The sequence below is a fragment of the Pithys albifrons genome, chromosome 2 (assembly GCF_047495875.1).
Source record: "Pithys albifrons albifrons isolate INPA30051 chromosome 2, PitAlb_v1, whole genome shotgun sequence".
In the NCBI taxonomy this organism is placed as follows: Eukaryota; Metazoa; Chordata; class Aves; order Passeriformes; family Thamnophilidae; genus Pithys; species Pithys albifrons.
The window spans coordinates 120,896,973-121,004,241 of record NC_092459.1 but is presented as its reverse complement, the minus strand read 5'-3'; the positions used below and the strand labels follow the sequence as shown (position 1 = coordinate 121,004,241).

The following is a 107,269-nucleotide window of genomic DNA, read 5'->3' as shown; positions in this document are numbered from 1 at the left end:
TGAGGGGTGTGCTGGAGGGGGACTGAAGCTGGTGGGGGTGATGGGCAGTGGTACCTGTCAGGAGGTGCCCGCGATCCCACCTGCTGCTGAATCTGCCTCTGGAGGTGGTTTCACTCCCCACCGTGGGGGCTGCTGTGGGGTACCCATTCCTCCACCTTGTGGCTGTTCCCTGCCCGGTCCTGTCAGGTCACCGGGGTACTGTGCCCACCACTGCACCCCTGGAAGGGGAGAGATAGTGGGTGTCCCAGGGGTATCCATGGTAGAACAGGCTCCAGGTTGGGTCAGGGGCCCTGACACCTCCTTGGAGCTTTAAGTGTTTGTGCTCATAGTTCCTGGGCAGATGATTTGGAGGGAAAACATGAGGATTTGGGGCCAGGTGCAGGGGGGTGTCCAAACCCAGCTGGTGTCCTGGATGTTGTGGGGTTCATTAACAGTGAGGTTGGGACTGAGCCTTTTGTCCTCAGGTGCTCTTGGAATGTTCAGTGCCATCATCAGGTGAGCTCCAGGGACACTGTCTGCCTGTGTGTGTGTGTGTCTGTCTGTGTGGTGACTGGAGGGTTCTTTAACAGTTCATTGGTGGGGGAGGTGTTAGTGTGTGTTTGTTCTGTTAATGCAACTCCAGTGTTGGTAACGTGTAAAAAATGTCTGAAAAAAACATCATTGATCCCAAAATGGTTTGAGTGGGAAGGGACCTTAAAGCTCATCCCATCCTACCCCCTGCCATGGGCAGGGACACCTTCCGCTATCCCAGGTTGCTCCAAGCCCTGTCCAACCTGGCCTTGGACACTCCCAGGGATGGGGCAGCCACAGCTGCTCTGGGCACCTGTGCCAGGGCCTGCCCACCCTCATAGGGAAGAATTTCTCCCCAATATCCCATCTCTCCCTGCCCTCTGGCAGTGGGAAGCCATTCCCTGTGTCCTGTCCCTCCAGCCCTTGTCCCCAGTCCCTCTCCAGCTCTCCTGGAGCCCCTTCAGGCCCTGCCAGGGGCTCTCAGGTGTCCCTGGAGCCTTCTCTTCTCCAGGTGACCCCCCAGCTCTCCCAGCCTGGCTCCAGAGCAGAGGGATCCAACCTTGGGGCATCTCCGGAGCCTCCTCTGGGCCCACTTTTCTCTCCAGTTCAGTTTACCTTTAGGATCACTGAGATCCCTGTTTGCAGCTGTGCTGGTGCTGCACAACCAGGCTCTGGTTCTGTCCCACTCTGGAGTAACAAATCCCAGTGTGAATATATTCTTTGGGAAATTGTTTCCCTGGGATGGCATTCCCGTTGTCCACAGGAGGTGGAGATCCAGAGCCACGACAGTAAATAATGGAGAGGAGGGAACTGAAAACTGAGAAGGACTCAGACTTTCTGTATTCTCCATCCACTGCAGTGGCTTTAGGACTCCCCATCCCACCCTGGGATCATCCCTGGGGGATGGCGGGTGCAGCTCCTTCCTGCCCATGGGATGTAAAGGGAAAGAGATTCCTCCTGGTGGCTCTCACAGGTTCCCCACATTGTGGATTGTGACTGTCGTGACCGAGGCCCCTTCTCAGCTGCTCCCCCCACACTTCCCCAGTCAGACCAGTCCCACTCACCAGCTCAGCCCTTGGTTTCCTATTGCAGAGTCTCACATTCTGAGATCTCTTCTGAAGCTCCCACTCCACCAGCAACAAATTGGTGCCATTGGCAGGGTGGGACAGAATTCCAAGAAATAGACAAAAGGCTTAATAGAATATTTCTGGAGGCACAGGACACACGTTAACACTGATGACCCTTGGCCAGTGGACTCTTGGTATGAGTGGGAAAGGACACAAGAGAAATTAGATAAAAAACGAAGATCACTGAAAGATAAAAAAGGAAAAAGTGTCACTCATACACTGGGATTATGCTTAAAGTCTGTGTGGCAATGGAGAGAACAAATGGGAAAAGAAACAATCTGAGAGATTAAATAAAAGAAAGAAAACATGTAGAATTGTCTTTACAGTATCAAAATGACTGATTAAAACAACAGTTAAAGGGGCCCAAGGAAAAGAAAAAAATCTTGGAAGAAAAATTAGAATTGATGTTATTAAAAGCCTCCAATCCTCTGGATGTTAGAAAAACAGGAATATTAATAGTATCGTCTGAGGACTGGGATGGTGATTTTTGGGAAAGCCCTGATAAAAAATGCTGATGAGGGAGAATGGGATTCTGAGGAAACAATTGAACCCCCACCTTCTAGAGAGGCAGAGCTTCCAGAATTAAATATGAGATGTGTAATTAAGACCAAAGTGCCCGAAAGACTTGAGGGAGGTCAGTGGAGAAACCACTCCCTGGGAGCTCCTGCAATTGGCAAATCTAAAGGAAAAATATGGACAAAACCCAGGGAGGTCAGAGACTGAGTATTTGTGGAGAGTGAGTCTCTCAAGGGCAGACAGAATATTGCTGGATGGCACTGAGAGTCCTGGATTCTGGGGGCCAGGAGTCTGATTCAATCTGGGGCCTGAGCCTGCCAATCAACCCCACTCCATAACCAGCAGGGTTGCATAGAGGGCAGGAGGAATAAATGTTACAGAAAGAGGAGAACCAGTTCCATTCCCACACAGGCACCTCAGAAATCTCTGTGTGCAAACACAGGCACCCCAAACTCCACAGAGATGGACCCTGATATGTGAAGATCTCTCCCGAGAGGAGCCCCCCCAGTATCACAACTGTGTTCAGTGGGTGAGGGATGGGACCAGCAGGGATGTGGTGCCAAATGAAGCTCTACAAGATGCACAAGCCCCGAGGGGACCGATCTCTGCGTGAGCAAACTCTCCATGCTGAGGCAAACCATGGAAGGGAAATAGGCTGGAAAACCATTCTGGGGCTGTGGAGAGGGGCCCTAAAACTGAAATGTGGACACCACCTGAGGGACAGGTGAGGACTGTTCAACATATCCCACCCCAGAGAAAAGAAGCATCCAAACCCCTGATCTCTCACAGGAACACTGAAATGAGCACCCAGTGACTTCAGGTGTTCCCAGGGCAGGTCTCAGGGCCACCCCACTGCAGTGAGAGCAGACTCAGCCAAAGCAGTACAAGAAGGGACAAACAAGCATAACAAAAAGCCTCCACAGAAAAACATTCTCCCCCAACCCTTCTGAGATAACAGAAACCCAAAAGGGAAAAAACTGCTGGGTGACCTTCGGGCCTCATCACCTGGCTCATTGTGACCTATCAATGGTCTGATAAGGTTGGACTCCATATCTACTTACCAATAGGACTGAGAAAACTACCTTTGAATTTTTCAGTTGATACAGGAGTTCAAATATCTCTGATTACCCCCACAGATGCTGAAAAATTAAACTGAAGTTTTAAAAGAAAAAAGGTCCATCTAACAGGATTCAATAGACAGAGTATTGTATGTTGTACTGCCAAGGTCTGTTTATGGTTACCTGGGGAAAAACGACTGACCTCACACACCTTTGCAATCACAGATCATGAAGAAAACACATTTTAGGATATGAGATCCTTAAAGAAAAAATTTGGCAATTGCCCAAATGGAATGTTTGGTCATTTGGGCCCACCGAGCACTCCAGATAGTACATTTTCTGGGAAAAAGTAGAAAAATTAATCTATTAAAATGGCTCCAGTTTTACCTGCTTCTGGTACAACCAATATCAAGCAGTATCCTGTTCCTCCTGCAGCCACAGAGGGGATGTAAAAGACACACTCCTGATGGTTCCACTTCAGGAAGAAGATAACCCCAAATTTACATTTCCTTAGGAGGGAACACAATACTCCTTTAATTGCCTGCACCAAGGGCATCAACATTCACCTGAAGTTGCACACAAGGCTTCAGCTGAACTGCAACAGCTGAAAATCCTGGAAGGGGCACGGATCTGTCGATACATTGGCAATGTGTCAATAGGGGTGAAGGGGAAAGTGCAGGAAGAACATCACAGGATACATGGAATGAATTAAATGATGAAGGGGCAAAAGTGTCCCCTGCCAAACGCCAAGGCCCCTCTAAAGAGGTAAAATTCCTGGGAACGTGGTGGGTTGCAGGCCAGGCTGTTATTCCAGGTGAAACCATTTCAAAATTAGATGCTATACCCACTCCTGCTACTAAAAAGAAACTTCAAAAGATCAAGGGTAATTTAGGACATTGGAGAAATCACATTTCTGGATTTTCTATAATAGGAAGACCATTTATGCATTAATGAGGAAAAACTAGGCCTGGGAGTGGCCTGATTGTTACAAACAGGGTTTACAAACACTGATATAAGAGTTAAAAGCATATTGGTCACTTGGGCAAGTTCACCCCAGTGATCCTATAACAGCTGGGTGGGGTTTTGCTGAACATGGACTTACTGTAATGTGTTCCAGAAAAGCTCTCCCAGACCCAAACAGCCATTGGGGTTCAGCTCCACAGCATTACAAGATACTGAGTAGAGAGACACTGACTGGGAAAAGGGGTTATTGTCTCTGACCCGAGCTCTTAAACAAGTAGAACCAATTTGTGCAGATCCAAAGACCCCTTAACGTGTTAGCCAGGATTGAGAAGGGCAGTGCTGCACCAGATGGGCTTTCACAGAGGCCAACAGTGCACAGGTTGTGTACCTGAATGGATACTCCTGTGCTTGGTGCTCCTGCATTTACATCAGGCTCTGAATTAAAGATGTCTGGGTTACTGATGCCTCAGTGTTGATGGCAAATGGGAGAACAGGGCAGTTGCTCTGGACATTCAGACAGGGATGGAAGTAGCAGAAGGAGGAGCGGGAAGTGCACAGGTGGGAGAGTTAAAAGCTGTATTGGTGGCAGTAAAAGACAAGGCAAGGACAATTATGATGATTCCTATGCAGTGTGGGCTGGTGCCACCCAGTGGTTGTGTCAGTGGGAAACATTGGACTGACGAGTGGAAAGAAGGTTTGGCAGAGGGAAGATTGGAAGTGGTTGTTGTTACAGGCTCAAACTCCACCAATCCACAAAGATGGGTCAAAGCTCACGCCAGTGGTCAAGCCTTACAGACTGATTGGAACAACCAGGTGGATCAGATGACAAAAATCAAAGAGATGAAAACTGATCAGTTGGCAAATCCTCAGCACTGGTACCGACTGGGTGAGTGGCTACACTGTAAATTGGGGCAAACTGGACTGGAAGCTTTATTTTTTCTGCACAAAGCACAGAGTGGCCATTGACCAGAAAGATGTGTAAAGGATGTCACATGACATCTCCAGTGCCAGTTAAGACTTGGACAAAACCATCCAGACCTGGCACTGTGTTTACACATCAAAAATAGCAAGACATTCTGGTCCACTTGGCAAATAGATTATACTGGCCCTCTGAGAGCATCCAGTGGTTACAAGGACACACTGACAGTGGTCTCTGGGCTGTCAGTGCCACTCACAGCAGACATGCTGGTGCCAAGGCCACTATTTCAGGACTCAGGAACTGTTTTTCCAGTCTCCCTGACCCACAGTGTGTACAAAGTGACAATGGATCACACTTCACCAGTGGGATGGTACAAGACTGGGCAAAATGGGAAGGTATCAAGTGGGGTTTTCATACCCCTTATCCACAAGTAAATAGGATGGTGGAGCTGGAAATGGTCTGGGGAAAAGCTCCCTCAGGCCACATGAACCTGAGGGGCATAAAAGGTTCCTCTCTGTATTAAATCAGATAAATAACCAGTATTGGGTTTCCTGTTCCATGAGCTTTCTCGAGCCCTTGAATCAGGTCCAGATGATAAAATTGAGGCTCTTCAGTACACTCTCCAATGCCTGAAGGAAGGGATATTACCATGGTTAAACAACTGTTGGAACATCCTGATCTACACAAACTGGTACAACAACTGAAAAGGGACAGACAAAACCCACTAATCACTGTCCATCATGATATGGAAAAAATACAGTGTGTTCTAGAGTGAGTGAAAAGGGATGGAGAGCATCACTGGGGGATGACTTGTTTGGATGGTCTTCAACTCCAGCAATTAGTCTGAATTTAATGTTACATCCTGTTGTTATAATCTTGTTATTAATCAGAATCTGGTTTTTATTAGGAATCATTGTGTATATGAGTGTGGTACCTAATGAGGATACTGACCATTCCAGAAGCACAGAAACTGAAATAACAGCAGTGTTTCTTGCCAGAAGTGACAGCTAATGTTATATTCTGCTCTGTTTAACGTGGCTAACTAAATTGTAACTGATCTTTATAATAATTTGGTATGTAAAATGTAGTGTATGACCATAATACAAACACCCTCAGAGCTGAGCCAAAGAGATTTGCCCAAGGTCGTTGGTCTGGGTGAGTAACACCAACCTCTACTTAATGATTGTTTTCTTTTTGCAATCTTTAATTGCTTTAAAGTAATTGTTTTTGTATAATTGCTTTAATATAATTGCTTTGAAATAGTGCACTGTACTATATTATACAAGTTGTAGGAGCTTCCATATTGTGTAATAAATAATTCTGATTAAGATCTTTTTGCTAATAATTTATCATTATATATATATATATTTCTGATTTGCCATTCTAAATCCTGTGGAACAAAGTTGTGCAAAGTTTCAATCACACCTCTGGAATTGCTTAGACTGTTGGCAGAGTCTGGGGCTGGGATTGGATTCAGAGGGCTCCTCTCTGAGAAGGAATTTAGAAAGCCAGGGCGTCCTTTCTGCACCTCGTGACTCAACAGGAGCCTCTCCAATAAGCTTTGTCTGAAACTCTCACTCCACCTGCAACACACGTACCTGCCATGTGATATTTTCCAAGGCCCTTTAGGGTTGCCTGATAACTACAGAAGAAGTAAAAATTATCTGAAACCCCAAAGCTTTGCATGTGTGTTATTGACCCATTGTTGGCTTCGGTCAGGAGAATTTGGTTCACACCATGTCCTTGCCAGTACTGAATAATGAAAGGCACGATTTAGGTGAAGGGATGGGAGCCCTGTCCTGCCCCTTAGCCCAGTGTCCTGAGTCAGGCTCAGCCCTGAGCAAAACTGTACTGACACAGGTGTACTGATGATACAGGTGTACTGATGATACAGGTGTACTGACACAGGTGTACTGACACAGGTGTACTGATGATACAGGTGTACTGATACAGGTGTACTGATGATACAGGTGTACTGATGATACAGGTGTACTGACACAGGTGTACTGACACAGGTGTACTGATGATACAGGTGTACTGACACAGGTGTGCTGACACAGGTGTACTGATGATACAGGTGTACTGATGATACAGGTGTACTGACACAGGTGTACTGATGATACAGGTGTACTGATGATACAGGTGTATTGATACAGGTGTACTGATGACACAGGTGTACTGATGATACAGGTGTACTGATGATACAGGTGTACTGATGATACAGGTGTATTGATACAGGTGTACTGATGACACAGGTGTACTGATGATACAGGTGTACTGACACAGGTGTACTGATACAGGTGTACTGACACAGGTGTACTGATGATACAGGTGTACTGATGACACAGGTGTACTGACACAGGTGTACTGATGACACAGGTGTACTGATGATACAGGTGTACTGATGATACAGGTGTACTGACACAGGTGTACTGATGATACAGGTGTACTGATGATACAGGTGTACTGACACAGGTGTACTGACACAGGTGTACTGATACAGGTGTACTGATACAGGTGTACTGATGATACAGGTGTACTGACACAGGTGTACTGATGATACAGGTGTACTGATACAGGTGTACTGATGATACAGGTGTACTGATGATACAGGTGTACTGATACAGGTGTACTGATGACACAGGTGTACTGATGATACAGGTGTACTGACACAGGTGTACTGACACAGGTGTACTGATACAGGTGTACTGACAGGTGTACTGACACAGGTGTATTGATGATACAGGTGTACTGATACAGGTGTACTGATGATACAGGTGTACTGACACAGGTGTACTGACACAGGTGTACTGACACAGGTATACTGACACAGGTGTACTGACACAGGTGTACTGATACAGGTGTACTGACACAGGTGTACTGACACAGGTGTACTGACACAGGTGTACTGATGATACAGGTGTACTGATGATACAGGTGTACTGATGCAGGTACACTACCCTGTCTTCCAGACAAGCACCAGTTGAGCCTTGTCAGGTTTCCAGCATGGAACCATGAAAGACAAACTGTTGACATCTCGGGTTGCCACCCACAAGCAGGACACTCTGAATCTGAGTTACCATTTGCACAAGATTTAGCACAGCAGCAGTTAAAGGTGCAGTCCTGGTATTCAGCTGCCTGTAATAAACTGGCCAGACAGCAGAAGTAGAAGGGAAGTGTGACACCCCCGGTCACTGCCCAGGCACGTGGGTGCCTGTATTGTGGCTGTTGAGTTTGTGGTGTTGGGGACTGCAGCTCTTAATGGGGCCAAATCAGCTACAACTTCAGAAATTCCATTTCATGCTGCAGCAAAAATCTGGCACTGAGATAGAGCAGCAATTCCCGAGTCAGGGAGTGCAGGCACTGCTCAGAACAACCACACTGCAGTCTCTGAGTTTCTTCTAAGATTAGCAGACTTTTCCTTCTCACCCAGGAGCCATAAATTGACCTCAGCAGCTCCTCAGATAACACTTGTTCTGTTTCCTCCAGTGATTTTAACTCTTTGCTGTCTGAGTCACACACTCAGCTTCTCAGCCTCTCACTGCATTAATATGAAATGTTGCACTTCCGTATCTATTAGAAATTTTATTAATTATTGGCAAGAACCAACTGGAACCCAAAAGTATGGGGTGCATGGACAGGATTCTATTTGATGGATTTCAGTCTCACCTGATGTACTGGCAAACTCTGGTATCTCAGTCACTGTATCTGGCACTGTTTCAGTAGCAGTTCAGTGACCCTGACAATCATCAGTTTTATTTAGGGGTCATAATGTTAATTCCTCATCATCAGATGTCAATGCAAATGTTACTTCTCACTCTTTATCAGAACAGAAGATCCATTCACCATCTCTTGACTCCTCCACTAGACACAAAAACTGAGTTACAAGACTGTGTTTCTGAAAATGTTACAAGTTCTACATCCTGCAATTCATCCTGTAAGATTTTCTCTCTCCTGCTCATACCAGAGCTCAGCCTGAAGCTTTCCAACCCAGTCGTGCTCAGGAGCAACAGCCCCTCTGCCTGCAGCCTCTTCTTTTCCTCATTTAACTGATAGTCCTTGGTTGTCTCAGTCAGTTGATTGGCCTAGGAATTTTATACCTGTACTGCAGGGCATTAAGTGCCAAAATTCTCTGCAGATTCAAGTAGCTGAACCCTTGACCTCTGTAAAACCACAGCAGAGCTTTAAAAACTTTTTCTGATTTACTTTTTTAAAAAAGTATCAAAGCTTTTTCCTTCCCTTCTCCCTGAAGGGGCCACACAAATCATTGGGCACCAGAACCCCTTTCCTGCTCAGGCAGGACTCTGCAGATCATCCTCCTGAAAGGAAATGAAACCATTTCTCCCAAGTTAATATAAATAACATTAACTTGAAAAGTAGTGGTTTCCTCCTGCTGTGCCTGAGCAGCAAACCAGGCCCAGGGGATGCCTCCACTTATGGACAGAACACAGCAATTCTTCCAGAACAACTGCAACAGTTCTCCCCATTCTTTTGCATGTCCCCACCCACTTACCCAACAGAATGTACGTGGAGGAAACTGTGCTTTTAGAAATATGTTTAGAAGCACTCACAGAATTACCACCATTACAAGCACAGGGTCTCATACACACACTAAACCAAAGCAGCACCTCAGCTGATGTTCATTCTCTGGAGAACCTGCTTCTGGTGTGGGATTTCATCTTCATACCCCAGCAACTCCTTCAAACAGATACAAACAGATACAGATTGATGGTAAAGCACAATTTTATTACAGCTTGGCCAGAGCTGGAGACCTGCAGGGGGTTCATGCTCTGATGTACGTGTCTGCTGTGTACAAAAATCAGGTGATCTTTATACAGGTGTGTCCTGGGTTGAGCTGGCAAAACACCACCTGTCCAGGACAGAGGGAAGAGGGTTCCTCCTCCCCCCAACCAGCCAAGGGGAAAAAAGAGAGAGAGGTAAAAAAAAACCCCAAACCAGGTTTATGCTGAAACTAACTACATGTATTTATACAGAAAAGAGAAAATTAAGAGGAAACTACAATATAACACACAAGGTGGCTTCAAATATTATCTATTATAGGCACTCATTAGGTTTACATATGTTTTGTAATATAAGAACATTATATAAGATAATATAATTTTAAACAGTACTCCCTTCTACTCCTCCAGCCAGGGTTCCACCCTCTTACTGTGCTGATGAAGATGCTAAACAGGCTTCTCTCATCAGTCTTTTATTCAAGCAAGTCTCTAATCCCTCTTTTATCTCACTTGTCCACATTCAAGGCACGCTAAGTCTCTTACTTTGTCTGCTACTAGTTACTTTTTGCAAAGTCACAATGAACATAGTTAAAAATGTGCTGTAATTTTGTCCCTGTTTCACCTGGATCCCTCTTTTTGAGGAGATCCCATGTGCACATAACAGTGACCCGGAGTGACCAGCTCCTTCTGCAGGTGTTTGTGCTCCACTCACGGTGTCTGGGCACCAACTGCTCCTTCGGTAGCTGCAAAAGAAACTCTTAAGGTGCCTTGAAGGAATCACCAGACCTCAAACGCTGTCTATAGCACAGGACAAAGCCCAGGGGTTTAAACAGTTTCCCTCTTAATCTTGTCAAATGCTTCGACAACTCCGCCAGCCTTTTCTCTCACTCCCAAGGTCAGTGAAGTCTCAGATCATCCCCAATGTTCCCAATTGCACAACCTTGGCCAAGACTGTCCCCTTTGCTATGTTGGATGTGCTAAAAATAGTCATAAACTCCTCTTAGCTTCAAATCCCTGCATGGCTTACGAGGGACCCCCAGTTCCCTGCACGCTTTGGGAGAGACCCCAGACCCTGCCTTTCCCCTCACACCGCTCAGGCCACACTCCCACACTGGACCCACTGCCCGAACTCCCCAGACTGTACCAAAATGTTGCACCCACTGAGAGACTGAGAGGATTGGAGCAATTTAGTAACAGACCCTGATCACTGATACTGAGTCTGCTCAGGGAATTTTAACACTCACTTTTGGCTCCTCCCTGCTCCAAATATCGAGGTGAGCTCAACCGGTGCTGGCAGGTGGGGATTTGGAGCAGGGATGCTCCAAAGGGAGTGGCTCAGGGTCACACCTGGGTCACCAAACTGTTAAAGAAACTTGTCTGACCATCCCAGAGCTACTCCAGCAGCCACACCTGCCCCACCTGAGCTGGGACTGTGGCCCCTTTACAGCTGCTCCCCCCACACTGCCCCAGTCAGACCAGTTCCTTTCACCAGCTTGTCCCCAGGTTTTCCATCACAGAGGTTCAGATGCCTCAATCCTTAAAATAATTTAATCTTGGTGCAATAACTAAATAACAAAATATCAGCCTCATCTGATGCTTCTAAGGAGGGACCTCGAGCAAAGGAACACCTGGGCTTTTATCCCCTCACAGTCTGAACATCGGAAAGTCTGGAATCCTCAGGCCCTGCTGTTCTGGAGTGTCCCCCCCTGGCTGGACCACAAGTCCTCAGGTCCTTAGTTGTGTGAAGGGTCGGCAGGTCCCGGCCCCTCGCCGGGACCTCCCACCAAGAGCTCAGCCTGCAGCTACCCACGAGCTGCTGCCACTGAATGTGCTCCTCAATATCCGTGTCCGTGTCCACTTGCCCTTCTCCGTCTGCCCACATGAGGTGTGTCCATGTCCCTGTGCCAGTGCTCATGAAGGGGGTGCACATGTTCGTGTGTACAGGGTGGGGTGTGTATGTGCACGGTGTGTCTGTGCTCAGGTGTGTCCGTGCTCAGGTGTGTCTGTGCTCAGGTGTGTCTGTGCTCAGGTGTGTCTGTCCCCATGTGTGTCTGTGCTCATGTGTGTCCGTGCTCAGGTGTGTCCGTGCTCAGGTGTGTCCGTGCTCAGGTGTGTCTGTGCTCATGTGTGTCTGTCCCCATGTGTGTCCGTGCTCATGTGTGCCTGTGCTCATGTGTGTCTGTCCCCATGTGTGTCTGTGCTCATGTGTGCCTGTGCTCAGGTGTGTCTGTCCCCATGTGTGCCTGTGCTCAGGTGTGTCCGTGCTCATGTGTGTCTGTGCTCAGGTGTGTCTGTGCTCAGGTGTGTCTGTGCTCATGTGTGTCCGTGCTCAGGTGTGTCCGTGCTCAGGTGTGTCTGTGCTCAGGTGTGTCTGTGCTCATGTGTGTCCGTGCTCATGTGTGTCCGTGCTCATGTGTGACTGTGCTCAGGTGTGTCCGTGCTCAGGTGTGTCCGTGCTCATGTGTGTCCGTGCTCAGGTGTGTCCGTGCTCAGGTGTGTCTGTGCTCATGTGTGTCCGTGCTCAGGTGTGTCCGTGCTCAGGTGTGTCCGTGCTCAGGTGTGTCTGTGCTCAGGTGTGTCTGTGCCCATGTGTGTCCGTGCTCAGGTGTGTCTGTGCTCAGGTGTGTCTGTCCCCATGTGTGTCCGTGCTCAGGTGTGTCTGTGCTCAGGTGTGTCCGTGCTCAGGTGTGTCCATGCTCCCCCGCTGTCCCCTTCTGTGCGGGGGCGTGTCTGGGTTCGTGTCCCGCACGGCCGCGCCCCCCCATCTCCCGCACACCGCGGGCCTGGCGTGGGGCGGGCGCTGATTGGCGGCAGGAGGGGGGGGCGCGGTCGGGGGCGTGACCAGGCTGGTGGTGCCGGGGCCGTGCCGGTTCCCGGTCCCGGTGCGGTTCCCGGTCCCGGTGCCGTTCCCGGTCCCCCCGCGGATGTCCGGAATGGCGGCGGGCGGCGCCACGGGAGAGCGGCGGATCCTGTGCGTGGGGTTGGTGTGTCTGGACATCATCAGCGTTGTGGAGACTTTCCCGGTCGAGGACTCCGACACCAGGTACCGCCAAGGCGGGGGCTCCGCCGGGCTCTGCTGGTGCCCCCAGCCCGGCCCCGCGCCCACCGCAGCCCCCCGCCCGTCCTCCCTCCGCAGGTGCGTGTCGCAGCGGTGGCAGCGGGGCGGGAACGCCTCCAACTCCTGCACGGTGCTGGCGCTGCTGGGAGCCCCCTGCGCCTTCATGGGCTCGCTGGCCCCCGGCCCCATCGCCGAGTAAGTGGGGTGCGGGGACCCCCGGCACTGGACACGGGCCAGACCCGCCCTGACCCTGCACTGGCCCCTCCGCGTCAGTGCCACCGGCAGCCCCGCCTGCCCTCCCGCCTCCGCCGCCACCACCGGAGCCCGCCGGGGCCCCCGCGCCGTCCCGCCCGCCCGGGCGTGCGAGGCGCCCCTAACCCCGCTCTGTGTCCCCCAAAGCTTCATCGCGGCGGATTTCCAGCGCCGCGGGGTGGACACGACACACGTGGCCTGGCAGCCCCGCGGGGCCGTGCCCTGCGCCTGCTGCCTCGTCAACGCCTCCAGCGGCTCCCGCACCATCGTCCTGCACGACACGTAAGGGCCGCGGCACCCGCGGGCGGCGCCGGGCTGTGCCAGCTTGGGGGCACCGGCCCCTCCCAATGCCTGTCGGGGGGCCCGTGGGCCTGATGGGGCGACTCCCCATAATCCCGCCCGTGGTCTCCTCAGCCCCCCCGATCGCCTCCTGCGCCGCCGCCGGCATGGGCGGGGACATCCCCACACAGCCACACGTTCTGGGGCACGGGGCAGCCGGCACGGCCCCACGGGGACACGGCGCAGGGCACGGCGGCTGCCGGGTGCCGAGCCAGTGCTCGCTTGGCCGTGCCGAAGGGTCAGGCGCTGTCGGCGTCGCTGAACCCCGGCCCCAGCCTGGCCACCGCTGCACTGCCCTTCGAGTCCAGCTCAGTGTCCCAGTCGCCATCATTAATGATTCACCCAGGCACTGCCAACACGGGGACCTCTGTCCCGGCAGTGTGGGGCCCTCCACAGCCCCTGGCACTGCCCTTCGCCCTCGGCTGCGTGCCAGGCTGGGGGTCCCCCGCCCCACCTGGCGCCCGTCCCGCAGGAACCTGCCCGATGTGACAGCCCGCGACTTCGAGCGAGTCGACCTCTCCCAGTACAAGTGGATCCACTTCGAGGTGAGCCCAGGTTTGGGGGAACATCCCGGGCTGGAGGGACCCTCGGGGGTGTGGGTGAGCCCGGAGCTAGGGGGGTACCTGAGACTGGGGAGCACCGCCAAGACGGGGGAGCATCTCGGGTTTGGGAGGCCCCCCGGGGCTGGCAGTGCCCCGGCGGTGGCGGAGCCATGCCCGTGCCCGCAGGCCCGGAACGCGGCGGAGCAGGGGGCGATGCTGGAGCGAGTGGAGCGGCACAACCGGGCGGCGGCGCCGGAGAAGCGGGTCCGGATTTCGGTGGAGCTGGAGAAGCCGCGGGAGGAGCTGCTGCCGCTGATGGGGCGGGGCCAAGTGGTGCGGGGGCGGGGCCGGGGCAAATTGGGGTTCCTGGTCGGGGCTCAGGGGGTGCGGTGGGGGGGTCTGGGGGTGCAGTCAGGGACTGAGGGTGTGGAAGGGGTCTGGGGGTGCACTCAGACTCTGGGGTCACGGGTGGGGTCTAGGGGTGTGATTGGGGTCTGGGGATGTGGTTGGGGCGCCACCTGCCTGGGGGAGCCGGGTCCACTCCCCGCCTCCGCTCCTGTCCCACAGGTGTTCATCAGCAAGGACCTGGCCCAGCACTTCGGGTACCACTCGGCCCCCGAGGCCCTGCGGGGGCTGCGGGGGCACATCCAGAGGGGGTATGAGGGGTGCACGGGGGGCTGGGGGTCTGGGGGGTGCACGATGTGCCCCACACCCACCTCACTGCCCCTTAGGGCCACACTGATCTGCGCCTGGGCCGAGAAGGGGGCCGATGCCATAGGGCCCGATGGGGAGCTGGTGCACTCGGACGCCTTCCCCCCAGAGACCCTCGTGGACACACTGGGGGCCGGCGACACCTTCAACGCCGCCGTCATCTTCGCGCTCGCAGAAGGTGGGCATGGACACAGCACGGCCACAGCATGGCCATGGCTCAGTCTGGCACGGCCATGGCACAGCTGTGCTGCAGACACCACTTGGCCACATCTCACCCTGGGCCCTGTCCCCAGGGAGGACCCTGCAGGACGCCCTCACCTTCGGCTGCCGGATTGCTGGCAGGAAGTGTGGCATCCAGGGCTTCGATGGCCTTGTCTGAGCCTGTGCCTGGAGACCCCCGCACACTCCAGACACACCACACCTCCACTGCACTCAGCATCCCCCCCAATAAAGTTCCACACACCACACCTGTGCCCCACTTGCCCTGGCTGGGGTCCTGCTGCCCCAGGGGTGCACTGACCACAGCCAAGGCCACTGGCAGTGCCTCTATTTCTCCGTCCAATGTTTTACAAGGAAGACCCATAACCATGGCCCCGTGGCCCCTGAGCCCAGACACAGGGTGGGATCCCCCACCACTCTGGGCGCTGAGCAGGTCAGGAAGCAGCCAGGGCATTGCCCCACACAACTCTGCCCACAAGCCCCCACCGCTTACCCTTCCTCAGAGTCCCTCCATGCTGGGGCTGCCTCCCCCTCAGGGGCTTCTTCCTCTGTGGAATAAGTATGGGGGGCTTCATCCTCAGGGGCTGCTTCCTTTATGGCAGAAGTATGGGAGGCTTCAGCCTCAGGGGCCTCTTCTGCCTCCATGGCCTCAACATTGGGAGATTCCACCTTGGAGTTTTCATCCTCCTCCCTGTCTGCATCCTCAGCAGCTTCAGCCTGGGCAGCTCCAGGCACAGGGGCTGCCTGCTCTGGGCTGCTCAACCCCAGGTTCCCCCTGGGCATCTCTGTGGCCTCCTCAGGCACAGCCCCAAGCCCTGCCTGTGGCTTTGGTGGGGACTGCCTCAGGGGTCCCTGATCCCGCTCAGGTGAGAGAAGCTTGGGGGGGTCCAACAGCTCATGGGGGTCCAGAAGCCCGTCCCCATTGAGGTCCTGCCTTGCCAGGGCTCGGTCCACCAGAACAGCTACCTGCAGAGATGGGTGACAGGGTGAGAACCTGGCCCAGGGACTCTGGGGGACATGAGAGACCATCCCCATGGGACCCACCATGTCAGGGTCTGGGTGCCCCCCAGCCTGTGCCAGCACTGTGCCCAGCAGCTGCAGCAGCTCCAGCCCATCCAGGCGCCCACTCCGGTCGTGGTCATGGAGCACAACGAGGTAGAGCAAGGCTGTGGGGCACAGGGGCACCATGGGGCCAGAGTCCTTGACCCCACCAACCCCTCAGCCCCCCATCTTACCCCATGGCCTTACCCTGCTCCCATGTCATGGCCTCCACGTCCTGCCCTGGCAGGCCCAGGCTCTGCACCGCTCTCTGCAGCAGCCTGGAGGGAGCAGGGTTGGGGGTGGGCAATGCTGGCCCTGCCCCACGGCCCTCCCTGTCCCACGGGCAGCCCCGGGCTCTCCACCCACCCCCCATGGGCAGCCTCGAGCCCCCCACCCATCCCTCATGGGCAGCCCCGGGCCCCCCACCCACCCCTCATGCGCAGCCCGGGGCCGGGGCGGGGGTCCCGGTGCTGTGGGACTGCCCAGGGCAGGGACTTACGGCAGCGCCAGCGACTCTGGGCTCAGCGGGTCAGGATACACATCCGGGATTGTGGCCGCGGAGGGCTCAGGCCTGGCCAGGAGAGGGGGGTCACCTGTGCCCCTGGGGGGGCTGCTCGCCCTGGCCTGACATTCCTCTACTCATGGGCTCCCCAAAGTCCCAGCCCTCACCGTGCATCTCCCGCCCCCTGTGCCCACCCACAGCCCCGTGCCCTGCCCACGCCCCCCACCTGCACCTTCTTCATACCCGTGCTCCCCCTATGCCCCAGTGCCCACCTGCTCCCAGGCACCCCACTCACACCTGTGCCCCTGCACCCGTATAAACCCCCACATCTCTGCCTGTCCTTTACGATGTCACCCCACTCCTGAGCCCCACCCTGTGCCCCCAAACCTACACCTCATACCTGTGCCCCCCCGCCCTGGGCGCGGCTCGCCCCGGCGGCCCCAGCAGCAGCAGCAGCAGGGTCAGGGTTACCGGCTTGCTCCTCATCCCCCGATCTCGGGCTGTAGCGGAACGAGAGGGGCGGGTCGGGGCCCGGGGCCGTGGGAAACCGGCACTGGGAGGTGTCGGGAGGTGCCCCGGTCCCAGCGCGGCGGGGACAGGCGGGCACGGACCGGAGAGTTGCGCGGGACAGGGCAGGGAACGCGGCACGCGTGGCACCGGCCGGCGCTGGTGACCCGGTGCACACCCCGGTGCACGCCCCTCCTCAACACCTCCAGCCCGGTACCCACTCACACAGCCCTGTTCGCGTCTCGGTGCCGCCCGCTCCTCCTCGGGGCCACGTAGCCGCCACGTCCCGGCCCCGCCACCGGGCCCGGGAGCGGCCCCGCCCGCCCCGAGCCCTGCCCTGCTCGGGAGGGTTCGGCCCCAAAGGGACGTCCCGGGGCAGCGCCGGCGGCAACCGGGACCGGCATCTCTAAATCGGGGCAGGGCTGAGCGGGGCCGGGGGGTGGGGGCGTGGTCACGGCAGGGGCACAGCCATTCTGGTGGGTGAGACCCCCCAAACCCCCATGGCACCAGGTAGGGCCGGGACAGCCCAGCACCAACCCCCGGCCTCCCACACCAGCATTACCCAGGGCCTGGGTCAGCAAGTGCGTGTATATCCACAGCCCCCACTGGCTGTGGGGGGCTCCAGGATGAGCCCCGAGGGCACGGCCAGGCCCACCCCCCGGGTACACACTCCGGTTCGAGTGCCACCAGTGCAACACCCCCAGCTCCAGCCTCGTTCCCCAGGCACAGACACAGCACTGTCTTCATGCTCCAGTTTAATGGCCATTGTGGGGCAGGGGGCTGGCAGGACCCCATCCTTCTGGGGCAGGGGACCCCCGTGTCTGGCAGGGCCCCCTGTCCCAGGGCCAGCCCTGCACCGCTGCCAGCACAACCCCGCCAGGCCGGGCCTGGGCGGCTCCCCAGACCCTCGTGCACTCCCCGAATGCCAGCGGGGGTGGTGAGGCCGAGGCTGGTCCCTTTTCTGTTTCACAGTCTGTGTGGAGTGGGTCAAGGCCGAGGAGTCCCTCGGGGGGCTGCAGGGCTACAGGAAGCCCGGGAAGGCGAGCTGCAGCAGCAGAATGGTGGCCACGATGAGCCCGGCACAGAGCAGCAGCAGCAGCCAGACTGGGAGGGAGCCTGCGGGGCAGAGAGGAGTGAGGGGGTGCAGAGGGACCCCAGCCCCCCACCTCAGCCCCCCGGCAGCCCCAGCACGTACGGCGGGTGGGCAGCAAGTGCAGCTTGCAGCGACTGTCCACGGCCACACTGAGCAGGGCAGCCTCGTGGCTGCCCAGCAGATCCTGTCCAGGCTGGCTCTCAGGGACAAAGGCCACATCAGTCACCACGATGCCGTGGGCCTCCTTCACATAGTACAGCCTCTGGTAGGAACAAATGGGGTGAGGGGCCGGGCATGGGGCACAGGAGCTGCCCCACACCCCCTGCCCCAGCTCACCTGCAGAGAGAAGGCAATGTGGATGGCCACGGAGCCCGTCACCGTGCCCAGCCCCAGGAAGGTGCCCGAATCACTGCAGGGGGAGAGCAGTGAGTTGGGGCTGTCATGGCCCCCACCCCACTCCCACCGGCCCCAGGGTACCTGATGGAGAGGCAAGAGATGACCTCAGAGCCACAGGGCCGCGTCAGCAGAGGCAGGAAGCTCTTCCCGTCCCACTTGGTCAGGTAGCAGGGCGGGGGCCGGCGCTCCCGCTTGTGGGGCACCTGCACTGTGTAGAGCCGCAGTGCCCCAGCACTGTCCTCCACTGCCCCAAACCTGCGCAGGGGAAAAGGGGGCATGGGGCATGGGGGGCATGGGGCCCCCTCCCCATTGCACCTCTCGACCCAAACCCGGCCCCAGACCCCTTGCTGCAGACCTGAGACAGACAGAGTTCAGTACAAGGCAGCAGCTGGGGGTAGCCCCTCCCCAGCTCTGGTTGCCCATTCCCAGCCCCCTGTCCCAGCTCCAGCCCTCGTGGTCCATCCCCAGCCCTCACCGGCAGGCCTGGTAGCGATAGGCCTTCTCCGGGATGCCGGGCAGGTTCTCGTGCCAGCGCAGCCCCGTCACCAGCTGGTCCTGCTGCCACACGCAGCACTGGAAGTCCCTCCCTGCTGTCACCACCTGCCACACAGGGCACAGGAGTCAGAGGCTGCTCTTCTGTGGGGCCAGTGGGTCACAGGGCTGCCTAATACCCACCTTGTTGTCAGGGCTGAGTGCAATGTCCTCGATCTCCCCATCGTGGGCTTTGAACTCCAGCATCTTCTTCATGCTGGGGAACTGCAGGGGCAGAGCCGGTGTGGGCGCTGGGCAGGGGCCGGGCCCCGTTGCAGCCCCAGGCAGGTGTTGGGGGGAAGCAGAGTTAGGGAAGTGTTGCTGATCCAGCCCCCTCTGCCTGACACACGCTGGCACCGTCACAGCAACGCCAGCCTCTGCTCCCCGTGCCCACCTCAGGTGGGCCATGTCCCATGTCCCCCCAGCTTCCTGTGCCTGCCCTGGCTCTCCGGTGCCCAACTCCGCTCCCCCATGCCCAACCCCGCTCCCCGTGCCCCCATGCCCAACCCCGCTCCCCGTGCCCTCTGCCCGTCCTGGCTCCCCGTGCCCACCTCCCAGAGGCGCAGGAAGCCGTCGGCCCCGCCGGTGGCGAGCAGGGCGCCATCGCTGCTGAAGCGCACGGCCTTCTGCAGGGCGTCGGGGCTGAAGTCGGTGCGCACGCGGTGCAGGCTCTCCACCCTCACCTCACAGGGCACCTCCCGGGGAACCTCCCGGGCCCGGCCCTGAGCGTCCCCCGGGGCCGCCCCGCCGGTGCCGCGTCGCCGCCGCGCCCCCTTGTCCCCGCTGCCTGCGCCCGGGACGTGGGGCTGGCAGGGGGGCACGGGGGGCAGGGCAGTGGCTGTCCTGCAGCCCCACAGCCCCCCACAGCACCCCACAGCCCCACACCCTGTCCTGCAGCCCCACAGCCCCCCAGCACCCCACAGCCCCACACCCCGCAGCACCCCACAGCCCCACAGCCCCCCACCCTGCCCTGCAGCCCCACAGCCCCACAGTACCCCACAGCCCCCCACCCTGCCCTGCAGCCCCACAGCCCCACAGCCCCCCACAGCCCCACACCCTGTCCTGCAGCCCCACAGCCCCCCACAGCCCCACACCCTGTCCTGCAGCCCCACAGCCCCCCACAGCCCCACACCCTGCCCTGCAGCCCCACAGCCCCCCACAACCCCACACCCTGTCCTGCAGCCCCACAGCCCCCCACAGCCCCCCACCCTGCCCTGCAGCCCCACAGCCCCCCACAGCCCCACACCCTGCCCTGCAGCCCCACAGCCCCACAGCCCCCCACAGCCCCCCAGCACCCCGCAGCCCCACAGCACGCCACAGCCCCACAGCACGCCGCAGCCCCACAGCACGCCGCAGCCCCCCACCCTGCCCTGTAGCCCCACAGTACCCCACAGCCCCACAGCCCCCCACAGCCCCACACCCTGCCCCGCAGCCCCACAGCACCCCACAGCCCCCCACCCTGCCCCGCAGCCCCACAGCCCCCCACCCTGTCCTGCAGCACCCAGGGCAGGTCCAGGGCAGCTCCCACACCCAAAGCACCAAGGGTGGGCACAGGAATGGACCCAGGGGATTTCCAGGGCACTGCCCATCCCCAAAACACCCCCAAGCTCCTAACACCCTTTCCCACAGCACCCAGGGCAGGGAAGGGGGAGATCCAGGGTGGGTCCACAACTGAGCCCCATCGCCAAAGCACCCCACAGCCTCTGCCCCATGGCACCCAGAGCAAACAGAAGAAAGGGTCCAGGGCAGTGTCCATCCCCAAACCACTCCCCAGCCCCCCACACCCTGCTCACAGCACCCAGGAGAGGTACAAGGTGGGGTCCAGGGACGGCACAGGGAGGTTTCAGGGCAGTGTCCCATCCCCAGAGCTCCCCACGCAGTCAGGGCAGGCACAGGGAGGCAGGTCCAGGCCAGGCATGCAGAGGTTCAGGGGTGTGTCCCATCCCCAAGCCACCCCACAGGCCCCCAGCTCCCCACACCCTGTCCCAGAGCACCCCAGGTAGGCGAGGAGGGGGATCAGGGGGGGCATGGGGTGTCCACAGAATGCCTCATGTCCCAAACACCACCCAGACCTCCCCACGGCACTCAGGGCAGGCATGAGGGGGAAGTCCAGGGTAGTGCCCGTCCCCAAAGCACCCCCAGGCCCCCCTCAGCCTCCAGGGCAGGTGCCCACACGAACCCCCGCTGACTCGGGGTCTCACCGTCGCGCCCGGCCGTGCCCGGGCCCTCGGGCTCCCGCAGGCTGAAGCGCAGGATGTGGCAGCTGTTGTCCTGCCCGGCGGCGATGACGTCCCCGGCCAGCGCCATGGTCATGGTGGCGCGAGTCTCGGTGTCGTGGCAGTGCAGCAGCGACGCGCTGAGCTGCCCCCCGATCTGCTCCAGCTGCAGGAAGTGCTGCGGGGCCGGGGGGGCTCAGCCACGGCCCCCGCCGGCCTCTGGGGAGTGGGTGCCTGGGGACACCCCGCTGGGCCCCCATGCGGGCCAGGCCGGGCAGCCCCGCAACCTCGCCCGCCTCCGGGCCCCCAAACCAACCCCGCACCCCCCGCCCAGCTCAGGCCTCCCTCCCCACACCTGGGCCCCCCAACGCCCGCAGCTCCCGCCCGTCCCCAGCCCCGCGCACCACGCCATTGCGGATGCCGGTCTTGGCGGCCCCGCCGCCGCCGGCGGTGATCGCGAGGGGCCGCTGAGGGTGCAGGCGGACGGTGTAGAGCGGGAACGGCGCCCGGTACAGCTCAGCGGGACGCCGGGGGGCCATGACAGCGCCGTGACGTCACACGCCGTGACGCCATCGCCACACCCCGCCCCGCCCGGGATGGGGCGTGGCCCCAGGAGGGGCGGGTCGTGAAAGGGGCGTGGCTCACAAAGGGGCGTGGTCTCGGGGGCGGGACCCCAGAGGGCGCGCCGCGGGGTCACGTGTCACGTGTCCCGGGGGTCGGTGCGGACCCCGCGGTGGCTGCGGGGACGGGGACTCCGAGGGTCCTGCGGGACAGAGGGGACCTCCGATGCTTGTAGGAACAGGAGTCCTGTGCTCCACATGCGCGCCTGGGGGACAGTGGAGACACCCAATGCTTGGGGAGATGGGGGTCCCATGAGATCCCAGAGGACTGTGCGGCCCCACCACGGCAAATGGGGGTCCCTGGTCCGATGGGCTCTTGGGGGACAGTGGGGACACCCCAGTGCTTGGGGAGACAAGGGGTTCCGTGGCTCAGAGGGGTCTTGGGGTACAGTGGGGCTCCGCACTGACTGGTGAAATGGGGGACCTGTGGGCTCCTGGTGGACAGTCGGGATACCTCTTTTGGGGAGATGGGGGTCTCATGTACCCTGTGGGCTCTTGGAGGACAGTGAAGAGACCCCATGCCTTGGGAAGCTGGGGGTCCCAGGGTATAGCAGGGAGGGGGCTGTTCCTGAGGCCACTCTGATGACCTGTGCTACAGAACCATTTATTGGGGGGACATTGAACACAGAGGGTGACAGGGGGTCGGGGGGTGCACTCTGCACCCTGACAGGTCCAGCCATCCCCCGGAGCAGAGCAGTGTGTAAGGCACGTGACACCGGGCAGTGTCCCGGCCTGGCAGGGGGCCACTGCTCCAACACCCTCTGCACATGGTCCCAGAGGGCCCCCCGGGGACAGCCCACGGGCCCCCCTGCAGGGACCCAGCACCCTGTTATTTGGCACTCCCTGGTTGTCCGTGGGTGTCCCCAGCCAGGGGGGTGTGGCTGAGACCCCCATGCCAGGGGGGTCAGAAGGAGGTTTCCTGCAGGGCGTAGGCAGGGGTTGTGGCACTGCGGATGTACCCCTGTCCTTCCTCCTCCTCCTCCCGCTGCCCGGGGGGGCCCAGGCCATTGGGCATCCCATTGCTCTTCTCTGTGGCATCTGCATGGCTGGGGGTCTGTGGGGACAGAGTGGGGGGCAGGGGGTACCCAGCAGGGGCAGCTGGGGTGGGCTCCCACCCCCTGCCCTCCTCCCAGGTCTGTTCCTCACCTGGGCAGGGTCACCCACCCTGCAGCAGAGCCACTGCCACATTTTGGGGGGCAGGCAGCAGAGCAGCCGGGGCACCACGGGGGAGATGGTGCGGGGGTCCAGGGCTGCTGGTGGCGTGGGGCCTGGGGAGCAGAGGAGGGTGAGTGGGGCAGGGGCGATCATGGCAGGCCCCCGCCACCCTGCACTCACCAGTGAGCAGGCTGACCAGGACCCCCACCACGATGACGGTGGTGGAGTTGTGAGCGCTGTACCACATGTAGGAAAGGCTGTAGAAGCGCTGCAGCCCCGTGGGACTGGGGTACACAGGGGTGAGGGGGTGCACAGAGGAGCACCCCCACACCTCACACCCGCCCCAGCCCTGAGCCCCCTGTCCCGCTCACCTCGGGGTCAGCACGGGGGGCAGCAGAGTGGTAGCCAGGACAGTGGTGAGGTTGCCCGCAGTGGGCAGTGCTGTGCTGTTGGATGTGGAGGGCATCCCCCCGGCCCGCCCCACACTGCTCAGCAGGCTGCCAATGCCCACCCAGAAGGCCATGGCCAGCCCAGCCAGCAGCCCCACGGCGGCACCCTGCGACAGGAGACAGGGAGGGCACTGACCCCCAGCCAGGCTCGAGGTGCCCCAGACCTCCCTACCAATCCCTGTGGGTCTGGGGGATACTCACAGGAGGGAATGACACACTCATGGATTGGGGGACACACTCCCAGGTGGGGAGACACTCACCGTAGGGTTGGCACAGGGAAAGAACATGCCGAGGCAGAAGAGCCCCAGGAGCGGCCCCCCCACCATGCCGAAGATGCTGATGGCTGCCTGCAGGAACACGGCCCTCAGTGCCAGCCCCACGACCCTGGGGGTGCTGGACCCAGGGGTCCCACAGCACTCTCCCTACCTGCAGCACAGGTCCCAGCATGGAGGACACGTACGCCATCCCCAGGCACAGCAGCCCGTAACCAAGAGCTGGGGAGGGCAGTGGGAGGTCATGGCGGTTCTGAGGACCACCTCCCGCCACAACAGCCCCCAAGGCTGCCCACCCCCTGGCCGCTCACCCAGCAGCTTAGAGAGCAGTGTGGCCCGTGACTCCGACAGCCCTGGGAAGTGCGGCCGCACCAGGTCCTCCATGGTCACCGTGGCCAGCGAGTTGAAGGCGGAGGAGATGGTGCTGGGGAGCAGAGGGAGTGGGAGCAGGCTCGGCTGGGACTGCAGAGCCACCACCCCAGGGCCACCTGCTCACCTGAGCGAGCCGCTGAAGAGGCAGGCGACGAAGAGCCCAGGCAGCCCGGGCAGGTCCTGCAGCACGTCCATCACGAAGAAGAGCACCAGCTGGGGCAGGGGGTCAGTGTGGGCTCAAGGGCAGCAGGAGGGACAAGGGGAGGGGGTCTGCACCCACCTGGTCAAAGGAGCTGCTGTGCTGGGTGGGCCTCAGTGGGTGCTCCCGGTCATAGACAAACATGACGAGGCCGGTGAGGCAGCTGAGGCAGAGCACAATCTGCTGGCAGGGGAACACGGCGTAGCAGGAGCTGCAGGCACCAGGTGGGCATCAGAGCTGGGCAGTGACTGGGGGGCCTGTCCCTGCCACGGGACCTGCAGCCCCAGCCCCACTCACAGCTTGGCCTCCCGCTCGCTGCGGGCGCTGAGGTAGCGCTGCACCTGAGCCTGGTTCACCCCATACAGGGACAGCATCATGAACACCCCGCCCACGGCCAGGGTCCAGAAGGTGTGACGCTCCAGGGGGTTGGGGTCCAGGCTGTGGGGGGCACCAGGAGGTCACGGGGACAGGTCCTCACTGGGCACCCCATGGAAAGGGAGCGGCAGGGATGGACCCACACAATGGGGGTTCCTCTACCCTGCCAGGCTGCCCCACACGTCCCCACAGCGTGACATGGTTCACTCACTCGATGCCAGCAATCTTGCCCTCCTGCTGGGCCACGTGCCAGACGCGGGCCATGCCACCCACCCGCTGTGCGCCCACCACGATGACAGCCAGCTGCCCTGCCAGCATCACCAACGTCTGGAACACGTCCGTCCAGATGACAGCCTTCAGCCCACCCTGGGAGACACACCGTGCCCGTCATGGCTGGGTCATGGCAGGGGCACAGTCACTGCAGGGTCACAGCATCACCACCCCAGCACAGCAGGGGCGCGGGGCACCGCAGCACCAGGGACTCACCAGTGTAGTATAGAGCGTGCAGACCAGCCCCATGGTCAGTACCGCACTCCAGAGGTCAAATCCTGTCACTGGAAATGGCAGAGGCCATTAATGGGGTGGAGGGCAGAAGGGTCTTGGCATTGCCCCCTGCCTGTCCCCCCTTACCTGCATTGAGGGCCAGTGCGGGTGCATAGAGAACCACCCCCATGTAGATGACCTGCAGGGAGGGGAGTGCACTGCTGACCCATGCCTGGGCCCCTGGCCCCCAAACCCTGCGCCCCACACACTCCCCAGCCCCACTCACCATCTGGAAGATGAAGGTGACAGTGCCAAGGACTCGGATTGTCTTGTTGAAACGCAGCTCCAGGTACTGCAAGGGGAGAGGTCAGGGCACCTGGCCATGGGGTGCCCCGTGCCCCCCACATCCCCCCTGCCCGCCCCTCACCTCGTAGGTGCTGGTGATGTGCAGGCGGTAGAAGACGGGGATGAAGACGTGCGCTGGGATGAGCAGCCCCAGGAAGTAGGAGCAGCCGAGGAACCAGTACTCAGTGCCGAAGCGGTAGATCTCGGCCGGCACGCCCAGGATGGCCACGGCTGACTGGAAGGTGGCCAGCAGGGACAGGGCGACAGGCAGGCAGCTCATGTCGCGATTGGCCAGCAGGAACTCCTGCACCGTGCGCTGCCGGTTGCCGCTCAGCGCGTAGAACAGTCCGATGGCTGACGACAGCACCAGCAGCAGCACAAAGATGGTGTAGTCGATGGTTGTGAACTCCATGGTGAGCGTGTCCTTGTGCTGCTGCCCCGTTGGTGCCGCTGCTGCCCGGCCGCCCCCGCCCCGCCGGCCTCATAGGCACACTGAGCCCTGGCAGCCACCCCAGCAGTGTGGCCCGGCCGGCATCGCCCGGCGCTGGCAGCTGCGGGAGGGACGAGTCAGCACTGCAGGGACCTTCGCTCGCTCTGTCTTGGCCTCAAGGACCCGTCGTGGGGGGAACCCAGTTGGACCGTCCTCCTCCTCCTCCCCACTATGGGCAGGGCTTGGCCACCCCCGGGTTGCCCCACCTGTCCTGCCGAGGGGAACGAAGCGTCTCCAAAGAGCACTGAGGCCATGGTTGTAAAAACAGTCCCACCCAGGGCCCCGCAGCACCAGTGCCGCCAGAACCAGCCAAACCCAACACAGCCGCCCCCGGAGCAGGACAGTCCCGATCCCACAGGAGCCAAACCCAACACAGCCGCCCCCGGAGCAGGACAGTCCCAATCCCACAGGAGCCAAACCTAACACAGTCACCCCCGGAGAACAGCCCTGATCCCACAGGAGCCAAACCCAACACAGCCACCCCCGGAGCAGGACAGCCCTGATCCCACAGGAGCCAAACCCAACACAGTCACCCCCGAAGCAGGACAGCCCTGATCCCACAGGAGCCAAACCCAACACAGTCACCCCCGGAGAACAGCCCTGATCTCACAGGAGCCAAACCCAACAGTCACCCCCGGAGCAGGACAGTCCCGATCCCACAGGAGCCAAACCCAACACAGTCACCCCCGGAGCAGGACAGCCCTGATCCCACAGGAGCCAAACCCAACACAGTCACCCCCGGAGCAGGACAGCCCCAATACTGGTAGTGCTGGTCCCACCAGAGCCAAACCCAAGTCAGCCGCCCCCGGAGCAGGACGGCCCCACCAAACCCAGCCTGGCTCAGCCACCCTGGCACTGCACAACTCTGGCAGAGCCACCCCCAGAGCAAGAGCCTGGCCCAACCCAGCCCCACACCGGCCCTGGCGCCAGCCGGGACCCCCTGGTGGGGCTGGGCAGAGCAGCAGCAAAGCCTGGTCTGCACTGGGGAGGAGGGGCAGGAGGAGCCCCCATACCCTCATCCAGAGGGCAGAGGCTGGGCAGGGTGACTCCCACACTACACACCCCACGTGGCCAGGGAGGGACAGATGGACAGAGCAAGGCTGGCAGCCTCAGGGGCTCCGGGCACCGCACAGGTGGAGCAAACACCTGAGCAGCCGCCGGCTCTGGAACCCTCGCCCCACTCACAGGGGGATTCCCAGGGCCCCCCGAGCTCTGCCCCCGTGCAGCAGGAGGGGTGGTCAGGCAGAGACCCCACCACCTCCGCGGGCGTGGAGGGCACTGTGGGAGCTGCAGATGTCAAAGAGCCGGCGGTACAGGGTGCCAAAGACAGGGGGTGCGGGCTGGGGAGGACCCCCCTCCCGGTCGGAAAAGGGTACAGGCCGCAGGGTACCCCCATCCTGGAGGCTGGAGCGGGGGTGGCAGGCAGGGGGTGGCACCGTGCCCGCCGTGATCCCCGCAGGAATGCTCGCCTGGAGAATGCCTGGGGGGATTAGGCTGAGCCCCTCCTGGCACCCCCGGCACAGCCTGCCCGAGCCTGCCCGGGGACATTCAGCGGCGCTGGGCGAGGAAGGAGGGGAGAGGGCAGCGCCTCGGCCGCCACCGGCCCCGGGCACGGCAGCTCCGGGACAGGGTCCAAGGTCACTTCCCGCATTCCTCCGCCCAGACTAAACAGGGGTGGCGGCCTCGCGTGCCCGAGACACCCCCTGGCCCCGGGCCAAGGCTGCCGCGCCCCGGGGGCCCCCCGGTGTCCCTGAGGCTCTGCCGGCGCCAACCCCGGTGTCCCCGCGGCCCCGTCACCCAGTGACCCAGAGTCCCGGTGTTCCGCATGTCCCCGTCACCCAGTGACCCCTCCAGGATCCTGCTGCCCCCTCCCCCGGGGGTCTCAGTGTGTCCCCCTCGGAACTCAGCACTCCCAGCTCCAGGTCCCGCTTCTCCAGCCCCGGGGCGCCCCGTGTCCCCCGGCCCTGAACTCGTTGCCCTGGTACTGCTGTCCCCAGCCTGCCTTTCCCGGTGTCCCCGGTGTCCCCAGCCCGGGGCTCTCTCCCACGTCCCCGGTGTCTCCGGTACACCTAACCAGCCGCACTGCTCCTCGTCCCCGGTGTCCCCAGCCCGGGGCTCTCTCCCACGTCCCCGGTGTCTCCGGTACACCTAACCAGCGGCACTGCTCCTCGTCCCCGGTGTCCCCGGTGTCCCCAGTCCGGTGCTGGCCCCCGGCACGCCCCTGGCCCCGCTGCCCGCAGTGCCCCGGCCCGGGGGAGGGTCAGGCGGTGACCTTGTCTCGGCGGCCCCGGTGCGACACTCACCGGCGGCGGAGCGCGCCCCACGTGCCGCCTGACAACCGGGGCGCGCCGTGATGACGCAACGCGAGGGCGGGGCCACCCCGACGCCTGTTCCGCCCGGCCGCCGCGCGCGCTGATGGCGTCAGGGACCGGCGCCGGGGGAGGCCCCGCCGCGCTCCGCCGGTCCGAGCGGTCACCGCGCCCTCGGCCGTGTCACCGCGGCCCGTACCGGGGGGCACCGGCCCGGGGAGGGGCAGGCCGGGCCATGGGCGGGTTCGCGGTGCTGCTGTCGGTGCTGTCGGTGCTGCCCCTGCTGCCCCAGGCCGCCCGCGGGGCCGCGGTGAGCAACGGGGCGCGGGACCGGCGGGACAGGGGGACGGGGAAGGGCGGAGGGTGCCCCGGGGCGGAGGTGCCGAGCGGTCAGGGAGCGCTCGGAAGGGAGGTGCCCCGGCTCGGGGGGGACCGAGGGTCGGTGAGTGCCCGGTCGAGGGTGCCCCGGGGATCGGGGCTGACCTGCTGGCCGGGGGTGCCCCGGGGATCGGGGCTGACCTGCTGGCCGGGGGTGCCCCGGGGATCGGGGCTGACCTGCTGGCCGGGGGTGCCCCGGGGATCGGGGCTGACCTGCTGGCCGGGGATGCCCCGGGGGCGGGGTGGGAACCGCCTCGGAGTGGCCGGCGGTCGGCGGGATCGCGAGCACGCGGTGTCGGGGGTGCCCCTCCTGCCGGCACTACCCGCACCCCTCCGACCCCGCCAGGTGTGCGGGCGCTGTCCGGGCCCGCCGCGGAACGGCTCCATCGTGTCCCGGTTCTGTGAGTCCCGGCGCGACACCGAGAGCGAGGGGCGCTGCTGCCGGGAGCGGGGCTCGGCCCCGGGGCGGCTGCTGGGGTACGAGGGGCGGGATGCACAGGCTGGGGGTGCGGGGGGGACTCGGGGGCCACGTGGTGGGGGGCGCCGGGGTGGGTGTTTGGGTTACAGGGGCATCAGGGGGTGCCTGGATAGAGGATATGCAGGGTGGGATTGTGGGGAACACCAGGCACAGGGAGGGGCCTGGTTGGGTTTTGAGGGTCAGGGCAATGGGAGGGAGGGAGGGAGGGAGGGGGTGTGAGTGGGAGGGTACCAGGTGTGTCACCCCACCTGCTGTCACCTCACAGGCTGGACCTGAGCAACTGCTCCCTGCACGATGTCCCCCCGGAACTGGCTGAGGCCACCACTGCCATCGTCCTGTGAGTCCCCTGGGGCCCTCTCTGGCCCCTGCAAGGAGTTGGGCTGGGCTGGGTTTGGTGGGACCCCACCATGGGCTCCAGGCCAGCACTGGCTGGCCCTGCTGACCTCAGTGCCCCAGGGGACACCAGCCATGCTGTGCCTTGCTGGCAGTCAGGGACAGTCCTCAGGGCCTGGACAAAATGAAACTACCCCCATTTTGAAAAGGGGAGCCCTGGGACCTTCCACCCAGGCAGCCTCACCCCTGTGCCCATGGGGGCAGGGGACAGACCTTCCTAGAGCTCCTGGTGACACAGGATAGCCAGCATGGCTCCTCTGGGGCACACGTGGCTGCCCACGATGGAGGGCCTGTGCTGGCAGGTAAGGGACAAGCCAGCAGGCCATCTCTTGGCTCTTCCCACAATCCCACACAGTGTCCATGTTCCCAGGCTGGAGAGACAGGAATCAGGGGGGTCACTCAGCTGGGTGGCCACATCCGGGGCACTGTCAGGGCTCGGTGTCCAGAGCTCAGGGCACCAGCTGGGACTGGCTCTGTGTCCTTGTTAATGATGTCATTGGCTGAGCCCCTCCTTCAGCAGCTCCCCAAAGAGCCCTGAGCCCTTGTTGGGGGGAAGCTGCACCCCCAGGACCTGGGATAGGGGACTGGATGCATGGGAACCATGTGAGGTCCCGAGGGGTCCCTGGTGCTCAGGCTGGGAATACAGAAGGGGGCTGAAGGTCCATCTGTTCACAGGGACCTGGCTGAGAACCCCCTGACGACCCTCCCCAGCGGGTCCTTCCTGGGCTTCACCCACCTGCAGCTCCTGTGAGTGCTGGGGGGCCGGGGCTGGGGGGTCACCATGGTCACCTACCTGCAGCTCCTGTGAGTGCTGGGGGGCCAGGGCTGGGGGGTCACCAACCTGCAGCTCCTGTGAGTGCTGGGGGGCCGGGGCTGGGGGGTCACCATGGTCACCCACCTGCAGCTCCTGTGAGTGCTGGGGGGCCAGGGCTGGGGGGTCACCAACCTGCAGCTCCTGTGAGTGCTGGGGGGCTGGGGCTGGGGGGCTCACTGTGGTCACCCACCTGCAGCTCCTGTGAGTGCTGGGGGGCCAGGGCTGGGGGGTCACCAACCTGCTGCTCCTGTGAGTGCTGGGGGGCCGGGGCTGGGGGGCTCACTGTGGTCACCCACCTGCAGCTCCTGTGAGTGCTGGGGGGCTCACTGTGGTCACCCACCTGCAGCTCCTGTGAGTGCTGGGGGGTCACCATGGTCACCCACCTGCAGCTCCTGTGAGTGCTGGGGGGCCGGGGCTGGGGGGTCACTGTGCTCTGGTGCTGAGCTCTGTTTCCAGCGCGGTGCCGCTGGCACTGGAGTGTCCGGGCGGGAGTGACGCCTGGCAGGAGGTGACAGTGGATGGGAGCAGCTGGCTGTGCCAGGGCCAGAGGAACCCCTGCAATGTCTCCACAGAGCTCGGTATGGCAGGGGGTGTGTGACCCCAGCAGCAGTGCTTGGGGCTGGTGGTGGAGTCTGGCCTCAGCCCCGTGACTCCACTCTGTTCTACCAGCCTGGCCATGTCCTGAAAATTCTGTGTGTGCCTCCGATGGCCCTGGCCTCACCCAGTGCCTCTGTGACAGCCCCTTCCACGGCTACAAGTGCCTGCGTGAGGTGAGCATCTGTGGATGGGACCCCCTCTGGCTCCCCTCGGGCCAGATTGGGAGGGCTTTAGGGGTCTGCAGGGGGTGGCACCGCTCACTGGTGCTTCCGGCCAGGGCACGTTCCCAGTGCTGCTCTTCAGTGGGATCCTGGGCACTGCCACCATATCCCTGTCCCTGCTGCTGTGGGGCACCCAGCGGAGGAAGGCCAAGACCCCCTGAGTGGAGTGGAGGTCTGTGGATGGGTCAGGGGCTGCCTGGCCTGGGGATCTCTGTGCCCAGGGCTGGCTGTCCCTGCAACTGCCGGGCATCAATAAAGCTTCAGATTCTCACCAAATGCCTGTGTGGTTCCTTCCCGAGGGGGAGCAGGGGCGGCTCAGTGGAACCATCATCGATGGGAACCGGGACAGGGACATGGAAATCATCCCCCGTCAGGACTGTGAATGGGGGGAGCAGGAGGCAGCAGGCGCGGATTGCTCTCGGTCCGGAGGGTCTCCATGAACGTTCCGTTCCCGCGTGCGGAGTTGGGCAGGACACGCACACATTTAGGTCCTAAAAACAACGGAAAATAATAGCGTGAAACAAACTCTCCCTTTCGTTATTCGTTACTCTTTGTTAGTCTGTCATTGAACTCGAGAGATCAGGGGAGAGCGCGAACGCAGTCCCCCACTACCACAAATTATGCAGTCGAGTTTCCCGCATTTGGGGAAATCGCAGGGGTCAGCACACCCGGAGTGCAAAGGATGAGCCTCGCCCTGGGAAAACCACCTGCCTGATCATGGTGTCTCCCCTGCCAGGTAAGTATGCTCACACTCACCCCCGCACGCCGCCCCCACACCGCCCACACGCCCCCAACACACGGACACCCCGCACCGACCCCCGCCCCGACCCGGCCCCGCGCCCCCCGTCCCTCCGCACGGCGCGCCCCAGCCCGCGGCCGCGGACGCGCGTGGCGGGCGGCGTGTGCGCGCGGGGCGTGTCCCGGCAGGCTGTGCGGGGACTGATTTGCATGGACACGCCCCCTCATCTGCACGGCCCCGCCCCCTGGCGGAGCTCCCGCACCCTCCCAATGGATTCGGATCCAGCGCCGGAGGGAAGAGGCGGCCCGGGCTGTGCCTTTAACGGGCTTTTCTCGGGCAGTCGGCGCCGGGGACTAGAAACAAACTCGGGAGAGAAGGAGCGAGAGAGGGTGGTTGTTTCCCGAGTGATTCTGTAACGACAGGGAAGAGGGAGAAGAGAAGGAGAGTGAAATTCACGGAGCGAAATTCCTGAAATATTTGTCGGCTGCCCTGACTGACATGAAGGGACGGGGAAGAGGCAGAGGGTGAGGAGAATTCCAGGGACAAGGTTGAGGGCGAGGGTGGGGGTTCAACGCCCTTCCCAGAGGATCAGAGTGCCTGTTGCAGGCAGGAGGGGCACTGGGAAAAGGAGTGTCCCGACTTGCAGAGGCACAGAAGGCAGAATTAGGAGAGGCAGAAACTGAGTGGGACTGAGGGCGACCAGAGGCACCTCTTATAATTTCCCTGCCCAGTCCTCAGGTTCCAGGTAAGTTGGGGAATGCAACAGTGGATTTTCTAGTGGATACTGGAGCAGCTCATTATGTAGTTACTGGTCATGAGGGACCTTTAGTAAAATGAAAGTGAATGTTGTTGGTGTGAAGTTCCTCAGGGGCAGGAAATCCCCCAGACCGTTTTACACCCCATGGAATTCACGACTGGTGTGTCAGGGACCAGAGTGGTGTTTAGGGCCCTGTCATATCTGGTCCATGGTTGTGTCTGTCAATGTAGTATGAGAAAATACTGCATAGTTTCACTGTGGAAAACTCAATCTTTAAGAAAGAAAGGTTAGTGTAACATCAGACTACTGAGAACTTGGCTTTTTACAAAGGAACAAATAGATCTGGTGTTGGCCCAGAGTCAGCACCTTGAGCTGTTGCAGCCTCAGCTGGTGCTCTGGCCACACAGGGGCTGATGCTACAGCTGGAAAACTTTTGCTCCAGAGAGAGGAGGTATGAGGTGTGGTCCTGGGCTGAGTGGGTGAGAAGGACCTGATGTGTGCATCATTCTGATCGAGGGGATGCCCTGAGGTGCACTGCCCGTCTGATCCTCCCACCCAGTGCCAGCTCCAGCTCCTTCTCCTGCTCAGGGGCTTGTTAAGATCCCAGAGGTCAGCACGTATTTCTATCACAAGTAACAGGATACATTTGCTTTGCTATTGTAACTGTGTTACAGCAGTAAACTTGCCTTGCTACCTCGGATGTGTTTTAGCAGCTTTAATTTGTGCGTGGGAATCCTCCTGAACCTGTCACACCCTGGGAATCCTGGGACAAGCAAGAAACCTGAGACTGGTAAAGCTGAGCTCAAACCAGGAGTCCAACCGGTAAGAAAAGACCAACACCTCAGGAAATGAGAAGCCTGGGGAAGATTGGAACCATGAAAAATAGACTCTTTTTTAGAGTCTGGGTTATTGCCAGTGAGAATCTGACACTTCAGTCCTGCCAGTGAAAAAGCCTCAATCATGTGGATATAGAGCAGTGCAGGAGTAACAGGAAGGTAATGCCTGGAGAGCTGGTGTTCATCCAGTTGTCCCAGATCCCAACACACTGCTTGCCTCAATCCCAGAGCCCAGCATGGACCTTGCAGAGTTGGATGTGACAAATGCCTTCTCTAGTGTCCCTGTGGGTGAACAGTCACCGTGTCTTTGCCTTTCAATGAGAAAACCCAACTCAGAGAAGGGAAATGATTTTGAGATACCCAAGATTTGAATCAAAGTTTGCAATTTTTTCCAGTTGTTAATCAGTAGCTGTAGCCAGACAGTTGTGATTAATGAATTCCAATGTGAATGTTGTACACTTGGCTAATCTTTTGTGTCAAGGAAAAGAGAAGACAACCCTCAGAGAAATGGGCTGTCTGGAGTCCGGGAGTGGTTTTGGCAGGACTGGGCAGTACCAGGGAAAGGGTAATTCCAGCAGTCAGAAATGGTGACCACCAACCCACTGACACCCTACTCAGAACGGACTCTGACTGAAACAAAGAGCTGCCCCTGTGGAGAGCTGAGTGTGGGACAGGGGAGACACCGAGCACAGGGAGGTCTGTGCTCACCGACACAAGCGTTCTGTAATCTGTAACCAAGGTACAGAGCTGTCTTTATTTGCTCAAATGTATAAATGCTGATGCTCAGGAACTGTCGAACGGCCTTAAGGCAATCCCCAGCTCCCAGCTCTGCACTAACTGGAATAAAAGCCCGAAATCCCTCAACTTTGGCAGGAAATTGATGCTGTGCACGGGAAAAGACCCCGCGGTAGGGACAGCAGTCCCACTCCAGCCCGCGGAACTCAGACGCAGCCTCAGCGACCTGCCAGGGGAGGTCGGAGCTCCCCGTTCTGGGCTCGGGGCAGGACCTACGGCGGCTCCAGCGAGAACAGCCCGGGGAGGGAGCAAAGGGGCGGGGCCTCGGGTCTAGGGGGCGTGTCCATGCAAATCAGCGCTCCCCCGCACAGCCTGCCGGGACACGCCCCGCGCGCACACGCCGCCCGCCACGCGCGTCCGCGGGCGCGGGTTGGGGCGCGCCGTGCGGAGGGACGGGGGGCGCGGGGCCGGGTCGGGGCGGGGGTCGGTGCGGGGTGTCCGTGTGTTGGGGGCGTGTGGGCGGTGTGGGGGCGGCGTGCGGGGGTGAGTGTGAGCATACTTACCTGGCAGGGGAGACACCATGATCAGGCAGGTGGTTTTCCCAGGGCGAGGCTCATCCTTTGCACTCCGGGTGTGCTGACCCCTGCGATTTCCCCAAATGCGGGAAACTCGACTGCATAATTTGTGGTAGTGGGGGACTGCGTTCGCGCTCTCCCCTGGCCTCGTTGGTTCAAAAGCAGATGATTGATGAGTGTTTCAGTGTTCCCTTTTCCCGCTCTGACCGTGTGTAATCCCTGCACAGACCGGCGGTTCCCGCTCTGACCGTGTGTAATCCCTGCACAGACCGGCGGTTCCCGCTCTGACCGTGTGTAATCCCTGCACAGACCGGCGGTTCCTGCTCTGCTCTTACTCGCTGCTGTCCCGCACTCTCCGGTCCGGCACGTGGAGGCACCGTCGCCACCTCCGCAGTCCCAGCGCTCCGTCAGGGCTTTCGCTGCCGGCCCAGTTCCGCCCCCGGCGAACCACCCGCCCGCTCCCGGCCGCCGTTCTGTCCGTGCGGGAGCAGTAGGAAAAGCGGAGCCCCGCCGAGCCGGCCCGACCTCGCCTCTCCCGAGACTCCCTGCCCGAGACTCCCCTGATATCTCAGTTCAAAGACAGGTTTAGTGTCAGACGCTTCGAACCTACGTGACCAAATGGGTCCAGGGCCCGCCTTCAAGCGTCGATTGTCTTTTTCCACGGAGTCGCCGTCTGGCCCTGGGTCACCGCGACCTCCGCGAGTTCGAAGGTGTTCCATTGTGGCGGGGGTCGGGTGATCTCTGTCGGTGTCCCACAGGGCAGTACTCGGCTCCTGCGTGGAATGGAATGGGACCTGTACGGCCCGGGCAGCGGCTGCGGGCGGCTGCAGGGGGACAGTGGAGGGACCGGCACGGGACGGGGGACAAGGGAGCAGAGTGATACGGAACCTCAAGTGTCGGGGCGAACCCCGAAGTGGTGGACCCTTTGGAAGGGCGGGAAGGGAGCGAGGGCAGCCCGGTCCCGCTGCCGACGAGGATCGGGACTCATGGGAGGTTCCAGGGCATCTCGGGGCTCCCTCTCCGAACAGGCGCTGCCGATGCCCGGGAGGCACATCCACAATCCCGGCTGGAATTGGCCAGCGGATCCCTAAAGGACTCTGGGCTGCCACGTCTGCAGCCGGGATGAGTGTGCAGGCCCCGGGAAACACCCCCGCGGGTGCGGAGATGCCGCTCCTGATCCATGAGCGCCGTCCCAGTCAAACCCGGCCAGGTCCATGACGGCAGCCAGACTTCCAGAGGCTGGGAATTGGATGCATCTCGTCCAGTCTCGAGCCGGACGGAATCCTCTCTCGATCCGTCCCACCCACGGGGTCGGGTTGCGGGGCTGGACCCGTCTCGCCGTCCGGTCGCAGCTCGAGCGTGGGGTCTGGTCGGAGCCGCTTCTCGGCGAGAGCCTCGGGCCAGGGCCGGCCCATCTGCCCCGCGGGCGGGAGTCGTGAAAGGCGCGGTCGGGCCGGCTCGGCGGGGCTCCGCTTTTCCTACTGCTCCCGCACGGACAGAACGGCGGCCGGGAGCGGGCGGGAGGTTCGCCGGGGGCGGAACTGGGCCGGCAGCGAAAGCCCTGACGGAGCGCTGGGACTGCGGAGGTGGCGACGGTGCCTCCACGTGCCGCGACCGGAGAGTGCGGGACAGCAGCGAGTAAGAGCAGAGCAGGAACCGCCGGTCTGTGCAGGGATTACACACGGACAGAGACGGAAAAGGGAACACCGAAAACTCATCAATCATCTGCTTTTGAACCAGCGAGCCCAGGGGAGAGCGCGAACGCAGTCCCCCACTACCACAAATTATGCAGTCGAGTTTCCCGCATTTGGGGAAATCGCAGGGGTCAGCACACCCGGAGTGCAAAGGATGAGCCTCGCCCTGGGAAAACCACCTGCCTGATCATGGTGTCTCCCCTGCCAGGTAAGTATGCTCACACTCACCCTCGCACGCCGCCCCCACACCGCCCACATGCCCCCAACACACGGACACCCCGCACCGACCCCCGCCCCGTCCCGGCCCCGCGCCCCCCGTCCCTCCGCACGGCGCGCCCCAACTCGCGCCCGCGGACGCGCGTGGCGGGCGGCGTGTGCGCGCGGGGCGTGTCCCGGCAGGCTGTGCGGGGGGTGGCTGATTTGCATGGACACGCCCCCTCATCTGCACGGCCCCGCCCCGCAATTAATTTCCGTCTGATGCAAACCTGCCAACCATCCGTTTCCACTGAGCCTCTTGGCATTACTGTAATATTTACTTGTTTATTATCTAATTAATTTTTTCCGCCTCGCTGCACTGCGGTCTGCGTGGGCTCTGGGACTCCCCACGAATCTGCAAACACTGAAACACTTTCCACACTGTTTCTCCTACTACGTGTGGTCCATCACATGAAGAGGTCTATGGGTGTGATTTCTTTTAACAAACCTGAATCCCTTCTCTGTCTCGTTGCTGCAACAGGGGCAGGTGCAGCAGCTGCAGGAGCTGTTTACTGACACCAACAGGTACTTCTATTTCTGTTTGCCAGAGGCAGCAATGCACCGGCCACACGTGGATCTCTGGCTGCATCCAGCATCTTCTTAGAGACCAGTGGCTGCCTCACAGGGGGTACTGGTTTGCCCCATGGCTCCCTCAGTAACCACTGTAAGGAAGTTCCAAGGATTCCACATGAGTCTTCCACGTAGCAGGGGGGAGTGGTTTGGCTTTTTTCTCTCTTGGCCGAGGGGCTGGTGGGAGGTGGTTGGAGTCTGGTCCCTCCGGTCCCTGGTGGTTCTCCTGTCCTGGGTGAGATTGTTTCATTCTTGTTCCCCTTCCTTGAGGTTTTTAATTGTGTTTGTTTTGATTCATTCGGTTTCTTTGGGTTGGGTTGGTGTCTTCCCTATTTTCTGGCTAATCAGTCCCCTTTTTTCCCCTTTTCCCTTTCCCCTGGGGTGGGATCCTCTGTACTGTGTACACAGTGTGGTTTGTGAATGTTAGAAAATATAATTTATTCTTTTTATTCAGTTCAGTTTCTTTAGAGTGTGTTTCTTTTCAGTGGGTTTTTTTTCCCTTCCTTTGCTGGGAAAGTTCTAGAAAGGGGAGGGGGGGCCAGTGCAGGGTTGGCAACAGCCAGGCCAAACCTGCTTCACAGGAGTTTCCTCTTCTTCCTCCTCTCTATCCTCTTCTTTTGTGTAATCTGCCGCAGACTTTCTTTTCTCGGCTCAGTTCTGGCTGTCAGTGTGTTCCCTTCCCATCCCTCCTGCCCTGCTCTGTGTCCTGCTGATTGAGGTTTTGGCTCTGGCAGGATTGGAGCATCAGACTCTGACTGGCAATGACCCAAACTCTAAAAAAGAGTCTATTCATGGTTCCAACCTCTCCAGGCCCCTCATTCTATGGGATGTTGGTCTTTTCTTACCAGTGGGACACCTGGTTTCACTTCAGCTGTCACAAACAGCAGGTTTCTTGCTCGTCCCAGGATTCCTGGAGCCCAAACCAATGGTACAGGTGCACCTAAAACTTCACTGGGCATTTTCTTTCCTGCAGGTTTGCCTCAGTGAGTGGGCAGAGCTGCACTTTTGGATGAATATGTAACCAGACAGAGTCCTCAGGAAGGTCAATCATGCATTTACCTTGCACTGCAAAGGACGCTGGGCCTGTGGAGAAAGTGATGTGTTGGTTTCATCTTCCCAGTCGTGAATTCCATGGGGTGTAAAACGGTCTGGGGGATTTCCTGCCCCTGAGGAATTTCACACCAACAACATTCACTTTCATTTTACTAAAGGTCCCTCATGACCAGTAACTACATAATGAGCTGCTCCAGTATCCACTAGAAAATCCACTGTTGCATTCCCCAACTTACCTGGAACCTGAGGACTAGTCCGAGGACTGGCCTTCTTCAGTCCAGCTGAATTACTGACATAATTCCTGTCTTTTCCTAATTCTGCCTTCTGTGCCTCTGCAAGTCGGGACACTCCTTTTCCCAGTGCCCCTCCTGCCTGCAACAGGCACTCTGATCCTCTGGGAAGGGCGTTGAACCCCCACCCTCGCCCTCAACCTTGTCCCTGGAATCCTCCTCACCCTCTGCCTCTTCCCCGTCCCTTCATGTCAGTCAGGGCAGCCGACAAATATTTCAGGAATTTCGCTCCGTGAATTTCACTCTCCTTCTCTTCTCCCTCTTCCCTGTCGTTACAGAATCACTCGGGAAACAACCACCCTCTCTTGCTGCTTCTCTCCCGAGTTTGTTTCTAGTCCCCGGCGCCGACTGCCCGAGAAAAGCCCGTTAAAGGCACAGCCCGGGCGGCCTCTTCCCTCCGGCGCTGGATCCGAATCCATTGGGAGGGTGCGGGAGCTCCGCCAGGGGGCGGGGCCGTGCAGATGAGGGGGCGTGTCCATGCAAATCAGTCCCCCACAGCCTGCCGGGACACGCCCCGCGCGCACACGCCGCCCGCCACGCGCGTCCGCGGGCGCGGGTTGGGGCGCGCCGTGCGGAGGGACGGGGGGCGCGGGGCCGGGTCGGGGCGGGGGTCGGTGCGGGGTGTCCGTGTGTTGGGGGCGTGTGGGCGGTGTGGGGCCGGCGTGCGGGGGTGAGTGTGAGCATACTTACCTGGCAGGGGAGACACCATGATCAGGCAGGTGGTTTTCCCAGGGCGAGGCTCATCCTTTGCACTCCGGGTGTGCTGACCCCTGCGATTTCCCCAAATGCGGGAAACTCGACTGCATAATTTGTGGTAGTGGGGGACTGCGTTCGCGCTCTCCCCTGATCTCCTTGGTCAAAGACAGAAGTGGTTGTACCCGAGTTACGCGCTGGTTCTGCAGTGTCGTTTCCCGCACTGTTCGCGCTCCTCGCCCAGCCCGGGGCATCTCCAGGACTGTGAATCCCGAAACATCCGAACATGAAATATTGGCCCGACTCGAATCGCCCCCCCACACCCGCAGTGGCCCCGTAACCTCCACCCGGGACAGCTCCCAGTTTCCCCCTCCTGCCGTGGCCTGGCAGCTCGGAGGGACCCCCAGGCCAGGTCTGCGACCCCTCGGTGCCCCTCCAGCACAGGCAGGATGCGGTGTTACCACACGAGTTTATTTAAATAAAACTGAACACAGATGCAGCGTTGCGACCGGGGTGATGGACCAGACAAGCGATGCGACAGGGACACGGTGGCCGGGGCTGGCGGGCGCTGCAAGCCCTCGCGGTCACCCACATGGACCCCAGCTCTGAAGGGGACATGGGCGAGGGGAGAGGGTCACTGCTGTCCCCACCCCACAGCGGGGACAGGCTTCCACTCTGGGACCCCCGTGGGGGCGCGTTACCCCACTGCCATGGCCTCACAGGGCCGGGATTTCCTTTCCATCTTTCCAGGAACCTGAAGCAACACCTCCCTCCTTCACCCACAGCCTTCCACAGGCTGCCAAACTGGCACCCACCCTGCCGAGAGGGTCCCGGGGGCCACGGGGGGCCTGGCAGGGTGGGCAGCATGTGGCACCCCGGGCCAGCCCCCAAGGACTCAGTGTTCCCTCTCACTCTCACCATGGACAGGCGTGACGCCGGGGCGGCCACGGCACTCACTCACACCGGCAGGGACAACGGAAATAAATATTGGGAAGGGGGTGGCGCGGGCTGGGCCCCGGCACAGAGCCAGAGCCCATCCCCAGACCCGTCCGTGGCACGGCCGCGCTCCTCGCCCGGGGGACGTCGGCTGGTTATGTAGACGGGGGGTTCCCCCCGGAGCTGCCGGAGACCGCGATGGCGTGTGACAGTGCAGGGCGAGGCGTGGGCTCAGACCTCGAATGTCTATGGTGGGGGCGGCGCGGGGGGCGCGGGCATGGGCCGGGGCTAGTACTCGTCCTGGTCCTCTGGCGGCTGCTCCTCCAGCTCATCATCCTCTGGTGGAGCGAAGCCCTCCTGGGGGGGATATGATGGTCATCAGCACAGGGGGGCACAGGTGGGCACGCTGAGCCCCCCCAGCATGGCATGAGGGCTTCGGCAAAGTCCAAACCTCTCCAGCACCCAGGGCAGCAAACACGGCTCGGGGTGGCTGTGGGGAAGGGGGTCTGTCCCCTCCCATGGGCACCCAGAGAACAGGATGGGGACACGGGGGTTTCGGGGTCCCACGGTGCCCAGCCCTCACCTCTGTGGCATAAAGCACGCTGACAATGCCAGTGATGATGGGGCTGTTCTCATTCTCGTGCTCTTGGCAGATGAGCTCAATGTCCCGCAGTTTGCTGAAGTAGAAATCCCGCTCCTTCTCCAGCCCGTCCACCGTCAGCTTCAGGTCCATCAGCTGCAGGAGAGGGAAGCATCTGGAGCCTTCAGCCCCACCCACAACCCCACGGTGCCCTCTGGCCTCTGGGCAGAGTCTCCCCACCTGCTGGTTGAGCTCCAGGATCTGTGCGTCGGCCTCAGTGCCACCATTGCGGGCAGCGGGCGAGTTTTTCCGGAGGATGCCACTGGGCACGTTGCCAAGGCGGGCTGGGTTCGGGGTGTTCTTGGGGCCCGTGGGGGAGGTTCTCTGGGGGACTTGACAGTACATGGGGACCATGGGTTAATGCCAGCCAGGGGGGCTGTCAGTGGGGATTTCCCCTTGCATTGTGCTGGGAGGCAGCAGCAGGCAGCAAAGGCAGGCAGAGCCGTGGCTCCAAGCTCCCCTACCTTCAGCCCCCCTGCCTGTGTTTCCCCTGGCAGATCTCACCCCCAGCCTCCCCAAGGGTGTTTGCGGCTTGGTTGAGGTTCATTGTGGGATTTGGGGGGGGTGCCAGCCCTTGAGATGCTCCCATGCAGCTGGCACAGGGAGCCCCCAGTGCCCACAGGAGCCGCACTGCAGTGGAACAGCACGGGGGGGATGGCAGCCAAGAGGGGACAAACCACTCCCGGCCCGGGGTGAGCAGGCAGATGGGGGTAGCTGAGCCTGGCCCGGCTCCCTGCTGTCCCCTCCACTGTCCCGGTGTTCCTGCAGACCCGCCCGGCCCCCCCAGTTCAGGCAGGCAGGCAGCAGAGCGGGGCACAGGCAGGGGTTCAGGGGGACGCCCGGCCATGGGGTGCAGAGGGCGGGGGCAGCGCTCGCCGGGGGGCCCCGGACATTACCTGCAGTGCCAATGGGTTTCTTGGATTTGTTGTAGATGTGATCACCTGGGTTAGGGGGGGGCGCGACGTCCTGGCCCTGCCGCGCCAGCAGGGGGTTGTACTCCTTCCCGTCGTAGTTGGCATCAAAGAACTTCTTGAACCATTGGATGAACTCAAAGTTGTCCTGGAACTTGCCCTTCACCAGCCGCTCCACCGCGATGATCTACAGAGACATGGAGGGGCCAGTGGAGCTCCACTCCCAGTGCGGCTGCCGGCATGGCGGGGACACCGGCACGGCACGGCACGGCACGGCATGGCACGGCATGGCCCACTGTGGCACAGCCCCTGGTACAGTGGGGACACTGGCACAGCACGGCATGGCATGGCCCACTGTGGCACAGCCCCCGGCATGGCGGGGACACCGGCACGGCACGGCATGGCACAGCCCACTGTGGCACAGCCCCTGGAACAGTGGGGACACTGGCACAGCACGGCATGGCACAGCCCACTGTGGCACAGCACAGCCCACTGTGGCACAGCCCCCACCATCCCCAGGGACCTACTTTGTCCACTCCCATCTTCTTGAAGGCGGCCTGAAGCACCTTGAAGTTGTGGATGTACTCGTGCTCCAGCTTGGCCTGGAATTTCACCTTCCGCAGGTGCACACAGCCGGGGAACAGCATGTCCATGAACTGGCAATAGGCAGCCCCTGTGCCAGGCCCACGCCACGGTCAGGGGGGCCTGGGGGCACCCTGACACTGCTCCCTCCATGTCTCCAAAGCCCCCGAGCCCACCTGAGCAGAGCTGCTCGATCTTGGTGTAGTTGAGCTGCAGGGAGTCGTTGACCCAGGCCAGCATGTCATGGCGGCTCAGGTTCTCACTGGTCACCGACGTCGAGTACACATTGACGGCCATGCCCCAGCTGCAAGAAATGGGGGTCACACCGTGGGGCACCCCAACCCCACACCGGGGGCACCTGGACCTGGGGTGTCCATCCCACCCAGGTTCTCATGCTGGAGGTACCGGGACCTGGGGCACACATCCCACCCAGGCTCCAGAACTGGGAACACTGGGTCCTGGGATGTCAATCCCACCCAGGCTCCAGAACTGGGAACACCCAGACTCTCACACTTTGAGGGACTGTGACCCAGGGCACATCCCACATACCACCAGGGCTCCAGTACCGGGGGATGCCAGGACCAGGCTGCCATGGGACCTGTGGGACCATCCCTACCAGCTGCACCCACAAATAAGGCAGGAGGGGTGTGACAGGGAGGCGTGAGGGTCTCCAGAAGCCCCATGGTGGCCCACCCAGCTGGATGGACCCCTGCCCTGCACAGGGGTACCCAGGACAGCCAGGTCACAGGGTACCACTGGGAGCAAGAAATGGATGCAGTGCAGGATGTGGCTCACAAGCAGGGTGTCCCAGGGGACATGGGTACCACCAAGGGGCCACAGGCACTGCTGAGGGCACTGCCCCTGTACCAAGGGGCTGCTGCTGCCCTGGGAAAGGCCACGGGGCTCCTGGGGGCCAGTGCCCATAAGCAGCTTAGGGCCCCCCCTGCAGCCCCCGGTGCTGCCTAATCTGCCGGGGCCAGGATCGGGATTGGGGTCCTTTAGAGCAGGGCTTAGAGGGGCAACATCTGCCAGCAGGCACAGCCACAGGCCCGTGCCCAGATGGCAGGGGGCTCCAGGACCCCCTGTCCATAGACCCAGCACAGCAGAGCCAAGGGAGCCCCCCAAAGAGTGGGGGTTGCCGATCCTCCATCCCACTGGCCCCCGCCAAACGCTTTAGCGCAGGTCTCTGCCCGGCTGCCCCTCCCCGGGCCGGGGGTCCCTGTCCCCCCGCACAGCAGCGGTGGCAGCGGCGCGTTAATCCGCTTCCCTCGCTGGGGAGGGGGGGCTGTGGGGCCCGGGCCAGCTGCCAGGCGGGGGCCTGGGGGGGGCAGTGCCCCTCACCTCCCCTCCCGCTGCCACGGCCCGGGGGGGCGAGATGGAGCAGTCAGCGCACGGCGGTGCCCCGGGGTGCTGGGGGGCAGTGGCGGGGGGCTGTGGGGCGCTACCACCTCCGCGGTGTCCGTTCGGTGAGGAAAAGGTGCTGGTGGTCGCAGCCTCTGCACTCTCGGGCTCAGCACCGCGGTGACTCAGCACCGGCGATGCCGCACGGCCACGACTGTGGCCATCTGAACCCCACCGGCAGCTGAGCTGACCCGTACCCCGCCGCGGCCGAGACGCCCGGGACCCCCGTCCCACTCGGCCGTGTCACCGCACGCAGCTGCGGGGGTGGGTATCGGTATTTTTAGCTGTCACCGCATCAGCTGGAACCGCGGCCCCCGCGCCGCCGCCATCCCCGGCACGGCGCGGTGGGCACCGACCCGCTCCCGGTACCGGCGGGAGCAAAAACCCCCCCGCGCCCGTCCCGAGGCCTCGTGCCAGCGGGGTGCGGGCAGGGGTCCCCGCAGGGCTGTCCCTCTGTCCTCTCCCCTGGCTCCGGCAGCGGAGCTGAGTCATGCGCGGCGCTGAGCCAGAGCCACGCGCACTGCGGTGCCGGAGCCGCCGCGCCGGGGCCGGGGGCTGCACAGGGTCCTGTGGGGCGGGGGGCGGCCTGCCCGCCCCGGTGAGGAGCCGCTGAGAGCCCCCTGCCATCGCCGGCCCTTCCCCAAATAACTGGAGCAGCTGCAGGCAGCCCGGGACGGGACCCTACGGCGAGCCGCGGGGCCGCGTCGTGCCCCGGTGGAGCGGAGGGATGCCCGGTGGGACCCGGAATGGTCGCCCACGGCTCTCCGACGCTGCCCGCGGGGCTCTCGTTTGGGACGGGGCAGGGACCCCCGAGGGCCCCCACCGGGGACGGGTCGCCCGGCGGGATGAACTGGGTGGGGTGTCACGGAGCCAGCCGAGCCCCGCGTGTCGCCACCAGCCGCACCCCGACTCCCGCACACGCCGGCACACGTGAGAGCCCGAGAGAGAACCCTGCCCTGCAGGGAGAACCCGGACACGTCGGGAGAACCCTGACCCCGGCGCGGGGCCACGCTGGCCGGGGCGCCGGTGCCACCCGGCCCGCCCCCACCCTCCCAAACCTCCCAAACACCTGCCAGGTCTCCGGCGCAGCGTCGAGCACGCCCCGGTGTAATGACAGGGGAGCCAGAGCCTGCGGCACCCTCCGACCCACTGCCGACCCGACGCCGCGCAAGGGACGCGCCCAGGGCCGGGAGCCTCCGGCCCGGCCGGTTTGCCACCGGCTCTTGCCAAAAGACTGATGAAAACAAGAATTCGGCCCCGATTCCCGGCAGGCCGTGGGGAGAGGGGCTGTTGCCGGGCGCCCGGTCAGGCGTGGGACGCTTACCGCTGCATTTTAATTGTTCGGCCCCGAGCTGACAATCACGGCCCGACGGCGCCCGAAGCCCCGGGCGTGTGTCCGTGCCCGTCCCGCGGCGCTGCCGGCGCGCACGCAGAGGTCGTCCGGGCCCCGTCCCACGCCGCAGCCCCCGGGCCGCTCTGCCCAAACAAACGGAGCAGAGTGAGGCCGGGCGCGTGTGCCAGCGCGGCGGCCGAGGGCGGCACCGACGGCGGGCACCGGGAGCCGGGCGGCGCGTCGGTGCCGGCCCGGCAGTACCAGCACCGCGGGGCCGGGGCGAACTGGGCTGCTGCGACTGGCGGGTTCTATTTTGGGAGCCGTCCCGGTGGCTTCTCAAGTGACAAACACGCGCGGGGGGTGGCAGACAGCCCGGCGGGGGCTGAGCGCCGTGCGGAGCTGCCGCGGGGCTGCCGCGGATCTGGCAGTGGGCACGGTGGCCGCATGCCATCAGGGGTGGCCACTCGCCACTGTCCCCCCCCAGGTGTCCCTCCAGCGCCACCTCCCCTCATCCCGAGCGGAGCGCAGCATCCCCGCGACCCAGCCTGCGCTGCGGTGGGTACAGGTGGGTTTGCTAGGCGCAGGCAGCAGCCCCCAGCCCCGCACCGGCTCCAGCCCCAGGCCCAGCCCCGCACCGGCTCCAGCCCCAGCACCCTTCCCTGCCTCCCGGCGGCAGTGTCCGCCCCGGCCCGGTCCCCGCCAAGGCGAACCGGACGCTCACGCACCGGGAGCTGTCGGCTCCCGACGGCGATGCCCTGCGCGGTGTCCGAAGCGCGGGGTGGGTGGTCGGCCCCGCAATTCCCCCCGCCCCGCTCGGCTCCCGCTAACCTAAATAACTCGGTACGGCGGCGGGAGCATGTGCAGAACGGAGCCCTCCCCCCCGCTCCTGAAATATTAATGCCGAGCGCCGCGGGATGAGCCGGGCCGGGAGAGCCGGGCTGGGCGGGGGACGCGCTCACACCCCGGGCCGGGGCAGCCCGCCCGTGCCACGCCGCTGTCCCCACCGTGTCCCCACGGCGTGACGGGAGGGACCGGGAGGGCTCACGACAGCCCCGGGACTCCGGTCACACCGGGGGGGCTCAGGGCGGCACTACGGGCCGGGTCTGTGCAGCCCGACCCGACGGGGGGACCCGCTCAGGAAGGTCCCGGCGGGAGACGGGGCTGGATGTTCCCGGGACGGCGGGGGGAGCACAGGGAGGGGCTGCGGCCCCGTCCCGACACTCACGCGCCAGCGACACCGCAACCACTCCGGTGACAGCACCGTCCCGGTGACACCGCAACCACTCCGGTGACAGCACCGTCCCGGTGACACCGCAACCACTCCGGTGACAGCACCGTCCCGGTGACACCGCAACCACTCCGGTGACAGCACCGTCCCGGTGACACCGCAACCACACCGGTGACAGCACCGTCCCGGTGACACGGGGCCGCCATGAGTCGGAGCACCGGGAGCGCGTCCCGCTCGGTGACAGCCGCCGGCCGCCCTGGCAGCATCCCGGGAGTGACACCCACACCAGCACCGGAGGGACGGGCCCGGCGGCACCGGCACTGCCCGACCGGCGGCGGACCGGGCCCCGCAGGACCCTCCGAGCTCGGGGGTCTCCGGGTGACGCGGAGGGCCCACCGATGTCCGGGGCCGGCGGCGACGGCCGGGCCGGTGCTGCGCGGTGCCGAGACTACAGCTCCCGGCGTTCCGTGCCCGGGCCGTACCGAGGCCGTGCCGTGCCGGAGCCGCAGCGCGCCGAGGCTGCACCGTGCCGTGCCCGCGGCCCCGCGGGAGCCGCAGCCGGGACGCAGGAACGGCCACCGCTGAGTCAGGCCGGGCCCCGCCGCCCCCGGCCCCGCTCCCGGCCCGGCCGCGGCCGCTCCATCCCCGGCGGCACCGGACGGACCCCCTCCACCACCCGAGGCCGCTCCGTTCCCGGAGGCCCCGCGGCCCCCCGGCCTCGCCTGTCCAGCTCCAGCCCCGGCCCGGCCCCGCCGCTCCATCCCCGGAGGCCCCGCGGCCCCCCCCGCCGGTGCCGGCGGCCGGTGCGGGGATGCGGACGACGGCGACGGTGCAGCCCGGTCCCTCCCCGGCCCCGCGGGCGGTCCCGCCGCACTCACCGCTCGGCTGCGGCAGCCGCCGCTCCGCTCCCCTCGCTCCGCGCCGGCGCTCCGGGACCGGGACCGGGACCGGGCCGGGACCGCTTCGACCCACCGCGCCTGCGCCGCCCCTCCGGCGGGCGGGCCCGGCCGCTTGGGCCCGCCTACGATGCCATGGCAACGGGGATGACCACGCCCCTTCAGCCGTGGCAACGGCAACGACCACGCCTCTCTGTCGCCATGGCAACGGAGCTGGCCACGCCCCCGTTAGCCCTTCTCCCACAGCGCACCCTGGCGGCGGGCGGGGACACCACCACCACCCCCCCCCCCCCCCCCCCGGGACATCCCCCGGGACAACCCCCCGGGACACCCACCGGAACAGACCAGGGACAGACACGGAAGACCCCTCGGGACACCCCCCGGGACAGACCAGGGACAGACCCGGGACACCCCCGGGACACCCACCGGGACAGACCAGGGACAGACCCTGGGCACCCTCGGGACACCCCGGGACACCCCCCGGGACACCCCTTGGGACACACCCGGGATAGACCAGGACCCCCTCGGGACCCCTCTGCAACATCCCCAGGACCCCTTTGGGATCCTCCAAAACTTCCCTCGGGACCCCCAAGCACTCCCAGGACCACCGCTGGGACCCCTCTAGGATTTCCCCAGGACCCTTCCAGGACCTCCTCGTGATGCTCATGCATCCTGTAACCTCTCCAGAAGCCCCTTCTGGAGCCCCAAACTGTCCCGGGACATGTGGGACACCCCTGTGGCCCAGGGAGCCCTTGTGACACACCGAAGAGACCACAGAGGCCCCCCCGGGACCCCCAGAAGCCTCGGGGACACCCCAAGCCCCCTGCACCCACCTGTCTGTGCATCCGAGCAGTGATGTACGTGTGGTGGCAGGGCCAGCCCCATGTCCCCATGGTGTCCCTCCCCATGTCACTCTATCCCCACATACCTCACATGTCCCCTCCATGTCTCCATGTCCCCATGCATGTCCCCCTGTGTCACCAAGTCCCTACATGTGTCCCTCCCGTGTCCCCATGTCCCCCCATGTCCTCCATTTCTCCCCATGTCCCCATGTGTGTCCCCTCCATGTCCTTGTGCATGTCCCCCCTGTGTCTCCATGTCCTTACACACGTTCCCCCATGACAGGGTTCTCTTTGCTTCCAGCACCACTTCCCCCCAGTCTGTGGCTGTGGAGTTTCCAATCCTGACCCCCCCGGCCCACCCGGACACCCCCGAACCCCCAGGCAGGCACAGGCCGAGCGCTGTGAACGGTCTTTAATGAGCACACAACGGACGGCAGGTTCCTAAACTGGCCGTGTGGGACCACCCAGGGGGACACGGGCCCCTCTGCTGGGCACCCACCGGCCCCCAAACACCTACAGGGACCTACAGGGGGAGGGCACAGGGGGCACAGGGAGGTGGGCGTGGGGGTGGGGCTGGGGCACCCTTGTAGCACCAGGGGGAACGGGGACCCCTCGGGGGGGCCACACGCACCTGGACCCCCATTGGCACCGGGAGCAGTGCTGGGGGCCCCGGTGGATGAGGGGGGACCTGGCATGGCCTGGAACAGGTGTCAGAGGGGTGGGAACACGTGTGCAGGTGTGCTGACACCTGCTGAGGAGCTCACCTGTGCACATGTGTGCCCAAACACACCTGAGAGCATGAGGTGTGACACAGGTGTGCACAGGTGTGTGCTGGGGACACCTCACTGAGGTGTGTGCAGGTGTGACACAGGTGTGCACAGGTGTGTGCTGGGGACACCTCACTGGGAGTGTGCAGGTGTGACACAGGTGTGCACAGGTGTGTGCTGGGGACACCTCACTGGGAGTGTGCAGGTGTGACACAGGTGTGCACAAGTGTGTGCTGGGGACACCTCACTGAGGTGTGTGTGCAGGTGTGACACAGGTGTGCACGGGTGTCTGCTGGGGACACCTCACTGAGGTGTGTGCAGGTGTGACACAGGTGTGCACAGGTGTGTGATGGGGACACCTCACTGAGGTGTGTGTGCAGGTGTGACACAGGTGTGCACGGGTGTCTGCTGGGGACACCTCACTGGGAGTGTGCAGGTGTGACACAGGTGTGCACAAGTGTGTGCTGGGGACACCTCACTGAGGTGTGTGTGCAGGTGTGACACAGGTGTGCACGGGTGTCTGCTGGGGACACCTCACTGAGGTGTGTGCAGGTGTGACACAGGTGTGCACAGGTGTGTGATGGGGACACCTCACTGAGGTGTGTGTGCAGGTGTGACACAGGTGTGCACAGGTGTGTGCTGGGGACACCTCACTGAGGTGTGTGTGCAGGTGTGACACACATGCAACAGGTGTGCACAGGTGTGTGCTGGGGACACCTCACTGAGGTGTGTGTGCAGGTGTGACACAGGTGTGCACAGGTGTGTGCTGGGGACACCTCACTGGGAGTGTGCAGGTGTGACACACATGCAACAGGTGTGCACACCTGTGCCGGGTCAGCTGCTGGGCCCACGCTCGTGCAGGTGTGTGTGAGGGCCAGGAATGGGGGGTGTGGGGATGGGGAGGTGCAGAGATGGGGCTGCGGGGACAGGGACAGAGGAGGGTGTGTGGGGGGGCAGGAATGGGGGTGCAGGAGTGTAGGTGGGGATCATGGATGGGGAAAAGGGATGGAAATGGGGGTTGGGGTGCAGTGGGGGGTTCAGGGATGGCTGAGGGTGCAGGGATGGAGATGGCAGGATGATGATGAAGATGGGAACAGTGAAGGGGACGGGGGTCAGGGATGGTGATGGGGGTCAGGGATAAGGGCTTGGTGATGGAGGGGGGGGCAGGAATGGGGTTCAGGGGTGGTGGTGGGGGTCAGGAATGGGGTCAGGCTGGGGCCAGGAAGGGAGGGGTCCCTGCGTCTCCCCTATGCTAGTGACACAAACCACTTCAGAGTATTTCCACGTGATGCACAACAAGTCAAAAATTCACTGATCCAAACCCAACGTGCAAACAGAAAAGGGCCGGGGGGACACCCGCTGCCCCCGGCCCTCCGTGCCCGGCCCCCCGCATGGCCCTGCGGCCGGCACGGCCCCGCCGGCAGCACCGGGGCCAGGCAGGGCCCCCGCGGCGAGGGGAGCCCCACCGAGCCGGGCTCCGGGGGCTTCGGGGCGGCGCCTGGTCCTCAGTTGGGGGACAGGTCCCCGGCTCTACCAGATGCCGCTCGACCGGCCCCCGGGGGGAGCGAGAATCCGGGCCGAGGCTCGTTTTGGAACGTGGTCATCGATCTGAGAACCTGTGGGGCACAGGGATGGACGGCGGGCATCAGGGAGGGGGCACGGGGGGCAATGAACAGCACCGGCAGTGGGGACAGCAGGGGGTCTGTGTCTCCCCGGCACTGCCCCGTGTGCCCTCGGCATCCCCAGAACGGCAGGGACAGGGGATGCTCCGTGTCCCCTCACTCCTGCCCCGGCTGTGCCAGATGCAGAGGGAGGGCACCGACTGGCACCTCATGCAGCTCCTCCATGTGCCACCACTGACGTTTGTGACCCCCAGGTCCCCATCTCCTGCCTCGTGGGGGCCAGGCCAGCCCCAGTGCCACTGGAACACCGAGCAGGTGCCAGCATGGAGTGTCACCAAGACCACCAGCTCAGGCACAGGGTGGTGAGCTGGGGCTGCCCGAGCACAGCACACATCCCATCGTGGCTGGCACAGACCCCCAGCCTGGCACAGCACGGACCCTGGGCCACCCCCGACCCCCCAGCCAGTGCAGCCACACGATGGACAGTGCGTAGAGAGACGGGTGAGGGCTGTGGGACTGCAGGCCCAGGGCTGGAGGCAACTCTGTTCTGCCATGGCTCCCTGCATGGAAGGAGGGGGGGGCTGCACCCTGCAGGATTGGGACACCCTAGGGGAGTGATGGGAGTGGTGGGGACACCCTGAGGTGGCAGTGGGGACACCCTGAGGTGGCAGTGGGGACACCCTGGTGGGTGATGGGGATGTCCTGGGGTGGCAGAGGGGACGCCCTGGTGGGTGATGGGGACGCCCTGGGGTGGCAGAGGGGACGCCCTGGTGGGTGATGGGGACGCCCTGGGGTGGCAGAGGGGACACCCTGGTGGGTGATGGGGACGCCCTGGGGTGGCAGTGGGGACACCCTGGTGGGTGATGGGGACGCCCTGGGGTGGCAGTTGCCCAGCCAGTGCTGGATGCTGCGGGTGCAGGATGGGGATGCCCCAGGGTGCTGGCCCCTCATTGCATCCCTGCTCTTACCAGAGAGGCTGAAGCTGGACTCGTGGAGGTCCCTCATGCCCCCGTGTCGCGTGGCCGGCCGGGTGGGCGTATCGGCCAGGGGCGTCCCCGTCTCTTTTTTACCGGCATGCACAACCACGGCCACGTCCCCCAGGTACGGGGTTCGATCCACGCCCCGCAGCTTCAAACTCTGCCAGGAGCAAGAGAGAGCAGAGAGAGCGTCAGCACCCACCGAGGTGGGGGGCTGTGGCCGGGGCTGGGGGGCCGCGGTGCAGCGGGGAGAGGGGTGCCAGGGCCCCCCATAGTGGGTGAGTGGTGCCAGGGCCCCCCATAGCAGGGTGAGGGGTGCCAGGGCCCCCCATAGTGGGTGAGTGGTGCCAGGGCCCCCCATAGCAGGGAGAGGGGTGCCAGGGCCCCCCATAGTAGGGAGAGGGATGCCAGGGCCCCCCATAGTGGGGAGAGGGATTCCAGGGCCCCCCATAGTGGGTGAGTGGTGCCAGGCCCCCCCATAGCAGGGTGAGGGGTGCCAGGGCACCATAGAGGGGCAAGGGGTGCCAGGGCCCCCCATAGCAGGGTGAGAGGTGCCAGGGCACCATAGTGGGATGAGGGGTGCCAGGGCCCTATAGAGGGGTGCCAGGGCCCCATAGCAGGGTGAGGGGTGCCAGGGCCCTATAGCGGGGTGCAGATTGGCCAGCTGGGGGAGGGAAGGGGCTGGGCATGCTGGGGCTGGGGAGTGGGCTGTGGTGCAGGGAGGGGGCTGCAGCTGGGGAGGGAGCTGAGGCAGGGAGAGGTGGCTGAGGCTGGTGAAGGGGCACTCAGTGGGGTGCTGGCTGGGCTGTGGGGCTCTCAGAGCAGAGTGGTACCAGGGCAGAAGCAGGGGCCGGGGAAGGTGGGTGACCCTGGAAGAGCAGCCCCTCGCCCCGTCCCCCCAGCAATGCCAAGCCATGCCAAGCAATGCCAAGCCAAGCCATGCCATGCCAAACCAAGCCAAGCCCACACAATATCCCATGCCCACCCAACAGCTGTGCACAGCTCCAGCCAGGCAGCCCAGGGCTGGTTACCAGCTCCCTGTGCCAGTGCCAGGACCCCCCTCACAGCATCAGCACTGCACTGATCCCCCAGCACATCCTCAGCCATGGCACTGAGGCACAGGGCAGGCCCCGGTGCTGGGGCTGCCAGAACTCAGGTGTGTCTGGTGCATGCAGTGCCACCATGAGCCATGGGGTTGCCTTGGAGGAGCCAGGAGAAGGGCAGGTTGCTGGGACAAGGGGCTGTGGGGGGCCTGACATTCAGTCTCAGGATAGCCATGGGCCACAAATTTGTTGGGACAACTGTCCCCTTGCATTGCCAGCATGACAGCAAGAACTCAGGGGAGGGTCTTCCCTTGCATGCTGATGAAACTGTCACACATGCCCACCTGCAGGGACCCCCGTCACCTGAGTGAGACATGCTGTGCTCATCACATGCTCCAGTGTGGCACTGGCCATGGCATAGTGTGGCATGGCACTGTGGTGGCACAGACCCTTCTCCCACACTGCTGGGACCACCATGGCCACTGCCCCTGCCTCATCCTGCCCAGCAGCCCACATGGTGCAGCCCTGCCCCACACCATGGCACCACTCTGGCATGGCCATGGCACAGCCACGGCACCGCTCCAGCAATGCTCTGGCACAGCCACGACACAGGTCCTGCCACCCCTGTACCTTCTCGCGCTGCACCAGCTTCTTGTAGGCGACGTCTGGGAAGGAGCGGAGTGGGCAGAACTTGCCGGTGCCCTCGGCGCACATGAAGACGCCGTTCTCGTACACCACACGCCCGCGGCTGATGGTGACCAGCGGCACCCCGTGGCACCGCATGTTCTCGTACAGGTTGATGTCCCCACCCTGCACCTGGGTGCTGGCTGAGATGGTCCTGAGTGGGTGGATGGGGCGGTGAGTGGGCACTGGGCACAGGGAGCCCCTCCCCAGCCCCTGTGCTGTGGGCTGCACCTACTTGGTGGCCTCGGGGTCCCAGACCACGACGTCGGCGTCAGCCCCGGGGATGATCCGGCCCTTGCGCGGGTACAGGTTGTGGATCTTGGCGGCGTTGGAGCTGGTCACGGCCACGAAGCGGTTCTCATCCATCTTACCCCCAACCTGCCACCGGAGCAGGGGTGAGGATGTGCCAGACTTTGTCCTATCCTGTTCCCCCAAGCCTCCTAAACACCCCAGGGGTGCTGCCAGAGCTGGAACCCTCGCCAGGACCCACTGGAGTGCTCTGGGAGCACTTCACCTGCCAGCAAACACCCCATGGTATGTCCCACCCCACCACAGCCCCAGGGGCCAGGGGCCAGAGGTGCCATACCACACCACGCTCCCAGATGATGTTCATGCGGTCCTGCACCCCGCTGACGCCATGGGGGATCTTGGTGAAGTCCTCCTTGCCCATGGCCTTCTGCTTGGTGCTGAAGGGCCGGTGGTCTGAGGCCACAATGTTCAGCGTGTCACTGTGGGGAGACAGGGCAGGGTGGGGGATGGCACTGCTGGGGCTGCTTGGGGTGCCCAGGGGAGCCCAGAACCCAGAGAATGGAGCACCTACACCATGGGGTGCCTGGAGAGCTTGGCACCTGGGGAGCAGGGTGCCCAGGGAATGGGGTGCCCATGCAGCGGGATCCCCAAGGGAGTGGACACCCATGCAAGTGGGGTCCCCAGGAAGCTTAGTGCCTGTGGAATGGGGTCCCCAGGAAATGGAGCACCATACCACAGGGTGCCTGGAGAGCATGGTGCCCAGGGAACAGGACACCGAGGGAGTGGGATACCCATGAAGTGAGATACACAAGAAGCTCAGTGCCTGGCAAGGAGGGTGAACAGGGAATGGAGCACATCCACAGTGGGTTCCTGGTGAGTGGGGCACCCATACCCCACCAGGTGCTCAGCAAGGGCCTGGGAAGTGCAGCATCCACAGAGAATGTCCTCAGGGGCACGCGGTGTCCGGGGAGTGAGGCACAGAGAGCTCAGTGCCCGGGACATGGGGTGCACAAAGGATGGGGTGGTTGGAGGGCACAGCACCAGGGGAGCAGGGTGATGGGGCAATGACACAGCCAGACTGCCTGGCACCTGGGAGCAGGACATCAGAGCATGCCGGACACCAGGATGCCTGGAGAGAACTGGCAAGCACAGCTGGCAGGGAGGAGGTGCCCAGGGGGAGAGGAGGGAGGGGCCGGGTGGGGGGCTCACTTGGCGAGCAGGCTCATGAGGTAGGCGGAGGTGTTGGTGTCGAGCCGCAGCGGCGGCACGGTGACGTAGGCGGCGGCGTGGAACCAGTCCTGGTGGTAGTAGTGCAGCCCGGTGAGTGTGGCGTGCGCCGTGGTCGTCTCCGCATACACCACCTTCCCTGCCGGGGCGGAGGCACAGGTGTGTGCAATGGGACAGGTGTGCAAGGGCATGTGTGCAAGGAGCACCTGCCTGTGTGCTGTCCATGTCTGGATCCCCATGTGCCCTAAGGGCATGAGCACTGTGTCCATACGTGCGCTCAAGTGTGTCCTGTGTGTGCCCACATGGGTGTCCCGTGGCTGTGGCTCCAGGTGTGCACACCAGTGCAAGGGCCCCACAGAACACACATGTGCCTGTGTCTGTTCCTGCCTGTGTCTGAGTGCCCACGTGTCCCTGCATGTCCACAGCTCTACAATCCATGTCTACATTCCTCCAAGCCCACAACCTCCCTGGTGCCCATGCTTGTCTTATGTTTGTGGGTGTTTCTGTGCCCACACAGGTGCTCCTTGCCCACATGTGTGCTGGGGAGGGGCGTGCCTGTCCGTGTCCCCTACCTTGCATCTTGGCAGCGGCGATAACGTCCCCTGCGGACATGCTGGAGACGTTCACCAGGTACACAGGGCAGTGGGTCTGTGGAGAGCGGGTCAGTGGCACTGTCCCTGTGGCAACCCATCTCCACAGGGACCCCCATGGAACTGGGATGCCCACCCTCAGCCCACCCCATGCCCAGGACCACTCACCCGGTTGGCAATGGTGATAACACGGTGTGTGGCCTCGGCTTCCAGCTGTGGAGAGAGCCGGCAGTGACATGTGTGGCACGGTAGGGTGGCACCGACGGGTGGGTGGGGGACACAGTGATGGGTGGGATGTCTCAGAGCATCCCAGCCATGTCCCATGCCACCACTGCGGTGACATGGTGACACCCAGACATCACCTACCTCCTCGGGCCGGCTGATCTCAATGCCCTCTGGCCCTGTGATGCCCAGATCCAGTGCTTCTTTAGCTCCCTGAGGAATTTGGGGGGTCAGGGTGGGGGTTCTGCTGCCCCAAGCTGGGGGCCCTCCTCACCCCCCATGCCCCAGGCCCACCTCAGCCACCAGCTCTCCATTCTCGGCGTGGACGCGGGCGATGGCCCCGAAGTCACGGCAGGCTCGCAGGACCTGGTAGAGCTCGCTGTCCCGCAGCATGTACAGGTCCTTGTAGGTCATGAACATCTGGAAGGAGTTCACTCCCTTCTCCCGCACCAGCGTCTCCATCTCTGCCTTCACCTGTGCCGGGACAGGGGGTTCAGTGTGAGACGCGCTCCCCACACACTACGGAGGCCCCCATCACAGGGCAGAGACAGCCACACCCCCCTGGGGACATGGGATGTGGGATTTGTGGGTGATTTGGGCAGTGACAGATGCTGGGGGGGTGGGGAGGATTTTCTCACCCCCTGTGGGGCACTCGCTCCATCCCTCCACCCCCTGCTCTGACTGTGGGAGGTCAGGGCCGGGGTCTCCCCATGGCACAGCTGGGAGCCAGGTCTGATCCTGCTCCAGCAGCTTTGGGGAGGGTGCACGGGCTGAGCGTGCCATGCAATGGGGTCTGGGCACTGCGTCCCCACTGCCATCCCCATGGGAGTCATGCTGCAACTTGGGGTCCCAACAACCTGGGACCACCACCCCGGGTATCCTGTTCCTCCCCATGGAGCAGCAGCACCTTCCCTGCCACGTCAAGGGGCTCAGCTCTGCAGGGACCCCCTGCCCCGACAGGACCTCTGAGCCCCTGCCCTGCTGAGCCTGGCTCAGGGCAGCTCAAAAGGCAGCCTGGGGGCTCAGCCCACCCCCCAAGCAGCTAATGGGATCAGTGGGGCTGGGAATTAGCCCCGGCAGCTGCTCCCGGGCTCCCAGAGCCATGACGGAGCCGTGCCGGACTCACCTTGGGTGCCCACCAGGTGATGCCCATGTGCAGGGCATAGTCACAGCACACCTTGGGGTCGGCCAGGCTGCGGCACTTCTCGTAGGCGTCCAGCAGCGACGTCTCTTTGTCGGGCAGGACATGGCCGATGATCATTGTCGTGCCGCCCACCAGCGCTGCCTGCGGGGCACAGGGGCCGCGGTGGGGGCACAGGATTCCTCCCCTCACCGACGGCACCGATCCTGCCAGGCCGTGAGCCAGGGGAGCCCCCAGAAGCCAAGTCGGGGTGGCCACATTTGGGCAGGTCATTGCCCACAGGTAGATGGGGGCCCTGGGTGCAGGCAGGGACTCTCATATCCCCCTTGCCCTGTCCACAGCTGCCCATTTGCAGCAGCACATCTGGGTACACAGCACATCTGGAGAGCCCATCCTGCCGCCACTGGGGCACCCACTGCCTGCACAAACTGCTGGATTTGGGGTACCGGGGCACCCAGCAGCCCCCTGGTACAGAGCCCCATGTGGGATGGGACCGCAGGGAGCCCCCCCCGCCACAGTGGCGTGGGTGGCACTGTGGCACCATCAGTGTCCCCAGCTCACCCGGCTTCGCTAATCCCCAAAGCTCCTTTGCCAATCGGCCCTCACGGGAGGTGCCGACGTGGTGCCATGAGGCGGGTGATGGTGACGGAGAGCAGGCCTGGCATGGGGCACCCACAGGCACTTTGCTGACCCCTGCCCACCAGCACATCACTGAGCCCCCCGCCCAGGGCCAGAGAACACCCCAGGGACAGGCGCGGCCAGTGCTGGCCAGCACAATGGCTGCTCTGTGAGGGCACTGGGGACAGCAGGACAAGCTGCAGGGACAACCCTGTGCTGGCCCCTTGACAACCCCAGGCAGTGGCACCCGGTACACGGTGCCACTGTCACAGGGGGGGCAGAGGGTCCCCGAGCTGGCACAGGGTGCCACGGTCCTGGTGTGGGAGGAGGGTGTCCACAGCAAGGGGACATGATAGATGGGATGTGGGGACAGGCAGTGCCACTCCACACTGCTGCTCTGGAGCTGATACTGCCAGAGATGCCAGCAGTCCTAGCCAGAGAGCCGCACCATGCCAGACATCCAGTGCCCTGGGAAGTGCCCCCAGGGAAGGGAGCAGACCACCACACTGGGGGCTTGGGGTGCAGGGGGTACCTTGGTGCCATGGTAGAAGTCATCGACACAGGTGGCGTTCATGAAGGTCTGGTGGAAGTGGGTGCTGGTGTCAATGCCACCCGGGATGACAAGTTTGCCAGTGGCATCGATGACCTTGGCACCACCGGGGATCATCAGCTCGCGCCCCACTTGCTGGATGATGCCATTCTCAATGTAGACGTCGGCCTCGAGTGTGCAGTCGTCGTTCACCACCTTCCCCCCCTTGATGAGGATCCGCATGGTGGCCGCGTTGGCCATCATGGTGCTGCGGGGCAGGGGCAGTGCTGGGGTGACCACTGGCAGCCCTCCAGCACCAGAGGGTCACCCCATTGCCCACCCTGGCTGGAGGTGCCTCCGTGTAGGGCTCAGCCACATGGCTGCGCATCCTCCACAGGTCATGTCAATGGATTATCCCAGGAAATCTGTGGAGAGGAGGGGCCCTGGCACCAACCCGGGGGCTGCTGCCCCACTGAGGTCCCCACTCCAGTGACACCAGTCTGCATCCTGCACACTGCTACTTGTTCCGTGGTCCCAGCACCCAGAGCAGGACTGCTGGACCCCCATCACTGCCTATCCCCCACTGCCCCCACTTCCTCCCAGCTGCTGGGGCCGCACACGCTGAGGGGACGCTGCTCAGTATCCCCATGAGGCGACAGCACTCATGACAGAGCAAGCTGCCTGCCTTGTCCCTGTGGGTGACTGGGACTGCCATGGAGAGCACCACCCAAGGGTGTCTGTGCACACAGCCCCACACAGTGCCAGCTCTGTCAGAGCCCCCTGTGCTGCCCCAGCACTGCCTGAGCCCTTGGCAGTGAGGGGCGTCCCCAGACACGATCAATAAGTCATTTGGTGAAGGTCAAACACCATCGACCTGTTGGAGTGGGGACAGCACGTGACAGCTGTGCCCACTTGGGGGCATGAGGTGGGCTGGGACCCCACCAGAACCCCCAACCCAGAGACCCCACTGCAGGAACCCCCCAGGGGCCCCTCCACCAGACAAAGGCCAGAGAACCCACATGGGCAGCGTGGCACAGCCCAGTGTCACCAGCATGATGCTGGCACCAAACAGCCCCAGGGGAACAACTCTTGGTGCCCACCTGTGCCCTGTGGGTGCCCTGTGGGTGCCCTGTGTCCCCAGATCCCTGGATGGGCACACTGGGGCCAGCACTGAGCACAGGGCAGAAGGTGTTGCTGGTGGGGGCACAGACCCTGTGGCGAGGGGTGACCAGTGCCCCCACAGCCCCACTGCCACTCCAGTTGGGTGCTGGGACTTGGGCACCACTCCAAAGGGACAGTCCTGAGCTGTGCGGGCATTCCCAGCACCCATCCCAACACCTGCTGGGCAGCAAATGAGTTCCTGGGCACTGGAGCTGGTGGGAGCTGTGGTGGCCACGGGGCTGGGCCAGGCTTTGCTGGCAGCTGGACATTCCCAGAGCCACGGGCTGGAGCAGCTGCTGGGGAGCAAGTGGCCGTGCCCACTGGGGCCCACCACCACACTGAGGGGCACTGGGAGCTCTTCCTGAGCCCGTCCCCTCCCTGGGGCTGCATAGTGGCAGTGCCAGCCCTGCTGTGGGTGAACCTGGTGCCAGCCGGTGCCTCATCCCGCTGCCCTGGCCCTGGCATGGGGCAGCAGGAGCAGCTGCCGGGGGTCCTGCAAGCAGTGCCCCTCGGGAATGTCACTGGCACGTACAGCTGTGTCACTGCTGAGGGACCCTCCCAAAAGACCAGGGTGGGATGCCAGTGCCCTCGTGCAGCATGCCCATGTCACCATACGCGCTGGGCACTGTCATCTCAGCCCAGCTGGTCCCATGTTCACACCTGCCCCCCACTACTCCCCAGCTCTGCCTCAGGTGCCCAAGGAAGCCACTGCCCCACGTGAGGGCTGTGGTGGGTGACACCCAGACCCACAGCTACACTGCCAGGGACAAGAGGGACGAGGGGCACAAGAGGAATGAGAGGTTCAGCCCCAGCCAGGGACCCTCTGAGCCCCTGGTGGCAGCTGGGGTGGGCCAGGACATCAGGGCTGAGACCCCCTCGGTGGAGCAGGACCAAGGGGGACGAGGTAGTGCTCGCAGTGCCACCGCAGTGCCCACTATCCCCACGAGCCCCCGGGGCCCCAGGGCAGGGCTGGGCCAGGCAGGAGGATGCAGGAGGGGGATGCAGGGGGAGATGGCGCAGCACAGAGGGGGTGTTGGGGGGAGGTGTCACAGCACACCCCGAGATGAAAGCAGGCTGAGGTGACGGACGGATTTGGAGCACGGAGCGTGCGGGGAGCAGCCAGCGCCCGCTGCCAGCGGTGCTGCAGCACCCACCGCCCTGAGACCCCTGGCACAGGGAGGATGGGGCACAGAGGGGCTGCTGGGGTGGGCAGAAAGGGGGTGAGTGTGGCAGAGCGTGGCAGAGCATGGCACAGGGAATGTGGGGCTGGCAGGGGGACAGGGTATTGCTGGGGGCACAAGCGTGGGTTGGGCACAGAGCACAGACAAGGGCTGGCGTTCCACACACTGCCTGTGGCCTTGGCCATCATGGAGCCACCCACGCTGCTGCCACCACTGCATCCATCCTGCTGTGCCAGGCCCTTTTCCAACCCCATCCTTGAGGACCCTCAGCCACCCCCTGGACCACCTCAGGAGAGCCCTGCTGTCTCCATGCCACCAGCCATCAGTTCCCATGCCCAGTCCCGGCTGCCCACTGAGGCCTCTCTGGCACACTGGTGTCCCCAGCTCACACCAGTGCCCTCAGCTCACTCCCCGTGCTCCCCAGCTGACACCAAGTATCTGCGGGGGCTTTGCCCCTCTGTGCCCCAGCCCGCGCCTCAATGCCAGCATGGCACCAGCCCTGGTGACACCGGGGCCCTTGCCCAGACCCCGGCCAGCCGCTGCAGCGTGGCGGCACAGCCAGCGTCGGCCGGTGGTGGCCGTGCTGGCGCGGTGGCCGGAGGCTCCTGCCAGACAACGAGCTCCCGGGTAGGACAGAGACGCAGCGTCAGCGCCGGGGGGGCACCAGCCCGCCGGGGACCCCCGCCCAGCCCGCGCCGCAGCCCCCGGCTCGGCCACTCGGCAGGCGCGGCCGCTCCCGCACACAAAGCGGCGCACCCGTTCGGGGCTCGCAGCCCCCCCAGCCCCGCCGGCTGCCGCGGGGACAGCTGTGACCCTGGCGGGACAAAGCGACCCCGGCCCGGCAGGGGCTGCCGGGGACACCTGTTGTGGCCGGGGCGGCTGCCGGGCCCGGCCTTTGTGCCGGGGCTGCCGCATTGTGCGGCGCGGCGGGGCCGGGGACCCCTCACGGCCCCCCGCTTTTGTCTGCGCAGACGAGACCTTGGCACCCACCCTGCCCGCGCCCACCCTGCCGGCGGGTGCCCCGGCAGGACCCCCCCCTTGGTCAGGGCGGGACTCGGCGACAGTCACGCCGGTGACACCGACCCGCGCCCACCGCCTGGCCCCGGCCAGAGGCGGCAGCTGGGTGGGCATCGCCCTCCCCGGCAAATGTTCCGTGGGGGATTCGCACCGTCACGGCCCCCCCTCCTTGCCCCGGCTCCGTTCCGGGCGCGGCCAGGACCGTGCCGGGTCCCGCCGCCGGGGTCCCAACCGAGCAACTCCCGGGGCCAGGACGAGCTGCGGAGCCACCGGGCCACCGCCCCGGGAGGGACCGGGAGAGCCGCGGGGGCCGCGATAGGCGGGCGAAGGGCCGGGGATGCCCCATCAGGGCCGCTGCCGCCGGGTGCGGGATGCTGCCCACGGGAGGCCGGTCCTTGTCCCCGCGGGGACCTTGGCACGGCCCGGCCCGGCCCGGGCACGGCGCGGCCACGCCCGAACGAGCGCGGGGCGCTGCGGCGGGTCCCGGTGCGGACAGCGAGCACCGCGGGGGTCCCAGCCCCGCTCCCCGGTGCCCGTCACAGCCCGGCCCTGACCTGCGCGTCACTGCGGCAGGAGGTCGGGGCGGCGGGCACCGAACCGGCGGTGCTGCCAGCCCGGGAGTCCCCGGCGGAGAGCGGGGCTGTCCCCCGGTGCGGGGCGCTGGGCTGGGCGCAGCCCCGGTGCGGACCGGGCGCGGGCGCGGTGCCGCTGCGGCGGGTCCCGGCGCGGGGTCCGGGGGTTTCGGGTGGTCCCGGCCCCGCCGGTCCGGAGTGGCCCCGCAGACAAAGCCCGGGGCCGCCCAGCACAAAGGATGCTCCGAGCCGGGGCGGGGCCGCCCGGGAGCCCCGGCGGAACAATGGGCCGGGCCCGGCGGGACCCTCGCCCCGCTCGCCCGCCGCGCCCCCGCCGCCCCGGGGTCCCAGCCCCGCCGCGCCCCGCGCACCTGCTGCTCCCTCCGGGTCGCGACACGGCGCCGACGACGAAGCGGGGCCGCTCGGGGCGGAGCAGCCGTCCCCGGCGCCACACCCGCCGAGGCGAGCCCCTCGCGCTGTCGCGACACCATCGCCCTGTCGCGACAAGTGACTCGCCATGGGTGGGCGGCGGTCACACACATTTATCCCCGCCTTACCCCGGCGACGCGCCCCGAGCGGGGATGGCGAGGCAACTGCCTCCGTCCTCGCCTGTCGCGACATCCGCGCATGTCGAGACACACGCACCTGTCGCGATTGCCCCTCCCGCCACGATAACGGCTCAGATCCTGGCGGTACGCGAAGAGCCCCTCCCGGCCCGGCCCCCCCGGCCCCGCCCGACCGCGCCCGGCCCCGCCGGTACCTGCCGCTCCTCCCGGTGCCGCTCCCGGTGCCGCTCCGGCCGCGATCGCCTCTCACCCGAACCTGCGCCGCGGGGGCGGGGCCTTGGCTGAGTCCCGACCAATCGCCGTCAACTCTGGCCCCCGGAGGCGGGGCCTCGGTAGCGCACCGGCCAATCACAGCCAACTCTGGCCCCCTGGAGGCGGGGCCGGGCCCCCAGCAGGGTGGGCTGAGCGCGGCCTGACTGACAGGCGGGGGCGTGGCCAGAGCGCCGGGCCCCGCCCCGCCCTCCGCACGCGCCGTTGCCGTGGTGACGGAGCGCGCGGGGCGACCCCGGGACCCCCCGAGACCGCCCCGGGGCCCCCCAGACCCCCCGGGACCGTCCGGTGACCCCCGGGACCCACCCGGACCCCACTCCGGCCCTGCAACAGCCCATCGCCCCCCGGTAACCGTCCCATGGCAGCCCCCCAGGGCACCCGATGGCCTCCCACGGTCCCCGGGCAGCCCCCCATGGCGCCCCCCACCACACATCCCTCCCCATGGGACCCAGTGGTCCCCCATGGCCGCCTTGACACCCTCAGAGCATCACATCGCTCCCCCCGGGTCACCCGCAGCAGCCCCATCTGCCCCTCCCAGCAGTGCCCAGTAACACCCAGGGTGTCCCAGTAAAACCCAGGGGGTCCCAGTAACACCCAGGAGGTCCCAGTGCAGCCCAGCCTGGCCCGGCTGTACCCAGTACAGCCCAGTAGCACCCAGTAGTGCCCAGCACAACCTGGCAGATCCCATCAGCAACGAGCACAGCCCAGTTACAGCCAGTAATGGCCAGTAACATCAACTATTTCCCACTAATACCCAGCAGTGCCCAGCACAGCCCAGTATATCCCATTAGCCCCCCGCTCAGTACCCCCAGACCATCCTGGCAGCCCCTGGCACAGCCCATCTTGGTGGTCTCAGGCTCTCAGTGTGCAGAGACAGGACACACTGGTCCTGTCCCCACCTGTGAGCAGACTCAGAGACTGGTGGCACTGGGCACCTGCTGGGCAGGATGTGGCCCTCGGGGCCCAAGGTGTCAGAGCTGCTGCAGTGGGGCAGGCACAGGGCTGGGAGACCACCTGCCCCATCCCAATCCCCAGTTCCTGTCCCATCCCACCCCTGCTGTGCCCCCCTGTCCTCAGGCACTGCTGGGCTCTGCCATCCCCTCCCTGGGTGCTTTGGTGGCTCCTGGGCTGTGCTGTCTCCCTGTATCAGAGGGCACTGGGGTGCCAGTCAGTTGTGTCTGCCAGGACCCCCAGGCCCTTCCCACAGAGCTGTCCCCACCCATGTCACTGTCAGGGACTCTTCCTGCCCCGGGGCAGGACGTGGCATTTGTCCCTGTCAGGTCCCTCCTGATGGTCCCTTCTCCAGCTGGGATCCATCCTGGTGCAGCAGCGCCTGTGGGCACAGGGACTGGTCCTTCAACGTTTGGGCATCACAGAGCCACAGATTTGGATGGGAAGGGACCTCAAAGCTCATCCAGTCCCACCCCCTGCCATGGGCAGGGACACCTCCCACCAGCCCAGGCTGCTCCAAGCCCTGTCCAGCCTGGCCTGGGACACTCCCAGGGATGGGGCAGCCACAGCTGCTCTGCCCACCCTGTGCCAGGGCCTGCCCACCCTCCCAGCCACCAATTCCTTCCCAATATCCCATCTCTCCCTGCCCTCTGGCAGTGGGAAGCCATTCCCTGTGTCCTGTCCCTCCAGCCCTTGTCCCCCGTCCCTCTCCAGCTCTCCTGGAGCCCCTTCAGGCCCTGCCAGGGGCTCTCAGGTGTCCCTGGAGCCTTCTCTTCTCCAGGTGACCCCCCCAGCTCTCCCAGCCTGGCTCCAAAGGGGCTCCAGCCCTGCAGCATCTCCGGGGCCTCCTCTGGCCTGGCTGCAGCAGCTCCACGTCCTTGTGCTGGGAGTGTTGTTAAGATCCAGTTATTAGAGGTGCCTCTGCCCAAATTCAGGTACAAAAGAGACCATGTGCCAAAGTCAACAATATGGATTTTATTTAACAATACATATGAAGTAGACAGTTAGAAAGAAATAGAAAAGGGGACAGAGAGGGAGGCAGAGACAGACAGAGAGAGTTCCACCCTTAGGTCCAGCCATGTCCCTTTGGTCCTTCCTGGGCTTGGGGGTTGACTGGGGGCCCTGTTTGTTGTGCTGTGCAGAAGGAGGGGCTGGGTGGCCAATGCACAGAGCCCACCCAGCCCCAAATTTCAATTTTTTTCACTATTTGTGCATTGTAGCAAACAAAGGATTTAGTGTTCATTGGCTGCAAGTAGCATAGTTCTCTTATTAATTAGCATTGTCTTGGATAAATGATTCTCTTTTTGTGCTAATTACAGAATGCTCAGTCTTTGTCTTCTTTTGGGTTTGTGGGTTCTTGGGTCAGTGGTCCATGGGTTGGTTGTGATATGCCCCTGCTGGAATTACTTTTTATTCAGTTGGAGCTGATTTCAGCACAGTTGCTGAGTTGGTTTTAGCAGATTCTTCCTTATCTTGGGGGTTCTGCCAGATGTCCTTGTGTCCATAAATCTTGTATTTGTATCCATTCTCAGTAACACATCCTTCTTCCCAAGCTTTGTTATCCTGCTTCTAGATCCAAAATCATGCAATTTATCTTCCTAACGCTGGGGCAACACAACCCCCTTTATACAGCCCCAGTTCTGGGTACCCATGGAGGTGCCTCTGGGGGCTTCAGGGGCTGCTGGTGCTCACAGATGCTGTCTTGGATCTTTGGTGATCTGCATTGGAGCCATTGCTTCTTTCCACAGTCTGTCATGGTGGGGAAATTTTGTCCAGATGCATTAGCCAGGATATGCCAACCAGATCTTCCCTCTGCCAGGCCAGGAATTTGCACCTTCCTGTCACCAATTTCTCCCTCCTGAGGCTTTAACAGTGTTTGAGGTAACTGTGCTCTTTAACTCCCAACAGGTAGCAGAGCTGGAGGCAGCTCTGCAGATGGGGTCTCACCTGAGGGGACAGAGGGACAGAATCGCCCCCTGACCTGCTGCCCACGCTGTGGGATCAGCCCAGGGTGTGGTGGGTTCTGGGCTGAGTCATGTCCAGCCCCTCCCCAACCAGCACCCCCAAGTCCTTCTGCCCAGGGCTGCTCTTAAATCCATTCATCCCCATCCTGGATTGGTCCCGGGGGTGTCCTGACCCAGCTGCAGCCCGGGCACACTGGCACAGTGCCCCGTGGCACCTGCTCACACCACCCTGGCAGAGCACAGGTCCTCCAGCCCCTTGTCGTACCCACCACAGCTGTCACACCCACTGCTCGCCCACCCCACGTGCCCCCACCAACCCCAGGGGGTGCCCTGGCCACGGTCCAGCCCTCACTGCCCCGGGGGCTGGCACAGGGACTGAAGGGACCCTGGCAGTCTCACGGTCCACCTGGCACTGCCTGGCTGGGGGGCAAACTGAGGCAGGAGCTGTACAGGGCAGTTTCCCAACCCACAGCTGATGGGGCAAAAATGGGGGGGGGTGTCCCATTCTGCTGGGGCCTCTGCACCCCCACACCCTACCCCAGGCCTGCACAGGCAAAGCTTCCAGTGCCCTGGGGAGCTGCTCTCAGCCCACCGACCCCTGAGACCCCATTCTGGGCTGGAACCCCAGTGACTGCCGAGATCCCACTGGTCACCGATAACCCCCTGTCCCCTGGACCCCACCACCCACTAGAACCCCATCACCTGCTGAGACCAGAGTGCCCACCAGGACCCCACCATCTGCCAGGACCCCACCCACTGGAACCCCACTGTCCTCTGGGACCCCACTACTTGTGCTGGGGTCGCACCACCCCTTAGGATCAGTCACCAGGATCCAAGCACCAGTGCTGGGACCCACCACTGCCTGAACCCCCCACCTGCAGCGGTGCCCCACAGCCCACTGGGACCACCCATTCTGGGATCCTACCACCCCCTGGGACCCACCATCTGCTGGGACCTCACCACCACCCAGACTCCAGCACCTGCACTGGGACCCCACTGCCACCAGGGCTGTTGGTTCCCGGCAGTTGTGCTGCAATCCCACCACCACTGGGACATCACTGCCCACCAGGACCCCAAAGCCACCAGAATCCCAGCACCTGTCAAGGCCCTGTCACCATCTGAATCCCACCACCACTGCTGGGATTCCCTCCCGCCCTCCAGGACTCCCAGCCCCTGCTGGCCACAGACCACACAGTCACACATAAAGGATTTTTTTTCTCTCTTTTTTTTTTTCCTCTTTTTTTCTCTTTTTTTTTTTTGCACAAAACAGGACATTTATTCAAGTGTTCTCCAGCACAAGTACATTAGAAAGGAGCTCGTCTGTATTATACTCTTCTGGGCACCAAAGAAAAAGAAAAGGAGGATGGGATGGAAGCGGGACGGACAGACTTTCTACATCTGCTGCACGCATTGACCTTTATTAGTTCAGAACAGCTATGTCACGAGCAATACTCACACAGATACAACAGCGCCGGGCGCCCGCGGCACCCCCGGCCGTGAAATGCACAGTTCAGCGGCAATAAATAGAGAAGCGACCCTAAAAAAACAAACCAACAAAAAACAGGGGCAACGAACCAAGAGAGAAGTAGAAAATAAACCGGGGGGGTTGGGGCTTGGGGTGAGAAAAGGGGAGGGAGAGCAGCCGGGGTGGCCGCGGCGGCGCCAGGAATGTGGCGGCGGAGCCAACTCAAAGGGAGGAGGAAGGAGGGTACCAGCTCTACGCGCGTATTCCTCGGGATGATGAGTACATGATTCCCACAAATAGTTAAGCGTCAGCTACTTCAATGTCTAGGCTAAAACACATGAAATCTCTCGTTTAGTTTTCAAGTACAAAGTTAAAATGCCTTTTTCTTTTTTGTTTTTTTTTTAATAATAATATATAAGAGTAAAATAATAGTGCTCTTTGAAACTCCACTACGAGAAACAAAACAGTCATTGTCCAGACAGCAGACTTAATTTAACAATATATATTTTTAATAAAATGTTTTAGCACCGTGTTTGTCCCCACTCCCTCGGCGGATCTTAAGGAATTTAGGCCTTTCTGTGTTGTTTTGAGTTTTCATCTAGGGCTGTGCAACAGAATTTGTCTGGTTGTTTTTAAAAAAAGACGTGAGTCGGGTACGTTAAAAACTGAACTCTTTGCCCCAGGCATCCCCACAGTTCCCACCGGGTCCCACCGCCGCCGGCATCTGATCCCAGCAGGAACCTGCTGCCCACCGGCACTGGCTCCGGCACAGCCTGCCTGGGATGTGCCAACGCCGCGCCGGGCCGGGCCCCCAGCGCAGCACCTGCTGGGACCCAGCACCCCTCAAAGGTGCAGCAGGACCAAGGGGGTCCCAGGAAGTGCTGCAGGGCTGGGCTGGGCTGGGCTGGGCCGGGGGGTCCACTGGGGCCCCCAAACCCGGCACGTGGCCATGCAGAACCCACTGACGGCACCACAGGACGGTGCACCAGCACCCAGAGCTGCAGGGCCACAAAGGACCAGCACCCAGAGCTGTGGGTCACACAGGACCAGCACCCAGAGCTGTGGGTCACACAGGACCAGCACCCAGAGCCACAGGGCCATGCAGGACCTGTCAACAATGTTGCAGGACTGTGCAGGACCAGCACCCGGCACCTCAAGGCGATGCAGGACCAGCACCCAGCACCTCAAGGCGATGCAGGATCAGCACCCAGCACCTCAAGGCCATGCAGGACCCACAAATGATGTTGTGGGGCCCTGCAGGACCTGCAAACAGCACTGCAGGGCCGTGTAGCACTTACACCTGGGGCTGTGGGGCTGGGCAGGACCCACAGCCAGGGGCACAGAGCTGTCTGTGCAGGACCTGCAGGCAGTGCTGCAGGACCATGCAAGACTCAGGCAGTGCTGCAGGGCCGTGCAGAACCTACAGTGCCCACTGCTGCCCTCACACAGGACGGCTGGGGCCACACCAGCCCCACCAACAGGGCTGTGGGGCCACGTGAGGCTCACACCACACCAGGCAGGACCTGTGCCTGGTGCAGTGGTCCTGTGCCACCTGGGCCTGGCACTGCAGGGATCCAGCCCTAGGAACGAGCCATGGCCCAGAGCCTGGCTCAGAGCCCAGGGCAGTTCCCCTGCCTTCACCCCCTGGCAAAGCTGGGCCCCACGGTGCCCCCAGCACAGCTGCCCACGCCAGCTCAGCTCCCCGTGCCCCCCGCACCCAGAGGGGCCGCCGGGCCCCCGGTAGCACCAGGCGGGGTTGGAGGTGGGGGGCCCCAAGGGCCACCCCCTGCCTGCCTCGTTGCCATCGGTCCCAGCACCTCTGAGCACCTCGGGCCGCGGGCACAGCTCGCTGCCATAGCCAGCACCCGGCAGCGAGCGCCGCGGCCCCGCACCTTTCACAGTTAGAGAAGAGACGGCGACAGGCCGAGACCCTCCGGGAGCCTCCCCGCACCGTAGCACCAGTCCCTGTCCCACCGGGTCCGGCTGCCCCGCGGGCATCGGGGCTGCACCGGGCCGGACCCCGCGGCACCACAGCTGCCAGACCAGTAGCACCATCCACCGCACTGCCAGCACCTGCCCGCGCCCTGCCCGCTCACACCACGGCTCCTGCCACCGCAGCTCCCGGCCCCTGCGGCCGGGGCTGTCTGACACCAACACTGCCACGTCCCCACGGGCACCCACCCATGCCCCAGTGGGGCACGGGGCACAGGGGGGACGCGCTCACTCCAAACCACACGTGGGCAGAGGAGCGATGCCCCAGCGCCCGCGGTGACACCGCCGGGGCGCCATCCTGGCTCACCAGGGCATCGCCCTCCTGCCGCCAGCCCGGCCCCGCGGATGTAGCACCAGGGTCCGGGGCCCGCAGCCATCCCCGTGCCATGCCAGAAGCGTCCCGGCCGCGCTCCGGCACCAGCACCGCTCTGTCCCCCCTGCCCTGCCGGCGCTCCTGCCCCGCCTTCGGCGAGAGCCCATTGGCAGCACCTGTGCCCCGCGCCGCCCCGGCAGGCAGCACCCGTGGGAAGGGCAGGGCCGGGGGCAGGACCCCCCACTGCCACCGGGGTGCCGGGGGACACCCAGCACCGGCTCTGCCGGGCGCCACGTACGCAGAAGAGCACCAGTACGCTGTGGGAGCGAGGGGCGCCAGCGCCAGCGGGGCAGGGGGCACCGCCGAGGCGCTTCCGTTTGGGACAGAAAAAGGTTATTGCATGACTCGGGATGGAGACGCTTCCGCCCGGCCGCCCCGGCCCTGCCGCTCGCTCGGAAAGGCCCGGCACGTAAGGCAACGTGGAAGCTGATGTCTTGACTCACCCCGCTGTGTAAAGCACCATTATGAAGTCAGGTTGTACAGTAGTAACAGTACCTTTTATATATATATATATCTATATCTCATATCTATCATATATATATAAACTGTAAACAAGAGGTAACAGCGGCTTCTAGGATCTGCTCTCTTCAAGGTTTCCATGTGGTAGGCACCCAAAATACTGTAGAAAAGGTGTGTGTGTGGCATGTGTGTTCCCGGCCTCCCTGCCGGGCCGGTTGGCTCCATGTCACCGGAGAGCGGTGCTGGTGGAACAGAGCGAGGCTCAGCCGTCGGGCGCTGGAGCCGCCGGGGCCGGGCCGGCGGGCGCTGGGCGCGGACGGAGCGGGTCTCGGAGCAGAGCGGGTCTCCTTCGCCTCTGCCTCCCTCCCGGCTGGGCTTTCCCACTGCCATTTCCCCTCCTCCGAGAGCAGCGCTGGCGACGGCGTCTCGTCTCGCCCGCTGCCCCGGGAAGCGGAAACCAAACTGACAGGAAAACCCAGCCAGAAAAGAGCGGAAAATTAAAAGGTTACCCCCAAAAAAATGGTTTTGGTTTTTGTTTCTTTTCTTTTTCTTCTTTTTTTTTTTCTGTTTTGTTTTTGTTTTCTTTCCGACCTTTTTTGTTGTTTGTTTGCTTTCTTGTGGTTTTTGTTTGCTTTTCAATAGGCTAAAGCTGACCCTTGGAAATTCAGGAGAGGACACCGACCCCTTTCGCTCGGGGAGACGTGTGCTGGGTTCCCGTCGGGCTGCGAAATCCCGTCTCTCTTCTGGGTGCTGACTCTTCTCTCATTCCGTGTGTTCACTTCTCTTGGCGTGGATGGGTTTGTTGCCGACTCGCTCCGTGTCACCAGTTCCTGCCCATCTCTAGACGCAGGCAAAGTATTCCTTCAGGGGCGCGAAGAGGTGGCGGATCACCGGCACGCTCCAGGACCTGCCGAGCAGTCTCTGCCGGGCCAGGCGGCTCATGTTGGACACATCCGTGTAGTGCACCGGGAAGCCGAAGACCCTACGGGAGAACGGAGGGACAGGAAGGGTCAGGGGTGCGGGTGGAAGGCGGTGCCCAGAGCCCCCCGGAGCCCCCAGTACCTCTCCATCTCCGTGCACCACAGGATGTCCTCCTTCTCGTTCATGAACACAGGGAAGTGCTGGTCCTTGCCCTGCTTGATGGAGTTGGAGCGAGTGGTGATGGTTCGCACTTTGCTGAACTGCAAGAGGCACAGGATGGTCACGCTGCAGGGTGGGATGGAGCTCTGACACACGGCAGGTCCCCAGCCCCCCAGAGTCCCCCAGACACCAGCCAGGGGCTTACAGGCACAGGCTCATCATGCTGGGGGGTAGGACAGAGGCCTCCCGACACACTGGAGGCCCCCCAAATGCCAGCTGGGCAGGCACAGGCACAGGCTTGTCATGCTGTGGGGTGGGACAGAGCCCCTCCACCCATTGGAGTCACCCGACCCACCGGCCAGGCGCTCACAGGCAGGTGACTCACACCAGCCCAAGGTGCCACCACTGCGTCCTTACTCCACCTCCATGGGACCCCTGCCTTGGGACCCTTGCCCCCACCCCCTCACTGCCCACCCCCAGCTGACCTTTGCTATCCTGCCGTGCTCCAGGCACTCCTGCAGCTCCAGCTTATCGTTGACAGTGGAGGCGAGTGGCCTGATGGGGGGAAGAGATGGTGGGCAGGGGATGGCAGTGTCCCCACACTGTGTCCCCGTGGGTGCAGGGCAGGTCACTGGCTGGGGCGTGTGGGAGGCATGGGGGGGGCTATGGCTCTAAGCAGCTGATTTCCATGGGGGAATCAGCCATGGGCCACCACAGCCACCACCCAGGAGGGACACAAAGGGCAGCTTAGTGGCACCCCTTCATCATGACAACATGGGGCCACTATTGGGGTGTGCCATCGCCTCTTTGTGAGACCCCTGCTCTTGCCCAGCACTAGCTGGGTTGGGACCCTCAGAGCCATGTCTGGGGTGGGGGAGGTCCCAGCGGTGCAGACCCCACTCCCACCCTCCCAAAGCCAGGCCAGGAGTTCAGTTCTGAGGGGGCTCTCACCAACCTGTTCATCCCGGGCAGGTTCCCCCAGAAGTACCGTGCCCGGTGTGCTGCAGACACTTCTTTGGCATCAATCATGACAGGGTTGGACTGCGAGAGGGAGCGGGAGGTCAGGGGGGTTTGGCAGCTCCTCACTGCGGGGCAGGACCCCAGAGGTCCCCAGGAATGCAGCACAGGGTGACCCCAGGCAGGCACTGACCTCCAGGAAGCGCGAGATGTCCCTCTTGTCGCTCACCCCCATGGCCACCACGTTCTCAAAGAGCCAGAAGAAGGGCCGGTCGTCGCCCTCCTTGGGCCGCGCTTCGTGGAGCAGGCGGTAGAACTCAAAGAAGAGGCGCCCAGTGCCCTCTGGGAGGAGAGAGGAGGGCACCAGGGTCAGGGTGGGGGGCCCATGTCAACTGTGGGGGGCTCATGTGAGCCCTGAGGGGCCAGCAGTGGGGTCCAGCCCCAGCCCTGTGGGCACATTCCTACCATAGAGCCCCTTTCTGGCCGGGTTGACGATGGAGAGGTCGTTGCAGGGGCTCCCCCCAATCACCAGGTCAAAGGGGCCCCACTCCTGTATCTGCAAGAGACCAGATCCCTGGTGAGCTGGGCACTGCCACAGCCCGGGGGGGGACATGGGGAATGATGGTGGCCAAGCTCCCAGCTGGATCAGAGATCATGGAATATTCTGCTGGGAGGGACCCTCAATCATCCATCCAACCCCCGGCCCTGATCAGGACACCCCAACAATCCCACCCTGTGCCTTAGAGAGTTGTCTAAACCCTCCTGGAGCTCTGGCAGCCTTGGGGCTGTGCCCACTGCCCTGGGGAGCCTCGTCAGTGCCCACCACCCTCTGGGGGAAGGAGCTTTTCCTGAAATCCCAACTGATCCTGCCCTGGCACAGCTCCAGCCATTCCCTGGGTGCTGTCCCTGCCCTGGCACAGCTCCAGCCCTTCCCTGTGCCCTGCCCCTTCTCACAGAGAACAGAGATTAGTGCTGCCCCTCTGAGGAAGTTGCAGACTCCCAAGGCTGCTGCCTGAGCTCAGCCTCCTGTGTGGGGATGGGGTATGTGGGGGATCCCGGTGCCTGCAGGGCCAGGGGATTCCGGGGATCCCAGGGGGTTTGGGGGGCAGGACAGCACGTACGTGTTTCTGGGTGACATTGCGGACGTCCCCGACGTACATGATCTTGCCCTGGTGCCTCACCATGCCCACGGTGATGGAGTCCTCACACACCTCGGAGGCGATGTACCTGTCCACCTGTATCCCCAGGTCCTTCAGCACCAGCAGCCCTGCAGGAGTGGCACAGAGTGAGTGACAGGGATGGAAAAGGTTCTCACCTCCTGCCCTCACCCATCCCACTATCCCTGGGCCATCCCCCTTCCCCTGGATCCCCACCAGTGTGGACTCCTCAGGCAGAGGAGACAGTGGGGGCTGCCCAGAGGGCCACCCACCCCGGGGTCCCAGAGATCTGCCTGCACTCTGTGCCCCGAGGCTGGCAGGCTGTGGGGTGCAGGTAGGCTGCTCCCTGCCCTGCCCCATCCCAAGCACACGCCAGGGAGGGTCTGCCAGGCCAGGGACCCCCCACCTACCTGTGGCAATGCCATCAAAGAGCGAGAGCACCCGGATGGGCTTCCTCTTCTCAGCCGGCACGGGCGGGTACACCTTCGGTGGGTCCTGAGAGCCACAGGGTGGGGTCAGTGGGGAGGGGGCTGGGGGGCAGCAGGGAGGGGGCCGGGGGAGGCTGGGGGGTCACTCACAAACTCCTGGTCGTGGTTGTTGGCGAAGAACATCTGGAGGCGAGAGGGCCAGTCCTCGCGCCGCCGCAGCAGCCCATACACCCCCTTATGGCCGCACATGTAGCAGTTCCAGGGGTCCTCCTTGATGGCCGCCTGTGCTGCCCCCGGGCCCACCAGCAGGTCCACACACTCCACACAGAAGCACCTGGCACAGGGGGAGCCGGGCTCAGTGGTGGGGCTTGTGCCAGGGCAGTGGCACCACCAAAGTCTACCCAACTCCACACCAGGACTGGCATCCATCACTGAAACCCCCCGGCAGGGGCATCACCAGCAGGTCCCAGCTCTGTGTCGGGACAGCCAAAGCCTCCCCCAGCCCTACAGCAGGGCCAGGGCACCACCAAACCCTCCCCACCCTCATGACAGGGCCAGGGCACCAACCAAACCTCCCCAGCCCCAAACCAGGACTGGCATCAGCAAATCCCAAGCCCGGACTGGCATCACCAAAACCCCACACAGTGCTGAGACACCACCAAAACCTCCCCAGTTCCATGCCTAATCTGGCATCACCTAAAACCCCACAGGAGGACCACACAAAACTGAAACTTCTCCATCTCCATGCCAAGACTGCAGCATCACCAAAACTTGCCAGCCCCAGAACCAGGACTGGCATCACCCAATTTCCACGCCAGGGCTGGGGCATCACCAGAATTTCCCAGCTCTGTGCTGGTACTGTGGCATTGCCAAACTCCTCCCAGTCCCAGACTGGCACTAGGACACCACCAAAACCTTCCAGCTCCACACCTGCACTGGCAGCACCAAAACCCTGTGGCAAGACCTCGGTGTCACTGACACCTCCCCAGTGGGACTGCAGCATCACCAGAACACGCCAGCCCCAAACCAGGACTGGCATCACCAAAACGCCATGGCAGGACCAAAGTACCAACTACACCTCCCCAGCCTCACACTGGGACATCACAAAACATCCCAGCCCCAAATCAGGATCCCTGAATTCCCACACCAGGCCTGTGGCACCACCAAAACCTCTCCAGCCTCACACCAGGACTGAGGCATCACAAAATATCACAGCTCCAAACACAGACTGGTACTGAGGAATTAATCTGGTCCAGGGGCTGACTGCGCTCTGAGTGGGAGTCCCAGCCCAGCCCAACCCAACCTCTGGGATAACAAAGGCCACGAGGATGGGTGAGCCAGCTGAAAGGACACTGAGAGACACAGAAGGAACTGGGAATTGCTGACCTCTTGGAGAACAAAGGAGACGAGGACAACAAGGTGGATGGACAGAGAGACAGGGGCAGGAGCCAAAACTCGCGAGGAAGAGGGAGATTTGTACATTGGGAATCTTGAGGGTATAAAAGCCCAGGGGTCCTTTGTTGGGGTCCCTCCTCAGAGGCACCAGCTTGAGCCATTTCTGTGTTACTGTCCTGGGAATCAATGGCTTTATGGAATGAGACATCTGAGACTCTGCCATGGGAAACCTGGGGTGGCACCACTGGGGAAACCTCGTGTGGCTGTGAGTGTGAGTGGGGACCCCAGTGGAACCCGTGGGGTCACTGGAGCTGCTGCTGTGAGGGGGCTCTGCTTCCAGCAGTGAAAAGTCCTGGTGGTGGGAGTGTGGCTGCCAGGGAGTCTCAGGAACAGCCAGACTAGGAATTTTCTGCAACAACCGGCATCACCAAATTCCCATGTCTGAGCACCACCAAAACCTCACAGTTCCACACCAGGACTGGGATCACTGACACCCCATGCTGGAACTGTGGTGTCACCAAAACCCCCTAGACTCATGCCAGGACTGGGGCATCACCAAAACCCTACACTGGGACAGTGGCACCACCAAAACCTACCAGTCCCATGCCAGGTCTGGCATCACCAAAACTGCCCAGGCCATGCAGACTACGGTACTGCCATAACATCCCAGGCCCAAACCAGGACTGGCACCACTTAACCCCCATGCCAAGACTGTGGCATCACCGAAACCTCCCAGTCCCTTCCTGAGACTGGGACATCAGCAAAACACCCCAGGATTGAAATCATCAAAACTGCCAGAACATCCCCAGCCTGACAGACAGAACTGGGGTATCACTGAAAGCTCCCCAGCCCAACAACAGGACTGTGGCACTCCTGAGCCCTCCCCAGGTGCCACCGTGGCACCCCAGAGCCCCCAGGCCCCGCACCTGCAGCAGTTGTTGTTCCCACACATGAGGACCTCGCGGCCGCCGCAGCAGATGGTGCAGTAGGACTGGTACCCGTCGTCGTCGTACTGGTACGCGCACTCCAGGAAGCAGTTCTGGGGACAGTGGCGGGGTCACTGCGGCCCCAGGGGCTCCAGGGACCCCGGGATGGGGCCTGGCACCCTGAGAGACCCCTGGGCAGGGGGCAGGGGCCCAGCTGTGCCTGCTGGCCTGGCACGATGCTGTACCTTGCAGTTTTGGCACATCCCTCCGATGAACAGAGGATGTTCCAGGGTCACGTTGAGGCTCCCACAGGAGATGCAGATGTCTGAGGGGGGCAGGATGGGAGACATCACCCCCAGCACCCCACACCAGGACAGCCCAGCATGCAGCATCCTGACCCCGACCCCCACCCTGCCGTCACCCCCTGAACGTACTACCCTGTGTCAGGGTCACACCAGAGCTGCAAACAAACCCTGGGGACAGCAGGAATGGTTCCCCACTGCCTCCTGTCTCCACCCTGGAGCCCAACAGCACCACAGGCACAGGCAGTATCTCAGGGGTCCCTGCACCACCCAGAGTGGGCCACTGCCACATCACAGCTGCTGTCCCTGCTCCCAGCCAGGCTGAGGAGTGGGACAAGTTCATACTCAACCCCTTGGGCCTCCCTCTCCGAGCCCCCTCCGCTCTGCTCTGGGGTGCCCAGCAGGGAGGGACCCTCACCCCAGCTCACCCCGGTGGCAGATGTGCCCCAGCCCCACACTCACCTTCGATGTTCCTGCACTTCTGCCGGACCTCGTACACCAACCGCTCTGGGGGGAAGAGAGAGGTCAGGGGGGTCCGGCCTCAGCCAGGTCCCCTCGTGCCAAGGGGTGAAAGGAGGGGACCCCCAGGGAGCAGCTCTCCCCCAGCCCCCTGTGCCAAACCCAGCCCCGCAGAAGGGGGTGGGCACAGGGCACCCCACGCCGGTACCTCGGGTGCGCTCGTCGATGATCTCCTTGACCTTGGGCTTCTCTTGGGTTGTGCTTTTGCGGGGCTTTTTGGCGGGCGGGGGCGGGGCGTAGGCGGCGGCTTCGGGTTCCACCCACATCTCCGTGTAAACTTCTTTGTAGGGGTTCCGTTCCTCTGCAGGGCCAGGGGGGCTGTCAGGGGGGCCCCCCAGCAGGGCCCCAGCACCCCAAAGTGTCAGCCCCACAGCCCTCCCCCTGTCCTGTCCGGTGATGTGGCCCCCAGAACCCCTGGGCAGGTCCTCAACCCACACAGAGCCCCACAGCCCCCTCACCTTCGGGGGGCTCCAGTCCCTTGGGGCCCGAGGGCTGGAATCCACCCAGGGCCCACTCGATCATCTGCTTGTTCTGGATCTCCACCACCTTGGACGTGTCAGTCTCGTCGTTCTCGGGGCACGCGGGGAAGATCTTCCCTGCCCGGCTGCTGGCCACCTGCCCGGGGGTCCAGGTGTCACCCCCCCTGAGGGGGCCCAGCCACAGCCCCCCTGCCCTGCCCAGCAGGGACCCCCCAGCTCCGGAGAGACCGACTCAGTCTGAGACTCTCCAGAAAGACCCTCAGCACTGCCAAGAGAACCCCTCCCAGGTGCCAGGACCCCTCCCCAGCACTGCTGAGACCAGAATCGACCCAGGACCACCACAGCACCTTCAGCAACCTGGAGAACCCAATACCCCCCCTGCACAGCCCCGGCGGGTACAATGACTCCCAGACACCCCCAAAGCCTTCTCTGGGCGCTCCCCAGACTGTCCTGTCTTCAGAGCCCCCCTGGGTGCTGGAGGGGAGGCAGGGCTGGGGTCTGGCAGTGCATGGTGGTGGCTGCTGGTCCCCGAGGACAGAGCACTGATGTCCCCCCCACCCTCCCTGGTGTCCCCACAGACACAGCACTGATGTCCCCCACTCTCCCTGGTGTCCTCATGGACAGAGCACTGATGTCCCCCACTCTCCCTGGTGTCCCCACAGACACAGCACCGATGTCCCCCACTCTCCCTGGTGTCCCCACAGACACAGCACTGATGTCCCCCCCACCCTCCCGGTGTCCCCACAGACACAGCACCGATGTCCCCCACCCTCCCTGGTGTCCTCATGGACAGAGCACTGATGTCCCCCACTCTCCCTGGTGTCCTCATGGACAGAGCACTGATGTCCCCCACCCTCCCCGGTGTCCCCATGGACACAGCACTGATGTCCCCCACTCTCCCTGGTGTCCTCATGGACAGAGCACTGATGTCCCCCACCCTCCTGATGTCCCCATGGACACAGCACCGATGTCCCCCACCCTCCCTGGTGTCCCCACAGACACAGCACTGATGTCCCCCACTCTCCCTGGTGTCCTCATGGACAGAGCACCGATGTCCCCCACCCTCCCTGGTGTCCCCACAGACACAGCACTGATGTCCCCCACCCTCCCGGTGTCCCCACAGACACAGCACTGATGTCCCCCACCCTCCTGGTGTCCCCACAGACACAGCACTGATGTCCCCCCCACTCTCCCTGGTGTCCCCACAGACACAGCACTGATGTCCCCCACCCTCCCTGGTGTCCCCACAGACACAAGCACTGATGTCCCCCACTCTCCCTGGTGTCCCCACAGACACAGCACTGATGTCCCCCACCCTCCCGGTGTCCCCATGGACACAGCACCGATGTCCCCCACTCTCCCTGGTGTCCCCATGGACACAGCACCGATGTCCCCCACCCCCCGGTGCCACCCCCGGTGCTCCCCGCGGTGTCCCCCCTGCTGTCCCCCTCACCTGCAGCACCTCGTAGATGGCCTTGCGGTACATGGGCTGCTTGTTGTAGGTGGCCTGGTGGAAGGCGCTGGCGAAGGAGCTCAGCGGGAGCAGCTTCTCCACGCACACCTGGGGACAGGACGGGTCGTGGGGACAGGCGGGGACAGCGGTTGGGGGACCGAGCCGCCCCCAGCCCCCCCGGGCGCAACTTACCACCGAGAACTTGCCGTCCCCGAACCACATGACCCAGCGGGTGCCCTCGGCGGCGCGGCTGCGGCCGGTCATCCACCAGGACACGATGCGGCCCGGCCACCACGAGAAGCCGCGCAGTTTGCCCCACACCAGCTCGCCAATGCCGAACCCGCGCCCGTCCTGGGGGCACAGGGGGGTCAGGGGGCATCGGGGGGGGTCAGGGGGCATCGGGGGGCATGCAGGGGGTCAGGGGGCATTGGGGGGGGGGTGTCAGGGGGCATCAGGGGGCATGCAGGGGGCACGGGGGGCATACAGGGGGTCAGGGGGCACAGGGGGGGTGTCAGGGGCATGCAGGGGGTCAGGGGGCATCAAGGGGCCTCGGGGGAGGTCAGGGGGCATCAGGGGGCATGCAGAGGGTCAGGGGACACACCGGGGGGGGGCAGGGGGCACATGGGGGGGGCAGGGGGCATCGAGGGGGGTCAGGGGGCACAGGGGGAGGCGTCAGGGGGCACCGGGGGGCTGTCCGTGCCCCGCTGCCCCCGCCCTCACCTCGTACTCGGGCTCGTCGTCGGCGGATTTGGAGGCGTTCTTGTCGCCAGCGTCGGCCACGGCGGGCTCGGGGGTGGTGGCCACGCTGGGCGAGGCGGGGTCGGTGGGCTGCTGCGGGCCGGGGGGCGGGCTCGCCTCCTCCTCCTTCTGCGCCTCGGCCCGCGCCGGCTCCTCCACCACGTTCATCACGGCGATCACCTTCGCCTTCTTCTCGGCCTGCGGGGCGAGGTCAGGCCATGGCCCCGCACCGGGGAAGGCACGGGGGGTGCAGCCCCCCGGCCCCGCACAGGGACCCCCGAAATGCCAGCCCTGCCCCGGGTGAGGGTCGTGACCCGCCGCCTGCCCCGAGCACGGCCCGGACCCCGCGCCCCATCCCCATCCCCATCCCTTATCGCGGGACCTCCCGGGCCCACCGTGGCCCGTGTCACCCTCTGGGGTCCCCCGCTCGGACCCCCGGCCCCGCTGCCCCCGGCCGGTCCCCCCAGCCCGCGGTGGCCCCCGGTGGCCGGTCACGTACCCGGGGCCCGGGGCGAGCCGGGGCGGAACGCGCGGAGCCGGAACGCGCGGGCCCGGCCGGGCCGGTGTGGGTCAGCCCGGCGGCCCTTTGTCTGGGCTCCGGGTCACGTGGTACGCCCCGGCCCGGCTGGTTGGCTGCGGGGGGGGGGCGCGCGCGGGGGCACGGCCCGGACCGGCCCGGGCGGAACCGACGGACCGAACGGGACCGATCAGTCATGAGTGGAACCGGAGGCACCCGAACGGCCCCACGTCCGGACCCCAAGGGACCGGCGGAGCCGAACGGAGCCAGGAAGAACCGAACGGCGCCGGACGGCTCAGCCCGAGCCCGGTTCCGGTCCCGCTCGCCCGGTGTCCGCCCGGTGTGCCCCCCGTGCCGGTGCCGCCCCCGCCCCGCTGTCGCGGTGCCGGCCCGTTCCCCCCGGTACTCACGGGCCCGTGGCCGCGCTCCGGTCCGGGCTGGGCTGCGCTCCCGCCGCCTTTTGTGCCGGGGCCGCGGCCCCCCGGCCTTTGTGCGGAGCGCCGGGACGGGGCGGGGGCGGCGGCGCCCCGGGGGCCTCGCCCCGCACGGCGGGAGCCGCCCCCGCCCCCCGCCCCAGCGGGGGCACCGCTGGCACCGGCCCCGCTGCCCAGTTCGGACCAGTACGGTGGGGGGCACGGTGCCCAGTACGGACCAGTACGGACACCGGGCGGGGGGCACGCTGCCCAGTACGGACCAGTACGGACACCGGGCGGGGGGCACGGTGCCCAGTACGGACCAGTACGGACACCGGGCGGGGGGCACGCTGACCAGTACGGACCAGTACGGACACCGGGCGGGGGGCACGCTGCCCAGTACGGACCAGTACGGACACCGGGCGGGGGGCACGGTGCCCAGTACGGACCAGTACGGACACCGGGCGGGGGGCACGGTGCCCAGTACGGACCAGTACGGACACCGGGCGGGGGGCACGCTGCCCAGTACGGACCAGTACGGACACCGGGCGGGGGGCACGGTGCCCAGTACGGACCAGTACGGACACCGGGCGGGGGGCACGGTGCCCAGTACGGACCAGTACGGACACCGGGCGGGGGGCACGGTGCCCAGTACGGACCAGTATGGACACCGGGCGGGGGGCACGGTGCCCAGTACGGACCAGTACGGACACCGGGCGGGGGGCACGCTGACCAGTACGGACCAGTACGGACACCGGGCGGGGGGCACGGTGCCCAGTACGGACCAGTACGGACACCGGGCGGGGGGCACGGTGCCCAGTACGGACCAGTACGGACACCGGGTGGGGGGCACGGTGCCCAGTACGGACCAGGACCTGCATCGCTCAGGTTAGCCCAGCGCAAACACTGACCTGGGATCACATCACCCAGTTCAGTCCAGTAAGGACACTGGGCTGGGCTCTGCCATCCCAGTTCAGCCCAGTATAACCACTGGTCTGGGTTAACGTTGCCCTGTTCAGCCCCAGCACAGACACTGGTCTGGCGTCACACAGCCCAGTTCATCAGCCCAGTTTGGACACTGATCTGGGGCTGGCACCGGCCCTGCTGTGCCAGTTCAGCCCAGTATGGATGGCACATACCTGGGGCCCTGCACCCCAGGACAGGCCCTGCCCCTGCCAGCCCCGCGGGCACCTGAGTGTCCCCACTGTCCCCGAGGATCCCCACTGTCCCCAAGGGTCCCCACGTGTTCCCACCATCCGCTGGGGCCACCACTGTCCCCGAGGTCCCTGAAGGTCCCCACTAACCCCGGGGGTCCCCCCTGTCCCTGACGTCCCTCCTGAGGGTCCCCACTGTCCCCGAGGGTCCCCACTGTCTGCTGGGGCCACCACTGTCCCCGAGGTCCCTGAAGGTCCCCGCTGTCCCCAGGGGTCCCACGGTGCCATGGCCCCGGGACCCCCTGGTGTGCAGAGAGGGACAAAGGGGCAGATGGTGTCACCCTGGGGGGGCAGTGGGACCCCCTGCCTTGCTACGCCCTGCCTGGGGGTCCCTGGGCCACCGACTTGCCCAGGGACCCTGAGGGACCCCGAGCACGGCCGCGCCCCAATGCCACCTCTGGGTGTGCCCCAGGTGACAGTGGGAGGACAGGGCTGACTCTGTGACCCCCCGCAGGTGACAGTGACAGCAGGGACACTGTTCCCTGCAGCCCCACTCGGCCGTGCCAGAGCAGCAAAAGGAGTCTGGGGACACAGTGGCCCTGGGCCAAAGGACACGGGGTGGTGACACCCGCAGTGCAGGGCCTGGTGCTCCCCCTCCCTGCCCCCAGTGCTGGTCCCACTGGGGACCCTCGCTGAGGCCTGGAGGGGTAACAGGAAATGTCCCATTGCCGGTCGTTAAGGGACATCAGCTGGATGTCACTGCTGGACAATTGTCCCAACCGATTCCTGCCCTGAGGCCACGGGCAGCTCTGCCAGCCCCGTCCTCATCCCCACCCCCCTCCTCCTCTCCAACCCCAACCCCTGTCCTTGCCCCACCCCCATCCTCATCTCTATCTTCATCCCATCTCCATCCCCATCCCCATCTCCATCTTTGTTTTCCTCATCTCCATCCTGTCCCATCCCCTCTCCTTGCTCATCCCCATCCCATTCCCAGCTCTGTCCTTTGCCCCATCCCCATCTCTGTTCCCATCCTCATCTCCACCTTCATCACATCCCCATATCCTTCATCTTCATCCCAACCCTGTTCCCATCCCCTTCCCATTCCCATCCCCACCCCTGGCACAGGACAGGGGGTCCCAGCTGAGGATGTCCCAGCACAGACAGGTCAGGCCCTGAATGTCTGTGTCCCTGCCCTGGATGTCCCTGGCCCTGCCCTGGCCCTGGCCATCACCATCACAGCCACAGCCATCACCATCACATCCTGCAGGGATGAGGAAGAGGAGGGAAGGCTGGAGGGGTCTGGGCTGTCCCTCTGCCCACCACAGCGGGACTGGTGACCCCAGCTGGGACCCCCCAAACAGTGGGGGGTGTCCCCAAACCGGGCAATGGACAGTGGGTGGCACAGCCCTGGCACTGGCTGGGGAGGAGCAGGGGCTGTGCCCCGCCACTGGGTCACCAAAAACAGTCCAGAGGTGACCAATGACAGGTTTGGGAATCCCCACAGTTTGGGGACCCCATAGCTTGGGGGTCTTCACTGAGAAGAACCTGCCTGTGCCAAAGGGCTCCAGCCTGGCAAGATGAGGCAGGGCTGGCACTGGGGGGCCCTTCCTGGGGACCCCTTCCAGGAAGAGGGAAGGGCTCACGCCCTGTGCCCCTGGGGCACAGCTGTCCCTTGTGCCCCACGGGGACATTGTGGATGTGTCAGCCATTCCCCATGTCCCACAGGGACACTCGGGCCATGTCAGCCAGGCCCTGTGTCCCATGGGGACACTGTGGCTGTGCCAGCTGTGCCCTGTGCCCCATGGGATGGCCTGGCCATGCCAGCCCTGTCAAGTGGGATGGCCTGGCTGTGCCAGTCTCTCCTGCCCCTGTGTGGTGCCAGTGACAGTGGGGGACACTACCGAGGATGAGGGGGTGCTGTGGGGACCCCGTGGCACCTGCAGAGCCCCTGGTCTGGCACCCCCAAGGGGCCACTGGCACAGTGGGCACGCCGTGCCTGCTGTCCGGCTGTGTCACACGCTGGTTCCCCGGGAAACCAGCAGGGACGGGCAGCACGTCCCGGCACATCCCGCGGGAGAAGGACGGCCCTGCTGCCCACGGCTGTGCGTGCCAGGCTCTGGGCAGGGGGGGCACAGGGGCACAGGGGCGAGGAACGGAGCTGCTGCCGTGGCCATGGCACCAAACCTGGGCCGGCTGGGCAGTGGCACTGCCAGGAGGAGGGAGTGCCTGCTGTACCAGCCCCACGGCTTGGCAAAGCCGAGGTGCCCTGTGTGCCCACATGGGCCCCCTGTGTGTGCCACTCACCCCTCACATGGGCACTCCCCGGCCCACGCTCTGTGCCATTGATGCTGCTGTGCTTTGCCAGGGAAGCCTTGGAGCGCAGCAGCCACCCCGGGCTGGGGTGCTGGGCCCACAGTGTGCCCACCCCACGCCAGTGCCGGCCCTCACCTCCCGCTTCCAGCGCGCCAGCCACTCGTCCCGCTTCCTCTTGCTGATGTAGTAGGGGTCCCCCGCCTGGAAGGTGTGTCGCTGCATCGGCCGCTGCCGCAGGCTCGACTCCCAGCCCAGGCCCCCGCGGAGCCGCCCCCGCGAGCCCTGAGAGAGCAGAGCAGTGTCAGGGACCAGGGGGCAAAGGGAGCAGGGTCGGGGGCAAAGGGAGCAGGGTCAGGGGGCAAAGGGAGCAGGGACAGGGGCAAAGGGAGCAGGGTCAGGGGGCAAAGGGAGCAGGGTCAGGGACCAGGAGCAAAGGGAGCAGGGACAGGACATCAGGTGGCAGTGCACTGGGAGTCACAGGCTGGGCTTGGGGACAGTAGTGGGAACAAAATGGAGGTGCCTGGGGGTGGATGGGGGTTGTGCTTGGGGGACATGGGCAGTGGGGGCACCACCTGCCTGGGCACACACATGCACATGAACACATGCTCAGGCCCACACGTGCAGTGGGACCTGGGTGCCCAGAGATTGGATACTGGGGAGAAATCCTTCCCTGAGAGGGTGGGCAGGCCCTGGCACAGGTTGGGCAGAGAAGCTGTGGCTGCCCCATCCCTGGGAGTCTCCAAGGCCAGGCTGGACAGGGCTTGGAGCAACCTGGGATAGTGGAAGGTGTCCCTGCAGGGCTGGGTGGAGGGGGATCACTGGCCTGGCACATCCTGGTGCCATCTGGTCCCCAGCACAACAGCAGGTGCTGCCCAGTGCCTGGCTGTGTCAGTGCATAGGAACCTGAGACGCCCATCCCATGGGGACCCTGTCCCTGGTGCCACCGGGCTGAGGGAGCAGGGAGAGATGGTGCCCACGAGCACAGGGAGCACTGTGCTGGCTGGTGGGCTGTGGGGCTGTGCCTGTCTCCTGGGGTGGGCTGTGGGGCTGTGCCCCTCTCCTGGGGTGGGCTGTGCCCCTCTCCTGGGTGCAGCCCTGCATAGTCCAGCCCCAGGCCATACTTGCCTCCATTTTCAGGGTGTCGAAGTTGTTTTCCTCCTTCTCGTCCTTGCCTGCACACAGAACAGAGAGCAGCCATGAGGAGGGAGGGCTCGGTGGGGGCTGCAGGGCTGGTACCCCGCGGGGACATCGGGCCCACCCGGGACCCCCCAGCCCATCTGGGGACCGCCCTGTGCCGGGCACAGAAGCTCCTGACTGGCACACGAGCTGGGCTGTGCTCCCAGGCAGATGCTGCTGCCAGGATGGAGCTGCTGCCCCTGCTCCCGGCCAGCAGTTTTGGGGGTCCGGGCAGTGATGCCCCAGGGCAGTGACCCCAGGGCAGTGACCCCCAGGGCAGGGGAAGTGGCCCCATGGCTTCCTGTGCTCTCGGCACATCCGTGCCGCAGGTTCGCGCCGCGGCGCTGCCAGGAAAGCAGCTAAAAATAACCACGGGCATTCGGGGTGTGAACCACCGGCACCCCGAGGGCCGGGGGAAGTGGGGGCGGCCGGGGGGGCTCCCACCTGCTCCCAGCATCCCCCAGCGCTTCCTCCTGCCTGCTGGGCACTGACTGCCCCAGCACAGACCCCCGGGTGTCCCCCAGCCCTGTGTGACACCCGGGCAGTCCTCCACAACCGGCATGTGGGGAGGCAGCAGGACACTGGGGCGTAGCAGGACAAAAAGGAGCACTCTGCTGGACAGTGGGGGACACTGAGGGACAGCAAAGGACACTGCAGGACAGTGGGTGACACTGCAGGACCTTGGGGAACACTGCAGAACAGTGGGGAACACTGCAGGACAATGGAGTACCCTGGGGGACAATGGGGGACACTGAGGGACAGCAGAGGACACTGCAGAACACTCAAGAACACTGTAGGATACTGGGGAACAGTGGGGGACACTGCAGGACACTTCAGGACACTTGGGGACAGTAGGGGACACTGGGGAACAGGAGCCTTTCTGGCTCTGTGCTGGGGGTTGGACTGTGTGTGCCCCAGGGGTGCCCAGGCATCCCGTGCTCCCACTGTTGCCCAGAGGCATGGGGGCCTCAGGTGGGGAAACTGAGGCACAGGAGAGGGGACATGGCCTGTCACAAGTCCCCTCTGTCACTGGGACTGGTCAAACTGGGGGGCACTGACTGGAGTGGGATTTCCCGGGGCAGCAGCTCATGCCGGGCACAGGATGCTCAGGAAGCCCAGTCCGGCCCGGGAGGAGCAGGGGAGGGTCTGGCCGGAGCAAAGCCTGGCACTGGAAGGTGCCGGTGCCACCGGTGACCCCGGCACAGGCACGGCCAGAGTGCTGACAATGGATCCTGGGGGAGGGAGGGAGCTCTGGGCAGCGCCACGGCTCCCCCAGCCCTCCTGGGGACCACCAGAACTGCCCTGACACCACCCCCAGCCCCTGGCTCAGTGCCCACTCCCCCGGGCAGCCTGGCACCAGGGCGGCCCCACGGCCACGGCCCAGCCCCACACGCTCCCCCCGATCCCGGCTCCGGCTGCGGCGCTCCCGCGGCTGCGCCTCGTGACTGCGGCAGCATCTGCAGCGCGGCTCATCCATCCTGCCTGCCTCAGCCATCCCTGCTTCTGCCAGATCCATCCCTGCCTGCCTCAGCCATCCCTGCCTCTGCCAGATCCATCCCTGCCTGCCTCAGCCATCCCTGCTTCTGCCAGATCCATCCCTGCCTGCCTCAGCCATCCCTGCTTCTGCCAGATCCATCCCTGCCTGCCTCAGCCATCCCTGCTTCTGCCAGATCCATCCCTGCCTCTGCCAGATCCATCCCTGCCTGCCTCAGCCATCCCTGCCTCATCCCATCCATCCCAGCCTGCCTCAGCCATCCCTGCCTCATCCCATCCATCCTGCCTGCTTCATCCATCCCAGCCTACCTTATCCCTCCGAGCCTCTGCCAGCTCCATCCCTGCCTGCCTCAGCCATCCCTGCCTGCCTTCTCCCAGCCTCTCCCAGATCTATCCCTGCCTGCCTCAGCCATCCCAGTCTCCCTCAGCCATCCCAGCCTCTCCCAGATCTATCCCTGCCTGCCTCAGCCATCCCAGTCTCCCTCAGCCATCCCAGCCTCTCCCAGCTCCATCCCAGCCTGCCTTATCCCTCCCATCCTCTCCCAGATCCATCCCCGCGTGCCTCAGCCATCCCAGCCTCTCTCCCAGATCCATCCCAGCTTACCTCAGCCATTCCAGCCTCTCCCAGATCCATCCCAGCCCTTCCTTGCCCTCATCCCTGGCTCAGCATGGCCTGCAGTCACCTCTGCTGATCGGGCTTGGGAAGCCCCCAAGCACCAGAGCTCAGAACCCTGAGGGGGTGTCCCAGGTCCAGAGGGACCTTCCCGAGTCCAGCCCATGCCACAGCCTCTGGTCCTGTCCCTGGGCACCCCCGTGAGTGCCTGGCTCACCTCCAGGCCCCTCCCTGCAGGTGCCACAGCCATGGATTCCCCGAGCCCCATGGATTCCCCGAGCCCCATGGATTCCCTGAGCCCCATGGATTCCAGGCCCCTCCCTGCAGGTGCCACAGCCATGGATTCCCCGAGCCCCATGGATTCCAGGCCCATCCCTGCAGGTGCCACAGCCATGGATTCCCTGAGCCCGCTCTGCTCCAGGCTGAGCAGCCCCAGCTCCCACAGCCTTTTTCCAGCACAGAAGCTCCAGCCCTGCAGCACCATGGGGCCCTCGCTGGGCTCTCCCTGTCCCGTCCCTGTCCCTTGTGTCCTGGGGAGCCACAGCTGGGCCCAGCACTCCAGGGTGGCCTCATCCCATGGGCACCACCTGGGCACCTCCTGATGCAGCCCAGGCATCTCCTGAGGTCCCCAGGCCCTCCTGTGCTGAGGGCCCCACTCACTGGGTGCTGGGAACACCCCTCAGTGTGGCACCAATCCCTCCATCCCACCGGCTTTCCAGCACCAGAGCCAGCACCTCCTTGGCACCATGGCCCCGGGACAGGGAATGTGCCCCCCGTGCCCCCAGCATGCACAGGGCTGCCATGCAGGGTGGGCACACATGCAGGGACCCACCGTCACCACACTGGGGTGGTCTCGCATGTGGGCAGGAACCGGAGGACCGACATCCCTGTTCCTGCCATCGGAAAGGATGATGAAGGGTGATGGGATGAGCATGCAGGTGCAGCCCCTGCCGACCTGCTGCCCCCACCCCAGATCCCGCATGGCACTGGGGGTTCAGCCCCTGCTCCTCCTGCTGTGGCTCCCCAGCCCGGAGCCCCCGCAGGGCAGGACAGCAGGGCCGGGGGGTCCCGGGGAGCCGAGCCCTGGGGAGCCCCAACGCTGAGCTCTTACTTTTCTCTGTGGCCTCCAGGAGTTTCCTCCTCCCGCGTTTCTTCTGGGGGTCGGAAGGGGCCAGCTCACCCTCATCGGCCGGGGCGTCCAGGCCCTCCTTGGGGGTGCAGCGGCCGTTCTCCAGCGCCCGGCCGGTCTCTCCGTCGGGAATGCTCTCCGTGTCGTCCTCCTCGGGCCGGCCGCCCTTGGGGCTTGCGCCGCCCTCCTCTGCGTCCCCCTCCACGTCCCCGTTGGGCAGCGGCTCGGCGGGACTGGCCTCTGGGCAGGGCGGGGGGCACTTGGGGACGGCCGCGGTGTCTTTGGGGGTGTCACTGCTTTCCACCTGCCGACAGGGAGATGAAGGAGCTGCAGTGGACGCTGGCAGGGGGGCACGGTCCTGGTCACACCTCACCTGTGCCCCAACAGCCACCGCCAGACCCCGCAGGGGGAGCTCCTGCACCACCTCGGGGTGGTCGGGCCCCGTGTGGACCCTGTCCGTGTCCCCTGCCTTGTCCCCACTCCCATACTACAGACGTCACAGCATGATGGTGATCTCTGGGACCACAGCCCATAAACCACCCCAGACATGGCTCCAGAGTGCAGTGACAACCTGGGGACAGCACACATCACACCAGAAAGTCCAAGTCCCACCTCCTGCATCCCAGGAGCGACAGCTGTCAGTCCCTGTTGGAGCGCTGGGGCTGCCATGGTACCCTCAGGACCAGGACACTGTCACAGTGTCACACTGGCCTCAGGGCCAGGACACACGGCCAAGAGACCCCCAGAACAAGGACATGGTGCTCCCCCAAGGAGGATGTGGCATCCTCAGGAGAAGGAGCGATGCTGTGACACTTCCATGGCTGGGACACATGGCAATGACACCACTGGAGCCAGGACACAAGGCTGTGACATGCTGAGAACCAGGACACACCATCGCAGCAACCTCAGGACCAGGACACACGGATGTAACACCTCATGGACCAGGACACACTGTCAGGACATCCTCAGGACCAGCACACAATTCCATGGCCTGCTCAGAACCAGGACATGTTCCAGGAATGCCCTCAGACCACAACACAATGCTGGCATCCTCGGGATATGGACAAAAGGGCAAGACATCCACTGCACCAGGATGAAAGAAGGTGACACCAGGAGGACCTGGATACACCATCATGGCAACTTGAGGACCAGGACTTGCTGCCATGACACCCTAAAGAAACAGGAGACACATCCATGGCAGCCTCAGGACCACAACACAAGGATGGAAAACCGCAGGAACCTGGAGGTACTGCCTTGGGGACCAGAACACAATGCCATGACACCCTCAGGACCAGGACACAATGCCGGGTGTGTGCGACAGGGATGTGTGTGACAGGAGTGTGTGTTACAGGGGTGTGTGTGACAGGGATGTATGTGTGTGTGTGTGACAGGTGTATGTGTGTGACAGGAGTGTGTGTGTGACTGGTGTGTATGTGTGTGACAGGAGTGTGTGTTACAGGGGTGTGTGTGACAGGGATGTATGTGACAGGTGTATGTGTGTGTGTGTGACAGGTGTATGTGTGTGACAGGAGTGTGTGTGTGACTGGGGTGTATGTGTGTGACAGGAGTGTGTGTGACAGGGGTGTGTGTGACAGGTGTATGTGTGTGACAGGAGCATGTGTGTGTGACAGGGATGTGTGTGACAGGTGTACGTGTGTGACAGGGGTGTGTGTTACAGAGGTGTGTGTGACAGGTGTGTGTGTGTGTGACAGGTGTATGTGTGTGACTGGGGTGTGTGTGTGACAGAGATGTGTGTGACAGGTGTATGTGTGTGACAGGAGCATGTGTGTGTGACAGAGATGTGTGTGACAGGTGTATGTGTGTTACAGGGGTGTGTGTTACAGGGGTGTGTGTGACTGGGGTGTATGTGTGTGACAGGAGTGTGTGTGACAGGGGTGTGACAGGTGTATGTGTGTGACAGGAGCATGTGTGTGTGACAGGGATGTGTGTGACAGGTGTACGTGTGTGACAGGGGTGTGTGTTACAGAGGTGTGTGTGACAGGTGTGTGTGTGTGTGACAGGTGTATGTGCGTGATGGGGTGTGTGTGTGACAGAGATGTGTGTGACAGGTGTATGTGTGTGACAGGAGCATGTGTGTGTGACAGAGATGTGTGTGACAGGTGTATGTGTGTTACAGGGGTGTGTGTGACTGGGGTGTGTGTGTGACAGGTATATGTGTGTGACAGGTGTGTGTGTCATGGGCAGTGCCAACAGCACAGAACAGTGCAGCTGCCTCTGGCTGGTGGGTGCAGTGACTCAGTGGGGACAGAGCAAGGACAGAGCCCGACCAGGAGCCCCTGGGTGTGGCTGTGCCATCACTCACGTGCTCCAGCCCTGGCACGTGCCAAGGGGCAGATGGTGCTGACAGGAGTGCAGGAGATGGCAGAGCCAAGCGTGGGAAAAGGCCCTGGGGCTGGGGATGGCATTGTGGGACCGTGCCATGCTGCCAGCCTGGGGAGTGGCATGGCACAGCATGGCACAGCTCGGCACAGTCGCCTCAGCCCAGCCCGGCACGGCTCAGCAGCGGGAGCAGGAATCAGAGCGAGAGGCACAGCCCAGCTCGGCGGTTTCCGTGGCCAAGGAGAGTGAAAGTGCTGCTGTGGCTCTGCAGAGCTGCTGCCGGCACAGCCCTGGCAGGGTGGGCATGGCCACCACCACTCGCCAGCCCCTCCAGCCCTGTTGTCACCCCACTCAGTGCCCTCCCGAGGGGTGCAGACCCCCCCCACTCTCAGACATCCCATCCCCAGGGCCTGGCCCTCCTCAGCCCAGCACCACAGAGCAACTCAGGCCACAGCACCAACCCCCCCAGATACCCCACATATTGCCATTGGCACAGAGTGCCCACCCTGGTGTCACCCCCAGCACTGGCACTGAGCACCCCACAGACACCCACAGGCACCACTTCTCCCTCCTGGTGCCACCAGTGTCCTCCTGCTGCACAGGAGGGTGCTGGGGTGGCACAGGTGGTGCAGAGGTGGCACAGTGTGGGGCTGGCCACAGGGACCATTCTGCTCATGCCCAACGAGCTATAGGTCCCAGATGTCCCATTTGGTGGCGGGTGGCAGGGAGGGAATGCTGTGCTGTCGGGGGGCTTGGTGTGCACCAGGGGCTCATGGTGCTGCCTCCCAGAGAGGGGACATTGAGGCCAAGGCACAGGGTCGAGGCGGGTGGCAGGTTGGCCTTTGCTCCCCAGGGTTCCCCAGATTTGTTCCACAGGGCACAGGACCCCCTTCCCCACATGCCCCAGAGCCGTGTGCCACTTACCATGGTGCATCGCCCCCGCCGCTGTCACCCACGCAGGCGCCTCCGCCGCGGCGCTTCCTGCTCACCCCGGCCCCGGAGCTGGCACTGTCACTTCCTCCAGTCAGGAGGGAGGGGACGAGCAGGGGCTGGGAGGGGGTGCTGGGGGCCGGGGGGTGTTTGGGATTGGGGCACCCTCACAGGGTGTCCAGCAGCACCTGTGGTGGTCTCTCCCCATCCTGGCTGCATCAGGCCCAGTCCCTGGGCAGGGCACAGTCCCCCAGGCAGACTCCAGTGCCATCAGGAAGGTGGAAGTGTCACGCCAGGCCATGGTGTGGGCACGCCTGGCCATGAGTGAGGGCACACACAGGGTAACAAAGGCCAAAGGCCAGACCTCAGCATGCCTGGCCCAGGGACACCACAGCCCCAGGAAGGCCAGACACCACCACAGCAGGGGCACAGCTGTGGTGACACCGCGGTGAGGCCTGGGAGCAGCACAGGGAGCTGGAACTGGCAGCAAGAGGGATGCCAGGGAGCACAGTCCCTGCTGGTCCCATGGCAAGCAGGAGGGGACCTGCCTCCCACCGTGTCCCCTGTCCCTGGCACTGCAGCACACCCAGCTCACCCTGAGAGCTGCCACTTCCCCCGTGCAGCTTGAGGGGGGTCCCAGCTGCTCCCACCCCACTCCCACGCCCGCTCAGGGCCGTATCCCGGACACTGCGCTGAGAACAATCACAGGGGCTGTGGGGCTTCCCAGGAGGAAATGGGAAGGCCGATGATGTGCTCCGGATCGGGCGGTGCAGGGGATGCTGGAGGCCTGGCTGTGGAGTCTGGGGGGCCTGTAGTCGTTCAGGGTGGCTGTGAGGGCTCAGGGCACTTGTGGGATACTCAGGATGCCCGTGGGGTTCGTGGAGGCTGCGGGAGACTCAGCCTGGCAAGGGTTGGCAGTATGGGTGCCAGGGAGCTCAGCCGGTGTGGGTGCTGCTGCCTGAGCAGCTCCCCTCGGTGCTGTGAGGCTCTGGCAGTGGCACTGGGACTGACTGTCACCACTGGCCATGAGGTGCCACCAGACAATGCCAGGAAGTCATGCCAGGATGGGGACACGTGGGACATTAACCCTGGGATGGGACAGGCACAGTGGCCCACTGGACAATGACCTGCCAGGAGGACAGGGACACACAGCCCACCCAGCACCACAGCCAGTACGCCCAGGACAACCCCTATGCCATGCCATGCCATGCCATGCCATGCCATGCTAACCCACCCATCCAACACCTGCATCCTCACACTTCCAGCCCCTCCACAGCCACCCTGGCAAACCTGGCACACTGGCTGCCCTACCTGGGTTGGAAGCAGACCCCAGCTCACCAGGCCCTCTGTGCCACTGGCATGTCCCGGTGCTGCTGCTCAGACACTGGGCCAAGGAGGTGCATGGCAGGGGAGCCCAGGCCTCAGCCCATGGCCTGTCCCCTCCCCAGCTGCCCCGGCGCCCATCCCTGTCTCCGAGGAGGACTGGCGGCGAGAGCCTTCCTGCCCACCCACCCGCTTCCTCTGGCCGCCAGGCCCTGGGAACAAGCACTGCCTTTCTCCTGCTCCCTCCCCTCCGCTGGGTGCCTGCCAAGGAGGCTGCTCCACCAGGAGACCGCTGGGCTGAGCAGCCCCGTGCCCAGCCCACTGCCTTGGGGACACGGGGTGACACTGGGGACACTTCCCCCAGTGGGATGATGAGGGACAGCCCTCGGGGTCCCTCATGCCCACCTCAGCCTGGAGCATGGAGGCAGTTCCAGACCTGCAGGATGGTGCCCATTCTGCTAAGGGAAAGAGGCAGCAGAGCCACTGCCACCCAAGGCACCACCCACACAGGGGTGTCCCACTGCTGGCACCAGCTGGGAGTGGGGACACTGGTCTTGGAGTCATGGATTGGCACCACATGGCATGGCACAGATCAGCATGGCACGGCTCAGAATGGCATGGCACACCACACCACAGGACAGCACAGTACAGGACAGCATAGCTCGGGGTGGCACAGGATGGCTCACGGACACCATGGCCTGTCCCTATAGGGCTGTCCCCAGCCAGCCCCTTGCTCACTTCACCTCCAGTCTCCCCTGCCCAAGCCAGGCTCGTGCCTCTGCCCACCTGTGAGGTGAGGTGGCTGCTCAGCCCCTCCTGGCATGACCTGCCCATGGCAGCCTCTGACATGAGGCCTGGGGACCCCCGGCAGTCCCCACGGAGTCAGTGCAGTGCCTACCCCACGTGCCAGCTCCCCTCACTGTGCTCTGCCTTCCCCAGCACGGCAGGCTCTCCCCAGGGACCCCAGGGACGGTATTTTTAGCAGCTCACACCCAGCCGGGGCTTCCCTGGCCTCCTGGCAGTGCCTGGGCCGGGCCATGCCAGTGCCACTCACTTCGCACCAGGAGCCGACGGAAGGCAGTGGCGGGGGCAGGTGAGCAGGAGCACACAGGGATGGGCACCCACCAGCCAGGCTGGGGTAGGAGGTGCCCAGCACCTGGCACTGCCACCACCCCTCCACTGTGCCGGGGGGCTCCTGGGGCGAGCGGCCCTGCTGGTGAGAGCCCTCCTGTCTCCCAGGCTCTGGCTGTTCCTGAGGACGTTCCCTGCTTGTTCTCATGCCAGCATTGTTCCTCCACCGCCGCAGCTCCCCCGCCCCAGCAGAGCCTCCCGCCCCGCCGGGTCCACGGCTGCACGCTCCATCCAGCCCCATGCCCCACAGCAGCTCTGTCCACCCCAGGTGAGCTGTCCCAGTTCCCTGGCACCACAGTGGAAGGGTCCAGGGATCACCAGACAGCAGCATGGACCTGGAGCTGTCCCAGCGCAGGGTTAACCCTTTCTGGAGCCAGAAACTTTCCCAAAAAGGATATGCAACTTTTGAGCTGCAAAGGCAACTCAGCTCAGTTTGTCCCCCCGGCCCTGATCATCTTCCCATCCCACTCACCACCCTGGCCCTGTCTGTCACTCCTCTGTCCCCTCCCACGGGGGTGGGAACTGGGGACACAGCCTGAGCCCAGCAGACCATGGGTACCTTCCCTCTGGGCCTTCAGCATCCAGAGGAACCTCCTTCTCCTCACACTCAGTTCAGTGGCTCCCTGATGGCACCGTGACACGCCACAGCTCAGGAGGTCTGAGCCACTGCCCCCACCAAGCCCCAGGTGCCCCATCCCTGTGCCCCACCAGACCTGGCTCCTGCCCCAAGCCCCGAGCACCTGGTCTCTCTGCAGCCATGCCCTGTGGGCACGGCACAGCTGGGCTGGGGAGCCAGGATCTGACCGAGCCCCATATCCTGGGGGGATCATCGTCTCCATCGCCTCCGCTGCAGGAGCTGGGAAAGCCAGCAGGGGTCTGGCCAAGCCCGGGGCTCCGCTCTCCGTGCCCAATGGCCCCAGGGCAGGAGACTGGTGTCGCACTCCCCAGGCAGGGAGTGACTGCATGGCGGGGCCTGAGTGGAGCTGCACTGAGTGGGACGGCGGACTCGGGGCCACAGAGGGGGCAGCAGTGGGGGCCAGTGGGAACACCCCCCTCCTGCCGCTCTGTGGGGCCCCTCTGACTGGGAACTGCGGCATGAGAGCAGGAGGGACAGCCCACGGCACACCGGGAGCCGAGGTCTCCCACCAACAGGGCAGTGGAGCAGGACAGCCCCGCGGGGGGACAGCCCCTGCCCCCCACCTGGCCCCGCGCCCAGCTCACCTGGGCATGTTTGCGCTTCCGCCCGGGCCGCCCCGCCTTCCTCATGGGCGTCCCCGGCTCCTGCTTCTCCTCCTTGCTCGGGTTCTCCTCGGGCTCCTCTTCCCCCTGCGAGCCGGACACAGAGAGGACGGTTACACCGCCGGGCAGCCCGGGGAAGGGCACAGCTCCGCTCCCGCTCGGCGCTGGCATCACCGGCACCGCCGGCACTGCAGGGGGACAGGCGCCTGCCTGGCAATGGGGGAGCAGTGTGGCATTGCGGGGCCAGCAGCACCAGGACACCTAGAAGGGTGGCAGCGGCTCCTGCTAGACTTGGACTGTGGCACGGGCTGCCATAGGGCTGGGGGCCTCACCAGGGGACCCTCCTCTGTGTGCCACTGTGCCATGACTGGCTCAGGGGCACGTGCCCACTGCTGCAACCCACCGGAGCCCTGTGTGTGTGGGGCTGGGGGCTCCTGCCCCACAGAACACGAGAGGGGCTGCACGGACCCAATGGCACAGCACATCACGGGCCTGCAGGCAGCCGTGAAGCTCCCTGGGGACCAGAGACAGCAGCAGGGGCAGGGTGCCCACAGAGCAGGCAGCTGGCAGCTTTGGGTACCATGCCGTGCCCCGGAGCAGCTGCCAGTGCCCCATAGCGTGCCCCCTTCCCGGTGCTGTGCCCCGGCCCTGGGCGCTGGCAGCACGCACGTGCCGGCATGGCAGCGGAGCGGGCACAAGGCCCCGGACAATGAACCTGCTCCCACACCGAGGCCACGGCAGTGCCCGAGGACCACGGTGTGCCCGGGCAGCCGTGCCACACTCGGGGGTCCCACGCCCAGCACGATGGCACTTTGGGGAACGAGGTGGGGCGAGGGGCGCAAGGGGCCCCGGTTGGCGCGGGACTGGCTTCACCTGAGCCCCAGAAGATCCTGGCGGCAGCAGCCAAGGCAGGAAGAGGCCGCGGAGGGGGAGCAGGGGAAGGAGGAGAGGCCGGCGGGGGGCTGGCGAGGGAGAGGCCGGGGAGGGGATGGGGCTGGCAGCCAGACAGCGCCGGCATCCAGCTGCAGCCGCGTGGCCCCGCACCCCGGCGGGCGCCAGCCCCGGCTGCATTCCTGCCCTGCGTCCCCCTGGGCTGGGGCGGCTGCACCACCGCCATGCAGCTGGCACGTCCCCATGGGCCCAACACAAAGGTTCTGTGGGGTCGGGACACACGGTGCCCATGGCCGTGGTGCCCCATGGCTGTAATATCCCCTGGCTGTGGTGTCCCATGGCACTGGTGCCCCACTGCTGCAGTGCTCACGGCCACAGTCCCCAGACCGTGAGCACTCACACGCAGACCCAGCCGCATCTCCCCGTGCCCTCCGCTGCCCATCCCCTCTATTCCGTGTCTTGGCGCATGTGGGATCAAGTGGGAGCCACATGCCAGTCTATCCCCAGCCCCCACAGGTGTCCCACCAGGACCACACTTGCCCCAGCCCCATCACCACATGCCACTCGCCTGTGTGTGGGGTTGGGCAGCTCCCAGCTCCCTGTGTGGATCCCCAAGCACTGGCACTCACTGGCACTGCGGCACCAGGGCTGAGCAAGAAGAGGCTGCACTATGGCATGGGGGGCTCTGCCAGGGCTGAGTCCCACTCCCCACACTGTCCAGGGTGGAAAGTTTTGGACAAGTCCTTTGCCCCCAGTGTCACAAGTGCACAGCTCCAGCTGCCCCCGCCACATTGGATTGGTCCGGGTCCTGGCAGCCTTTACAGGGGATGTAAATGGAAGATTCAGGGAGTATCAAGTGTACCAGGTGGTAGCCAAGCCTCCTGTGACTGAAGAGGATGTGGCTGGGGAGCACCTGGTGAGTGCCAGCGAGGCCAGGGGGGTCTGGGGGTGCTTATTGGGTGAAATGCCATCAGGGCAGAGCTGGCTCAAGGGCTGTTGTGGCAGGGGAGGAGCAGCGGGGGTCCCTGCTCTGGAGCCAAGGAGGTGCCCCCACCACCGACTGGGACAAAGAACCCCTGCGGACAGGGCAGTGCCGGCACCCAGAATGTGGGACGGGCGCCCAAAGACGTTGGCGGGGCAGCCCGGGCACCAGCAGGGCTGGGCAAAGGGCTGCGCGGGGGCTCTGCTCCCCCAGCCCCGCACAGTGGGGCCGGTGCCGCAGCCCCTCGCCGCCTGCATCCCGCCGGGAGCTGAGTCATCCCCCATCCATCACTCGGCGCCCGTCTCCGGGGCGCGGGGCTCCGTGGCACGTCCCCGATGCCGCTGCTGCGCCGCTGCCAAGCAACACCCCGGAGGGAGCCGCGGCCGAGCGCGGAGCTGCGGCCCGACCGAGCTGCGGCACTGCCGCAGTGTGTCTGCGCCGGCAGCCCCGCGTCCGCCGCACCGGCAGCGGAACGAGCCCGCGGCCGTGCCGGGGTGCCGAGACCCCTCCTCGGAGGGCTGGGCTCAGCCTCGCCGGGGCCGTGCCCGGAGCCGCCGGCACCGGCGCGCCCCGCAGCGCTGAAGGCGTCGGGGACAGCCAGTCCGTCCCGCCGGCCTCGCGGGCAGAGGTGACCTCGGCGTGTGGCCGCGGGGGAGGCGACGCCGCATCCCGCGGGGTCAGCCCAGGACAGCGCTCGGCCGCCGTGCTGCTGCTGCTGCCGCCGCCCAGGGCACCGGCACCGGCACCGGCGGGTCCCGTTCCCCGAGGTGTGCCAGGCCACACTGGGGGCTCCCGAGGCTCTTCCCTGCACCCCCTCGTGCCACACACCCCCAGAACCATGCCAAGACACAAGGTGGGCTCTACATTTGCCCACTCACACTCCTGGTACCGGCAACACCACGGGGCAACACCACGGGGCAAAGCACAGACCGACCCATCCCTGGGGTATTCGTGACCTCAGCTGTGCCAAGAACGTGCCAGGGGACAGCCCAGAGGACACACGGCCGGGCCCTCTGACAGTTGGGAGCAGTGGGCAAAGGACAGGGAGCACCAGTGTGGGAGCACAATGCTGCCCAGCCGGCTGGGAGGAACTGGGATGACCCCGACCTGGCGGTGCCCGTGGTGGGACGGTGTCCAGTTGGCCATGGCCCCAGTCCCCACACCTTGACCAGCTCTGCCATGTGCCGTGGGACACTCCCCTCCCCGTGGGATGAACGATGGTGCTGCCAGCACTGGCACTGAGAGCGGATGCACCAGCCTGGAGTGTCCTTGGGTGGTGGAGACACCAGGAAGAGAGTTCCCTCCATTGTCTGGGGGTCACACAGGGCGGACAGGAAAACATGCAGGGACCCCTGGAACAGGTGGGACCACCCACGAGGGAGCAGCAGGGCTGGCACAAAGGCTCTGGGGCCACCACTTGTTCTCCCCAGCACGGAGCATGATCCCACAAACACCCCAGAGCCAGGACAGACCCCATCCCGAGGCACAACCCTTCCTGGGGGACACCCCCACCCTGCCATCCCCTTGGCCTGGCCCTGGCCGCCGCCGGGAGGTGACAGCAGGTCTCTGTCCCTGTCCCCTCCCCGCGCTCCCCAGTGCCAGGAATAGCTCAATCCGCGCTAATCCCATGGCTCAGGGCTCCCGCCGCCCCGCACGGCGCTCCCACCACCGAGGGGCCGGGATGTGACAGAGGGGACTCTGCACCCCCTTCTCCCGCCAGCCAGGAGTAAGCCAGAGCCTCTGAGCCCACCATGACCTGGCGGGGCGATAGGGACAGACCACCCAGTAGCCCCTCCAGCGCGGGGTCCGTACCTTGTGCGTGTCCAGCCCCTCGCGGCTGGGGCTGCTGGCATCGAGGGTCCCGCTGGACGGCATGGTGGGGGCACCAGGGTGGGCAGCTGCCGCCTCTTCAGCACCAGAATGGACCCCGCTGTGCCGAGGAGGGGTCCGGGAGCCGTCCCCTGCCGCCTGCTTGGATCCTCCTGCCCCTGCAAGGAGCGGAGAGGGATGGGGTGAGGGGGTGCACCTGCCCTGCCAGCCCCCGTCCTGCACCCCCTGCCCTGCCCCGGCCCCGGCAATTATTAACACGCCACAGCCTTGACTCAGCCGGGCTGGGCCCTGCCCTGCCATCGCCCCCGGCATCGCCCCCAGCAGGTACCCAAGCCCCGGCCCGCACCGGCTGGGGGTGTGCAGTGTGGGGTGCATGCACAGTGTGGGGCGCACAGTGGGGTGCGCAGTGTGGGGTGCGCAGTGTGGGGTGCACAGTGTGGGGTGCACAGTGTGGGGCGCACAGTGGGGGGCGCAGTGTGGGGTGCACAGTGTGGGGCGCACAGTGGGGTGTGCAGTGTGGGGTGCGCAGTGTGGGGTGCACAGTGTGGGGTGCGCAGTGTGGGGTGCGCAGTGTGGGGTGCACAGTGTGGGGTGCGCAGTGTGGGGTGCACAGTGTGGGGTGCGCAGTGTGGGGTGCGCAGTGTGGGGTGCATGCACAGTGTGGGGTGCACAGTGTGGGGTGTGCAGTGTGGGGTGCACAGTGGGGTGCACAGTGTGGGGTGCACAGTGTGGGGTGCGCAGTGTGGGGTGCACAGTGTGGGGTGCGCAGTGTGGGGTGCGCAGTGTGGGGTGCATGCACAGTGTGGGGTGTGCAGTGTGGGGTGCGCAGTGTGGGGTCCATGGCACAGGAGTGCAAGGGGCATTCTGCAGGGCACAGTGCACAGGTGCAGGGTGTGGGATGGGTGTCGTGTGGTGGGGGGTGCAGCAGGGCCGTGGGGTGCAGGGTGCTGGGTACACAGTGCGGGGTGCAGGATGGATGGTGCACAGTGTGGGATGCGGGGTGTGAGGAGGGCAGTGTACAGGTGCAGGGTGTGGGGTGCATGTTGTGGGGTGTGGGGTGCCAGGGGCAGGGGTGCAAGGGGCTGGGTACATGGTGCAGGGTGTGGGGTGTACATGGTGCCAAGGGCAAAGCACAGGGTGTGCAGGGGGGATACTGGGGGGGTGTGTGTGGTGCAGGGGGGACAGCGCAGGGTGTGCAGGGGGGACACTGTGGGGGTGTGTGTGGTGCAGGGGGGACAGCGCAGGGTGTGCAGGGGGGACACTGTGGGGGTGTGTGTGGTGCAGGGGGGACAGCGCAGGGTGTGCAGGGGGGACACTGGGGGGGTGTGTGTGGTGCAGGGGGGACAGCGCAGGGTGTGCAGGGGGGACACTGTGGGGGTGTGGGTGGTGCAGGGGGGACAGTGCAGGGTGTGCAGGGGGGACACTGTGGGGGTGTGGGTGGTGCAGGGGGGACAGTGCAGGGTGTGCAGGGGGGACACTGTGGGGGTGTGTGTGGTGCAGGGGGGACAGCGCAGGGTGCAGAATGTGTGGGACACCCAGTGCAGGGTGCAGGTTGTGGGGTGGCGGGTGCGAGGTGTGGGTTGCCAGCGGGGGAGGTCTGGAGGGGCTGCAGGATGTAGGGTGGGCCAGCAACCAGCAGGGTGTGTGGGGGGCCCGGGGAGCCACATGATGGAGGACGTGTGGGGTGTAGGGTGCAGGATGGGGGTGCTGGGTGCGGGGTGCCGCCGGTTTTGGGGTGCAGAGGGCTGGGGGGCTGCAGGATGCAGGGTGTGCGGCACCGGGGTGCTTGTTGCGGGGTGCGGGGTGCAGGGTGTGCGGGGCCGGGGTGCCGGTTGCGGGGTGCAGGGTGTGCAGGGTGCGGGGTGTGCGGGGTGCAGGGTGCGCTGGTTGCGGGGGGCCGGGGGGGCCGCGGGGGAGGCGCCAGCCGGCACCTGTTGCTATGGCAAACGCTGCATTCGCCATGGCCGGGGCTGCTGTTGCCTTTGGCACCGGAGCTGCAATTTGTTTCTAGAGCTTTCCAGCCGCAGCCGTTCCCAGCGGCGGGCGGGGGGCTCGGGTGGGGGCTGGGGGGGCTCGGGGGGGTCGGGGCGGGCAGGGCGCTGTTCCCAGCACCACTCCCACCCCAGCGTGTGCCCCCGGCCCGCGGTCACTGCGGCGGGGGCTGCCGGGGGGCTGCAGCCTCCCCCCACCGCAGGCAGGGGGACCCCCGGCGGGTCGGGGTGCTGGGCAGGGGGCCCGGGAGTGAAATCGAGGGGGCTCGGCCCTTCCTGCCCCAGCACCCCCCGAACGGCCCCTCCTGCAGGCTGGGTGGGGGTAATGTGGGCAGTGGAGGGGGGATGCGATGCGGGGGGTTGCGGGCTGGGGGTGCAGGTACAGGATACGGGACAGGGGTGCTGAGTGCAGGCTGGGACCCGGGGGTGCAGGATGGCAGATGGGGCTGTGGGGATGTAGGACCCCCCTCCCAGGCACAGCCCCGAGCCAGCCCGCGGGCACTGCGGAGGGGCTCCCCGTCCCCCTCTCTCCCCAGCTCGGGGACACCTCGGCGAAGCCCCCGGCCCCGTCCGTGTCACCGTCCGCTCCGGCACAGCGGTGCCTGCGCCGGCTCCCCGCGGGCCCCCTCGCCCCCGGCCCGGCACTCGGCCCCGGGACACGGCGGTGCCCTCGGTGAGGGGCCGGCACTGGCACCCTGAGCCCCCCGCACCCTGCTCCCGGTCCCCGCTGGCAGCGGCCGTGCCGCCAGCACCATGGCACACCCGTGAGCACGGCATGGCACGGCACGGCACGGGGTGGCACCTCGGCCCCGCTTCCCCCCGTGAGCTGCCTCCCCGGGGTGCCGCCGGCAGAGCCCTCCGCCCTGCCCGAGCCCCCCAGCCCCGGCCCCGGGCGGACACGGGTGACCGGGGACAGCCCGGTGGCCCCTCGGCCATCCCCGCGCCCAGAGGGACTGAGGGGTCCCTGCCCTGCCGCCGGCCCCTCCCGCAGCCCCCCGGCCCCTCCGGCAGCGGGGTCCGTCCGGCAGCCTCGGGGGGCGGCTGAGCCCCTCCGGCCGCCCGGTGCGGCGGCGGCCGAGCCCGGCTGGCGCTGCCGAAGGGGCAGCTCGCAGCTTTGATTCGCTTCCAGCCAACATGGTCTCCAAACGCTCTAAAAATAGTTGCTCTGCGCACAAACCCCGCGGCAGTCCCGGGCACCGAACAAAGCCGGGGAGCCGGCGCGGCCCCGGCCGCCTCCCGCTGCCCACCCGCGGGGCCCGTCGGAGGGGCCGTGCGGGGGTCCCGGCGCCGCTCCCCGCGCTCTTACCCGTCTGCGCTCGCCCGGCGCGGCGGTGCGGGACGGCACGGCACGGATCGGGACGGGACGGGGCGAGCTGCTCGCACCGTGCCCTCGCCTCAGGCCGCCGGGACCTTCCTCCGCGGCATCCCCGGCCGGCGCTCGGCTTGGCGGTGCCGGCGGAGCCTCGCCCGGTGTTTCGGCGGGGCCGCAGCGGCTGCCGCCGCCCGTGGCCGGCGCTGCCCCCGCGGGGAGCGGGGCCCCCAGCCCTGCCCGCCGCTCTCGCTCGCAGGACCGGCGAGTCACGCTCGCCGCGGCGGCAGAGGCGTTCCGAGGTGGGTTATACCTGCGCCGGCTGGGCGAGACACGCGGCAGCCACCGGCACGAAAATGGAAAACCCACCCGAAATCCCGCCTTTTTTTATATTTAGGGACCTCGGCGGTGCCGTGCCGCAGCCGGGAACCTGCAGGGACCTAACCGGCCATTTTAGGTGACGGTGAGCGGGGTCCCCGGCAGCCCCCCGTGCTGGTGGCAGGCGGGGGACACCGTCACCGCAGTGCCCCCCTGTCCCGAGGTGACCCCGCGTGCGGCGGTGCCACCCCCCGGGTTGGCCGGGGTCCCCCGTGCGCCGGCGGCGGAGGGGACGCACGAGGGACCCCGGCCAAGCGCCTCTCCCGTGACAAGTGCCGCAGCGTATTATTATTGTTGTTGTCACTTTGAGTCACTGCCACCACCGCGCTCCTCCTCCTCCTCCTCCTCCTCCTCTTCCTCCTCCTCCTCCTTCCCAGCGCCAGGGAACAACTCCGGGATTGACTCAGAGGGGACAGGAGCGGCGGCCGTGAGTCACCCCCTCCCCTGTGCCCCCCACCCCTGACTCATGGCGGGGTGCCCCCCCAAGCCCCCCGCGGCGTGGGTGCTGCTGGCAGGAGGGGCCGGGAACAGGGTGGGCGTCCCCCGGGGCCCGAAATTTCGCCTCTGACAGATGGATGTGCTGAAACCACCGTGGCCGTGACCTCATCCCCGGGGTTGTAATTTAGGGATGAAATATTTGGCTGCTGCGGAAGGCGGGGGGCACGTGGTGGAGGGGGGAGTGCCGGGACACACGTGCCACAGCTCTGGGAGCCTCCAGGGTACGGGGTGGTTGGGGAGATGAGGTGCTGGCAAGAGCTGGAGTAATTCTAAAAATAGCCCTGTCATGGAGGGAGGACCCTGGGGTGGTCAGCAGCGCTGAGCCAGCCCCGTGGTGCACCCCAAAAAGGCAGTCATTGCACCCAGGGAGCGATCCACTGCCCCCCAAGGACTGATGAACAGCACCCCACCGTACCACTGCACTCCACAGCACCCCAGGGAACAATCCACTGCACCCCAGGGACTGATGAACAGCACCCCATAGCACCACTGCACCTCACAGCACCCCAGGGAACAATCCACTGCACCCCAGGGACTGATGAACAGCACCCCACAGTACCACTGCACTCCACAGCACCCCAGGGAACAATCCACTGCACCCCAGGGACTGATGAACAGCACCCCACAGTACCACTGCACTCCACAGCACCCCAGGGAACAATCCACTGCACCCCAGGGACTGATGAACAGCACCCCACAGTACCACTGCACTCCACAGCACCCCAGGGAACAATCCACTGCACCCCAGGGACTGATGAACAGCACCCCACAGTACCACTGCACTCCACAGCACCCCAGGGAACAATCCACAGCACCCCAGGGACTGATGAACAGCACCCCACAGTACCACTGCACTCCACAGCACCCCAGGGAACAATCCACTGCACCCCAAGGACTGATGAACAGCACCCCATAGCACCACTGCCCCCCACAGCACCCCAGAGAGTGATGCACAGTGCCCCTGCATCCCCACAGCACCCTGGGGAGTGATTTCCTGCACCCCAGGGCACCCCAAGGAGCAATGCACACAACACTCTGCACACACAGCACCCCAAGGAGTGATGTCCTGCCCCTGTGGAACAACACACGCACCCCATGGCACCCTGGGGAGTGACACAGGGCCCTGCACTGCTCCACACCAGAGCAAACCCAGCCAGCAGCTGCAGCCCCACAGCTGGATCACACACCACAGCTGGTGTGGGAACACTGGCAAGGCAGGGACAGACCAAACTGGCTGTGGGGTGGGACAGGACAGGATGGGATGGAACGGGGCAGCCCCACAGCTGGATCAGTCGGTGTTGGAACACTGGCAAGGCAGGGGCAGACCAAACTGCCTGTGGGCTGGGACAGAACAAGATGGGACGGGATGGGATACGACAGGGACATGTGTCAGAGACCCCAGAGCTGAGCTGTGGTGCCACTGCAGATAGGACAGTGCGGACCCAGCAGGATGATGAAGGAGCTGCTGGAGCACCGGGAATGCCTCACTGGGAGTGCCCAGGAGCTCCACGTGCTCAGTTACTGAGGAAACAAGTCTGGGACACAGTGTGATCCCACTGAGCAGAGCCTGGGCCCTGCAGGGACTCTCTGTTTGGTGGGGAGGGGGGCCCGGTGCCGACCTGGGGCAGGAGCCGAGCTGGAGTGATCCAAACCAGGACTGGGGATGGGCTGTGAACTGGGAATGGCGGTTAACCGCGGGAACAGGCCCAACGCTGCCGGCACGTGCTGGCGTGTGCCGAGCCCCGCAGCCGGGAAGTGGGATGGCGGCTGGGCCAGGTAAGGAGAGTCTGCCTGCAGGTCCCTCCCATGCTGGGAGCCCAAACAGACCTGTAGCCTCAAGGTGAGCGGGACCCCGAGCAATCCCACCAAACCACCCGCCCCGGAGCTGCCGTGCCACGAGCGCACCTGGCACACGCGTGTCCTCGGCACGCGCCGGCAGAACCTGCCAAGCCCACGCGCTTCCCTCAGGGCGCTGCACCTCGCCAGGGCAGAGCCCGTGGGAAGGCGTCGGGCAGGGATGTGCCAAAATAAAATTCCTTGCACAAAAACCACTGCCTGAGGGTCCCTATGCGGCAGCCACAGCACGGGCCTCCATGGCCAGTGGATTTTGGGGCCAGCCGTGCCCCTTCCTGAGCAGCTCAGCGGGCACGTGGGCAGCCACAGACACCTGGGGGACACCTGGGGACACCTGGGGGACACCTGGGGACACCAGGCTGCGGCCTCGCCAGTGGGCACCAGCATCCTGCCATTCCTCGAGAGATCTGCATGTCACCAAAGCGGCCCTGCTGGGAAGTTTGGAGCTGACTCAGCACGAGGGGCTGGAGCCGGTGCAGGAGCCGCAGGAGCAGCAGGGCCGGGTCCCCACGCTCCATCCCTGCAGCTCTGGGGGCTCCCCGGGGGCTCCCCAGGGTGTGGGCACCTGGTGTGGCACAGCCAGCACAGACCACGGCCGGGCCGCGGTGACACCAGCGACGTCACACAAAGGGCAGAAACACAGAAAGAGGAACTGAGCGAGGAGGAAAATCTCATTTGCCCACAGGTTCGAGCAGGCGAAACACCCCGGAAAGGGGGGGAGGAAACAGCAGCGGGAGAGGAAGGGGGAGTGAGGGGGAAGGGGAGCAACAGGGAAGTGGGAAGAGAAGGGAAAGGGAGAGAGTAGTGGGAAGTGAATGGGAAGTGAGAAGGTGGAAGTGAGTGGGAAGGGAGGGAAGTGGGGGGGAAGCAAATGAGAAGGGGATGCGAGAGAGAAGGGCAAGTGATGGGGAAGGAAGAGAAAAATGGGAAGCCAGAAGGAAGGGACAAGCAAAAGGGAAGGGAGAGCAAGCAGGAAGTGGGAAGTGAGTGGGAAGGGAAGGGAGAAGGAAGATGGAAACAAGTGGAAGTGAGCAGGAAGTGGAGAGTGGGGAGAAGGACGAGAGCAGGAAGGGGGAAGCTACAGGGCAGGGGAACAGAGAAGGGAGGACGAAACAAGCGGGAAGCGAGGAGGAAGTGGGAAGTGAGTGGGAAGGGGAACAAGGCAGAGGAAAGGGGGAAGCAAGCGGTGGCCCAGCCGGGGGAGGCAGGAGGAGGCAGCAGCGGGAAGCGGCGGGCAGGGCCAGGCAGGATGGGCAGGACAGACACCCCCTGCGGCCTCTGCCCGGTCCCGCAGCGCTCGCCCCCTCCGGGGCATTTCTGGTGCAAATGCCCCGAAGTTCGGGCAGGGCCGGCCCGGCCGAGCCCCCCGTGCGGCCCCGCCGCGGGCAGGGCAGGGGCGGCCGCGGCCCCGGGGGACACACGGCGGTGACACGGCGGGCCGGGCGGGGACCGAGGGGACACCCGGCGCTGCCACCGGGCCCCGCTGCCCTTCAGCCGCCCGCGCGGCGCTCAAGGACACGGCGGCGCCGCAGGGCCGAGCCGGGCCGGGCCGGGCCGGGCCGCGCCGCCACCCCCGCCCGCACAGCCGGGCCGAGCGGGGCCGAGCGGGGCCGGGCCGGGCCGGGCGGGGGCGGCGCGGGCCGGGGGGGCCCGGCGGGCCCGGCCCTGCCGTGTTTTCCTGCCGCGGGCCCGGGACGACGGAGACACCCCGGCGGCTGCGGGGCCGGGCCGGGCCGGGCCGAGACCCTCGAACCGCTCCGGAGACACCCGAACCCGCCAGAGGGACCCGAACTCCGTCCGGAGGGACCCGAACCCCCGCCGGGGGGAGCCGAGCCCCGGCCGGGGACACCCGAACCCGCCGAACGCCGCGGCCGAACCGGCCCGGCCGGAGCCGAACCCTCCGAACGCCGCGGCCGAACCGAACCGAGCGGACCCGAGCCGGGCCGGGGCTGCCCGTGCCGCTGTCCCCGTGTCCCCGCGCCCCGCTGTCACGGGGTCCCGCTGTCCCCGGTACCTGGGCCGGTGCGGGCCCGGCGCCGAGCCCCGCCGAGCCGTGCCGAGCCGTGCCGAGCCCCGCCGAGCCGCCGCCGCCGCCGCCGCCGCCGCTGCGCTGCCCGGCCAGGCCTCCTCCCGCAGCGCCGCCGCCTCCACTGCAGCACCGAGCCCGCCGCGCGGTCCTAGAGCCCGCCGCCCGCCGCGAGGGACGGCCCGGCCCGGCCCGGCCCAGCTCGGCACGGCACGGGATGGGATGGGATGGGATGGGATGGGATGGGATGGGATGGCACGGCACGGCACGGCACGGCACGGCACAGGATGGGATGGCACGGCACGGGATGGGATGGGATGGCACGGCACGGCACGGCACGGCACGGCACGGCACGGCACGGGATGGCACAGCACGGGATGGGATGGGATGGCAGGGCTCAGCGCGGGGCGGCATGACGCGGGACGGCACGGCACGGGATGGGATGGCACAGCACGGGATAGGATGGGATAGCTCGAGATGGGATGGCAGGGCACGGGACGGGATGGCAG

The 107,269-nt window shown here is 64.2% G+C and overlaps 8 protein-coding genes and 4 non-coding genes across 22 annotated transcripts; 4 read left to right on the top strand and 8 right to left on the bottom strand.

Annotated features, from left to right (window-relative positions):
• Window positions 1–12,765: 12,765 nt before the first annotated feature.
• Window positions 12,766–15,199, top strand: KHK (ketohexokinase). The gene is made up of 8 exons (XM_071582044.1): window positions 12,766–12,875; window positions 12,969–13,085; window positions 13,290–13,424; window positions 13,954–14,026; window positions 14,210–14,356; window positions 14,591–14,679; window positions 14,755–14,912; window positions 15,028–15,199. Exons 1-8 carry the CDS (start codon window positions 12,766–12,768, stop codon window positions 15,111–15,113), a joined length of 915 nt encoding a protein of 304 aa, XP_071438145.1. The 3' UTR covers window positions 15,114–15,199.
• Window positions 15,200–17,292, bottom strand: CGREF1 (cell growth regulator with EF-hand domain 1). Its single transcript, XM_071548129.1, has 6 exons — window positions 17,229–17,292; window positions 16,897–16,996; window positions 16,494–16,565; window positions 16,202–16,272; window positions 15,998–16,119; window positions 15,200–15,919 (listed from the first exon to the last, which is right to left on the bottom strand). Exons 2-6 carry the CDS (start codon window positions 16,980–16,982, stop codon window positions 15,443–15,445), a joined length of 828 nt encoding a protein of 275 aa, XP_071404230.1. The 5' UTR covers window positions 16,983–16,996; window positions 17,229–17,292; the 3' UTR covers window positions 15,200–15,442.
• A 435-nt stretch (window positions 17,293–17,727) lies between these two features.
• PREB (prolactin regulatory element binding) lies at window positions 17,728–21,832 on the bottom strand. Its single transcript, XM_071548128.1, has 9 exons — window positions 21,644–21,832; window positions 21,225–21,417; window positions 19,575–19,810; window positions 19,168–19,248; window positions 18,968–19,092; window positions 18,574–18,747; window positions 18,433–18,505; window positions 18,199–18,358; window positions 17,728–18,119 (listed from the first exon to the last, which is right to left on the bottom strand). The coding sequence occupies exons 1-9, from the start codon at window positions 21,776–21,778 to the stop codon at window positions 18,025–18,027; spliced, it is 1,272 nt and encodes a 423-aa protein (XP_071404229.1). The 5' UTR covers window positions 21,779–21,832; the 3' UTR covers window positions 17,728–18,024.
• Window positions 21,833–22,448: 616 nt separating this feature from the next.
• SLC5A6 (solute carrier family 5 member 6) lies at window positions 22,449–28,374 on the bottom strand. Of its 5 annotated transcripts, none has more exons than XM_071547668.1 (16): window positions 28,303–28,374; window positions 25,592–26,060; window positions 25,451–25,516; window positions 25,312–25,363; window positions 25,168–25,235; window positions 24,893–25,047; window positions 24,604–24,744; window positions 24,388–24,517; window positions 24,232–24,320; window positions 24,047–24,159; window positions 23,890–23,957; window positions 23,724–23,810; window positions 23,386–23,570; window positions 23,195–23,298; window positions 23,006–23,127; window positions 22,449–22,913 (listed from the first exon to the last, which is right to left on the bottom strand). In XM_071547668.1, exons 2-16 carry the CDS (start codon window positions 25,919–25,921, stop codon window positions 22,764–22,766), a joined length of 1,860 nt encoding a protein of 619 aa, XP_071403769.1. In that variant the 5' UTR covers window positions 25,922–26,060; window positions 28,303–28,374; the 3' UTR covers window positions 22,449–22,763. The 5 variants fall into 5 exon arrangements, with proteins under 5 accessions (XP_071403769.1, XP_071403771.1, XP_071403770.1 ...); XM_071547670.1 differs by having other exon boundaries at window positions 28,272–28,343; XM_071547669.1 differs by having other exon boundaries at window positions 25,592–26,210; window positions 28,303–28,332.
• Window positions 28,375–28,389: 15 nt separating this feature from the next.
• Window positions 28,390–31,465, top strand: ATRAID (all-trans retinoic acid induced differentiation factor). The gene is made up of 7 exons (XM_071547673.1): window positions 28,390–28,618; window positions 29,033–29,163; window positions 29,430–29,501; window positions 30,233–30,304; window positions 30,828–30,949; window positions 31,041–31,141; window positions 31,246–31,465. Exons 1-7 carry the CDS (start codon window positions 28,415–28,417, stop codon window positions 31,348–31,350), a joined length of 807 nt encoding a protein of 268 aa, XP_071403774.1. The 5' UTR covers window positions 28,390–28,414; the 3' UTR covers window positions 31,351–31,465.
• Window positions 31,466–31,769: 304 nt separating this feature from the next.
• LOC139669123 (U1 spliceosomal RNA) lies at window positions 31,770–31,933 on the bottom strand. Its single transcript, XR_011697179.1, has one exon. It is a non-coding gene; the product is annotated as a U1 spliceosomal RNA (small nuclear RNA).
• A 2,878-nt stretch (window positions 31,934–34,811) lies between these two features.
• Window positions 34,812–34,975, top strand: LOC139669122 (U1 spliceosomal RNA). The gene has a single exon (XR_011697178.1). It is a non-coding gene; the product is annotated as a U1 spliceosomal RNA (small nuclear RNA).
• A 1,602-nt stretch (window positions 34,976–36,577) lies between these two features.
• LOC139669121 (U1 spliceosomal RNA) lies at window positions 36,578–36,741 on the bottom strand. The gene has a single exon (XR_011697177.1). It is a non-coding gene; the product is annotated as a U1 spliceosomal RNA (small nuclear RNA).
• A 2,634-nt stretch (window positions 36,742–39,375) lies between these two features.
• On the top strand, window positions 39,376–39,539 carry LOC139669120 (U1 spliceosomal RNA). The gene has a single exon (XR_011697176.1). It is a non-coding gene; the product is annotated as a U1 spliceosomal RNA (small nuclear RNA).
• Window positions 39,540–39,836: 297 nt separating this feature from the next.
• On the bottom strand, window positions 39,837–47,421 carry MAPRE3 (microtubule associated protein RP/EB family member 3). 5 transcript variants are annotated; one of them, XM_071548122.1, is made up of 8 exons: window positions 47,296–47,387; window positions 45,181–45,332; window positions 42,632–42,759; window positions 42,401–42,546; window positions 41,859–42,060; window positions 41,143–41,294; window positions 40,906–41,058; window positions 39,837–40,679 (listed from the first exon to the last, which is right to left on the bottom strand). In XM_071548122.1, exons 2-8 carry the CDS (start codon window positions 45,186–45,188, stop codon window positions 40,611–40,613), a joined length of 858 nt encoding a protein of 285 aa, XP_071404223.1. In that variant the 5' UTR covers window positions 45,189–45,332; window positions 47,296–47,387; the 3' UTR covers window positions 39,837–40,610. The 5 variants fall into 5 exon arrangements, with proteins under 5 accessions (XP_071404223.1, XP_071404226.1, XP_071404224.1 ...); XM_071548125.1 differs by having other exon boundaries at window positions 41,904–42,060; XM_071548123.1 differs by lacking the exon at window positions 47,296–47,387 and adding an exon at window positions 45,915–46,015.
• Window positions 47,422–48,553: 1,132 nt separating this feature from the next.
• Window positions 48,554–62,582, bottom strand: DPYSL5 (dihydropyrimidinase like 5). Of its 2 annotated transcripts, XM_071547665.1 has the most exons (13): window positions 62,516–62,582; window positions 57,828–58,092; window positions 56,663–56,821; window positions 55,831–56,010; window positions 55,681–55,749; window positions 55,483–55,527; window positions 55,297–55,372; window positions 54,707–54,863; window positions 53,835–53,976; window positions 53,484–53,626; window positions 53,195–53,402; window positions 51,513–51,681; window positions 48,554–50,538 (listed from the first exon to the last, which is right to left on the bottom strand). In XM_071547665.1, exons 2-13 carry the CDS (start codon window positions 58,086–58,088, stop codon window positions 50,453–50,455), a joined length of 1,695 nt encoding a protein of 564 aa, XP_071403766.1. In that variant the 5' UTR covers window positions 58,089–58,092; window positions 62,516–62,582; the 3' UTR covers window positions 48,554–50,452. The 2 variants fall into 2 exon arrangements, with proteins under 2 accessions (XP_071403766.1, XP_071403768.1); XM_071547667.1 differs by lacking the exon at window positions 51,513–51,681.
• A 4,152-nt stretch (window positions 62,583–66,734) lies between these two features.
• DNMT3A (DNA methyltransferase 3 alpha) lies at window positions 66,735–106,874 on the bottom strand. 2 transcript variants are annotated; one of them, XM_071547663.1, is made up of 23 exons: window positions 106,749–106,874; window positions 98,687–98,862; window positions 94,984–95,088; window positions 88,021–88,342; window positions 84,752–84,798; window positions 83,762–83,908; window positions 79,212–79,427; window positions 78,684–78,842; window positions 78,492–78,599; window positions 77,018–77,174; window positions 76,708–76,860; window positions 76,503–76,547; window positions 75,984–76,063; window positions 75,739–75,851; window positions 73,568–73,751; window positions 73,400–73,484; window positions 72,954–73,099; window positions 72,298–72,388; window positions 72,026–72,174; window positions 71,831–71,916; window positions 71,361–71,430; window positions 70,858–70,976; window positions 66,735–70,777 (listed from the first exon to the last, which is right to left on the bottom strand). In XM_071547663.1, the coding sequence occupies exons 2-23, from the start codon at window positions 98,747–98,749 to the stop codon at window positions 70,636–70,638; spliced, it is 2,787 nt and encodes a 928-aa protein (XP_071403764.1). In that variant the 5' UTR covers window positions 98,750–98,862; window positions 106,749–106,874; the 3' UTR covers window positions 66,735–70,635. The 2 variants fall into 2 exon arrangements, with proteins under 2 accessions (XP_071403764.1, XP_071403765.1); XM_071547664.1 differs by having other exon boundaries at window positions 88,090–88,342.
• Window positions 106,875–107,269: the final 395 nt, after the last annotated feature.

What these genes read in the sequence shown, in the direction of transcription:
- KHK (XM_071582044.1), top strand. Translation starts at nt 12,766, where the DNA reads ATGGCGGCGGGCGGCGCCACGGGAGAGCGGCGGATCCTGTGCGTGGGG. An exon ending in GCCCCCGGCCCCATCGCCGA is followed by an intron (nt 13,086 to 13,289) that starts GTAAGTGGGGTG and finishes TGTCCCCCAAAG; the next exon opens with CTTCATCGCGGCGGATTTCC. An exon ending in CGGGGGCACATCCAGAGGGG is followed by an intron (nt 14,680 to 14,754) that starts GTATGAGGGGTG and finishes ACTGCCCCTTAG; the next exon opens with GGCCACACTGATCTGCGCCT.
- CGREF1 (XM_071548129.1), bottom strand. Translation starts at nt 16,982, where the DNA reads ATGAGGAGCAAGCCGGTAACCCTGACCCTGCTGCTGCTGCTGCTGGGG. An exon ending in CCAGAGTCGCTGGCGCTGCC is followed by an intron (nt 16,273 to 16,493) that starts GTAAGTCCCTGC and finishes TGCTCCCTCCAG; the next exon opens with GCTGCTGCAGAGAGCGGTGC. An exon ending in GGCACCCAGACCCTGACATG is followed by an intron (nt 15,920 to 15,997) that starts GTGGGTCCCATG and finishes CCATCTCTGCAG; the next exon opens with GTAGCTGTTCTGGTGGACCG.
- PREB (XM_071548128.1), bottom strand. Translation starts at nt 21,778, where the DNA reads ATGGCCCCCCGGCGTCCCGCTGAGCTGTACCGGGCGCCGTTCCCGCTC. An exon ending in GGGCACGGCCGGGCGCGACG is followed by an intron (nt 19,811 to 21,224) that starts GTGAGACCCCGA and finishes TCCCGGGCGCAG; the next exon opens with GCAGCGGGGACAAGGGGGCG. An exon ending in CACTCAGCCCTGACAACAAG is followed by an intron (nt 19,093 to 19,167) that starts GTGGGTATTAGG and finishes CCTGTGTGGCAG; the next exon opens with GTGGTGACAGCAGGGAGGGA.
- SLC5A6 (XM_071547668.1), bottom strand. Translation starts at nt 25,921, where the DNA reads ATGGAGTTCACAACCATCGACTACACCATCTTTGTGCTGCTGCTGGTG. An exon ending in ACAGCAGCTCCTTTGACCAG is followed by an intron (nt 24,321 to 24,387) that starts GTGGGTGCAGAC and finishes CCCCTGCCCCAG; the next exon opens with CTGGTGCTCTTCTTCGTGAT. An exon ending in GGGTGGGTGACCCTGCCCAG is followed by an intron (nt 22,914 to 23,005) that starts GTGAGGAACAGA and finishes CTGTCCCCACAG; the next exon opens with ACCCCCAGCCATGCAGATGC.
- ATRAID (XM_071547673.1), top strand. Translation starts at nt 28,415, where the DNA reads ATGGCGTCAGGGACCGGCGCCGGGGGAGGCCCCGCCGCGCTCCGCCGG. An exon ending in GCCACCACTGCCATCGTCCT is followed by an intron (nt 29,502 to 30,232) that starts GTGAGTCCCCTG and finishes ATCTGTTCACAG; the next exon opens with GGACCTGGCTGAGAACCCCC. An exon ending in TTCACCCACCTGCAGCTCCT is followed by an intron (nt 30,305 to 30,827) that starts GTGAGTGCTGGG and finishes CTCTGTTTCCAG; the next exon opens with CGCGGTGCCGCTGGCACTGG.
- MAPRE3 (XM_071548122.1), bottom strand. An exon ending in GAAACCCATTGGCACTGCAG is followed by an intron (nt 41,295 to 41,858) that starts GTAATGTCCGGG and finishes TGTACTGTCAAG; the next exon opens with TCCCCCAGAGAACCTCCCCC. An exon ending in TCCTGGAGCTCAACCAGCAG is followed by an intron (nt 41,059 to 41,142) that starts GTGGGGAGACTC and finishes CCTCTCCTGCAG; the next exon opens with CTGATGGACCTGAAGCTGAC.
- DPYSL5 (XM_071547665.1), bottom strand. Translation starts at nt 58,088, where the DNA reads ATGATGGCCAACGCGGCCACCATGCGGATCCTCATCAAGGGGGGGAAG. An exon ending in ATGGAGAGCTGGTGGCTGAG is followed by an intron (nt 55,750 to 55,830) that starts GTGGGCCTGGGG and finishes CAAATTCCTCAG; the next exon opens with GGAGCTAAAGAAGCACTGGA. An exon ending in CGCCGCTGCCAAGATGCAAG is followed by an intron (nt 54,864 to 55,296) that starts GTAGGGGACACG and finishes CCGCCCCGGCAG; the next exon opens with GGAAGGTGGTGTATGCGGAG.
- DNMT3A (XM_071547663.1), bottom strand. Translation starts at nt 98,749, where the DNA reads ATGCCGTCCAGCGGGACCCTCGATGCCAGCAGCCCCAGCCGCGAGGGG. An exon ending in AGGGGCTGGACACGCACAAG is followed by an intron (nt 95,089 to 98,686) that starts GTACGGACCCCG and finishes TCCGGCTCGCAG; the next exon opens with GGGGAAGAGGAGCCCGAGGA. An exon ending in ACAACCACGACCAGGAGTTT is followed by an intron (nt 73,485 to 73,567) that starts GTGAGTGACCCC and finishes TGTGGCTCTCAG; the next exon opens with GACCCACCGAAGGTGTACCC.